Source organism: Candoia aspera, chromosome 7 (assembly GCF_035149785.1).
Source record: "Candoia aspera isolate rCanAsp1 chromosome 7, rCanAsp1.hap2, whole genome shotgun sequence".
In the NCBI taxonomy this organism is placed as follows: Eukaryota; Metazoa; Chordata; class Lepidosauria; order Squamata; family Boidae; genus Candoia; species Candoia aspera.
Window position 1 is genome coordinate 36,770,472 of NC_086159.1, and position 144,179 is coordinate 36,914,650.

At 38.8% G+C, this 144,179-nt stretch overlaps 2 protein-coding genes across 4 annotated transcripts; one reads left to right on the forward strand and one right to left on the reverse strand.

Moving 5' to 3' along the window:
• The first annotated feature begins 257 nt into the window (after positions 1-257).
• CEP83 (centrosomal protein 83) lies at positions 258-32,235 on the forward strand. Of its 3 annotated transcripts, none has more exons than XM_063308882.1 (16): positions 258-352; positions 2,723-2,986; positions 4,781-4,931; positions 6,234-6,326; positions 8,262-8,393; positions 9,654-9,905; positions 11,529-11,660; positions 17,412-17,526; positions 18,588-18,732; positions 19,397-19,546; positions 21,510-21,585; positions 25,354-25,511; positions 29,028-29,157; positions 29,884-29,987; positions 30,637-30,814; positions 31,474-32,235. In XM_063308882.1, the coding sequence occupies exons 2-16, from the start codon at positions 2,835-2,837 to the stop codon at positions 31,657-31,659; spliced, it is 2,154 nt and encodes a 717-aa protein (XP_063164952.1). In that variant the 5' UTR covers positions 258-352; positions 2,723-2,834; the 3' UTR covers positions 31,660-32,235. The 3 variants fall into 3 exon arrangements, 2 of the variants coding, with proteins under 2 accessions (XP_063164952.1, XP_063164951.1); XM_063308881.1 differs by having other exon boundaries at positions 289-464; XR_010068329.1 differs by lacking the exons at positions 25,354-25,511; positions 30,637-30,814; positions 31,474-32,235 and having other exon boundaries at positions 289-464; positions 29,884-29,971.
• Positions 32,236-38,469: 6,234 nt separating this feature from the next.
• PLXNC1 (plexin C1) lies at positions 38,470-105,918 on the reverse strand. The gene is made up of 31 exons (XM_063309331.1): positions 104,911-105,918; positions 96,904-97,032; positions 95,889-96,023; positions 91,126-91,226; positions 89,618-89,732; positions 87,680-87,836; positions 76,123-76,198; positions 74,975-75,059; positions 74,812-74,871; positions 71,767-71,903; positions 70,147-70,326; positions 68,990-69,077; positions 66,771-66,977; positions 66,474-66,671; positions 63,804-63,894; positions 62,771-62,872; positions 60,954-61,057; positions 53,997-54,044; positions 53,575-53,675; positions 52,071-52,269; positions 50,160-50,306; positions 48,483-48,660; positions 47,073-47,176; positions 46,840-46,894; positions 46,181-46,212; positions 45,983-46,090; positions 45,163-45,326; positions 43,025-43,172; positions 41,494-41,634; positions 41,170-41,244; positions 38,470-40,066 (listed from the first exon to the last, which is right to left on the reverse strand). The coding sequence occupies exons 1-31, from the start codon at positions 105,916-105,918 to the stop codon at positions 39,962-39,964; spliced, it is 4,578 nt and encodes a 1,525-aa protein (XP_063165401.1). The 3' UTR covers positions 38,470-39,961.
• Positions 105,919-144,179: the final 38,261 nt, after the last annotated feature.

Sequence of the window (144,179 nt, forward strand, 5' to 3'; positions counted from 1 at the left end):
TCAACGGACAGATTGATGGATGGGATTAATCTATATACTATTCTGAAACACGGCTCGAGATAGCGAGCATTCTCCAGTCACTAGGAATTCTGCTGGAAGGACTCAACCGAGGCACTTAACACCGGAAGGTAGAACTTTCTATCCCCGAAAGATTCCAAAAGCGATCTCGGCAACAATACGATTGGTTCAACGCTAAAAGGGAAGGAACGAGCCCCGCCTCTTATCTTCCCGCGTCACCTCGCGCTTCGCTTCTCACCCCAACCCAGCGATCCTTTTTCCGCATTCCCGTGGTGCGTAGCGACGAAAACCTAAACCGATGAGGGGTTCGGCCTGCAGTTTAGAAAATGGAAAGGTAAAAGTGTATACGGATCCCGAGAGGACTCAAATAAAATCAAAGGGGCGGGGCAATAGTCCTGAGGCGCCATTTTTAAACAGCCGAGGCACCTGGCGCCCGCTCTGAGCTAGTAGGTAAGGGGAAGAGAGGGAAGAAAGGGCTGGTGGGGTTAGGATACTTCCCGAGACATTTGGCGACCCACAGTTTTCTTCTTCAAATGTGGCTTTGCTGCAAAATTTCGTACTATACTTCCGCATTAAGTCTGCGGCAGCCTTTCCCGGCCTACTAGACATTATCGTTGGCTGGAAACCCTCGGAACTGCAATCTCGATACATCAGAAATGACATTTGCTTTCTCCATTCTTTTGCTGACCGATGGGAAAAATATGCTATCCGGGTGGGATCCTTTACTTGATAATCACTTGAATGTTGGGGAACCGATAGTGTCGTACAACGTATGGAAATTGGTATGAGATCTCTCTGTTCTTACCTTCTGGGCGAAATCTCCACGAGAAACCCCTAGTGATATCCTAAAACAGACTTCAGTCCTTTGCGTGCTAACGGGTGGTGGTGGGGATGACTGGAAATGACTAGGGATTATATCTGAGTAGCTGTTTATAAAATTGTGCATGAAAGCTTGAACTTATTGTAACAGCCCAAGGCAGCTTAGTTATTTTTGTATGTAAAAGAAGAAAATTCTACAAACATCTATTTCTATCCTTGGCAGTAATAATAAGAAATATTATATAAATAATAGTTTTATACTAACTATTGTACCCAAAACATGTCTAAAGTGGCTTGCACTCTCCCTGTTAGTTAAGCCACCTTGCTGCTTGTTTTGATATTACTATTTTTTGACTCATGAAACATAATAAAGGCAGGATAAAAATTAAATAAATAATCGGGTTCTCATGCATTCAGTACCATTACCCCTTAAAATGCTCAGTTAATGTGTTTTATTCACACTCATGAATAAAACAAATGATTTCATCAGAATTAGAACTGGGCAAGAAATCAATATACCGCTTCCTAAAAGTAATTTTCACCATAGCTTCTTGCCCATTATTTTTTGGTAATCCATAGTATATAGCTTAGAATTGTATACAAGTCCAACCAATTGTAGTTTATTCAGTAACCCAGTGGGTATGTTTCAGTAGTTTGTATGAGAAGGAAGACATATTAAAAAGTGAAAGAAGGGGATAGGTACCCTCATCTACTTTTAGTTCTGGCTATAAGATTGCTTAATTCCATGAAGCCTCATTGTACAACTCCAGTTGTAATAGAATGTGTCGCAATGGAAAATAAATTGCCCATCTTTTACTCTAGAGAAATAACTTTTAGCATTTTAAGTATTTAGAAAATTTTCCACAAGATGTCAGTATAATCCAAACATTCATTGCTGTTAATAATTAATATACAGTTTTAAAAGCACTTTACAAAGAAGCAAAACTAAATCTGAACAATATATGATAACTAAAATATTTAAAGAGGGAACTCCCTACATATTACTACATAATTTTCTTATATTTTATATTTGTTTTATTAGCTAGATTTGTATTCCAGCTTTTTCAGGAGCTCAAGTTAGTATGCAAGCATCCCCTCCAAATTTTCTCACAATAGTCTTGAGAAGTAGGTTTGGCTAAGGAAGTGTGACCAACTTAAATTCATCCAGCAAGCTTCTCTACCTGAGTCTTATTCACCATAGCAGCTCTGTATTTAATATCCATAATATTCTGTTGAAACTCCACATATTTCTGAAAATTTATAGGCAGGAATGCTGCCAAGTCTAGGATAGGAGGATATTTTATGGATAAAAAAACAAAACATTTTACAACTTTTAAAAAATGGACAGCAAAAAAAAAATCTACTTCAAAGCTTGAGGTTTGACTATTTAAAATTATGTTTTCCTTCCTTCAGATATCTTTAAATGCTGAAAGGTTATAATATGGCCAACTGTAGCACTCTGCTACTTCTAGGTTTGTTTTAGTGCTCATAAAGATGGGATATTTTAGCAAGAATAGCAATAAAGTATTCAAATGTTATAATGGCTGTGGATGCATTCTCATCAAAGAATATGGACAGCTTGATTGGCTTTCATGCAAGGCTTCAGAGTTCACAGTATCCCTCAGGAATGGCTCTTTTACACCCATCGGGACATTCAACACTCTTGTAAAGGGAAAAAAGTTCAGATAATGGTGAATTATAAGTAATGCTCACAAATTAGTATCTCTGGTTTACTGTGAATGAAATTGAATTGTAATGGCTGAATATATATTCTTAGTGAATGTCTATTGTTTGGTAGAAAAATGAAGCTTTGCAACATGGATTCAAGGAAGAGGGTTTTTTATCATGTACTGACTATTAATTGGGTACTTTTTTGTTTGTACAGATAATTTGGCCTCTGGGGATGTCCTTTTGAGAGAAAGCAGTCTCTATGACGGTGGTAGTCTTGCACTGACAGCATTTTTACCTGATTGTCATCTCATTAGTATTCAGTCAAAATGGATGCTTTGCCGAATATCCTTTCTCCAATGGGTGGGAGTGGTGATCTTGTTAGCTCACAAGCAGAAGTGCAAAAACTGTTAATTGATGAAAGGATGCGGTGTGAACATCATAAAACAAACTATCAAACTCTAAAAGCAGAACATACTAGGTATAACATTTTTTTAATAAAAATGTATTAGTTGCAATAGATTTCATACATTAAAACAAGTAGTATTCCAGATCATTATTATTTTGCTAACTTTTTTATAGTACTGTAGTGTGGTTTAAAAAGTAAGCCATAGCACATGAACAGTTTGCCAAGAGAACAGTGTCCAAGTGCCTGTAAGAAGCAATTCTATTCCTATTGCCTTGTGTAAAATAGACCTTAGTTTCTTAAGTTTAGTATTGAGAAAACCCCTTTACTATTTTAAGCCTTATTAACACATTTTAGCAGGAAAAAATATTTCTAGTTGCCATATTTTAGATAATTAAACAAGTATAGGTAGTCCACGACGTACAAATACAGTTGGGACCAGAATTTCCATCACTAAGCAATGCAGTCATAAAGTGCGATGTCATGTGACTGCATTGCTTAGCGACGGCAATCCCAGCATTCCCCATTGCCGTCGTTAACCAAATTCCACCAGTCATTAGCCGAGGACGTACCCTAATCCAAGTCATTCCAGACTTGGTCCCTCCCAGCCCCGATTCTCAGTTCTTCCAACGTAAGGGACTGCCTCCCCTTCAGCTCCCCCCAACTGCCTATTCTCCCCATCTGTGCCCTTTTGGCTGCCCTGCACCCTGCCTTGTGGGGCGGCAAGCAGCCCCAGAACCGTGCAGCTCAGGCTGCTTGCCACACTGAAGCTCAGGGGCTTCTTGGCACACCATGGCTTTGGGGCTGCAAGAAGCCCCTGAGGCGCAGCACGAAACTCTTCACAGCACAAAGCCCAGCCCTAGCCTGGCCCAGGAGCATGGTGTGAAGCCGCAGCCACTCCTGCCACCCTGCACTCTGAGGCCCCTGCCACCCTGTGTTCCACTGCCCTAGATGACCTTAGCCAACTTCTTACTCCTGCTGCTGATAAGGTGTGCCCAGCCTGGCTCTTCACAAGGCAGCCGTTGGCCACGTGAGCCCTTCTCCCCAGGTCTCATGAGGAAACGGCTTGCATGACCTGGGAAAGAAAGCCTCGTGCGGCCAGCAGCTGCCTCAAAGGACCAGGCTGGGCATGCTTGGTCAACAGCAGGAGCAAGAACATGGCAGAGGTCAGCTAAGGCAGCAGGGGTCATGGAGTACAGGGAGCCAAAAGGGCATAGGTCGGAGGGGTAGGCAGGTAGGGAGAGTTGAAGTGCCCCTGCAGTCGAAGTGCAGGTGGGCTGCCAAGCGCCTGAATTTTGATCTCATGACCTCCAGTGACTGTAATGTAAGTCCTTCGTTCAGTGCTGCCATAACTTTGAACATTCGCTGAACGAATGGTCATAAGTTGAGGACTACCTGTATGTGTATCTGAAATAATTGGATATTCTGCCACAATTTATTATATTGCTTTTCCTTTGTTATTTTTGCTTCAATTTATGGATGATAGTTTTTTGTAAAACCTTTGGTGAAAGTCTCCTCTGCATGCACACTACAAAGCATAAACAGCTGCTTGAAGGTTTGGCATGACTGCCTTCATGGTCTTCCTAGCATCTGGGCATATGTGGTGGATACTTCTGAGGCAGTTGGTAATGCAAAGTGAGTGCTGCTTAGCTTTGTCAGCTGTCCTTGAAAAAGTATCTTCTGTGCATGCACAGACATGTACAGAAGTCCTTAAAAGGGCTAAAAAGTAGCAACACCAAGTCTTCAAGTGGCTCCTTCACACACACATTTGCTGCCATATAGATTAACAAATGATTCAAAAATTGATACTTTTGGTACTTTGATACTTTTGATAATTTGATACTTTGATAATTGATACTTTTTTTGCAGGCTACTTGATGAATATACTAAATCACAAAGTGAGTTGAAGCAGCTGTTACATGAAAAGCAAACTGTTCATGATAAATTTCAGTTACTGCTTGCTGAACTTAGAGGGGAATTATTAGATAAAACTAGAGAAGTAGAAGAGTTAAAAATGCAGGTAAGATTATATTTATTTCATCTAAGTTCTGAAAAATTCAAACTTCTACAATGATATATCATGCAGTACTATAACCTACGGGCCTGATAGTTTATAGTTAATTTTCATTTATGCCTAATTTTTTTTAAAAAATGGGCTGGTATCTCAAGAACTGCTGTGGCTAATACAGAGGAGGGTTACTTTTTCCAATTAAATATAAGATTTTCATACTATATTACAAATTCTTTTTGGCCATTTCAAACAATTTGCCAGAATTAAGAGGGACTGTAGCTGCTATAGGATTTTTAAACTTCATTTGGATTAAAAATGAACTAGTTTCATTTTTTTAAAGAATAAACTATTTTACTATTGGCATGTGTCATGCAGAAATACCATTAGTATTTTTCAGCCATTATGGGGAACAAACAAAGGTTCTGGAGTACTATCTCTGAGAATTCTATAGTTGCAGACTTCCCTTTCTCTGCACAGGTTAAAAAAAGTGGCCATTACATATTCTTAAAAAGTGAGTATCATATGCTGTCACAGTTCTCTGTGATTGTATTATGTCTACTTAATTTGATTATTGTCCACATTCAATTTTGTTAGGACATTGGAGGAATTGTGTAAAATTATGCTTTTGTAAACTTTTACTCATCATAAAAGGCTATTTTTGTTTTTAGACTATTTGGTGAATTTGATAGTAATAATTTAAGAGAACTAATTTTATGGTCTGTAGATCTTTCTAAGAGGATTTGGCATTTGGGTGGTATATAAATGATGGTTTATACTATCATTCCTCCAAAAGCTCATGGGAGCTATATTATCCATCTTGTCTTCATTTTATCCTCATTAAGCTAATGCAGGCTGAGAGATAATTGCTGGACTCACACATCATGCAAAGTCATATTGTGGTTTTTTGGTATTATATTTGACTTAATGTGTTGGGCGAATCCAGCACTGTAGTTTGCAAGGCATGTTTTATGTGCTGTTTTCTGCACGACCTGTCTCTGGGACCTTCTTACCCACTGATGCCTGCCCACAGACCCCAATTCTGTTCCCAGGCCTTGGCTTGGACCTGCAGGGCACCCACCTGCCTCTTCCCATCCCTGCAATCTGTGTGGTCGCTCCACTCACCTCATCAGCTAATGACTAACGCCCTGTGGCTCCCTTCAAGTTTGCTTGCAACCCCCCCAGATTATTTTTATCCTCACAGAACTTTGTTAGATAAGGTGAAGTAGAGAATGGCTGAAAGTCACCCAGTGAACTCTTCAGTGCAACTGTAGTTTAATTATTTGCTTCATATCTATTTCCACTGCCCTGTAGGTAATAACTCCCCAGAAGCTCGAACTGCTGAAAGCACAAATACAACATGATTTAGAAACACCTATGAGAGAACGCTTTCGCAAGCTGGATGAGGTAAGTAGAACAGAAAGGATTTTATTATAACAGCAATCTGTTAAATCTTTACTGAAAATATGAAAGCGAGATTATTAGTCAGGCTTGTTCCATTGGTGAGAAGTTTTGTTTTAATGTATAACCCAGATTTGTTCTAATGCAATCCTGCCTGTATTAGGTTTTATGGCTAATTTAAAAATATATGTGTACTTAAAAAGTTTGTCTCATTATCAGTTGCTTTCCAGGTTTCCTAAATGCTTCATGTTTTTCTTCAAGATACCATCTAATGTGTTGCATCCTCCATAAAACTGAGGCCTAAAGCGAACATTAAAAAATGTTTTGCTACTACTATGTAATACAAATTCTATGTTTTCAGTTTTTGTTTAACCTGGTGGCATCTGTACGAGTGTAATATCTATTACAGACTAGTAAGATAATGGAAGTAGGTTGAAATTTATAATGAACCAAACCTGCTGTGAGAGAAGGAATGGAACTTCCCACAGTGCTTATCCATCTTAGCTCTACTTCATGGCAGTATAACTTAGCTATGACTATAAAGCACAAATCAAATCATATTTTATTTACAATATGTCTCAGACCAAAACAAATTATAAGTACAATAAAAAGGTGAGAATTGTTATACAGGAGTAAAATTTGATTGTTCCCAAGTTTTACATGCTAATGATGCAAATTTAGCTACAATATATGTTATTGTAGGGTCTTCATCTAGTAAGAAATGGTGAATAGAAAGTTCTCAGGATGTGTGAAGAACGTCTCAAATTCAGGTTCCACTGAAGAGTTTCTAAGACTTCTGTAAAAGTTGCAGTAGAGTAGGACATGAGTGCCTCCTGAATCACATGGACAAAACCCTTCTGCATAGAGGATCTTCCTAAATTTGCTTTCAAAGACTGCAGGTGTTGGAATATTATATCATAGCAATAAAAAGGCTCTTTGATATTTACAGATCATTAGTTGATCTAAAAAGCTTTCTGGTTTGAAGAACTATGTATAATTTCCTAATACTCTCTTCAGAGGTAATTTACTATGCTCCACTTGTGCCTCTAAATCAAGGATCTTAATCTTACTAATTAATAGCTTGGTCTTGTTCATGAGCCAATAATACAAGTATATTCTTATACTTATTAATGCTGACATTTTAAACCACAATTAAGATTGATAATATTTCTTTTATTGTTTCCTCAGTGGCTTAAACTATTTAAACATTAGAGTGTTAATAATTTTTAATCAACACTGTATAAATACCACTGCATAGGAATATTATAATATATTATGTAAGTTTTACAACAATTTAATAATTTTTTAAAAATTAAAAAAGATTCCACCAATATAAACACAGCCAACCCTTCAGCTGAAATGTTAGCATTAACCAATATTTAAAGAAGTTTATCCATATTCTGGTTTCTAATAAGTCCTGCTTCTTTCCAGAGTGGTACGTTTGATACTTTGTTTATAATATTTATATAACTGCCCATCTCACACAAGTGATTCTGGGCAGCTTACAAGATTAAAAACAAACAAACAATCCCCTCAAACAAAACAAAACAAAACGTAACGTAACGTAACATGACATGACATGGGACACTTGAAATAGTTTGCTTTTTAAAAGAGATTAAATTCTCTCCAGGGGTTGACACCAGGGCTTAATTGAGCTCCATAAAGAAACTGCAGTACCTTGGCCTCAGATAATTTTAATTGCTGCTGGGATATACTATCAAACACAAGCAGCTTTCCTTACAACTCTGTTAGGCCTTTAGCCAGCCAGTAGTATAAAGCTATCTTATGTAGCACTCCAGTAAGAACGCTGTAAAATAATATTAAATAGCCACAATACTAATTCTGTTTATGCTAAGTATAATTTGCCCATTTGGGAGGCCAAGTTTTTGAATTTTTGTTTTTTTTGATTCAGTTCAATCACACATGCTGTTTTTAATTTAGGAAGTAGAAAAATATAGAACAGAATATAACAAACTTCGTTATGAACATACTTTCCTCAAATCAGAATTTGAACATCAGAGAGAAGAGCATGCACATGTATTAGAAGAGAATAAAATAAGATATGAAGCTGAGGTAAGTCCTAATATAAAATTATATCTTTAGAATCATTTTAAATTTTTTTAAGAAATTGATCAGCACATCCAGCTTACAATATGATTCCATGCTTGTTGATAACTTCATTTCACACCACTGATTAATATAAAGGCATTATGATATTGACATCTCTTTTTTCAGAACTGTTTCTTATTATCCCTAACATGTTGCTAGTTTTTTTTATAGCAGATGCATGCTGTGTCAACACATTCATTGAATTGTTTACCATTACTCCAAGTTCTCTATCTTAATCAGTCACTGCTAGCTCTGATCCCATTAGTTATATGAGTAGTTAGGATTTTGGGCACCAATGTGCATCATTTTACACTTGCTCACTTTGAATGACATCTGCCATGTTGATACCCATCCCCAATGTGCAGAGAGCTCTTTGCAGTCCCTTATTGTTTTTACCACTCAGAACAATTTAGTGTCATCAGCAAACTTGGCTATTCCACTATTCATGCCTGATTCCAAATCATTTATAAATATGTTAAAAATGTTAGAAATATTTTTAAAAGGACAGGTCTTAGGGGAAGGCAATGGCAAAGCACCCCGCTATAGTCTGCCAAGAAAACATTGCAAAAGTGGCATCCCCCCAAAGGCTCAGACATGACTCGGTGGTTGCACAGGGGACCTTTCACTTCACATAGGTCCTAGGACTCTTCTGCCTCTATGGCAGAAGAATGATTAAGATGTACTTAATGATTTAAAACAGGTACTATACCAAACACAACAAGGAGACATTTCTTGTCTTCCTGCTTTTGCCACTTCCTGTGTATGCTTTTTGCTTTGGGCACTACCTCCCTCCTGTCATCCCCAGATACTAGTTGCTTATCAACCACATTTCACTCTTTGACAGCTATTTTAATAAAGTATTATGAGGTCTGGTCAAGAAAGAAATTGCATGTGTGGTGGATTCTCATATTTTCATTTTCTCATATATTGTAAGCTTTGACTGCAGGGAAAAAGAATTCATGTGTAGTGTTTACATTTCTGTCCAATTAATCTTTGTGCATTATGGCATTTATTCATGTTTTGGAAGAAGAAAGATTGCAATGTTAGATTGCAATGTTCTTGATGTACATACATCACACATTCCTTGTAATGATCTCTTGTTTAGGATGGAGATGGAAGGAATAGACCTCCATTAAATTCTGTGCCGTTGCTCCATGTGTGAACATGGTGACCACCCTCAGACTAGTATTGGGCCATTAATGTTTTCTATTCAAATACCAATAGATAACAAGGCTGGATAAAGATAAAGAAGAATTGCATAGTCAACTACTTAGTATTGATCCTACAAGAGATAACAAGCGTGTTGAAGCACTATTAAGAGAAAAGGCCCAACTCCTGCAGAAATTAAAGGGATTAGAAGCTGAAGTTGCAGAACTAAGAGCACAGAGAGAAAATTCTGGTATGCAAGCAGAAAATGTGCAAAGAATACAGCTGCGACAGTTAGCTGAGATGCAAGCTACAATGAGAACATTGGAGGTAAAAAAAAACTAATTGTTTCCCTATAGGCATAATAAAAATGCTTGCTGTATGTATGAATGTTAATAATTTAACCAATGGCCTAAATGCACATCAGGCTAACAGTGAATCTAATAATTAGACTTTTTTTTTTAAAAAAAGGAAATAAAATTGTACTGTAAAATTATATACACTTCTTTTTACACTGATCAGATATATGACTAATTAATGATGTTTTTGGAAGTTTACTAATCACAGCTTAAACACTTTACACCTATATAGTGTGTGCATGTGTGCAGTGGAAGTTGTTTTTTCCCCCTCAAATTCTACATACCATAACCCTTAATCACCATCCTCTCAGGATTTAAAGTAAACTCTTAAAGACTTTAGAAAGTTGTTTCTTATAAAATGTTCTTTTTAAAGGATGGGGACTTTTTTCAGCTGTGAAGTCTTATATTCTTTGGAGGTTTAAGTATCACAGCCATTTCCTTAAATCATAATTAACACTAAACATAGTTCTTAGCTATAATAAATTGCTGTATTTCATTAAAAATGGAAGTCATTTGGAAGAGAGAAGTGTTAGGATAGAGTCATACATGACAATAAGACTTCTACACATTAGGCTAAACCATGATTTATTGTTGTATGCTGGCTAGAGTATTTTATTATATTGGATAAGCTCACATAATCTAGATGACTTACTTTCTTTAGTCTCCCCCCCTTTCTTTTGTCTCAACTGCTGTCAGCAATCTGTAAAATCACAGGTGCATGTGAAATAGGTTTTGTGGCATTAAAAACATTATTTTTCATATACAGATGTATGTACCTCTGTACTGTAGAGCTTCCATTCCCTATTTTGTGGTACAGGTAGTCCTTCTTATGACCATTCATTTAGTGACCGTTTGAAGTTTATGATGGCACTGGAAAAAGTGACTTGTGACCAATCCTCACACTTATGACTGTTGCTGCATCCCTGTGGTCACATGATCATAATTCAGGTGCTTGGCAACCAGTTCACACTAACAATGGTTGCAGCATTCTGGGGTCATGTGATTGCCATTTTCAACCTTCCCAGCCAGCTTCTGACAAGCAAAGTCAATGGCAGAAGCTGGAATCACTTAATGACCATGGTGATTCACTTAATGATGGTGGTGATTCACTTAACAACTGCAGCAAAAAAGTTCATAAAATCAGGCGTGACTCACTTAGCTACTGCCTCGCTTAGCAATGGAAGTTCCAGTCCCAATTGTGATCATAAGTTGAGAACTATCTGTAGTTCTCTTTGGTTCCGAAATGATGGGTTCTCACTTGAGCTTGCTGTTCATTTTCTTTTTTTAACAATTGTATAAATATCTATTTTTGCTGGGTAAAAGAGGCACAATAACCATCCAGCCTCACAAAGTTAAAATGTATTGTTATCCAAATGAACTTTCACCAGAACTTTAATATAAAGCATTAGGTTTTGATAATATGCAAGACCCCAACCTGATTAAAATTGTGATCCCAAGTGTGCTTAGCTAAAGATAATTCCATTTACATCAGTAGAAATGCTTCAATGTAAATAAGCTTCAGACTATAATTCAAGAGTAATTTCTCCCAATGAATTCAATTTATTAATATAAAATGATCTTTTCTAATTTTAAGGCAGAAAAACAATCTGGTAAGTTGCAGCTTGAACGCACTGAAAAAGAATTGCAGATGAGCAATGAGCAAAATACAGATTTAATAGGCAAACTTCATAAAGCTGAACGAGAGATTGATACCTTGAATAGTAAAGTAAGTATTTTATATAGTCTAGCTTGTATTTTCAGGTATTTTGTCGGAGACATGTTTAATTGGGCCTATTCCATTCTTTTCACTCACCTTCATAACTTTGTGTTTTCAAAAAGTTATCCTCCTGATCTTGTATTTTTCTCACAAGCTACATTTAATAGCTGTTATTATGAACCAGAGAAGCCATCTTATGCCAAGTCAGAATCTTGGTTGATCTAGTACAGCGCAGTTGCCTCCAAGATTTAATTCTCAATTGAGGTAGTTACACTGTTTCTGGCTGAGTCATTTCTGACAGTGAATCAAAACTCATATGATAAAATGTTGTTTCATTTCAAAACTTTCCATTCACCTGGAAAATTAGATATCCTGGAGAAGAATCTGAGTTTAGCTTTTCCTTTGATATACTCATTTTCTACATGGAGGATATAGAGAACTTATAATCACATTTAGTCACGTGAATCCTGATTGTCAATACAGTACAATATTGGACCAAATTAGAGCTATTAGATTTCCAGCTCTAAAAATCTGGAAGACCACCAAGTGGCTGCAAGGAAACATATAACTCTTGCAGCCCAGATCCAGTAATTCTAGGCCAAAAGTAGTCCTAGACCTAATTTTTGAGAGCTTGAATTAAAAATACTAAGGACTGAGTCCTTAGTATCTTATGAGTTGTTATCTTAAGTGTATATGGTTTGATTACCACAATTCAAACAAACAACCAGTAATTTAGTCCAAAAATCTCTGGAATTATTTAAGGTTATTTCCACCATTAGAAATAAAACCCAAAAAGTCAGTGCCAAATAATACAGAGGTTTCAATTCACTCTCCATTTTGAAATTCAAATATTTCTTAAAATGCATCTGTCATAATACAGAGTTTCTGTTCACTTGCTACAAGTCTAAATATTCTTGATTGGCCCAATAATATATAAATACATTGTCTGCCGTGTATTTTTCCTAAAAGTTTATTTCTGAAGTTACATATTTTTAACCTTGCTTTACTATTTATATACTACAAAGGCTATAACTCAGTTAAAAAATACCTGTGAATATGGGTGGATCACTGGGTTTTGCTGATTTCCTTCCCTTTTTTTGCATTGTTAAAGAATGCTCTGTATCATTCTTTGGATCCAAGCCCATGTATTTCCTAATGGATAGTGGATTCAGTTTCAAAATACAATGAAATGCATACCTCATATATAATATTCTGATACCGTTTTAAAGCATTGCTAGTTTAAGTATTACATGCTGGAATAATATATACATTATTCTAGCATCAGAAATGGGCTCAAATGGAGTTTGAACCTTTGGAAACAGACTGTATGTCCAAAACATGCTGGTCAATCTAAATAAAATGTTGTTCAGGGTCTTAAAATATTATTTCTCTCTCTTCCCCTCCCCAGCTTTTATTTGAGAGATACTGCTTACTACTTAAAGATATTAAGGCAAACTAGAAAGTAAGCATTGAGGTTGAATATAAAAATCCAAATGCATGATTTTATGGAATGGGTATCCCACAAAATACACTAATGAGGGTTTAAGGCATACCACGTACCCCTCTGTGATGAACTGTTTTGTAACACAGATGCTAATATCAGGATACTGAATATCATATTCAAGATGTTGCCAGTTAGACAATTTCAGATTGATTTGCAGGAATATAAAATCTTTTAAATTATTTTTAATGGAAGAACCATTGATGATAATTAGGAGTTTATGAAGAGGCATACTAAATCTTTATAATATTTTGCATGGAACTTGTTTACAAGATCTGGAGCCCTCACATGACAGCTATCCACCCACTCATGGTCCCAAAAATGTTTCCACTGGATTAGATATTGAAGTTTGCCCCAATGTTTTCTGGAGTCTAAAATTTCTTTCACTTAATATGTAATATAATATGTAATATAATATATAACAACCCAAATATAGCTGCAATTTTTATGGAAAAAAGTAATAATTTAGTTGGTCAAAATTAAAAGATTCTTGATCTTTTTGAGCTTCCAAACAGTAGCAGGTTGTTGAATACATTTAACATTGCAGAAGTGTTTCAAGAGCTTTCCTCTTGCTACTTAATTGTCACCAACATGTAATTATTGTACAGAAAAGCTTAAGCTATAGAATGTCTCAGCTCAGGCTTTAATTGTTTTTGGGGTTTAGATTTTCTATTGAAAGCTAGTTTTGTGTTGTTTTTTAATTAGGCAGGAAGATAAATACATTTAGCTTTCAAATTGTGTTTGACTTGTAAGGCAGCATGTTGTAATTTCTTTTCTAAAGATAGCTACATGCAGTGCCTGCAGAATGACATAAGAAAATGGAGGAGGGCAGCAATATCAGTGATGAACATCACTGGCCATGATTTAACTGTAGTTAAGACCAGCATTTTTCTAACATGAAGATGTATGTTATTGTGTCGACAGATTGCATTTTTAAACATAGAGCAAAGAGCAAATTGGCTGTGTCAGAGACCGCTTACTGATGCTCACAGAATGCTGTAAAAGGTTTTGCTTTCTGAAATACTTTTCTTTTTGTAATATTCTTATATCACGTTTTTATATATAATGCCCAATTTAGTAGTGTTATATCTTGAACTGATGTACAGTACAGGTAGTCCTCAGTTAACGACCATTCATTTAGCGACCATTTGAAGTTACGACGGCGCTGAACAAGTGGTTATGACCGGTCCTTGAAGTTCCAGCCATCCCAGCACCCCATGGTCATGTGATTGCAATCTGGGTGCTTGGCAACCAGCTCGCACTTAGGAAGGTTGCGGTGTCCCACATCATGTGATTGTGATTTGTGACTTTCCCTGCCGGCTTCCCACAAGCAAAGTCAATGGAGAAGCTGGCAGGGAAGGTCACAAGTTGCTTGGGTAAGTCTGCACTTGTGCCATGCCTCACTGGCTACCCACACATCCTCACGCACCATTCCCAAGCCTCACTATGCTCACACCACGCCCCTGGTCACTCACACACCTTCTCCTTCCATTTGCACACCCCTCCCCCACCCTTGCGCCGCTCCTCCCCCATCACTCACACACTCTCCCCACCTAGCAGCAGCTACCCCAAGCTGTGCCATGCTCACACCTCCCCACCACTCGTGCACCCTCTCCCATACGGCAGCAGCCCCCCAATCCCCTCTTGCACACCCTCCCCTCCCCCACCCAATAGCAACCAACCCAACCCCCTCATGCCACGCTTCCCCACCACTCGTGTACCCTTGCGCACCCCTGCCTGCCTGGCAGCAGCCACTTCCCTGCCTGCTGACCTGCTTGCAGGCTGCCTGGGACGTGCAACTTCTTGCCGGCTTCCCCACTGACTTTGGTTGTGGGAAGCCAGCAGGAAGTTACGATGAGGTGCTCACTTAACGACCCACAGTCCTCGCTTAATGATGGCAACAGGGACTGTAGGGATTGCTGTCACTAAGCAACGCAGTCACGTGATGTCATGCTTTACGACCGCATCACAGTGACAGAAATTCTAGTCCCAGTTGCTGTCATACCTCACGGACTACCTGTACATCTTAATTTACTGGAATAGGCTAAGCATCAGAGTGAAAGTTACATAAATACACATTAGATTGGAAGCTACATAATGAATAACAACCTGTTTACTGATCTGGGTGATACAATTAATTGACTTCAGTTCACAGAGGGTATGCCTTTTTAAAAAGTAGAGCAGGGCAACAAGGAAAGAGGAGACAGGAATGGTTGGAGTGTGATAGATTAGAGTGTGTGTATTTTATAAGAGGCAAAAATGAGAGTTAAAGTTCTGACAAGGTGGAGGAGGGAGGTAGTCAGGAAGGAACAAATATAGTAGTGCTGGGTAGAAGGAGATAAAATGCTAGAAGTAAGGCAGGCTGTTCCAGGGGAAAGGGGATATGAAAATCATTGTTTATTTACAAATCATATTTATAAAAGGTGCCCAGCTCATAATCATTCAGGGCGGCATACACATTAAACACTGAACCCAATACAATAAAACTGTTGGCAACAGCTGGGGAACCAGGCAAGCCACATATCAGGACTTCATTCTGGGGCATATAATATCCCACTTAATGCAGGGCCTGGGGGAAAAGCCAGGTCTTCAAGGCCCATTTAAAGGACAGCAGAGCTGGAGCAACTTGAACCTCAGGGAGATACAATTCCAGAGAGCAGGTGCTGCAGCAGGGTTGGTACATCTTCTCTGTCCCATCAGATGACACTGCTTTAAAGAGGGAACCTGGAGCATGCCCACTCTGCCAGATCTCACCTGATGGGCAGAGACAAACGGAGATAAGGGTTTTGGATAGTGCATCAGCATCAATCCCAAGGAAGGTGGGGAGGAATGAGGCTTATCCATTGGGAGAACCTCACATATATTAGGGGGTCTATTCTAAAAGTCACTATAAAAATGAAGTTTTATATGTATAGTTGGGCCTGAGGGATAGCTGAGAGTACTGGTGTTAAACTGAGAAAGAAGGATGTACATGCATGGAAGTCCCTGGATGTTTGCCCCACAAGTTTGATTCCTTTTGTACATTTGTGTATATTTAGTGTAACAATCTGAAAAAAAATTGTAAGCACTTTTTAGTCACGTATCCTCTGTAATATATTTACAGGTAGTTCTTGGGTTACAGCCATTTGTTCAGAGACAGTTTAAAGTTACGAATGTTGTGGCTCATTATGGTTAAACTAGTTTCAGTGATTGCCTTGTGTCCTAACTCCTGATCTCTTAAATCTTGTCCTCTCTGAGTCAATATTATATGGGTACAGTTTGTGGCAGTAATAATATTTTAGTAACTTTTCTTCACAAATGAAACAAATCTTTCACTGTACAAGGTGTGCAGTTCATACAACTAGTCCTTGGCTTATGTCCATTCGTTCAGCAACCGTTCGAAGTTACGGCAGCACTGAAAAACATAGATGTACAACTGATCCTTGAAGTTGCGACCATCGCAGCACCCCCATGGTTGTGTGATTGCAATCCAGATGCTCAGGTGTCCAGCTTGCAATTTAACAACATCATAGGGAGCCAGGGTCACATGATCATCATTTGTGACCTTCCCTGCCAGCTTCCCACAAGCAAGGTCAATGGGAAAGCCAGCAGGGAAGGTTGAAAGTCACTTCAATAAGTTGCTCCCGCTTAATGACCTGCATGTCTTGGGATTACAATGGCAAGCAGGACTGCCGGGATTGTTGTTGCTAAGCGATGCGGTCATGTGACTTGCATTGTTAGTGATGGTCATCCCAGTTCCAATTGCTGTCGTAACCCAAGGACTATCTGTAAAAAGAAATTCCCCAGTATTAAATTAAAAAGCATTGCGTAACAGCAACATAGAATTGGTCATTATAGCACTATTTGAATAATAAATAAATAAAATAACAAGATACAAGAAATCAGAAAAACAATCTTGTTTTAGCTAAAAGCCTAGAAAGAAAAACAAAGTACAAGAGGTAGCAAATCTCTTTACAGTAGGTAAGGGGTTTTCTAAATGGATACCACTTGAGAAAAGATCTTATTCCTAACAAAATCTACTAAGTCTTATTTGGCAATAATAGTATGTGCAAAATGTTTTATAAGAGCGAGGAGTGGAAATATTATGTTATCATTCTAACATAGGAAGCTCAAAAGAACAATGATCGTGTTTGAGTCTTGCCAGCATGATAAGATGGAACCAGTTATTAATCTTATCATTTTACTACCATTGCAAAAACACAATTTTACAATATCTTGTTATCAAAACTTAAAATTGATTACACATTCTTTTTCTAAAGATTGAAGAACTGAAGTATTCACAAAAGATAGAAATAACAAATATCAAGCTGGAAACAGCAAGAGCAAAGAGTGAGATAGAAAGAGAAAGGAACAAGATTCAAAGTGAACTGGATGGTAAAATATTAATTTTTCAATTATTAGATATAGTGTGTGAAAGGTGAAAGGTCCCCTGTGCAAGCACTGAGTCAACTAACTATAAATGTTATATTGGGTGGAGATATAATACAAGTAGTCCTCATTTAGTGACTGCCTTGGAAAGCGACCATTTGCAGTTATGACGATGAAAGGTAACTTTGCGAGTAATGCCCACATGTACGACCTTCACAGCATCTCTTTCCCTCTCGGTCACATGTTTGGTATGATAGTATGCGTTGTCCTGTGCCTGACCCATTCCCCCTGCTCGCAGAGCAGAAAGATTGCCTAAACAAGCGATCTCTTCTTCCTGAGCTGCTTTTCTTGGCAGTGCAGCAGGTCCCTAAAAAGTGCTAACAGCAAGTTAAGGAGCTCAGCTCTGTGACCTTAATTGGCTGATTACAATGCTCTGCTAACTTGCAGCTGCTGCCTGAAATTGACAAGACCCTAATCAGTTTCACAGTAAAGGCTTTTGTTTGCCTCCTATGCAGTCCCAGGAGGCAAACTGTGCTAGCACATTGTTTTCATGTGTATTCCCCATTGTGTGCCTGCTTACTCTCTTGTAATCCCTTCCTCTCCAATGAATGTAAATACAAAATTTAATTCCCTTCTTGCTAATTATCCCAGCACTGGAGTCAACTTTTCAGAGGGTGGGGGAGTGGTTAGAAGGCACACAAAAGCTGAAGGTGTGAAACTGATTAGACTTGTCAGTTACAGGCAGCACTATCCCAGCACCAGTATGAGTATTCCAAAGGGCTGAGGAGTAGGGAAAAGGAAAGAACAGTTGCAGTTATGTGATTTCCCACTTAACGACCACTTCACTTAATGACAGCTGCCAGTCCCAATTGTGGTCACTAAACGAGGACTACCTGTAGGAGATTGAAGGCTTATAAGAAACTTATATGTGACTATTAGGCAATTATAGTGTTCTAAATAGGGATCAACTATATTTTTTCAGTGGCTGCATAAAGATTTTAGTATTTTTAAATACTCAGCATAATTGGAACTATGGAACAGTAACTTTTTTTAATGTATAACAACAGGATTACATTCAGATAATGAAATACTTAAGACAACTCTTGAGCGGCACAAAGTGCTTTCAGTAGAAAAGGATCGTGAATTAGTACGAAAAATACAAGCTGCAAAAGAAGAAGGCTTTCAGAAACTTGCAGCATTACAGGAGGAGAAGTATGTACACTTTTTAATGTTTTCTTGTCCAGCATTTTTAAAAATTAAAAACTGCTGCCCAAATGTCTGACTCATGCTGTTTGATTATAATGCACTGTATAGTCAGACCTGGCTATAAAACTGATGTTGATTTCAACTGATTACAATACACTTTTAGGTTTCTCATTTCTTGTTTCCATGTCCTTTCCATAGTCAGGAATGTGCTTGCTTATGTCTATGTCATCATGAGGAGACTTGTTCAGTTTTTGCTTTCACCCTAGGGTTTTGCCAGCAAGAGATTCTCTGATATTATCATAGAAGCTGTATGTATATGCTTTGGTGTGATACTGGCCTGGTTTTTATGGGATGGGTATCTGGTCTGGCTATAAGAGCCAGTTTGGTGCAGTAGTTAAGGCATCAGCCTAGAAATTGGGAGACTGTGAGTTCTAGTCCTGCCTCAGACACAAAGCCAACTGGGAGGCCAGTCACTTCTCTCAGCCCTAGGAAGGAGGCAATGGCAAGTCACTTCCAAAAAACCTTGCCAAGAAAACTGCAGGGACTTATCCAGGCAGTTGCTAGGAGACAGTGCTGACTTGAAGGCACCCAAATATACACATACCTGGTCTGTTAAATGTAATAATATCATTTAAACAACTGCTTTTTACAGCTATTGACTTTGTTTCAGGTTAGAACTTGAAACTAAATTAACTGAGCTAGAGAAAATCACAATGGAGCAAGATGTTCAGAGGCAATCAGAAAAGGATCAGTATGAAGAAAAGATTTCTGCTATGCACTTGGAAGAAGAGTCCACCAGAAGGGAAATCCAAAATCTTAGGTAAGGTACTATATAATGATTTAATATATTTAGGAAGTCCTCAGAACTTACCAATTCAGTTACACAAGATGGGCATTAGAGCAACCACTTAACTTCTAGTAAAGATAAAGTAGAACTACTACTACTAATGCTATTTGCTTGTACAGCACTTTATTAAGTCACCAGTTTTTCTATTACATTAAATTTGATAAAAATAAAAGTTTCTTTGCAACAATTTCCCATGCAGATTTTGCTATCCATGTCTAATTCTCCAACATTTCTATTCTCTTCCTCCAGCCTTATTATTTTAGTTTAAATAAACTCTATTAAAATGGATCTTAGTAGAATCCCTTTCCAGTTAGGAAGAATGAACACAAGAAAAAAAAAAATAAAGACAGAAATAAAAGCAGAAAAACCAACAAGAGATATCTTTTTTCCCTGTTTCATAAACAGGAAAATGTTTTAGATTTCTTTATATCTCTCTGGTTTTCTTTGTCACTTCCTTGGCTACCTGATCAGTTAGCATTTAACATCCAGGGATCAATGTGTAGTTTAGCCTTACTTTATTACTTATGCAATAGTAAAGCTTTCCTGGCTAAAGCCTTTGCTTCTTCTTTGTTAGAACTAGTGTAATATTTCCCAGTGTCAGCATTTTGCAAGCTTACTGTCCATATAGTTGAGTGTTCAGCTTAATTCATTTCTTGGAATTCAACAGTTACTGGGCAGCCCTAACATGTATGTTCCAAAGCTTTTCTGTCGTCCCAAACTTCCAACTTGAATTAATCTTCAATCCTTGATTAAGACAATCAATAGCAATTAGTGTAGCATTTTATGCTCAAGTAAGAATTAAAGGACAGTTTAAGTTATCCAGAATGTTTGAACACTTCAGTTCCGTTATATATTCTACTCTGTATCAAGTGTTGTTTAATTTGAAAATATAATCTACAGGTAGTTCTCGAATTAGACCATTCGTTCAGCAACCGTTCGAAGTTATGGCTGCACTGAACAGATGGCACTTATGCCTGGTTCCCAAAGTTATGGCTGTCGCAGCACCCCTATGGTCATGTGATCAAATTTGGGTGCTTAGCAGCCTGCCCACACTTATGACCACAGGGGCGTTTTAACTCCCCCCACCCATCAATCTCCCTCTGATCTCTGGCTTTTTGGCCACCCTGCACAGCAGCCTTGCATGGTGGCACTTCTCAGCAGCAGTGCCATTGCCCCCAGGCTTCAACTTCAGCCCCAGCACTGCTGCCTGAGGAGTACCGTCTCAAGCCTTGCGGCCAGCCACAGTACAAAGCCCCTGCAGCCCTGCCATGCCCAGCTGATCTTAGCTGTCTTCCTCCTGCTGCTAATGAGCCTATGCAAGGCAGCTGCTGGCCATGCCAGGCCTTCCTGCGGCCTCTTGTGCCGTTTTCCGAATAGCACATCGTAAGAATGGAGCGTGCTATTTGGAGATAGGCTGGTGGGCTAGTTCAAGAGGAGGCGATGCTTTGAAAGGCCTTTGGAAAGTTTCTGAGGCCTTCTGAAGTATCGCAAGAATGCTGTGCCTGCCGTTCTCCAAATAGCATGCCCTGTTCTCATGGTGCTTCGGTAGGCCTCAGAAGCTTTCCAAAGGCTTTCCAAAGCATCACAAGAACAGGGTGCACTATTTGGAGATAGGCAGGTGGGGGGAGTTCAAGAAGAGGCAGAGGAGGCAGTCCCTTACCTTACCGAGGCTCGGGGCTGGGAGAGACCAAGCCAGGAATGGCTTGGATCGGGGTGGGTCCTTGCCTAACAACCGGTAGGATTCGGTTAACAATGGCAACAGGGAATGCTGGGATTGCCATCACTAAGCGATGCAGTCACGTGATGTTTTGCCTAACAACCGCATTGCTTAGCGATGGAAATTCCAGTCCCAATTACTGTCGTAACTCGAGGACTACCTATATAGACATGTTTTTAAGGAAATATTTTACAGCTCTGCTTCGTATTGATTTTGTAGGCTAAAGATTCAAGAACAAGTTACTGTTTCTGAGGATCTAGAAAAAGAGAAAAGGGAAAATGCAAATCTGAAGCAGGTAAGTTGGTTTATATTCTTTAACCTATTTTTATTTGTATCAGTTCATGTGATGTTAGAGGTTTTATTTCACTTCATGGTTTGGTTTTTTTATATTTTGCCATCTTCCATTTCAAGAATTGAAAAAGAGACTTTCTGGACCCAAATCAGCCCCCAAAACATCTGAATAATGTACAAGAATCTGTAATTTATTTGGTGGTAGTGTTTGCTGTTAGGAGGAATGTTGTCTCTGACGCAACACCTTTTTTTACTTTCATTGTCCTGGTAAATAAATGTGGACTGTGATATTCTGTATTTTAAATTGCTCTCCCACACTTTCCATTATGTGATGATGGAAATGAGGAGGTGCATGTTGATTTACTCCCATACTACTTGGCATTCCCTTCAGCATTCCCTACCCTACAGGTTCACACTGAACCTGGTCTTTTGCAGCAGAAAGAACGTTGCACTCCCAATTCTGCATGATGTGTGTTCTGAAAACATACAAGCCGCCTCTGTGATTCATTTGTTTATCCTCAACAAATGGAGAGCTGCAAGGTGGGGTTGTCAACCCAGCAGAGGGAAATTGGTCAGTGATCATCTAAATCTATTCTTCCTTAACAACATAACCAACAAAGGCTCATCCTAGTCCAGAATTTTGTTTCTCACAATGGCTCACTTTGAGGTGCACACAAACAGGAAATAGAAAGTAAATTTTCTTTCAAATCCCAAATAAACTATCATGCCCCATTTCTATTGAGCCATTTTGGACTACCTAGGAAGGATCCTGGAGTGATTTTATGGCATAGAGAGCAAGCCTTGTGTGTGTTGTCTTGACTTTCCCTCCTGTGTGCTTGTCTGCCTCCATTTCCCACTGCTTTTCCTCCTCTCATTCTCTATCACTGAGAGTCTCAGCAATAAGGAAAGGTCTCCCAGAACAGGATATCCTGCCAGCCCACCCCCTGCCTCCCCTCAGCTGCTGCTGATATCTCAGCATGTATCAACCATCCCTGCCTCTCAGTATTCCCAGAATCTTCCCTTCTTCTCCCCCATTCCTTGCCTCCCCTCTGCCACTGCTGCTGAGGCCAATGTCCACATGCCCTGACTTAGCCCAACCTACTTAAGAAGTTTGGTGTTGTAGGGAAAATCAGAGGAGAGGCAGGTAGATACTCCCCAACTACAGCTCCTGAAGGAAAGCAGGATGTATATCTAGCAAGCAAGCACACAATCATCAAGGAAACCCCTTAGCCTCAGATTTTCCCACTGTTTCCTCCCCCTTATCCCTTCTGCCCAGAATAGCTGCATTTCAGTCTGGATTCAGAATAAAACAGACCCATTTCATTCTATATAGAGACCAAACTATTTGAAGCACATACAGGTAGTCCTCGACTTACGACGGCAGTTGGGACCCGAATTTCCATTGCTAAGTGATGCAGTCAGAAAGTGCAACCACATCGCTTAGTGATGGCAATCCCTGCAGTCCTAGTTGCCATTGTTAACTGAATCTCATGGTCATTAGGTGAGGGAACTTCTTGCTGGCTTCCCAAAACCAAAGTTAGCGGGGAAACGAGCAGGAAGTTGCAAGTCCCAGGCCAGCAGGCAGGTAAGCGGCTGCTGCCAGGTGGGGAAGGGAGTGAGGGGGTGCATGAGAGGTGCTGCGTGGGTCGGGAAGGGTGCGCAAGAGGTGCCATGCAGGGATGCAGCGCGGGTTGGGAAGAGTGCACAGGGGTGTGCAAGAAGTGCCGCAAGGGTCAGGGAGGGCACGAGGTGCGGCACGGGTCGGGAAGGGTGCGCAGGGGTGCATGAATGGCTGGTGCGGCATAGGCGCAGAGGGGCTGGGGAGGGTGCGCGGGTGGGGGAGACTTACCCCAGTGGTTTGCAACCTTCCCTGCCAGCTTCTCCATTGTCTTTCTGGGGAAGCTGGCAGGGAAGATTGCAAATGGTGATCAGATGATAGCAGGGTGCCTGGCAACCAGTTGTAAGTGGGAAATGGGTTGCCAAATGCCCAGGTCAAGATCATGTGACCATGGGGGCGCTGCAACAGCCATAACTTCGGGGACCGGTTGTAAGTCCCTTTGTTCAGGTCACTGAACAAATGGTCATAAGTCAAGGACTACCTGTACAGACATGGCCCAAAGTATTGGTACTTCTCCCCCACTTTTTCACAAATAATTCCAAATTGCTGTGAAATAAATTGAAACTGACACAGGTAAATGGCATCTACTATTCTTTATTCCATAGTCCGTAGAGCAGACACTTTGTTTTGATGTATGACTTTGCATGTTCTAGTAAATAATAAGAAATGAAAATGGCATGGACATAATTATTGGTGCTCCTAACCTAATATTTCATTACTCTTTTGAGGCAACAGCTGCAATCAAGCATTTTCTGAAATGTCTACACCTTTTTGAACTGGTTGGTGCCCATCACCTGTCAGCTTTCTCTCAGAGACCAGTTTAAAAGCTGCTCTGCCATTTTTTTTTGATGTCAGCATCAGAGCTTTAAAGATGATAACCAGCACATTAAACTGCACCTGGAAGCTCTTGCAGCTCATGCAACAATGGTGTTGCACAGGTGAACTCTGGAGCAGCCAAAAGTGCATTTATTGCCTCATTTTGAACCAGTTGAAGCTTCCAAATGTTCTTCAAGGGAAACCCCATCTAGAGCACCTCTGAAGACCATTTACTGGGAAACTAGCAGGATTCCTTGTGCAGTTACTTGGCCACTGTAAGAACTAGATGGGCTGGGGTTTTGATCCAGCAGGGCACTGCTTATAAGCGACAGGAAGCCGAATCTTCTGTAAAGGAACAGAAACAACTGGCACACAAGACAAATCCATGCAAAGGCTCCCCTGGCCACATCTGCCACCTGCTCTTTGAGCAGGAGCCATGAATTTATGAGGATCCCCAAACTGTGCACCAACTCTGTCTGGGGAATGCTCCATATTGTCTCTCTTTGATGCTTGTTTCTGGAGATGGGCAGTCAGGCCCCTCCTCCCACCATTTTCTTCTCTACTGAATCCCCCTGTTCTTGCTTCCCCCCTCACAAATTCCCCTGTTCCTATTTGCTCTCTCATTCTCTTGCTGTGGTTGCGTGCTTTCAACTGACTTCACATAATGAGAAATGTATGAGGGGAAGGATACCTAAATAGGGCTCATCTATCACTCTAATCTCATTTTTAAATGAGCCATATTTTGTAGTGATGAATTGTGGTAAGCAGTTTCTGGATTTGATGAAGTACTTTGCCTTACAGCCAGTCAATTCTTTTAGCTAATTCTGAGTTCTAAAGTTAGGGAAAGAATAATTTCTTCATGAGAAATTTTTAAAATGTATCTTTATAGAACAGCATGAATTTTTAATATTGAGCTACTCATTCCCTGCACTCTGAATCTGAGCATGTAACCACTCCCCTTTCAAAAAGCTGCTAATTAGAACAGTGCCTTCATATAATGACCAAATTGGCTTGGGGAAATGTAATCCTTTCATAGTCATATACAGAAATTACTTAAGCATAGAAGTAAGGGAGATTGGGGAGCTGGATTGGACTTCCTAGACCATGGATCTAATTGTTTAGAATCCCTGATCATATAGATATTTCTGTCATATGAAAATGCATGTTCAGCTGAATGCCCAAAAACACCCTTTTTAAGATATCTTTACTAAAAGTACAATTTCAAAACTGCAGAGTCCATGTGTTAGTGGGTACATTGGGGACCACAGAAACCATATTGCTTATCCCTACTCTAGAATTTTGATAAATGAAATTGATCATAAAACATTTCTGTTACAGCAGTTGCATGATCTGCAGCTTCGAGTGGCTTCACTTTCACAGTCAGAGAATGATTTACTGGATTCCAATCAGAAACTCAAAGAAATGCTGGAGAGATTAAAACATGAATGTCGGAATGCACGAATTCAAGCAGAAAGAGCTCAGTCAGATTCAGAGAAGTATGATTTCACTGTTAATGCAATGCTACTATTCCATCTTTTGCAACCAAAAATGAAAATGACATAGAGAGTAAATTGCCCTAGACATTTGGTATAGGTTTATCTATCTGTAACAGAATTTTCTCTGAGAGATTTAGAATATGGATTATCAATCATTGTTCCAGCCCCTGGAGCATCAAGCAGATCTGTAACCTTGTTTCACTTCTCTTTAATTTTTTTTAAATAAATACCATAGTAAGTCATTTAAACACATATTTTACATATACACACAGAGGATTGTTGGCAGAGAAACATTCTGCTTTATGCAAACAGTGTGGTCTCTCCAGGATTCCCGTACATCTCAGAAGACAACTGGGAGTCCTGGCAGAATATGGTGAAGTGAACCATTTGGGAATATCATAAAATTATGGCCTTTATCAGGAGACCAAAGACACATTCCTGACACATAAATGGGCATATGATTGAGTGGGTTCCATGTTTAAAATTTTGGGGTAGTGGTTTATGCTTGGGGTTCTAGGAAAACTGCCAAAATTGTGCAGAGGAGTACTCCACCAGTCTAACATTTTTAAAAATCAAAATAAGGTTAATATGCAAAGCCTTTAAATTATTTGAAGCTAAGCTCAAGATTATCTTTGTGGAGCCCAGCAGTTTGAACTGTTTTTCTAACTTTATCTCTTTGGTGTTTGTCTAGTCCAGATTTTTAAGTGCAGTGTTTCAGTATCTTGTTGGGTTTCTAATGCTGACTTGTGACTGGAGACAAGTGGAGGTCATGATATATTTATCTGTACTTTATTTTTGGCTATGATTATTTTTTTTCTCAATGGGCTTAGCCTCCCAACACTGAAGGATGGATATCAATACTCTTGGAAGTGAACTTTGTGAGCGAAACTAACATCCCTTGAGCTCTTCACTACCTGAACTTCCGGCAGACCAGAACTCTTCTTATATGGTGTATAATGGACCTAGAACACCAAAATTACTTAACCGTTTTAGATCAGCTAAATTGAAACTCAGAACATTTCTAAATTCTAAGTGGTTCTTGTTGGGGAAGTAGAGCAAAGCTAGTATGTATCACTCCTGAGTCCCTTCTTCCTCAGCATGGCTATGTGTCAGCCTGCCCACTGATCTCAGTGCATTTTTTGCCCATAGGTGCTGTTGATTGGTTTAACTCTCCACCAGTGCATAAGACACCACCATACATGGTCAATGGTTTTGCTTTTTTCCTGCAATCTTAGAACATTTATATTCCATATGCATACAGAGACCAAACACACAAGTTCCAGGTCTTTGCTCAGAGAACAGACATAGTTTGGTGTCTGTAGACCATCCAAATTTGGCTGTTCCATGCAGGGAGAATTTTGCAAAAAAGCCTTTTTTTTTTTGGTGGCTATCACTTTTCAGCCTTCTACCTTTGGTTCTCCCAACTGTTGTCCTCCTTTCCCCAAACATCTGCCTCTTCAGACAGTAATCAATTGGAAGTAAATGAATAGGCACCTGACCTAAAGCTGGGACATGAAATTAAATGGACAAACTGCAGTTGACCTTTCTTACTGTTGAGATTGTGGTTGCTCATATATATAGTATTGCTGTTACAAAATATGTTTAATTTTTAGTGGTGGCTTTTTAATCACATTCAATTGTGAATCACTGTGTGTTGTAGTAGATGAAGATGAGCCTTAATCTTTTGTCATCAGTTTTAAGACAATGGCTTAAGTATTTATTATGAGCATTTTGACGAATTGTTTCTGGAATAAAATTAAAACAATTGAATTTTTTAAATGCTCATAGTACTGTAAATGATCCGTTTTATATATAGCAGTATATGTACAGTTGATGGCTGCATAAAGTAACTTGAGAAATTAGGCTCATAAGCATTACTATAGATATATATTTGATATTTTTAAATGCATCTGAATACTTTAAACACCTAACTTTTCTCTTACTGTCTCTTGTTCTGCACACGCAGCCTAGTTATTTCAAATAAATGGATATGGAACATTTATAATTATTTCAGATAAATGGATATGGAACATTTTCAGAAGCTGTTTTTTCCATGATGCGCCGTGTCTCTATGTAGAATAAAGTATCTGTATTAATATTCTGAAGATTACTGGCAATGCTATTGCTTGATTTTGGGGAGCCCTCGGGCAAGATTCCCTGATACTTGCTTCATGCATTGCTGCCACTCTAATGGTGATTGTAGCAGCTCCTCTTCTTCTGGTCCTGCAGTCACCATGACCGTGGCAGCAGTGGGTGGTGGTCGAGTGAAGAGGGGCTATGAAGATGGGTTGCTTATGAAAGAGGGAGGGAACTTGAGATCCTAATGCCTTAATATCTTCCTTAGGATTCTCACCACCAAGATTGGTCTAATATTTATAACAATATTTATATTCCTTGTCAAAGAGTTATGACAGCTCTTTAAATACTGTTCTTGATATATAGCCCATTACTTCCATAATTTTTCAACTTTGGTAGCATAGTCAGTGCTTTATTCCCAGTTAATAATATGCTTGGAAAGACATCCAAAACCAGCTTATGAAGCAGCTTCCTAAGCCTGAAAAAGACTGTAGATTTGAAGAAAGTAACTTCATATGCTTTCCTATATATTATGTATCGCTTTCAAAAGATTTGCACAATCTTAATATAAAAATGCATCCAGTAGCAGGGTGATAGTAAACATCTGTCAGAATATTTCTGTATTAATTTAAAAGACTTATATACCCTCCCCCCAATCTTACGTACCACAGCCCTGTTTTTATTTATTTATTTATTTATTGTTTGTTTGTTTGTTTATAAATTTATTCACCGCCCATCTCCGCCTCATGGGGGACTCTGGGCGGTTTACAATAAAATGAAGTTAAAATTTAAAAACCATTCCAATACAACAATACAATAAAATAAAAATATAATAAAATCTAAGTGGCAAAAGATTTAAATCAGTCTGTGAGTGTAACAGCCAATAAAAACAGCCAAAAAAAAAAAGCAAAAACTCCCAGCACTCCCAAATACATCACACTCCCACATACAACTTTATGGGATTCCAGCCTCATTGTACTCCAACACTTGTGGGAAAAGCCAGCTCTTCAAGGCTTTCTGGAAACCGAGGAGTAGGGGCCTGCTGGATCTCAGGGGGAAGGGGTTCCAAAAGGGCTGGGGCCACTATCAAGAAGGCCCCACTAGATAGCAACATTTATGGGAAGGAATCCACAGAGGCTTTTCCCTTAGCTGGATAGAGTTTATTAATAGTTTAAAGGAGTTTTTTTTAATTTTCTGAAGTATAAGAAATTCAGTTTCTCAGCATGAAACCCTTCACAGATTGTCCTTTTTCTCATCATTTATATTGTGGAATAATAAGAAACATGCCTTTTAGGGTTATCAGGAATTCGTCTGGCCATATAAGTATTCTTAATGTCTTCAGTTGGCAAACAAAGATTGCATTCATATCTGTGGATTTGCAATGTTCGCTTCTCTTAAGTGGAATTGATTTGTAAAGTAAACACTGTTTATTTTTTCTAGGAATTTGGAAGACAAAAATGTAAAGTGGCTAGAAGAAAAACATAAACTTATCCAGCACATCACAGAGATAGAAGAGAAGTATAAAGTGACAAAAGAGAAATTGTATCGAGCCGCAGTTGCTCAGAAAAAGGCATGTCTCATATATACAGTAATTCTGAAAGAAACTTCCCTCTATCATAGTTGAATTATATTGCTGTGCCATAGTATAGCTAATAGAATGTCCTAATCTGTGAATAACATAATTACATGTATTACCAAAAGTTTCTTTAAGTTCTGTGTGACTGAGAAGCCATAATATCTAAATTTAATATAGACATAATTGTTATTGTAAACATAATTGTTATCTTAAACAGAAGTACACAACCTGAGGCTAATTTTAATTGTGCTAATGTGGCCCAATTCATATGAGTTACTTTCAAAATAACAAGAGTTGATTTGCTAGTTGTTATTTCAACCCCCCTTTTCTCCTGATGAATATCTGTGATTGGAGAAATTTTCAGTCAGACTGCAAAGAGACTGCAAAGAGAGCCAGTTTGGTCTAGTGGTTAAGGCACTGGGCTAGAAACCAGGAGGCTGAGAGTTCTAGTCCCGCCTTAGGCATGAAAACCGTCTGGGTGACCTTGGGTCGGTCACTCTCTCTCAGCCCAGCCCACCTCACAGGGTTGTTGTTGTGGGGTAAATAGGAGGAGGAAGGAGTATTAGGTATGTTCGCCACCTTCAGTTATTTATGAAAATAATAAAGGGATTAAAAAATCTGAAAAAAACCCTCCAGCAAAAGAGTTACAAATTTAAATGTGGAAGTCAACATTTAAAAAAATGTAAATATAACTGTCCATGTATGTTGTATTAATTACAGAGAAAGACACTTAATGACAACAAGCAAAAGAAACTACTGAACAAGATAGAGCTCTTAGAAGCCAAGAGAGAGGAGTTAGAAACAGAAAACCAGGTGTTAAACAGGTATAGCTTTACACTGTTTGATCCTGAATTGGATGATGTTTCATATTATTGCTGTTAGAAAAGGGAACATTCACTTTCTAGGTATAATCTTTGCTGTCCCGTTTTAAAAGGCAGGCTTATGTCTGGTTATATATATATTAGCCCATCTTGGTCAAGACCATGGGCTCATTAAATTCATTTGCAAATTTCTGAAAAAATGTTGTAGAAAGATCTACGTATGTATTTATGCTTTGTTCCTGGCACTACTATTATCTTGAAACTATGGTATATCAGGAACTGTTTTAGAAGTGTACAAAATACTTCAAGCTCAAAATATGCCTTTTCCAACTTGAAGCAGTAATTTCAAGTTTAAAATAAGCTGTTCCAACCCTCTTGGAACTGTTCTAAAGATGTTCAAGCCCTACAGGAAGCCTTTTGAGGTTGAACAGGACAATATCAAACTTGAAACATTTCTACTGGCCTTGGAACAGCCCATTTTAGACTCAAAACGTTTTTATTTTGGGGATCACAACTAAGGGATATCAAAGGGATACGCTTTGAAGTGATAATGGCTTATTGTATATGTGTAAAGAAAGCATTATTCAGTTTTAAAATCTTGTGTTGGATTTGCCCATAAGCATGCATTCATTCATTCATTTATTTATTTAAGGCAAAATATTCCTTTTGAAGAACACCTCCGCCTTCAAAAAAGACTAAAAGATCTGCAGCGGAGACATAACGAGTTCCGCAGATTGATCCTTTTTCCCAACATCCCAATACTGAATCCAGCTAACTTATTATCTTCACCTTTGATTCCTGGACCAGAAGTATCCTTCCCTCTCCTTCAAGTATGTAATATTTCCTTACAGTTGCTTTTCATGTAAAATACAGCAGGTAATAGCATTTTGAAAAGCATAAAAAATGAAGTATGTATTTTTCTAGTTTTCAGTAATAGAATGTAGATGAAACAATAATTATAGTAGTATTGAGAGGGAAGTGAAAAGTTTAATTTATTTGTAACCATGCCATCAATTTCTTATGAAAGTTTCTATTTCCAAAATGTTTTCCCACATGGAACAGAAAGTTGGTATGTGGTAAACGAACCTTAATTACTCAGAAAAGTAGTAATACCATTTCTTCAATTCTACTGATATTAGTTAAAATCTTACAGTTTCTGTGTTTATATAATGATTGCTACAGTGAAGCCCACCTAAACTTTTAGTGAAGCTGTGCAATACTCTCCTAATTCCTCTGGCTGCAGGAAAGCTCCTGCAAATATATAGTAGCCCACAATCTAATTTTAAGGTGCTCTTTATTGTTGTCCATTGTATTAAAAGCATCAGTGGTTGTTTTTTGCTTAAACAGCTGAGTATCTTAGAATTAGAACATATTATTGAAAGCCAGAACCAGCAGCCTGCTTCTTCCACAGCTCTACAATATTTTTAAAAATGAAAATGTTAAGTAATGTGTTACATTCCTTCTCCCCCTCCTGTGCCTTTTAATGAAGGAGGAGCAGCATCAAAGAGAACTTTCCCTGCTCCGCAAGCGCCTGGAAGAATTAGAAACCACCCAGAGAAACCAACTGCGAGAACTTGGTGCTTCAACTGAACGACCTCAGTCAGAAATAAGTACTGAATCAGACAGAAATAAGCTTGTTGAACAATGCGATCTATCATCTGGAGATGCCAAATAAGCCATTAAATACTTTTAATCTTTTGCCAAAAATTCATCTAAAAGTGCCGTGAAATAGGTAAAAGCTCTATTCTGCATAATTTGTATTATTTTTAATTTTTTTAAAAAATATATAATTAAAAATATTTGGAAATAATTTTCTAATTTTACACTCTAAGCAATCATGTTGCACTATAACGTTTTGCTAATAAGACTTTTCTCAAATTTTTAATAGAGTTTGGCTGTCTGAAAAAATTCTTAGAGCTGCCCCTTCCCTGTTTTTTTCAAGCTGCTCTATAAAGTTTCCATTTTTCATCAATCACCAAGCTGGACTTCTGTAAACTTAAAATACTGAGAAAATGGAAAACAACATTGTTTGAACTCTGTCGTCATTATATGAATTTTGTCCACAATTTATCTTTGAAAAAGATTTTACTATCTGCACTTTAATATATTATGAAATACGAAGAAAAATAATCACGTTTTAAGTGAATATAAATATTGTTTGACCTTCATGCAAAAAGATGTTTGTGTGTGTTTCAGATCAAAGTTTTGTTAACTAATCAAATCTATTTATAATATATTTTTGTAAAATCTACCTTCTCTGTGTTTTATTTAATTATATATCAACCATAAAAAAGCAAAGTTTGGAGAGCAGTGGATTTTTTTAAACTCCTACAGTTCCTTAACACCTAACCAGCTGAGCAACAAAAAGAGAATTTAGTTCTTCTCTATCAGTTCATCTCTAGGTATCCCTAGATTTTGCACGTTACAGTATATGAAATAGCTTCCTACAGCTGTTAAAAGGAAAGGCTTGGTAAGCTAAGGTAAGACCAGTTTTTTGTCATCTAACCTAGCCAAGTCCTGCCAAGCATAGTTTTAAAGTATGCAATTCAGCAAACTAACTACACTGGGTCTGAATTTATTTTAAACCATTAGATAATACAAGCAACCCTGTAGTGCATTTTAGTTTTGGATTCAGGTGATTGGTTGCTACATGAATCATTCTTTGAAGATTCTCAGGGTTAGTCAGTGCAGAATTCACCTCAGGACCTGGGCTATTGTTTGGTAAATCGGTGGAACAGGTAAGCATCTTTGTACTTTATTTCTGCATCAGCTGTAATTTGAACACCAAAATGCCACATACCTTTATGGGACTATACAAGTATAAGTAATAGGGTGCCAATACTCAGGAGACCAGGACAGTGTGTCCACTAACTTCTACATAAGTTTTTAATGTACCAAGACATACAACTTGTAGAGTTTCAGTTACTGCTATATTAATTTGTTTTGAGCAGTTTCCAGTCAGTGTAAATAAGCAGAAGCTAAATGGACAAATCAACTCAGGGACATAAAGAAACCCCTGCAGCCCAGATTCTGCCATTTTTTCTGGGGTTTTGCTGACATAGAATGGAATTATTCCACCATCCAACAAATTCAATTCTGCTAATCTTATGTATTATTTTTTAGGATTGATATGTAGGTAAAGAGTATTTTTCACTGCCAGTTCATAGGTATTCAAGTGACCAAATCTGTAATCCAATCAGAAGAGTGACTTCTGCTAAGTTAGTTGGTAGTGAAACATCTTCTAACTAGCATTTAATTCTGGATGTCTGTGTTGAGCTGACATAGTACTGAAACTTAACTGAGCAAAGAGTTGGGATTCATCTCTCCCAATTCTACACAGTGGGCTATTCAGCAAATTTGATAAGATAGCAGTGTAGGAGGGACAGTTCATGTGCTGCTACCACTGACTTGAGCTAGCTGTAATGGTCTTAGATGTAATATTTATTTATAACATTTATGTATTTATAACAGGTACATGGCATCCAACTCTAACAGTGTGGCTCTGGGCAACATACAAACAAAAAGGAAATCAACAAATGCAACCACAAGGGAAATAACACAATGCAATTAAAACAATAGAACGGCAATCAGACTAAAAAATTTTACAACTCACCCAATTGGAATTCCACTCATCCTGATGTAAGGGCCTGGAAAAGACCCATGTATTGACTGCTTTTCTAAAGGCTCCCAGAGTTGAAGCAAACTATATTGGGGAATAGTACATCCCAAAAAGCAAGAGCCCCCATGTTGGCTATTTTTTAAATTGGGAGACATCACCCCTAAGTAACTCCAGATTTCATATTCTGCACAATGACTATGGACAAATCCTATGTCATGAGTAAGGATGGCGAGCAGGGGGCTCCCATCCAGACTGTTAAGCGCATGCGTAGCACTGAGGAATTGGTCAGCCATTCAAAGAGACACAGATCGGGACTGCCTTAACCTTTGGGGTTTATATGTTTGGGTTTTTCCCACGCTTCTTCAGTTTGTTAGGATTCCTGTTATGTACTAGCAATAAACATTAGAGACCAGTTCCTTATCTCAGCGTGTTTCCTGTTGGGACATCCTAGTTGGTATTTGGCCCAATGCATCACAGCACATACAGAATTAGGTATTCTGTTTGGATAGAGCTAGTGATCAGACAGCCTCGTGTGGTGCAGAGTGGTAGGCGGCAGTACTGCAACCGAAACTCCCACAACCCGAGTTCGATCCCAGCGGAAGCTGGATTCTTGGGTAGCTGGCTCAGGTCGACTCAGCCTTCCATCTTTCCGAGGTCAGTAAAACGAGTATCCAGCTTGCTGGGGAAGGTGACGACTGGGGAAGGCAATGGCAAACCACCCCACTATAGCCTGCCAAGAAAATGTCGCGAAAGCGGCATCCCCCCAGAGGGTCAGACATGACTCGTTGCTTGCACAGGGGACCTTTCACCTTTCACAGTGATCTGAAAGTGGGGAGCTCTGTGTGGCTCTGTGGTTATGGACAGATCATTCTGTAGACTTAGATTGGCAGGAGCAGAGGACTAATTAAATAATCCAGTCAACTGATTCTTTGGAGATGGTTTCCTAAATGTATCTCATCTGTTGAAGCCCTCGCTCAACTGTGGAGTAAAAGATGGCCTAGGTAGTTAACACTATTGTTTCTAAGCTCCCTCTTCTGTCTCATAGAACCACATTAGCCCTTTGCTTTAATCTTAAGGCTGATGAGGCAGAAGGAATGTCAGCTGAAGTGCAAGTAAAGGAATTGCCCTGGGGTACCATGAGTTTCCCTTTCAGGTTTTTGCTGTCTTTAATGTTTTGTGAACTGCCCAGTGTCATGGTTACAGTATAGACAGCTATATAAGTTGCTAGACAGATGACAGATAGATCAGATCAAGCATAGATTGAGGCCCATATTAAGATCCATTTGAAATCTTACTCCATGGTAGAGGAGGTAGCAAAGAAGAGTGCTTCTCCATGTCTATTGTGCTGATTCAGAAGTGATTGGTATTTTCTATACAGTATGGCATCATCTTCAATTTGCATTGTCTGTTGCAAATAAATTGAATTGGCTTTTCTTCAGTTTGGATTCCAGTGCTGGACAGATCATATGGATTTTACTTCAAGAAATGCTTGTTCTGTTATTTTAGGAAACCTTTTGAAAATCTTTTGAAAGGGTGTCCAACTCATCCCTCTTCTCTGTTTAAAAGCAGTGCCAGACTGGCCCCATGGGTAAGGAAGTGACCGGTGCCTCTTTGTATATATGATGTATTTCCCTTTGTGTAAAGGAGGCTAAAACTGAAGAAAAATTTCCTTGATCTGGAAGGTATGTGGCATTATAGCCAATCACAAGCATGTCATTTCTCACAGAAGTGACTGAAGAGATGGTAGATTTGTGACTCCTGGTGTATCTGGATGAAATTCAATTCAACCTGTTTCAGTTGGATTTTCAACTAGGATATGGCACTGAGACTGCTTTGGTCACCTTGGTGGATGGCTATCACCCAAAATTGGTTAGGAAATTGTAGTTTTGCGCTTCACAGCAGTTTTTCACATCATCTTTCATACTATTCTATGGATCACTTGGGAGGATTGGCCTTGGGTGCTGTTTTATAATGGCTCCAGTTCTTCCTATTGGACTATTCTAAAAAGTAATTTTAAGGGACCACTGTTCGATATTTACAGCATCTCATAGGGTTTCGTCTTATCATGCATACAGTTTAATATCTATATGAAAGTGCTGGGGCAATCATCTGGAAGTATGAAATGAGGTGCCATCAGTAATGCCAATGACCTGTAGCTTTATTACTCTTTACCACCACTCCAAGGAAGCAGTAAATACAATTGAACATTGCCTAAGTTCAGCAATAGGCTCAATGATGGAGATTAAACTGAACATAAATTCTGACAAGGCACATGCTACTGGAAATAGAAAACTAGATTCAGAGTAGAGATTATATTGGCTAGGTTTACGATCTTCAAAAAGAGATGGTCTAGAATGTTCCTGAAGCCTCATATACTATTGGATTCCTCAGTGAAGACTGCAGTTGCCCAATTATACTGTGACACAATAATCATGAGCTAGCCACATTTGATCACAATCAGTACTTTGAGCACACCTTTTCCTGACTGCTACAATGCACTTTGTGGGATTATCCTTGAAAAGTGTATGGACACTGCACTTGTTGCACAATTTGGCACATAACTTATTCAAGATACAGGGACCAAAAATTTGTAATGTACCAGGCAGAATTTATGATAGTATTGTTAAATTTTTATGTCCTAAATAGCTTAGGCTCTGACTCTCTGACAGACCACTTCTTCCTTGCAAACTTGTTTGGTGCTAAGTTGCTGGAAAGGCCTTACTGCTGTCAGGCTCACATATCACATATATGAAAGAGGGCTTCATCCTGTTTGTTCCAAAGCTCTGGGAAAACGCTTCCTTCAGAGTTCAATTGGCCTCCATTCTCTTCGAACTTAAGAACTGTAAATCTCCTTTGCCAAGTCATTTTAAGCCTTTTTAGTGTACATTTAATGTGTTAACTTTTTGATTTTTCTAACAATTGTTAGCCACTTCGTGTTCTCACTAGAGCAGAAGCATGGGCAATAAATTAAATATATAAATACCATTCTAGTTGATTTATTGAATTTTTTAAGTTTATTTTTTTCTTTTTCAGTTTTCCAAATTACAATTCTAGAATAAAACTGATTTCTGTAAAAGACTATCTGAACTATCTGCCCATTTAAAATTTTATGATACCTGTTTTCACATTGATTTTCTTGAAAAGCTGGAGTATATACTAAAGTTGCAAATCAAACAAAAAATAAACATCACAGTTTATATGACAAAACATTTTATATATTCATACAATATATTTTCCAACTCCATTTATACTTATAAAGAATTACTTTAAGCCTAATAGCATTGGAATTATATGCATATATAAACAATTTAAAATAAGTAAACACGTTTACAGTAAGAATGCTAAAACATGGCTTGTTTCTGGAGATTGTCAGAAATGTAGTATTTCAGTAGTTCCTCTTAGTAATGCAATATACAATAAATACATGGCAATTTTCAAAGAACTTTTTAAAAGCCCATCTACAAACTCCAGCTAAAACCAGCCCTGGATATTCCCCCCCAACCCTCCATGCATATACGCTTATTGGAAATTATTTTTCCCAAAAAAGGGTACAATCCCTGCTCCCACATATATTAATTTAGCAACTGCTGATCAAAATTAATTGCTTATCAAATAAAGTGCTCCATTTACAGTACTGATCCCCTCTGCATGCACAAACCACTGTCACACAGAGAAACACAGAAATATATACATATTTCCCTGTGTCCTTCCAGCAGAAACAGAACATTTTAAAAAATAGCACAATAATTCAGGAAGGAGTAGCTGTTTGGGGGAAAAAGGAGAATGGGGAATACCACTGAACAGAAGTAGACACAAAGCCATGCAAAGAGTTAATGAGGCAGGGAAAAGGCAGGAAAGAACCAGGGAAGGGGGAGGCACTGTTTAGGTGTTACAAAAGGGCTAATTTTTTGGAAATCCCACTCTGTACCTTCCTTGCTGTCCTTTTTTTTTGAGTAGCCCTATCAGTTGGCTGAAAGCAACGCAACTGTGTGATGCTGGAGCCAGATAGGAAGCCTGAATGGTCTTTTTCGTATTTTTTTCTTTTAAAGGTGCCACCACCACCACCACCACCTTCAAAAGAGCAGCACCTATGCCTGGGCAATGACTGGCAGATATGCCGAAAGCAGCTTAACACCTGTCAGTGCTTTGCAAGCATTTAAGTTAAGCTGATTTAGAATTTAAAAAGGGCCCTTTTCCTTCCTGACTTTGCTGAATAAGAGTGACTGTCTTCAAAATGAAACCCTGAATTCAGGACCAACACAGAAGTCAGCAAGCCCATTCCCCTCCTCATTAAAAATACAGTTTTAAATACTGGAGGGGTTGCTTATTTCCACAGAAATCCCCTTGTATAGTTTTATTATAGTTTTATTTGAGGTATAGACTAAAAATTAATTTTTAAAAGTATATTTATTTCTTACCCAAATCTGATCCCAATGAAATAATTAATTTTAGTTGTGGATGTGGGGACATACAAATTCATTGTATCATTTCTGGACAGATTTAGTTTGGGAAGCCCTGATCTAATCTTCAGAAGCATCCATGCTGTGTAACATTCAGTTGTATGCTTTGCTCATTCCTATGTTACTCATCCAATAATTAACAGGCAATTATTTGGGGGAGAAATCTTCACTACCTACTGTATTGGTAAATATGTCACGTTGTGCAGAATATTTTTAAAATTTCCTAAAACCTCTTTTCCACACAAGGTGAGATGAAAAACAACAGCAGCAGCATCCACGCTTGCTGCAGTTTCCTCTTTGCCTTTTATACATGAATGTATTCAATGAAAAATATACAGGTCTCTTCTCTGCCTGTCTACATTTTACAGGGAACAGTGGGGGGAAACAACTCTTCCCTCCATTCTACTATCTATTAGAACACATCTATTTAATTTATTTTGCAGGACAAGCCAACCGTTTGTCCTATCATCAGCCTATAATAGCTAGTTAAGCTTGCCAATATTAATGTCAGGGTTTTTCTAGCAAGAAGTAGTGGGGCAAGAGCCTGTTATAATGTCTATTTGTTGAGGCACTTTTAAATTTTTCTTTTTTAAAAAATTATAAAATCGTTGCAAACTTCTGCTGACGTGCTCCCAGCAACTACTACTCTGAGCAGGATGCAATAGGCAACAAAGGAACTCTAAATTTTAGAGCTGAGCAGTGTTTCATATTTGAAGGCAAGAAGACGATACAGAGTGTGCCCATAGCACTCCTTACACCAAACATATCTTTTCATGGGATTCTGCTGCAACTGTGGAGCAGCACCCGAATCCCAGGAAAAGATACAGTTTCCTGAAGGAGTTGCAGACATGTGTAGGAATATAGTTTTGCCTTCAAATCCAGGCACTGCATAGCCCTACAAAATTCAGCTGAGAAAGTCTGTATTCAAACTGCATACAAGCTGAGTCGGTAGGAAGAGTATGCACCTGACTGTGACACCCTCCCCCACAGTTACTTTACAGTCAACAGTGAAATTATGATACATTTAGGAATCTTGAGTTGTAAAAAACAACCTCTTTGTAATTTTTCTTTTGCCCTTATATTTACAATACAGGTATGTACTAATGAAAGTACAGATAGGAAAGACTGCCATCTCTATTTTTAAAAAGTGCAGATACAATGATGGAAAAATTTCAAAGTGTAAATTAGGCTATTTGCATACAGAAGATTGGGAAGCTGGAGCCATTGCAATCCACTTCCATTATCATGCCAAGAAAATTACATGGACGTGTCCATGATGACATCAGAGGTTGAGCTTGACATGAAGCCAACTTTACCTTAGTAAGAGGTCGAGTACCTTGCTATATCAATATGCTGGAAATCTTCACTTCATTCCCACATCACTTTTAGTTATCCCACAATGCACAATTATTTGTGGGAAGCTGAAAACCTGCACTTCATTGTAAAACCATATAGCAGTTGAAAGCTCCTAATAATTTTGGTGCTCAGACTATTAACAAGAGGATATATTTGTGCTTATCTGAAACCAACAGAGAAGTCTTTTAAGGCACATAAATAACTGCTCAGTGAGAGCACAGAAATTAGACAAAATTGTGAAGTATAATGCAAGCAGTTTGTTTATATAGGATCTGTATTTTTGTTTGTTTTTAATTAAAAAAATTCTACCAAAATGACTTGATTGCTTCAGCCTAGGAGGGGAGATCTGCACACGAGAGATTGCTTCAGATGCCAGCAGTAGACAGGTATACTTCTGAATCCAGGCTCCACTTTGTCGATGGGATGCATCTGGAGTTGGCTTTCCAATTTGAGGGCATCCGTTGCTAGTTTTGTATGAATAGAACTGGGTTGGCCAATATTTTGAATTTGGTTCCATAACAGCAGCAGTTATAAAATTCCTTCTAAGCCCATTTGCATTTTTTCTTTTCATCCATTAAACATTTTACATTCAAGAGTTGCTGTCGGGCTTCTTCCAACCCTCGTTCTGTCTCTAATTTATTCAGTATCTATGAGAACAAAGGAATGCGTGCTTATTTTTTTAAACATTTTCCCCCAATGTCAAAAAGTAAGCTCTGCTTGAGTAACCATTCCTTCTAAAGTCAGGCTATTTTTGCATCTTCTTTTACAAGTTGTTATTAATCACAAGATGAACAACACTTCTGTTGACACTAGCAACCTCAATTAAAATCACAAGTGCTTCTGTAAATACAACTCCAGGAGCAATAGGTGCATGCTTATATATCTGTTAAAAGCATAAAAACTCTAACTTCAATAATCAAGAGGAAACAACTACCCAAAATACAAATATTTCCTCCACACTGGCATATTGAAACTAAGATATTTTCATTACCTGCCAGCCAGATACAAAATGCCAAATTATACAAGCTCTCTTTCAGGGCTGAAGTGTATGTAAGGGTCTACATTCAAAGAGGCCAGGGGACAAGAGAATGCAAAATCCAAATGGACTCTGGGTTCTCCTAAATTAAAGTTTGGCACCTATTAAGCCTTAGAACATAGGTGAACAACCCTTGTGCTGTACATGGCTTTGCCAAGCTACAAGTTGCCTCCCTCATTTTCCTCCCAGACAGATGATCTTACTACCTGGCCTGTGAAAAACAATGCTGCTAATGTCATTGGGGAAACAACGCTGGCCCTAAGAATAAGGTGTGAGGTCACTGGGAAGTAGGAACTCAACAATTTTAAAAAGTGTCACAAGCTATTGCTTCAGTGTCATTAATCCATATGGGTTATTAACCCTTAAGAGTCACTTAATTTATTTCCAGTTACTTTCCGCCCAGTTGTTCTCTCCCCACCCCTCCCTAGTCCCAACTAGAAGGTGACTATTGATGAAGGGCAGGTGCGTGGTGTTGGGGGAGTGCCAATGCACACACATGTGGCCAAACAGGAATCTGGTAGACAATTCTTAGATCTGAAAATTGCCCACATATACCATGTGCTAATACAATGTCCACATTTTTCCCTAATTGGAATGTTCCTGAGCATTCTCTTCCATTCAATAGCCCACAATCAGCCAGCCTAGATGATTCACTGTCACAAGTATAATACAATATAAACCATTATAACATGTCCAAATTAGAAAAAGCCTTACCTTATCAAAGTATCTTGCTATATATTGGTAAATTTTATTCAAGGCCTCAGCCTCATTAAACTCATTTTCATGTTTCTAGAAAAAAAATCAGAAAGCTTGAGCAACTGTTTAAATTGAAAGATACTATTATTACCCATAGTACATAAAATGGTAAGTAATAATTATAAGTAAACTTAGAAGGACAGAGGAAAATATTAATGGAGCCTTTGGTATGTGTCTGAGTAACTCCATTAATGGGACCAGTACTTTAAATACAGTAAAGACATAGTTCTATTTACAACATACTTCCAAGTTCCAACTACAGCAAAAATAATAGACAGGTACCTGTGACTCCAGAATTAAAAATTCATCTAGCTCTGATCTGGGCAGTGAAGGCAAATCCCTTATTGCTTTATAGAAAGCTTTGACTTCCTCTTTATAAAGTGGTATGTCCTTAGCATAGAGAAGTTTATTTGTTGGTGCTTCCTTTGAAAAAGAAGAAGAGGAGGAGACCTTGTGTCATACAAGTTTGCAAGATGCCTCATTTGTTAGTGAACCTCCAAGTGAAGTAGGGAACAACCAGTTCTGGTGATCATTAGTCATGGTTGGGCAGTCTTGGACAGGATGGGCCATTTGCAAGCTTGCAGCTATTCTCTGAAACCTCTGACTATGAAAACTTAGGAAAGTGTTTTATGGGAGCACATCAGGGCCACCAGTGCAGCTGGAGTGCAGTCTTCCAGCAGGAACAGTAGGCAGATACCTGTCTGGTTCCTGCCAGGTGCCCTGGAACTTTCCTAGGAACAGTGGCAGAAGAATCAGGGAACTTGGCAGGCTGGCAGGGGGTTCATTTTCAGGACACAAGGGAAAGATAGGGCAGTTGTTCAGCTCTACAGGGAAAAGGGGCTCTTTCACCTGATCCCCATTCCTGCCAATGTAGTTGTTTCACACTTCTGCTCTGGGCATCCTCCTGGATTAAGAGTGGGTTGCCTATGAGTCCTTTCCTATAAAAGTCCACTTTGCTTGCTCTAAATATACAAGTCTTCAGGGCAAGCAGGGCTGCAACTGGGTGGGTGGGGTGGGGAGGCAAGCAGGGCATGTGCCCCTGGCACCATGCTGGGGGGGCACCAAAATGGCCTGGGGGGGGGCTCCAAAATGGGCACAGAATCCATGTTTGCCCCGGGTGACATAGACCCTAGTTGCGGGCCTGGGGGCAAGGAGTCCCTTCTCAGAGTATGATCACAAGATTTTAGAGCAATTCATACAAAATGCTCACAGCTTTCTTGTACTTAGGAAAAAATTAACAACTGGTTCACACAAACTGGACCAAACTGGCTAGAGTGCAGCCCTGAGTGGCCCTGATCCAGCAGACATTACAATATATCCAACCCCAGAAGCTAGGTAAGAGCTTGTTAACTTAATGCATTCCACTTTGTGGGTTATGAAGCTATTCTCACAAAAGACTATGGACATGGCTCAGGAAATGCCTTTTCAGTGGATTCACATTTAAAGATTAAATTATCACTTTCAATAGGAATACTACTGTGTTTGGAATACACAGATTTACGCTGTAATCCTGTAAACTCACTTTTCAGGAAGTTAGTCCTATACAACTTAACAGGACTTACTTTTGAGTCCTTGGTGCTGTCTGAGCTTGGTTGTTTGCTTACAGATCCCACACTCACTAGCACTGACGATGATACCTACTTGGGTAATAAAACATCTGCAAGCAAACAACCAAGCTCAGAGAGCACCAAGGATGCCACAGTTTAACCCTGAGCTGTGTATATTCTTTTTCTATTGGAACTTACTTTTGAGTATGTATGATAGACCTGTGCTTAAAAAGAGGCTATTGGGACCCATGAAAATAAGATGCTACCTTTCCCAACTGTTGCTCTGACAGAGAAAACGCATCCATAAATGCTTGTGCAATGACTGACAGACAGCCGTCTATATGTGGAGTCTTTTTAATATCAAAGACAAATTGAGGATTCTTCACAATATTCACCCAGAATCGAAGAGGAAGACTAGACAAAGAAATAGCATTTAAAAAAAAAGAGCTATATTAAAGTAATTAAACACAAATCCTCCATGGAACAATCTAACCAATATTGACTGTTAAAAAAAACAACTAAAGTAGCATACAAATCATTTTCACCCTCAATTGATATACACATTTTCAGCATGCCCTGCAGTGCTAATAATTCCTGGAATAGTATGCATTTATGTATGTATCTATCCAAATTCAAACAACTCCTTAGAGATTCTCAGTGGCTTACAAATAAAAAAGAACAATATAGAGATGCAAGTAAAAAGAGACCATGGCTGACTGGGAGAACAGTACATCCAGCCAGTCAGCAAACATAACTAACATAATGAAAGGCTTAGGAGAACAACCAAGTTTTTTTTAACAGTTTCTTAAATGTCACTAGGGTAGGAGCTGCATGAATCACTGGGGGGACATTGCTCCAAAGGGCAGGCACCGCAACAGAGAAGGCATGCTTCCTGGGTTCCACAAGATGGCACTGTTTAATCTATGGGGCCCAAAGCACACCCATCTTGCCTGATCACACTGGATGGCAGAAACAATTGGAGATAAGAAGCCTCTCAGTTAGCCAGGCCCCATTCCATGCAGGGCTTTAAAGGGGATAACCAGCAACTTGAATTGCACTCAGAAGGCAAATGGTAACCAGTGCAGCTCCCAAAGCACTCGGATCACATGAGCATACTGCAATGCTCTCAGCACTTCCTTGTGCTGCTGCATTCTGAAACAGCTGTGGCTTCTGGATGGTCTTTATGGGTGGTCCCATCCAGAGCACTTTATAATTAACTGATCATGAAGTGATCAGTTCATGAGCGACTGTCTGAAGGGTCTCCTCGTCCAGGAAACTGGTGTACTAGATGTACCTGTCCAAAGGCCTCTCTTCAAGCAGGAACTGAGATTCCAAGAGGAACCCCAGATTGCACACCAGTCTCAAAAGGAGACATACAGTCCCACTGAGAGCTAGTGAATTGGGGGAGGGGCTTGAGTAAGCACAGCCACTTTGTCTTGTCAAGACTGAAACTGAGTCTACTTCTCCCCATCCATGCCAACACAGCCTGCAGGCACTAGGCTAGGACTTTAACAATGTCACTTTGCCAACCCAGGATCAATATATAACCAGATATCAGCATACCAGGTACCATCAGCATACTGATGATACCTGACCCCAAACCGACAGATGACCTCATCCAGTGGCTTCATGTAGATGTTAAACCTGGCAGTTTCATGTACTGTAGAAGGGGAGAGAGCCTGCAGCACCCAACAAGCAAGAAGCTGTGGTTTCAATCTCTCCTCTCTATTAACACCAATTGAAACTAGCTGCAGAGAAAGGAAAATCACTGTAAAATAGTGCTTCCCACCCCCAACACCAATCTGAAAGGATACTGTGGTTAACGGTATTGAATGATGCTGAGAAATCAAAAAGCACCAGGATCAATGCACCACCTCAATCTTGGCTCCACCACAGGTCATGAACAAGTGCAACCAATGTTATCTATGTACCAAACCCTGGCATGAAACCTGACTGAAATAGGTCCAAATAAACTGCTTCCTCCAGGTCCTCTGAAGCTGAAGTCTGACCACCTTGTCCATCACCTTCCCTAAAAAAGGCATAATTGTCCAGGTCTGTTGGGTCCAGTGATGGTTTCTTGAGGAGAGGTCACACCACAGCATCCTTCAAGGTCAAAGGGACCAACCTTTCACTCAAGGAGGCCAACACCACTGCATGGACCCAACCACAAGTCACCTCATGGGCAGCCTTAACTATACAGGAGGGATTTGGATTTAACAGACAACAGGCTGGAGAACCCTTCCACTTCCTCAGGAGTCACAGTCATATTCACACCAAATAACCCTCCAAGACCTCATGCACGTCATCTGGGCCTGTTCAGCCACAGTCAAACTCTGAGCAACTTTAACTGCCAAATAGCAAGAATATTCTGTATGCTGCCAACTTACAGTGAGGACATAAATACCTGTTGGTTTTCCATATATGAACCACATCGGGATCTGTAATTTTTTTATTTTCAGCTTGAGCATCCAGAAAATCAAAAAAATATTTAATAGCAGCTGGTGCTTTGTTGTTAGGCAAAGTCCAAATGCTTCTAAAGAGCTTTTCAACAGTTGAGTGGATAGCAACCTGTGATGAAACAAAAATGTATTTCCTTAGTACTGTATATATAAAAAAGCTTTTTGGGCTATAAATTAACAAAATAGGCAATCCAAGCTATTAAGGACGCACTGCTTGATAAGATTGGAGCCCAATACCATCCAATTAAGCTTAACATATCTAGAACCTCATATCTAGAACTTCATGCAGGGATACATTTTTACTCATTACATTTACATCTCTTCTTTCCTCTAGGAAGATTGAGGCAGTACATGTGCTTTTACCCAACCACCATTATATCACTTTATCCTCACAATCATTTGAGAAAGTGTCATGAATGCAGCCCTTCATAAAGCTCTTCTATGTGTAACACACAATGTCCAGTAATTCTCACTTTATGTAAATGAAAGAGGAAGCCTACTTATTTACAGATGTACACAGACATGATTTAATGCACAATTATGTGTGCACTTAACCACATCAGTGTTCAATTACATACAAAGCATTCCCAAAATACATGGATGTTGTTTTACATATGAATAGAAAGTTGTGTGGCCATGTCCATTTCCCAGTCCTTTTTAGCTCTTCACATACAGGCAAGTCATTTTGCAAGGTTATAGAATACATGCTGGATAATTATAGCATATATCATTATTTTATGACTAGAAAGAAAACCTAGGAGTCACCTTAGTAGAGAGAAGTTTAGTGAGATACATTTCCTTGACTTTAAATTTTCGTTTTCCTTTATGTTTTGCATTCTGTGTTTCTTTGGCTGCTTCTGCATCTGGTAATATCTATAAGAACGGTTTACACAGATGTTCATGGAAGTGCTGTGATTAAGTTGCTAAACAAATGACTAATTACTAGGTATTAGGCTGACTTACCAGATGGCAATAGTCCTCAGAATATTCTCCATCTGGTCAACATGATGAAGAGGGGGAAAAAGGGTAAATTGAATCCACACATAAAGATCAAACTATGGCCTAGAAAGTAGGTTGATGCTGAGAAAAAAGGAATCCAAACATGCATGTTTAGCTAAATTTATTCCTATTCAGACTACTGCCAATGAAGAGGATAGCATCTTTGGTAGTACTCCTTTCTATTAGTACAATTAATAGTTAAGTGGGTATAGATGCTTGCTTACAAATTTCAGAAAATATTATTCCCAACAACTGTAAGTTGAAATTACTCAGTTGGTTTTCAATTAGTTTTCCAAAATCAGGTTTACCAGGGGCTTCTGAGAACTGATTTTTGCAAGGCATGAAGTATTCAATTTGTCTTGCATCTTGTTTGATTCGGAGAGAATTTAAATCCTAGACTGGGCAAGTAAGCTTCTCAGAAGTATGCAGTTGCCCACCGTTGAGAACAGAATTTTTTTTCAGTTAAACAAGTACAGCTCTTATTCTGTTACTGTGTATCTAAAATTAGTTCCATAGTCTCAGTTCATATGAACTTCTGACTCTGAACTATGATTCAAAGAATCTACTACAACCTTAAATCTCCAAAAATCCAATATATTATGTAAATACGTTATTTGTTTTACCAGCTGATAGATCTTGTTTCTTCTTAAAGACTTTAATTGTTGCTCCATCTGAAATCTGAAATCATACAATAAAGCATCTTTCTTACTTGCCTGGAAATCTATATCAAGTTCTCATACTTTATATATTCTCTATAAGTTGTTAACAAAACGAAAACGCGTGTTGTAAATTAACATCTGACTAACGTCCCCCTAACAAAGGCAAATTTTCAGCACATTAGGATGTTTATTCTTACCTCATAGTGGCCTATGGTGTTCAGTTTAGTAATCCCATTTTCCAGAATCACTGAGGAACCATCTACATCCAGAAGTTCTTTTGTTTGGGAACCTGACTCAAGAGCTGACAATACAAATAAAAAAAGTTACTCTGTACTTCGTTTTGAAAAGTTAGGAGTAGCTTTTTCCTGTGTAGTTAAAGCAGTATCTTATGTGAAGCAAATGTTATGCTTATTGTACAGTGTTGTTTATTTTATATAGTCCTTATAAAAGATGTTGCTTGAGATTATATCCCATTTCTTCCCTAGCCATTTCTTCACTTTTCCCCAGATTATTTATCACAGCAGAATTCTGTGAAAAGCTTCAAGGCTGGCTATGCCAGTGCGCTATTTCCACTGCTGAAGGGGATATTACCAATACAATATTCTGGGTCAACAAAAATTCAACAACAATAATTGTGGCATTGTCCTAACACATTATTTGTGCCCAGTGCTACATACTTGCTTACCAATGCAATTTAGTATTTTTATTATTTGATTATATTTATTTATTTGATTTTTACCACTGTCCATTTCTGTGTAACAACCCTGGGTAGCTAATAACTTATAAAAACACAGTACAAAATAAACATCAGAACCAACAATATATAAATCTTATCATAACAACCAAGGTAAAACCCAACACTCCAACTAACCTCCCAGCCCCCATGCCTGGAATCATATTCAGGTCTTAAAACTTTCTGACAAGTCAGCTGGGTCAGGGCCAGTCTAATTTCAGGGGGATGGTTTCAAAGAAAAGGTGCTGCAACAGAAAAGGATCATTTTCTGGATCCTGCAAGATCAATCGATTGTTTGTTTGTTTGTTTATTTGCTTAATTTCTATAGCCACCCATCTCAACAAGTGACTCTGGGTGACTTGATGACATTCTATAACTGATGGGACCCACAGCATGAACTTCCTGCCAGACCTAAGGGGACAGATGGAAACAATCGGGGAGAGGCAGTTCTGCAAATAAAGCCCCATGCTATGGAGGGTTTTTATTTGTTTGTTCAATTTATATAGCCTCCCCTCTCACACATTCTGGTTAGAGGTGACAACCAGGACGTTGAATTGCACCTGGAAGCGCTCTGGGAGCAGGGCAGCTTAGGGAGCAGAGATGTAACATGGGTGCATTTCTATCCTGTCTTTTCACCAAAAAACTACAAACTTATTTACAAAATAATTGAAGACCTATTCAGTTAAATAAATTATACTAAATGACTTCAATCTGTTAATCTGTTAAATAGCAGAGAAATAGTAATTCGTAGTTTTTAAAAATGCAAACCATACTATTAAAAATAAATAATAAAAACAACTATAAAATTGTGGAGAAACAAAAACAAATAGCTATTTTTGAATTTATGACAAATATAGCAGTATCAGTATCTTACTCAGGCCCATTTCTCTTAACTGTAGACCATAGAGGGATCCATTCTTGTTTAGAAAGGCCTGTAGCATCTTCTCTTTGGCCTGTCCTATGCTGTCACAATCCAGGACTTTAACTTGGATATTCTGACCAGTGCCTTCGGCCTCATTTTCTTGGATATTTTCAAAGACAACATTTAATACCTGGAAAAGTGTGAATTCCTTCAAAGTGATTTAAAAGTTGGAATTGGACATAAAATATACATAAGGAGGATTATTAGGAATTCATAACAGGAAAGATGGCATTCACTGGTTTCTAAATATTATCATACTTCATATTTGTTTCTCTTGGCTGATCTAATGTATTGAGTCAGGACAAGGGAAACAGGTTCAAATGTCACACTTCTGAATATGTTGAGGGTCCTTAAGTACGTCTATAATACAGTCAGAAATAATGCTGAACCAATGATTTCCAACTTTGGGGGAGGGTAGTGCACATCTGGAATTCTGATAAGGTAGCACAATAGATACTGGGAGGATGCTCATTTAAATAGTCATTTAAAGAAAGACACCCTGATGAGACTAAAAGATGAATAATTTGCCCAGAAATCTAAATGCAGTGTAGAAACCAAGGCCTGGTTAGTTCTGAAATACAAATTCATTCCTTTGAACCTACAATTCCTGAATGAGTGAAGTTTTCCCTCAGTTTCCCTCTTGGCCACATCCCTAGCACACTTACTATATTTGATCAATTTGTCTAATGCTCTCCTCTCTGAGGGAAGCCCACATTGAGATAAACAATAAAACAATCTTCAATTAAAGAAACTAAGAATAGTAAAAGTACAACCTTTGAGTATACAAAAGTTAAATTATATTAACTTAGTTCAGCAAAGGCAGTCCTGGGCTAGCCTTTACTCTGCAAATATTGGGCGAACAAGAATGTCATAAGCTAACACCTGAAATGAGAAAGCATGTGAGACAGGTGTACAGGAGAAAGTTTTATGGCTGGGCCATCATGGTCTCAGTCCCTCACCTCAATCCTCTTTGTCTTTCAGAGTCCCCCCAAATATGAGTTCTGCCTTGCTCAGATACACAAAGAACATCCCCCACATACAGTCCTTTCCTGCTTTCCTTCTTTATGCTCCCTATGCCCTCTCATTGCTTGTCACAATGCTTTCATTCTGTAGTTGCATCCTTGAGAAGGAAGGAATGGCATTGTGTACATATTTTGAAAGTTAGTTCCTGTTAAAATGACTGGTTTGTAGGAGGTGCAAACACCAAGCAAAGGTTCAGAAACAGAATGATAAAATAGTTCCATTGAGCTTTATGCTATCTCTGGTCTACATATACAGCCATGCATTGACTGTGTTGAGATGTTATCACTACAAAGACAGGGTTGAAAAGATGAGGCAAATACTTGGAGGATTTTTTATGGAATGGAACTGTTTTCAATACTAAGGGGATAATTCATCTTCACTAAAAATTATATTTAAAAAATCAAGGGATTTGCCAGTTTTCTTAATTAGATGGAATAGAATACTTCTGCAAATTAAACATCTGCCAGTTAAATTAAGTTAAAGAGTCAGCCTTTCTTGGCATTGAATCTTGATTTTTAGAATGCAGTATACAAAGTTTTTATTTGAATATATGCTTCTTTCATACAAACTGTCTGGTTCCAGTCATAAAGTCATTAGCTAACATACCACTGTGCTGAATTCTGGTGCTTGCCACAGTAACCAGTCTTCATTTAGTGTGTACAAGGCCTTGCATGTTATTACATCCACAGGACCCTTGATAATCCTTTGATTTAAAGTTGTCACAAGTAAATAGAATGGTTCCCCAACTGTTTCCTATGAAACAAAATGAAACACAGATTTTATACTGCTTACTTATACTTTTATAATTCTTTTTTGCATTTCTTTACATTGGTTCAATGAATATGGTGTGAAAAAAATGAGAGGGGAAAACACTAAACATGCCCACCTGTTCTAGTCCAAATCTGTTTTGAATAATATGCATTTTCACTGCATGCAAATCAATGAAACCAAGCTATTTCTTCATATCTGTATTTGGCATATGCGTGCTAAGACGCTACAACAAATACTATGCGTACATTGAATTATGATCTACCAATCAGTTCCAGATTTCTTCCCCATGTCGAAGTGGCTTCTGCAGGAAGTAGTCAAGTGTCAAAATAGAGGCATGACTGGGTGATCAACACCCTGTCCCTTTTTTACATCTGTGTGATGTGTGTAAAGCACATTAAAAAGGGGCATGGCTTTGATTAGCCACACCAACTATTATGACACTGCTGATCCTGCCCACTGCAAACACCACTGACTGAAATAAATATAGTATATGAGCTCTTGTTGGGAGCTCCGAGTGCATTCAAGTTTTTAAGCTCTGAACTAGGTGCTACAATGTTCATTTGTCTGTTTTTAATTTGTACTGATGCCAACATACTGTGACCTGATTAGGACATACTTTACATAGCAATAAAGCTAAAGAGTTGTGCCTGGAAGATGGTGTATAACCCTGAAAATAATTTTTGAAGACAGGAACCAGGGACACCTTCATCTCACATACCCTGGTAACTCATCTTCTAAAGTGTCTTTTTTTATAAATTATAGCTTTATTAATATTTTTAAAAGTATAATTAAAATACAAAATACAGAATATAAAACAGATAGAATACAAATCTAAAAAGAAACAAGAAGAACTAAAACAGTGCAAGCATAGATAGAAAATAAATAGATAGAAAAGTATAAAAGACAGGTGACTTCTGACCTTCTTCATCACAGATATAAAAGAACGTGAAAAAGTTAATCTCTTACTCTTAAACTTTTAATAACATTATTGCTCTAAAATCAAACCATTTAACCATCAAAAATCTTCTAAAGTGTCTTCCAGGTGCTCTCTGACCTGTTGTTTGTTTGCTTATTTATTATTGGTATTTCTATATCATTCTACTCCAAAGTGACTTTTGGCAATGTACAACAGAAATAAAGATTTAAAAAATCAAAACAATATATATTACAATAGTGCTAACTATCAAAAACAGATCATAAGAGAAAAACATAACATCACCAAAATACTGTCTTCCACATTTTTAATCTTTTTCAGAAATACTATAGGGAGGAGGCAGGTCTTCTGGGAGGGGACAGGTAGGAGTGGCACCACTGAGAAGGCTCAGCTCTGGGGCCCTATAGATGAAATTACCTAGCATGGCCTCTCTCCCAGATCTTAAGATGATGGACAAATTCACTTCAGAGCAAGAGATAACCAAGCCCTGAGCAATATAAGACTAACTTAATGTCATTTCTGTTAAATAATCCAGAGGAAAAAGCATAGACCAGTACCAAATCACAATCAGTCCTAACAACATTCAATCTTCCTTCCTCCCTGGCATTTATTGAAACATATGATTGTATAGTCATTAGCACTAATTACAACAGACTATTTACATTGCTTTTGTGGTTTGCCAGTCTGTGGTTTGTTGCTACCGCTAGGAGCCCAAGTGTCCTGCAACACGAGCAGGAAAATCTGCACGCAAATAAATCAGTCTCTTGTTCACTGATGTTATATAGTGAAAACATGTAATATGTAATACTTGCCCGAAGAAAACCAGAAAGGCAAACTGACATCCAATTTGTAAGCAGCTTTTCTACTACTGATTCTGTACGCCTTAGCATCAGCTTAGGTTGTATATTGCTAGACTGTTCCATCAAATCTCTTGTCAAAACTTCTAGAATATTAGTTAAGTAGACTAGGTTGGTCTGTAGTGCAATTGTCAAGAAAGAGGCAAAGAAACTTCTGTTTAGAAAGAGAAGAATAGATTAACAATAACTCTACATGTTAGGGATTTGAATCGTTATCTTACAATAATACTACTAGCTTGATCACCCACATCTTTTCAGCTGCCATACATAAACATGAGATGATTTCTGGAACTAGTGAAATATATGGGATCTATTTAACAGATAGGATTGGTAATCAAAGTTAGAGTGGTGCATCTAACAGCAGACCATTAATTGGCAAGGCCACCAATCAAGACTACAAATATAAACAAAGTCTATACTATTCAGAGAGTTAAGAACCTGAATGTTATGGATATAAACTCTATTAGCCATTTTACAGGTGAAGAAAAGAACAGGAGCACTAAAATTAATGCCTAGTTCAATAGACACCTGTGTACTGCTCAGACAATAAATTTCAAATGGTGGAAGAGAGAAATGAAACTGGTTATTCTTACATCATATAAGGACTCAAATTACACAAATTAAGTAACAGAGAAAATTAACCTGCAGTAACTTTTTCACATCTGAGTTTAAAGAAAAAAATGGCATTACTATGAATAATATAAATCTTTTATTTCCCCATCTACTTCAGTTTGGAAGTATTCACACCTCACTCCCAAATGCAAAGGCTAGATTAAAGTGAAGTTATTGATTGATAAGACTTACATGGGCATTGATCTTATGTGCCATAACCCTGGGTGACTCAGAGCAACAACAATAAAAACATACAAAAAACAGTACAAACCAGCCTCCCAACAACTCCTCATGCTCTAAACAACACTTCTGAACACATAAGCAATTACAGTCCTGATTCCTAATTCCTGATTCTTTCTTCCTACAAGTAGTATTGCAGTCTTCCCAGTTTCAGCCCAAATTAAGCTCCTTTATTTCCAGCAATTTCTTCCAAATATACAGTAGTTCAAGGTTTATTCATTCATAAAAAGCTGACTGTCTACCATGATTCATAAGTAATGGTTTTAGGTTACACCATTTATGAATTTTATTATTTGAAAGAATGCTTTCTAGTGCAAATTATTTTGAGTATTCACTTTAAATTTCAAGTTACTAAAGGGCTGCCATGATTCTTATTTCTGTATTGAGATACTTCAAAATGTTCTGGTTAGTCATAAAGGAAAAAAAAAAATCTATTCAAGATGAGAAGAACTGATTTGACTACTCAAAGAATGAATAAGGTAAAAAGAAGGAAGACACTTTCAAAAAACATTTTGACTATTTTAGCCAAAGAAACATGACAATTTGGTGTTTGTTTAATTTGTCCCCTATTTTGTACAACTTGTAGAATTTAAACTTTATAGCATACCTGTCCTTCACAGAAAAGGTTTTCTGTTTTTCAAGAGTGTGAATCAGAGTAACAAGGAAATGTTTGTTGCAAATTAATGCATATAGCCCCTGGTCTCTGCTCTGAAAAAATGAAAGACATAAATTACATTACTGTTCACCTATTTTTAATGTGGTGTATATTTAATTCTTAATTCCAGCTGCAAAAATCCTACTTTGATATTTAGAAGAAATCCTATTATAGATATTGATGTTACAAGAGGCACCAAGCAGGCAGATAAGGGAATACATTTTATTATTCCTCTTAGTAAAGCTTTTCAGATTCCTTGCAATATCTGTCCCCAGCTTGGATAGGTAATATTTCTAGATTCTGTGAAAAATCTAAAATCTTAGAAATATTTTTAAAAGCATAAACAAACTTAAGAGGATAAAAATTATACTTACCAGTGGTTCATTAGAGTCTTCAATAAATCTAGATGAAGTGCCCATAGTCTAAACAGAAAAATAGTTAATACAGCATTAATTTTTTTCTAAAAATTCATAGCATGAATATAAACATGATGCTGATTTTGATGTGGTGTCATGACTTATTTTCTGAATGTTCTTTTTCTAAACTACAAAAGACAATGATATGAAAATTCTTAGAAAATGTGGTATTATAAGTCTAGATGCATACTGAAAACCACATATTCAGTCTATGGAAATTATTTTGTAAGAAAAGAAAAACAAAACCAATTTTGTTTCAAAACTGAAGTATTTGTTACACAAATCCCCTCTTGTTCATACTACTAAATTATCTGCACAGGATGGAAACTGATTGTGTGAGGGCACCAGGTTGTACTTGCCCTTCCTTTTGCTGGAAAGATCCAAGTTGTGCCTGAACAAACCCTACCTGTTCATCTAAAGTACTGCAGGATTTGTGCTATTTCTTTTTAATACCAAAGATTTACGAGAGTTGGGAAGGAGCCCTGAATTTCTCATCTATTTTTATTACCTCCACATTCTGCCTCATGGAAGGAAGATGATCAGCAAATGGGCTGATGAATTAGGAAAACTTTTTCAGTTACAGACTGAATGCCCTTTGATATTTTAAAACAGGGTAAAAATTTAAAGAAACTACAAGTCATAGAGGATGAAACAGAACTATAGTGATATTTAGAGGTTTACTTCATTTATGCATAATTTGGATATTGGCAACTTCATCAGAAGGACCACTTTTCCTCCAGATGTATTCATAAAATTAATGAATTAATTATCAGAAGGATGAATTCATATAACTATAAACTATTGTTAGCAAATTACAATAGCTATACTGTTACAACACGCTATGTCATGAGCACTGATGGTGAGCAGGAGGGGGCCCCTATCCAGGGGGGGAAATGCATGTGTAGTACTGAGGAGTTAAGCAGCCATTCAAAGAGACACAGATCAGACCCGCCTTAGCTTTTGGGGTTTTATCTGTCTGGGTTTTTCCCATGCTTCTTCAGTTTGTTCGGATTTTCTGTCTAATGTAGCAGTAATAAACACTAAAGACCTATTCCCCATCTCAGCGTGGTTCCTGACTGTTAGGACATCAATCCTAACAAACTGCTACTCCCATTGAAAGAGGGAGGAACAAAAAAAAAAAATTAAAGGAGAGACATTTGGGAAAATGTCTTTGGAAAACCAGGAAATTCGGCAAGCCATCCAACAATTGGCAGCAGCCCTGCAACAACACCAACAACAAGTAGATCTCCAGATCAACACATTACAAGCAGCTATGCTACTGCAGTTACAACAACCAGCTCCGGTTAACCCACAACAGGTGCCAGCAGCAGCAGCAGCTCTGCCAGTAGTCTTGAGATCCCAGGGCAGATTACCAGAGACGTTTGGAGGAGAAGCAGGACTGTTGAGAACCTTTCTCACACAGTGCACAATGTTTTTCAACAGCAGACAGGCAGAGTTTCCCACAGACAGAGCCAGAGTCACCTTCATTCTAAGTCTGCTAAAGGGCCCAGCAGCCAAATGGGCTATTCCCATGGTGGAGAACAACGACCCAATTCTCAATGACTACCAGAATTTTCTGGCAGGGTTCCGAGCACACTTTGACGACCCGATCAGAGAGGTCACTGCCAGCCGGGAAATTCGGAAGCTCAAGCAAGGCAACAAGAGGGTGGGAATCTACATTGCTGATTTCAGGCTGTTAGCAGGAGATCTGGACTGGAATGAGAGTGCCTTGAAAGACCAATTCAAACAGGGACTGGATGAGGAAATTAAAAATGAATTAGTGCACCAGGGAACACCAGCTACCCTAGAAGGTTTATATCAGTTGTCTGTGGTCATAGATGCCAGGCTAGAAGAGCTCAGACAGATGCAGCTGGGGAGAGGCAGGGACCTCAGAGCGCTTCCAGGATTTCTAGCTCTCTCTGCAGCATCTCTCTACTCAGGAGCAGAGGAGCCGATGCAGATCGGGGTGAGCAGGAGGCTTATTCCAAGGCTGAGAGACAGAGAAGGAGAGAGAGAGCCCTCTGTTTCTACTGCGGAGTCCCGGGGCACATGGTGAGAGCTTGCCCAGTGAGAAGCCAAGCAAATTTCGTAAGAGCCCCAGGGCAAGGAGCAGAACCAAGAGCCACCTCCACCTCAACTTCCAACCAGGGAAACTCTGTCAGTCTCCCTCCACAGAGCTCAGCAGGGAGACCATCAATCAATTAAGAAGGGCTCATTCCGAAGATTCCAGGCAATCCTTTTACTACTTACCAGTCATAATGCATGTAAACCCAGAGCACCAGGTCAAGCTAGAGGCCCTCATGGATTCTGGAGCTTCCCCCAATTTTATTGATCTACAGACTGTACAAGACCTCAACATCCTGACCAGAGAATTGCCACATCCCATAGAAGTTGAGACCATTGACGGCCAGCCCCTCAAGGCAGGGCCTATTCGAAGTTTCACAGAACCTTTGCAACTAACAATGGGAGACCACACTGAGTGGATCCAACTTTAAGTTACTGCATCACTTAACGTGCCTATAGTCCTGGGCACACCTTGGCTGAAGATCCACAACCCATTGTTGGACTGGACTATGGGAGCAGTCTCCTTCCCAGCTAAGGAATGCCAGCACCACAAGATTCAAGCTGCTCTCCTCTCTCCAGCAACCAACACAGTCACAGAAGCAGGGGGGGTCCAGCTGCCAGCCAAGTATGCAGATTTCGCAGATGTTTTCAGCAAACAAAAGGCCACAGCACTACCCCCCCATAGGGACTGTGATTGCACCATTGAGTTGATACCAGGAGCCAAGATTCTAGCAAGGAAACAATATCCCATGTCCCCCAAGGAACTAGCCACCTTAAAAGATTACTTGGATTCTAATCTCCAAAAGGATTTCATCCGACCATCTACTTCCCCAGCATCTGCTCCTACCTTCTTCGTACCAAAGAAGCCTGACCCGTTGGCACCGGCAAACCAGGAGGCACCATGAGAGTGGTGCATGATTTCAGCTCCCTCAATAAAGTCACGGTCAAGGAAAATTACCCACTCCCCCTAATATCTGATCTGCTGGATCGCTTACAGAAAGCACACATTTTTACTAGGTTGGACCTCAGGAATGCGTACAATCTGATCCGAATGAAAGATGGGCATGAATATCTGACTGCCTTCTATACCAGGTTTGGCAAATTTGAGTAGCTTGTTTTGCCCTTTGGCTTGTCTAATGCAGGAGCCATATTTTCCTGATTTATGAATCAAATTTTACTAGATAAGTATCTGGTCATTTATCTAGATGACACATTAATATTCTCTGAGGATGCTACAACTCATGTAACCCATGTACGTAATGTCTTACAAAGACCGAGAGAGAACAAGCTGTTCGCCAAGCTAGAGAAGTGTGCCTTCAATTTAACTGAATTACATTTCCTGGGCTATAGAATATCAACAGAAGGCATATCCATGGATCCTTCTAAGGTCCAGGCAATTCTCTCTTGGCAACCCCCCCAAAATGTGAAAGATGTACAAAGATTTCTCAGATTCTCCAATTTCTACAGGAGATTCATAAATAAATTTAGTGACAGGGCTAAACCCCTCACCCACTTTTGAAGAAAGGATCAAAATTCATTTGGGGAGAGAGGGAGCAAGCAGCCTTCCAAGAATTTAAGCAACTCTTTGCATCCCAGCCACTTTTGAAGCATCCTGATCCCACAAAGCAATTCATAATGCATTCAGATGCTTCAGATTTTGCTATCGCTGCTGTTTTATTGCAATATACTGACAAAACAGGGAATACATTGCTTCCTTGTGCATTTTTCTCCCGCATGCTCTCACCAGCAGAGAGAAACTATGATGTTTTTAACAAGGAGTTGCTGGCAATTAAAGCAGCATTTCAAGAGTGGAGGCACTGGCTAGAAGGTGCAACCTTTCCTGTGAAAGTTTGCACCGATCACAAGGATTTACAGCTTCTACAAAACACCAGATCCCTCACCCCACGCCAAATCAGATGGAGCCAGTTTTTCTCCCATTTCAATGTTGTTATTTCTTATGTTCCTGGGGCGCAGAACCGTTTGGCAGATGCCTTGTCTCGATCCATTCAGGCAACCCCCACTACTCACCAGGAGGTCCAGGCTACTATATTACAACCTCACAACTTTCAGCAGTTTATGAGGGGGAACCAGACAGAGATTTTAGCAGCAGGCAGATAAGCAGAGGACCTATTTACAAGAGTCAGAGCTCAGCAACAACAGGACCCGTATGCCAGGGCCAGAATGGATGACCTCCAGAGGGGCCCGCAAGACACTGCCTCCCCATTTAATATGGAAGCAGGAATCCTCTGGCATAGCAGGCGATTATACATTCCCCCCTCATTGAGGGAAGAAGTACTGAGACTTTGCCATGACCATCAAACGGCAGGCCACGGAGGTGTTTTCAAAACTCTCCATAGAGCTCTGAGAGACTACTGGTGGCCTAAGATGACTGCAGACATAAAGGGTTACATTGCTTCTTGTCATACCTATAGATGAGCCAAGCCTCTCCCAGGGAAGCCCACAGGACTCTTGCAACCCCTACCCACCCCCAGTAGGCCTTGGGATACAATCTCCATGGATTTCATCACTGATTTACCCCCAGTCCAGGGGCTGACTTCCATACTAGTGGTGGTGGACCTTTTCACTAAAATGGTGCATTTTATTCCTTGCAAGGGCCTCCCATCTGCGCAAGCCGCAGCACAGTTGTTTATGGACCATGTTTTTAGGTATAGAGGCATGATAAATCACTTGGTGAGTGACAGAGGCCCTCAGTTCACTTCCTTCACTTCTGGAGGGCCCTTTTTCAGTCATTAGGGGTTCAGATCCACCTATCATCATCGCATCAAGTGGCTAGTAACAGGCAAGCTGAGAAAATTAACCAATGGTTACAGCAGTATCTCAGGTGTTACACCACTTATCAGCAAGACAATTGGCCAGCCCTGCTCCCCATGGCAGAATTTACTTATAACAACTCTGTGCAATCCTCTACCAAGATGTCTCCCTTCCAAGCACTCTACGGGGTTAACCCTCGGGTGTTGCCCACCTCCTCCCAGCAGGGAACTGTTCCAGCCATGGCTGATTTTCTTAAAGAGCAACAAGCTGCACAGGAGTTGTTAAAGGAGCAGCTGAACAGGGCAAAGAGTGCTTACAAGAAAGCTGCAGATGCTCACAGACAAGAGGGGCCAGCGATTGCAGTAGGAGACAAAGTGTGGCTCTCTACCAAGTTTTTGACCTCTACCAGGCCCTCCAAGAAGTTGGACTCTAAGTTTGTGGGCCCTTTCACTGTGGTACAGCAGATAAATCCAGTGGCTTATCGCTTAAAGCTGCCAGCATCCATGAAAATCCATCCAGTCTTTCACAGAGCCTTGCTAGCCAAGGACCCGGCCCCAAGTGCCTTACGATCGCAACTGCCCCCCCCACCTCCAGTAATTGTGGAGGGGGAGGAGGAATACGAAGTCGAGGAAATTCTGGACTCTAGGAGGAGGGGAAGGGGCATCCAATATTTAATACACTGGAAAGGGTACCCTGAGGAAGAGCGCACGTGGGAAAATGCCAGAGATGTGCATGCATCAGCGCTGGTTCAACGATTCCATCAGCTTTTCCCTCACAAACCCAAGCCTCGCACTCTACCAGAGATTCCTCACTTGACTGAGCAAGCAGAGGAATCCCAAGCAGAGGAGTTCGTAAGTTTGCACCCTCCACCCCCGCCTGAAGCCTTGAGACCAGAAACAGAGGAGTAGGGGGAGCCGCAGCCCTCCACCTCCGGCTTGCATTTCCCAAGGGGGAGGCGGGAAGAATCTTTTAATTATCTAGCTATTTTCCAGCAGCAGCCACCTGGGCCAGAAGTGTTATCAGACCTGGAGAGCAGCACTGATTCGTCCTTGGAGGAGTTTTCCTTTGAAGAATTTCAATTGTTACCCAGTTCCCATGGGAGCTTGGAGGGGGAGATGGACTCTCATGAGACTCTGGAGGGAGGAAGGAACTCTAGGGGGGAGGGGGCTGAAATGGAATGTGAATCTGGAGGGGAGGGTGATGTCATGAGCACTGATGGTGAACAGGAGGGGGCCCCTATCCAGGGGGGAAAACGCATGCGTAGTACTGAGGAGTTAAGCAGCCATTCAAAGAGACACAGATCAGACCCGCCTTGACTTTTGGGGTTTATCTGTCTGGGTTTTTCTCATGCTTCTTCAGTTTGTTTGGATTTTCTGTCTAATGTAGCAGTAATAAACACTAGAGACCTATTCCTCATCTCAGCGTGGTTCCTGACTGTTAGGACACACTAATTCAAAATAAAATAAATCCCATTCTGGCTCAGCATTTCATGTGCATTAGGTCTAATTGTAAGGAATTTATTAAATGAATAATCTAGAAGTATAGCGCACCATTTGTATGCAATGTTCAAGCAGAACAAGTCAACACAAAAGAGGAAAGGAAAAGAAAAGATCAGGCTGGCATTTCATCTCTGTGTCTACCTACCTGTCCTTCAGTCATCTGTCACCTGGCTCTTTTCCCAGGTCTTGGACTAAAGTAGGTGGCAGGTCCTGATTTGTGAGAAGTTGGTTGTTTCCTCCAGATGTTCTTTTTGTATTTTGTGTGTGGGGGCTGTTTTATTTAAAAATTTTTACATTGTATATCACCCAGAGTTGTAATGGAGCTGGGCAGATTAAATTTAATAAATTGAAATAAATTATTTTAATTACTCAATTATTGTAGACAAATATTATTATTTATTTGTTTATTTATTTATTTATTAAATTTCTCCACTGCCCATCTTGTGCAATGATGACTCTGGGTGGTTTACAATAAATAAAAGAATAAGAGCTCATTATAAAATATAAATATGAATAAATATAAAAATATAAAATATAAAATATGAAGTCCAAGATGGTCTTAATAAAAGATTTACTTTACCTCTGGGAAGAAAGTCCTAAGAACAAAATGTTTGTAGTCAAGAAATGGAATTGTTCCAAAACTATCAACTATATCCAATTCTTCAACTTGTAGTTCAACAAATCCTACAAAAGAAATGTAGTGTTGATTTTTATAATGCAACATCCTAATAACAGTTTTCAGTGTGATTTGGGAAAGGAATGATAAGGAAAAGAGTGATGATCAGTCATGTACTGTATGTATGTCCATGTATGCATATATCCCTATTTATATCTATTTGTGTATCTGTATCTGCATCTGCATCTGTATCATCTATATCTACGTCATCTATCTATCTATCTATCTATCTATCTATCTATCTATCTATCTATTATCATCCATCTGTGGGATGTGCAATATTGACTGTGTATTTTTTTTTAATGTGCAGGGTTTTTAAATACATTTTTGTATACAGTGCAGTAGTAGCCAAGAAAGTAAATAGCAGCTGCCATTAAATGTTGACCATCAAGAGGAGATAGGAGATAGGAAGCACATGTAGCACTCAGCAGAATCTGATGCTTTTTTTAAATTGGCCTTTAATTCAGGGATATCAAATGATTATTTATTGTACGATCACCACTGATACTCTGTGGAAGAGTTTAATCCAAAACCCAATAAAGACAACCATAGAGAACTGAGGCTGCATTAAGGGTCAGAGCAGGCTCCCACAATCACATGAAAATTTAAGACAAACAGATAGAAAATAGCTTCTCTCTTTATATGCAGAAACCTAGTAAGAGGTATTTAGGGAATGGCTTTCATTACAAATTGAGGAAATCATGTATTTTAGGTGTAGCAAAACTTAACATTATTGCGCATGCATAAATCACTCAAGGTCCATTCTAACAAATTTCTTTGTATATTACTTGTGATCCTGGCAAGGCCCACGTACACTTATCTATTACTGACCTCTTTCTATGAGAATAGACCTTGTAGGTGTCATGGTCGCCGGTGCAATGTTGGCGACATCGCAATGGCTCGCATGACAAAGCACGGAGGCGTACTAATGACTGGAGAGGGATGGGCGATAAAACAGGACAAAGACAGTAATGGGTCTAGGAGATCTACAAGCCCTCATCGCCCGGTAATCGGCAATTAAACACCATTAACAAGGAGAAGATCGGGGCGAAGATCGGAAGGGCGCGTCCGGATGCTTTTGAGGAATTCCAAAGCCTAATCGCCCGGTAACGAGCCATTACGCTGCAGAAAGAAAGATGGAGCAATGCCCGAGGTGATTGGGGCTGGGAGACCTCTCACCTAGCAAAGCATGGATGGCCGGTCACCCTGTGGAACTCGTGGGGCACACCTGGGGAATGTGGGGGTGGAGCGCTAATTGGCGCGAAGCTATTTAACTCTACTCTTGGCGCGCTTCTCTCACTCTCAGCTTTCTACTGGTGTGCACTCTATTCTGAATAAAAGCCAGAACTTAACTCTGCTTATAGTCTGGGTCTTTTATTTAGCTTAGGCATTCCTCACAGTAGGTAGCTGTTCGTTTATTTGTACATACAGTTCTTGTTTCTTACAAACAAGAGGAGCACAGAAGCTTTGGAACCGTAAAGGCAGGTTACAAGAGGATTTTATAAATATAAAGAATATTAAAGATTTCATGAGGAAAAAGATGTTTCCTCTACAACTCTGTCATACAATCTGGTAAAGTCGGTGCAAAACAACAATTCTCTATTTCATACAATGAGAAAATAATTGCATAGAAAATAATGCATGTATGAAACAATTCTGGATCCTCTTACACCCAAGTGTCAATTCATTCACTTGCATACTGCAGATATAGATAAATTTACCCTCCCGTATTTCTTTACGAAGTTCACATTCCAATAGCTCCAGATGTTCACTCAATTTTCGATTTAATTGCTTGGATTTTCGCTGGGTGACAAAAACTGCAACTAAAAAAAAAAGAATATTAAGCTAACACAGAAGTGTTAACATGCCATCTGTCCTAATAATATACATATACTGTACATATTTATATTTAATCCGTTCAATCATGTCCAATTCTTGGAGACTGCCTGGACAAGTCCCTGCAGTTTTCTTGGCAAGATTTTTCAGAAGTGGTTTGCCATTGCCTCCTTCCTAGGGCTGAGAGAAAGTGATTGGCCCAGGGTCACCCATCTGGCTTCGTGCCCAAGACAGGATTAAAACTCACAGTCTCCTGATTTCTAGCCCAGTGCCTTAACCATTACACCAAACTGGCTGTTATATTTTTCTTTTTAGAAAGGAGAAAAAAGAGTTTTAAAATATTTGAAAACTGATGCAGCCCAGAATGGCCAAGTTTAAACTGACATGCAATGTATTTAAATCAATATGTTAAAATATCTGCAGGCCTACAAAAAATTGAAAATAAGAGTAGGACTACACCAAGTAGTAGAAGCCCTGGGCATCCTCCAAAATTGTGGGAGTAGTGTTCTCCTACTACAAAAGCCTCCTTTTTTGTAGCCCCACACCCTCCCAAAACCTTGACTAGATTTGGAGGCCTCTGCTGAAGAGAGAAAATCCATGGGTTGCATTATGTTGATGGAAATAAAGCATCTTAGGCAATTCAGTCTGAGGCCTTGGAAAGGTTTTCCATATAGCAAGAGAAAACGACAGTACAGATCATTAGTCTGATGCAGTATAAGCAGAACTTCTCAAGCTATGAGATGATTATGGGTAAAGTGCTCTCTGATGGCTCCTAGAGAATTTAGCTGATGGTTTTGGTGACCAGCAGTGCTTTGAGCTGTATCAAATGACTTAGTTTATTTTCACTGACTATCATCATATACACATACTGTTTTGTAACAAATTAACAGATAGAGATAAGTATGCAAGTACACTTACCCACAATCACTACAGGGATTAACAAAAGAATGTAGAAGAATGAATAGTTGTTTTCATTCGGAACTTCATACACAAAATTCCCCACCTTGACCTATGGATAAATAAGATACTGATTCAGCATGTGTGTGAATACAAAACTACAGTCAGTATATAAAGGATTTGCTATAGGGATAAAAGGAATTGATACACTGTTTAAATTTCCAAAATAGTTGATAGTAATGTTTTAAATTTATTTGATTATACTTCATCTTTCTACCTAGAGAGCATTCAAGAAAAAAAAAATTATTGAAAGATAATATGCATCTTCCAGTTAAGCAAGGAAATCTTTTCCAATTATAGAACACTATCCATCATAAGCAGGACTAATAGCAAGCAATTCTTCTTTTTCAAAAACAGGAGCAGCTATCATATACACTAAGCATAAAGGATGCAGATCACTTGTAACATTCAATGTAAATATTCTATTTATTTTGCAAACTATATCTACCTTCCTGCTCATATTGCAATTTGTAGAGGAATTGTGTCTGCAGGCAAGACTGAGTGCCTATATATAGAAGCAGACAAAAAAAAAGAGAAAGCTCACAGGGCTAACTAATAAAATATTAAATTGTATAGTTCAAGGTAGGATTCTTCTTTTTATAACCTGAAAAACTAGAGGAAAAAATGTAATGCTAGACATTATTCTAGAGATTATTTTCCGCCAGGAAATATTGTCCAATTATAGCTAGAAGCACAGGATTGTATTGCAGTAATATATGTCATGGTTAGTGATATCTGGTGTCTGGTTGACTTGCTTTATTTAAGCTCTTTATTAATTTATTATTAAGGGAATAGAAAAGTATTAAAAGAAATTGTTAAGAAAGAGAAAGAAATAACAGAACCTACAAGACATTATACTGATACTCATACTTTTCAACTCATTCATAATGATTTGGAACTAGGGACAGGTATATTGCTAGACAAGTCTGCTGATGATATCTAATAGCCTGGAATGGTTAAACAGAAAAGACAGCAAAAAAGTTTCTAAAAGGGTATTTCCAGATGGAAGACAAGGCAATAAAACAGCTGCAACTGCAGGGAAATATAAGAACAATGGATACAGTGGGAGACATAATCCAATCTCACATGTACAATATCTCCTTGATTAGATTTGAACTGTCTGTTTAAAGCTAGACATAATATGGTTTGTTTTAACAAAGGTTAACTGAAACAAATTTAACACTGGGTTGCTTCAGTAAATGAAACCGAAATCTTATTTTTTTAAAACTTCTGATTGTTAGCCACAAACAGAGGCAAAAGAGAAGCCATTTTTACACCACCGCCATTTTCACTTCCCAAATCTTCCAAAGCAGTCCAAAAGTGATTCATGACCATTTTTGTTTCTGCTGTCAAAATACTGAACAAGGGTTTAAAAGGGGTTACCTGGGTCCTGCAGGAGTGAAAAATCCCTCTAGACCCATCCCATACAAAGGGAAAAGAAAGAAAGGGGGAAAATGTCCTCTGTTACTTGGCACTTTGTTGCCTACTGGGCTTTTGCAGAAGCTAAAGGGGAAATAAACTTTTGCTAGTTTCAGCCCTAGTGGTGTGTACTAAGGAAGTACCCCAAAGCCATCAAGTTAGCATTCCAGTTCCAGAGCAGGAATCAGGAAAGGTTATTTTCAACAGGGAAACAGTGTCCCAGAAGATCAAAGAAACAAACAAACAACCCCCCATCCCAGGCAATCCTAGCTCACTGCAGTATCACATTCTCCATAACTGAGCCAGAAATAAATCAGCATTTTCCAACAGTGAAGGTACAAAGGGTCTGGAATTTATTTCCATTGGTATGAAATGTGTAGAAGTGCCCTAAGTCAAAAACAGAAGCAAAAGCTTCCAACTGCTTGCTTACAGTTACAGTGGAAGAATGGGGGAGTATGCAAGTTTGAGGCTCATGGAATCCTGTTCCCGTAAGAATAATGTATTGCTGTGAACATTCATGTAGCATCTGAAAAGTATTTCTCAAATGATAAAGATCTGTGAATAAAAAACACGCTAGACAGATTTCCCAGTTTGAGAAATTGCACTGACTTTGCCACTTCCACAACCACTACAACTCTGAAAGAAAAGCAGAAGGTATAATTTCATTTTAGAGGCGTGCAACATTTGATCCAAAACAGAAAAGATACCTTGGAACCAGTGCAGGCATGCTTGATGTATCAGCAGGACTTAAACAGGGCACATTTTCCTGACCTTGCCCAATAGCTGCATAGCTCTTGAAAATCCCAAATCCTAATGTGTATTTTCCATGGATTACATGGTCCAACATGTGTACTTCATGTAAGTCAGGAAGAGACCCAGCTTCTCTTTTCTGCTTTGGATTTCACTATGCCCAGCTCATGAGATTCAAGCCTTACTCACATTGAAAGCAATGTAATTCTATCTACATGTACCTAACGCCAAGGACTGTTTCCAGGAAGGAGACATACATATTCAATATATGGAAAAAACTAATTTTGAAGTATCAATATGATATGACTTACAAATTCAGAGACATACTGTATATTTATGAATAAAATATAATAACACAAACTCAAAAACATATACAGTCAATACAATACAGAGTCACTTGCTGAGATGGGTGACTATAGAAATCGAATAAATCAATATAAATAAATAAAAAATTTTACTCACATAAACTTTCACACTTGACTTATTAATCTTGCTGGTAAGATTTTTTTCCTGTTTAGCTCTACAGTGTATAATGCTACGAGTAGCAGCTTCTGAAATATTTTGGACACTGAAAGTTATGTTTATCGGTTGGTTACCAGGCATGTGAGATAAAAAAATTTCAAGTTCATTTCTAGAAAGATTTAAGTTGTCATTTTCTTTCTAAAGAAAGAAATGAAAAAATAGAATGAACCATACAGCAAAATTCAAACAATGCAAATGTTTAAAAGAGAAGTTTTAAGACTAAGAACCACAACTTACATGTATTTTCAATTCCAGGTCAGGTTCCAAATCAGTTATGAGTTCATAGCGAATGAACTTAGGATCAGGATAATATTGAAATTTACCGCAAGGTATACGAATATTTTCAACTTGAAGAACAATGCTAATAATCTTAGTTCCTTTCTCCATCTTAATAGCTGGTGTTGTAAAATTGCATTCAAAACTATTTTTATGGCAAGTAAATTGCTAAAAATAAAGCAGTATTGAGAAAATTATAAATCATAGCAAAATACATACATAGAACATTGTTTAAAATTTTTGCAGATCTGTGCACAATTCTTTTTTTTTATTAATTAGTAATTGTTCAAGATATAATTAAGACACATAATGCAGAATATAAGACCGACAGAATACAAGTCTAAAAAAGAAACAGGAAAAGCTAAACCAGTGCAGTAATAAGCAAAAAAGCGTATCAGACCAGTGGCTTCTGACCTTTTCCAGCTCAGATCTGTGCACAATTCAAATGTTTAAACTTCACTTAATTCAGTGAGATTTGATATTGCTTACATATATTCATATGCTTATTCACATACATTTTAAAACAGCACTGAGCCATCAGCATCCTAATTAAACTTTCAGACTGAGTCTTGACAGTTTTAAATTACACACATACACCCACCCACCCACACAAATACATAAACATACAAATCTGATATTTAATACAAAACCATTAATACTGTTTTTTTTACAGATTATATACTCATCTTAACTGAGTTGTCATTTAGGTATGTTAGGTAAATACATCTTTACCCTTTATCTATTTACTTGCAAATATGGGTTCCCAGAATATAGTGCATGAGTTGGAACCCTGAAACTGCATGTAATTTTCAGCTCCTCCCAAATTTTATCATAGAGCCACTGGCTTCAAATATTAACTTCAGAGTAAAGAATTCTAGCTGATTCCTTGATTTCTCAGCGGCTTTGGATAACATTGTTCATAGTATCCTTCTGGACTGTCTCGGGGGGGGCTAGGAGAATGTTGTAATGAGTATCCTTTCTCCAGGATCAGTTCCAGATGGTGCAGGTAAGCTCTGTTTTGCACGGTCCCATAGGGGCTTACCCTTTCCCCACTCCTATTTAACATCTTCATGAAGTCACTGGGTGCAGCCATCCAACAGCACTGGATCAGGTATCATCAGTATGCTTGCTCAACCAGGGGTTGAGAGGTATAACTGAGTATCATCATTAGTATGTTGATGATATTCAGCTATACCTCTCAACCTCTGGCTGACCAAGGATGCTCTCAAAGTTCTTCCTTGGTGTCTGAAGCCTTTGAGAGCCTGGATGGGAGAGGGCTTAGGCTCAGCACTAACAAGACTGACTGACTAGCTGTGGGCTTTAGGACTCCCAAGAGCTGGAGATTTTCCACATTGGTTCTGCATGGGGTTACACTGCCCAGGATAGAACTAGTACACAACTTGGGGGTTGTCCTAGATTCTTGGCTCCTGTTCAAAAAGCAGGTGGTAGGCAAGGCTAGGAGGGCCTTTACACAAGATCATGTGGCAATTGCATTAGTCTCTGGATTGGGAAGTCCAGCTCGAACACTCATGCCTTGATGAGCTCCCTTTTGGATTACTGCAATATGCTCTCAGAATATCACTCAGAAACTCCAACTGATCCAGAATGCAGTCACATGGATAGTTATGGTTGCACCTGAGTACACCTGCTACTGTGCAAGCTGTATTGGCTCCCAGTAGGTTTCCAGGTGCAATTCAAAGTAATGGTGTCACCTATAACACCTCTCTTGATAGAGGTCTGGGTTATGTGGCGAACCATCTGTGTCCAATTATTTCTGCCCAGCCCACAGAGTGAGCATACTCCAGGTCCCCTAACCAAATAATATCATCTGATGGGACCTACAAAGCACATCTTCTCTGTTGTTGCATCTGCCCTGCGGGAAAGCATAATCCTCCGCGTTTTGGATGGCCCTGACCCTGATGGCTTCTTTAAGGCATTAAAAGTGTGGCTTTTTCCCAGGCACTGGACAGGATATTTAGTGAACCTATTTTTCAGGGGTTGTGGATATCAATATGTGTGTTGCCTCTGGCATGATTTGTTTTGTCTTGTTTTTTGTTGAGTGAGTGGCCTAATAAATCTAAATTCTTTACACGCACTCTCAATAGGTTTGGCCACAATATTAATTTTGATCTATTTAAAGGCAGTGACACTTGGGGAAAAACAAAGTATACAATACCTACCATCACGTTTTGCGTCAAATCACCTAAAATAATAACTGCATCTGTGATATTCAGATATTTCCCATGTATAGTTATATTGCGACCTCCACTGTAGGGGGAGGGGAGGAAACCAAAACAATAAATTATAAGCTAAAAGCTGGAATTTCTTGATAAATAAAAATGAAAAAAAAATTAAATAATTCTACACATTCCTGACTTCAACTGTCCCTCCTATGGTGCTGCACAAGGCAGGTGGTTTCAAGCTGCTCACTAGCTATGGTCTTAGGTGTTGTCAACACTTGAAGTGTATAGCAGCTACAATAAAATGTAATTGAACTAATAATAAAATGCCCGCAACATATAATTATAATGTTTCTAAAAAGTGGATTTAAATATACATGTATTCAGTGCATTACAGAAAGAAGTACTAGGGAAAAGAAATATTGTATCATACAGCAGGGTTTTTTTTTTTGAAGTATACAGTACCACAAAATATCTCAGAGCATATAAGAGAAAAGAATCAAAATGCATTTCTTAGGTTACTTTCTTCCTTGGTGAGAAAAATAGCACATGGCATTCAACATACAGCAAGAGTACAAATAAAAAGGTAGGCAGGGAAAAACTTAATTTTATGAGTCAGTAATTGTGTTACCCATACCAAAAATACACAACAATTGATGTGGCACATATTAAAAACCATCATATGTTATATTTTGATTAGAAAGTTGTTTTTCATGCTGACAGATACAACAGAGACTTGAATTTGCTATGTTACTAATTAAGTCTTCTAGTAACTTGTAGAAGTTTAATAATAGTAAAAATAATTTATTTTGATCTCATTTTTCTAGTAATACATTCAAAGCAGCTGCTGGACCTAAAAATATTTCCTGTTTATGACCAAAAAAAAAAAAAAGTGGGGAGGGAGAGAGCTTTTGAGTGAGTATCTGGAGCCATATCACTGCCACAGAATATACTCACCCAGTAGCTATTTTGGTATGGTAGAGGAATAATAGCTCTGAAGCTGACCTATGTGAAGGGAAAGTTGTAAAGGGAGAGGTAGAGAGAGGTCTATGAACTCAAAGGATCTACTCATATCAATAACAATGCTGTATTTAGGTGAGAGTATTTAACTTTCATGTTCAGTTTACCATTTTATGACAGTGTATATTGGATGTTACCTCATCCATGTAATATTTGGAAGGATCTTCGAACATGATGGAAGAGAGACATAATATAGTGGAACAGAGGCTGAACACTCAAACCCATTTTCCTTTATGCATGCATTCTTGACTTCTTTGCGACTTGGTGGTAAACAGAATTTCATGTGTGTGTCATTTAACACTTTAGTAACATATCCCCTAAGGAAAAAAAAGAAAAAATATTCTTTTTTTAATGCATTTGAATTCCTTTTCCCATATGCTTCTCCCAATATGGAATCATTTCACTGCTCTTTATTAAAATCCCATTTTTAAAGTCCACTAATACTCAGCATTAGTTTGCTTAAATTCAATAATTCTGGGATACCCGAATCTCTCTCACTGAATATTCATGCTACCTCAACTTCTTTTAAAACTTTCCTCCTGTCTCCTCTTCTGCACTGTTTTCTTTCCTTCCTTTAAAGGGTTAGAGCATCCCTCCACCTCCATGGGCCTCAAGGCTGTTTCTGAGTACAGAATATCTTCTACAACTCTTGATTCTTGCTGACACTCCCATCCACTTCTTTCTCTGATTATCTGTCTTATGGAGAGTTGCTTCCTCTTTCAGCTAACACTTCCTTTGTTTGATCTGATAAAGCGTTATTCTCTCATCTATATACTGTTCACTTAGAATGAAAATATGTTAGGGCCCTTGTAAACTCCTTCAGCTATCTCAGGTTTGCTCTCTCTGTTTGTTCACTGAGGTGGCTTCCTAGAATCTTACTTCCTATCATTGCTTATTCAGCAGGAAGATGCCATCTAATCAACTATAGTGGACAATCATCAGCTCTCAATACATATTTCTTACAATCAGTAACTATTTGGGAGACTATCTTGTTACATTTCACAGCTGAACAAACAATCTCTCAGAGCATTAGCTTCTCCAGACACTTTTGTATTTTCTCTGCTTCTTTCTTTACTGGCAAATTCCTATTAGCTATCCTTGTTTACTTGCTCAGTGTACTGCTCCTTGGAAAGGGCTGCTATTCTTCCTACGGTCTCTGCTTACTCAGGAGGTATTACTCAATAAATCACCTACAGTGGGCAATCAGCAGCTCTCAGGAGGCACTCCTGGCAATCAACATTTTTTTCACCCTTCACTGTTGAATAAATAATTCCTCAGAATATACAGCTTCTCTGGTTTCTCTTGTCTCTTTCTCATGTTGAAAAAGTGGAGGAACATAGCCAAGATATAAGTTCTGAGAATGACTGTTGAAAATATGAGTAACCATCAGGAGCCTGATGCCATACATATTTAACTCTCCTTTATATTTCATTTATTCTATATGTACCACTAATTTCTGCTCTTAGCTTTATGTCTTCATATATATATTGCAGATAAACAATTACAGTCCAAATAGCAAACATAACATATTCCACAGAGAACAGCAGAAAGACACACTAATGAATTTTACTTCCTAATTACTCGTGAAGTTCAATTTGGGGAGTTAACACAGCACACAACAACAGACCAGTTCCAATTTCCAGGGTATATGAATTGGTGAATCTACATTTCTTAGGAAGGCACTACCTGACTATATAATACAGTCACCAGTGCAAACGGTTTCTAGATGAAATCAACATGATGTTATTTTGACTCACACATCTCGTTGGCAGCTACTGGTTCCAGTTATCTCCATCAAAATATTTGATTTTCTAAAATTTTCTCCTATGACTAGCACTTCATGTTTACCTAATGTTGATATCCAATTTGGTTCAATGGAAGTAATTTTCATAGGCTATTGGAAACAAATAAATCTATGGTAAGATATCCAGATAATCCTTTTAAATTAAATAAGAGAATCATGCATTTATAAATACCTTTAACATTCCTTTGTTGTTAACAGGTTTTACATGTTACTTGTATTGTAGTAGTATATAAATAATTTTCCATAATTTCAGCTGTTTTTATATAATAATTAAAGGAACAAGAAAAATAACTAAACTCAAAAGAGCTTATGATCTGATGCAGACATACAGATTGCTCTCAAATGATGATTTGCAGGAAGCCAGAGTTACTGACGCATGAATTGATACCACCCAAATCATCTTAACCATTGCTTAGCATTATACAAAGGCCAACACTAAATATATCAAGAGCTAATCAATGATTCTCTCTTAATCAGGCTTTTAAAACAATGTTTGAAAAGAAGAGGATCAGACTTCTGGTGGGGACATGGCTGACTGAACAGCTGTGTCCATGAGCTCTGCAGACAGAATGGACAGCAGCAGAGGGGTTTTTTTGGAGGGGGAGTTGGGCAGGCTTTTCCCTGAAGCCCTAGAACACTTTCACAAAGAAAGCACTCAGAATCATCCCATTTGCTCTCTGGAACAGTAACCTGCAGACTGAGAATCACAAACTGTTTGCGCCGATCGGGTAAGAGCCGCTGGGAGGCCGGGAAGTCATAATTTCCAAGCCGCACTGTAGCCTTAAAGGGACACTAGGCCAAGCCACCCCATTTCTAAATCACCTGATTTATATATTTTTTAAGTTAGGTACCCTAAGAGAGACTTTCTACAGCAAGGAGAAGAGATCTCTCTTGGTGCCTGTCGCTATTTTGGGGATTAATTTTCAAAACTCTTTTTAAGATTTGGCTTGTTTTCCCATTTGGATATTAAGGAGGACTGAGAATAAATAATTGTCTCCCTGTTATTATTTTTGTATTGAATCTGAAGGATTTAATATTTTTCTACACATTGAATCTGCTGTTTTGAATCTTCAGTTTTCTGTCTCCACTTTCCCTGGGAGCTGCTTGTTAGCATACTTTCTCTTATGTCAACAACTTTCAGAGATTTTCCATTAACTCATCAACTCTTGCTAGTCAAGTATCTAGGGGGCACCATAATCTACTGCCTGAAACATGGAGGATTTCAAGGAGACTTTCTCAGAGTTCCATTGTGAGCTTCGCTGTGAGTTTAAACAGATATTTTATGATACCTGTCAAGCTATTTTGCAAGATTTTCGGGACACTGCAGAAAATATCAGCTTTAAAATGTGTCATCTGGCTGAGGATGTTGTGGAAGAAGATGAAGATTTTAACAAAGATAGAGATGTTTCTACTGACAGTGAGATCAAAGCTTTTGTTGAAATGCTAGGTGACAATTACATTTTGGTGTTGAAGGGGTTAAAGGGACAGTCTGAGTTGCAAATTACAAATGGAGTTGTTCTTTTGATGGAATGTTATGGAAAAGAAGAGGCTTGTTCTGTGGGAGGTTTTTTGCTGAGAAGTCTGAGTTTCCAAGGGAGGCAGTCGGGCTGTTTGATTTCTGTATGAAAAATGCCTTGTGTGTAATATGGAGGTATGTAAATGTTTTGGTATATTTTGAGGTGGGATAAAGAATTAAGAATGTTTATTTGGATTGATATTAAGGCTTGTATGATTCCATTTTTCTTTAATGTTTTGGATTAAGATTTACTGCACTGCTTTTTAAGGTTTGTTTGATTTTTAAGATTTATAAGATATAATAATAATTGCTTTTTAGGTTTTAGGTTTAATAGGGTTAAGATTGTTATAGCATTATTAATTATAAAAGTAGACAATTTAAATGTTTTTATAATTTGATTTCTATTATAGTGGACAGAAATATATAGAATAGTGGTAGGAAGGAAATAATTAAACAAATGTTTTTTGGGAGGGGAAGTTGATTTGGAGGTTTATATATTTCTTTTTCTTTTAAAGAAGGGGAAGAAGCAATTGTGTTTAGTGATTTTTATAATGTGTTAATGGAATGATTTATAGAAATAATGTGATCTTGGTTTGATATAGAGTAAGGGATTAATTATGAAAATTGCTGTATATTCTTATTGTTGAAAGTCAGAAGTCACCTCTTTATGTAATCTTCAAAATTCTTTTTTCTTGTGTTTCACACTTTTAGTTTTTTTTTCTTTTTGTAGTTTCTTTGCTTTTTTGTAGTTTTTATCTTTGTTTCAAACTTAATAAAATTCTTATTAAAAAGAAAAAAAGAAAAGAAGAGGATCAATTATAATATTAATTATAGCAGATGTATCCAAAAAATGGGAAAGCAAAGCTGAACGTTTGGATTTATGAGAATGGATCTTCACTTGCAATTATAATTTTTAAAAAACAAGGTTACCTGTACACTGGTGCTATTGAATTAGGAATATGATTTAAAATACACACGTATCAAGATACATACCTATTATTTTAATTTTCTAGTAAATATAACTTTTAAAAAAGTAACTCTTTTAAATTCTTTCCACTGCTACCAAGGCCCATACAGAAGTGAGAGAATTAAAGTTTCTTTATATGCAGTTATCCCAATCCAGATTGGATCAGCGTTCTGTTACATCTGGAAAATTTGTAGTATTCTGTTACATCTAGAAAACTGGACAGCTTCAAAATATGTAATCTATGTATCAATAGTTTATTGCCCATAAAATAGCTACATCAGTCTGAAGAAAGTAAGGAGAGAACCTGCCCTTCTCTAAAAGACAGATCTATGCCAAGTGGTTAAGAGATTGAGAACTTCCAGATGATGCTGGTAACCCCCAGGTTTATTTTTCCATTAGTCATACTAACTGTGTTTCTTGGTAATTTTAACAATGCCCATCTCTGGTATAAGTCATGGCTATATCTTTTCCTTTAAGTTCTGATATAACATATCAGTTTCAAATTATTTGCTGACCTTTGATCTCAGTGAATGATTTTTTCCATTTACTGTCTTGACAGTGCCATTACAATCAATCTGAAAAATAAATCAATAAAAACAAATCCTTTTACCAAGGCCACTTAAGAAAACAAATTTCATTAAATGATTTTTAAAATTCTGTAAAATCAAAACATCTTACTTTTCTTGTACAAGTCGTAGCAGAGACAACACATTTTTTTCCTCTAGCATTCCAGGTACAGCCAGTACGATTACATTCTGAGCATCTAGTAACATATATATTTAAAACAATAGAATATATCGTGATTGGCAAAGGAGAGAGAGGACTATAGGCAAAAGTGTGAGGAGTGGCTAGTGGCTAGGTCCTATTCAGGATATTATTTACATGCCATAAATATTTGATACTGGATCTATCAGTAGCAACCTCAACTATATTTCTTTTTCATTTACAACCCATTTACATTTTATTTAAATGTAGGCTAGGGTATTTTGGTGATACATAAGATTTTAACTTACAGAATAAATAAGCATGGCTTATTTACTGTACTCCCTCTCTTTGGGCAGTGCTGAGATGATGTCATCAAAAATTCAGTGCTTGTTTGTGAATTTGCTTTGGATCTTGAATTTTTTCTGGTCATGTTTCTGGCTTCCCCTTTGGATTTGTTGCCTGATGGATGATAGTTTACTGGTCTTTATCTCTGGTTTGCTTATTGGATGAGTAATCCATCCTCCAAGGTACTGCAAAAGGACTTTTTTAAAGGCTGATTTTTTTCAGCTAGTGGAAATAGAACCTCAGCTTGCTTATCTTTGGTCCAGGGCAGATTTATAGCCCCCTAATTTGCTTCTTAGCAGCCAGCTATGCCAGTATAGAAAAATATATCAAAAAGGGTTCTTATAATGAGTTTGACTATTAGTCCATCTTTCTTGGTGTATCATAGCTATCAGTAATTCACCAGGGTTCCTGAGAAGATCCTGACCCTGGTGATCCCTGGAGATATGAGGGACTGAACCTGGATCCCTTATCCCTATCTTATGTCCCAGCTTCTTTACAAATATGAGAAAGTTATGCCCAAATAATATATATTCTGTAGGAATTGTGCTCCTGTTTCATCCCTTCCAAAAAGTCAGATTCTCATCAAGAAAGTCAAAAGAAATGGAGGAACTATTGGAAGAATTATTTTATGGCAACTGCATGTAGATGCCCTATGTAAAAAGTGGCAGAACTAACAGAAATTCAAGAAGAAATTATAAGTTTGAAATCAGTTTGAGGACTCTATAAAGCAGAATATTATAAATCCATACAAAACAAATTTAGTAAATGCATCTTACGTTTTTTGAGAGGAACAGTGGTTAAACTCAAGTATTTCTGATAAATGCCAAGTTCCTGAGATGAATGTCACTTGAACTGAAAAAAATTAGAAGAAAACACTTCTATATTTTAGGTGCAAACTTACATATAATGAATCACTTAAAAACTGATTTAAATCTAGAACTATAGGTTTAATCTATACTGTGGTTGCTTTTGTATTCTATATTATTTACAGCCTACTTGTCAACCAGGACTGGATTCCTGAATGTCTTACAAGAGGTGAAATGCATTACCAGAGAAATATGTAATGGCCCCAAAACAAACCTCTAAATAGATCTTACCTCATACTGTTTAGTACAGGATTTCTCAGCCAGGGTTCCGTGGAACTCTAAGGTGCCACAAGAGGTCACTAGGGGTTCCCTGGGAGATCAGGATTTATTTAAAAGCTTATTTCAAATTTGGGCAACTTCACATTAAAGAGGTAAGTTTCATTTTTTTATTTTTAGTTTAAGAACACTGTTAATGCATATATACAGCAGTACACATGAAACGAATATAATAATTTTGTGACTTCTGGCCCATATTTTAGCCTGAATGTGCAGGGGTTCCTGAAGCCTGAAAAAAATATTTCAAGTGTTCCTCCAGGGTCAAAAATTTGAGAAAGGCAGTTTAGTATGTCACACAGAACTCAATAAGATGTTTTATATTTCTTGAATATTATAGTCAGACTTCCTTGTACAGAACCTCAAGTTATGATACAGTTATACTGGGTACAGATCTCACCCACTTCTGCATGCATCATCATTGCAATACTGTTGATGTAATCTCTTTAAACAGCCTTTAAATGTAACCACAGAGTCACAGATGCCATCTACTAGAACTCTAAATGCCCATCAGTATGTATAATTACTATAATTAGTAGAAGAAATAGATAATATACAGCTCCTAATTCTCTAGCTTCAGCAAAGGATCGTTACCTTGTCGTGGTGCTGGAGCTTGAGCACCTCAATGATGCCATGAGCTAAACCGTGAAGGGCCACCCAAGACGGGAAGGTCATGACAGAGAGGTCAGACTAAATGCGATCCCTGGGGAAGGTAATGGCAACCCACCCCAGTATTCTTGCCGTGAAAACTAAATGGATCAGTACAACCAGAGATATGTCGGTATACCATCGGAAGATGAGACCCCCAGGTCGGAAGATGGTCAAAATGCTACTGGGGAGGAACAGAGGATGAGCTCAACTAGCCCCAGACGTGATGACGCAGCTAGCTCAAAGCCGAAAGGACGGCTAGCGGCCGACGGTGCTGGTGGTGAACGGCGAATCCGATGTTCTAAGGATCAACACACCATTGGAACCTGGAATGTAAGATCTATGAGCCAGGGCAAATTGGATGTGGTTATTGGTGAGATGTCAAGATTAAAGATAGACATCCTGGGCGTCAGTGAACTGAAATGGACTGGGATGGGCCACTTCACATCAAATGACCACCAGATCTACTACTGTGGACAAGAGGACCACAGAAGAAATGGAGTAGCCTTCATAATTAATAGTAAAGTGGCTAAAGCAGTGCTTGGATACAACCCAAAAAACGACAGAATGATCTCAATTCGAATTCAGGGCAAGCCATCTAACATCACAGTGATCCAAATATACGCCCCAACCACAAATGCTGAAGAAGCTGAAGTAGAGCAGTTCTATGAGGATCTGCAGCACCTACTGGACAACACGCCTAAAAGAGATGTTATTTTCATCACGGGAGACTGGAATGCTAAGGTGGGCAGTCAAATGACACCTCGAATTACAGGTAAGTATGGCCTGGGAGAACAAAATGAAGCAGGACATAGGCTGATAGAATTTTGCCAAGACAATTCGCTCTGCATAACAAACACTCTCTTCCAACAACCTAAGAGACGGCTTTATACATGGACTTCACCAGATGGACAACACCGAAATCAGATTGACTACATCCTTTGCAGCCAAAGGTGGCAGACATCTGTACAGTCGGTAAAAACAAGGCCTGGAGCTGACTGTAGTTCAGATCACGAACTTCTTCTTGCACAATTTAGGATCAGACTCAAGAGATTACGGAAGACCCACAGATCAGCTAGATATGAGCTCACTAATATTCCTAAGGAATATGCAGTGGAGGTGAGGAATCGATTTAAGGGACTGGACTTAGTAGATAGGGTCCCGGAAGAACTCTGGACAGAAGTTGGCAGCATTGTTCAGGAGGCAGCAACAAAATACATCCCAAAGAAAGAGAAAACCAAGAAGGCAAAATGGCTGTCTGCTGAGACACTAGAAGTAGCCCAAGAAAGAAGGAAAGCAAAAGGCAACAGTGATAGGGGGAGATATGCCCAATTAAATGCAAAATTCCAGAGGTTAGCCAGAAGAGATAAGGAATTATTTTTAAACAAGCAATGCGCGGAAGTGGAAGATGACAATAGAATAGGAAGGACAAGAGACCTCTTCCAGAAAATTAGAAACATTGGAGGTAAATTCCAGGCCAAAATGGGTATGATCAAAAACAAAGATGGCAAGGACCTAACAGAAGAAGAAGAGATCAAGAAAAGGTGGCAAGAATATACAGAAGACCTGTATAGGAAGGATAACAATATCGGGGATAGCTTTGACGGTGTGGTCAGTGAGCTAGAGCCAGACATCCTGAAGAGTGAGGTTGAGTGGGCCTTAAGAAGCATTGCTAATAACAAGGCAGCAGGAGACGACGGCATCCCAGCTGAACTGTTCAAAATCTTGCAAGATGATGCTGTCAAGGTAATGCATGCTATATGCCAGCAAATTTGGAAAACACAAGAATGGCCATCAGATTGGAAAAAATCAACTTATATTCCCATACCAAAAAAGGGAAACACTAAAGAATGTTCAAACTATCGAACAGTGGCACTCATTTCACATGCCAGTAAGGTAATGCTCAAGATCCTGCAAGGTAGACTTCAGCAATTCATGGAGCGAGAATTGCCAGATGTACAAGCTGGGTTTAGAAAAGGCAGAGGAACTAGAGACCAAATTGCCAATATCCGCTGGATAATGGAAAAAGCCAGGGAGTTTCAGAAAAACATCTATTTCTGTTTTATTGACTATTCTAAAGCCTTTGACTGTGTGGACCATAACAAATTGTGGCAAGTTCTTAGCGGTATGGGGATACCAAGTCATCTTGTCTGCCTCCTGAAGAATCTGTATAACGACCAAGTAGCAACAGTAAGAACAGACCACGGAACAACGGACTGGTTTAAGATTGGGAAAGGAGTACGGCAGGGCTGTATACTCTCACCCTACCTATTCAACTTGTACGCAGAACACATCATGCGATGTGCTGGGCTTGAGGAATCCAAGGCTGGAGTTAAAATCTCTGGAAGAAACATTAACAATCTCAGATATGCAGATGATACCACTTTGATGGCTGAAAGCGAAGAGGAACTGAGGAGCCTTATGATGAAGGTGAAAGAAGAAAGTGCAAAAGCTGGCTTGCAGCTAAACCTCAAAAAAACCAAGATTATGGCAACCAGCTTGATTGATAACTGGCAAATAGAAGGAGAAAATGTAGAAGCAGTGAAAGACTTTGTATTCCTAGGTGCAAAGATTACTGCAGATGCTGACTGCAGTCAGGAAATCAGAAGACGCTTAATCCTTGGGAGAAGAGCAATGACAAATCTCGATAAAATAGTTAAGAGCAGAGACATCACACTGACAACAAAGGCCCGCATAGTTAAAGCAATGGTGTTCCCTGTAGTAACATACGGCTGTGAGAGCTGGACCATAAGGAAGGCTGAGCGAAGGAAGATCGATGCTTTTGAACTGTGGTGTTGGAGGAAAATTCTGAGAGTGCCTTGGACTGCAAGAAGATCCAACCAGTCCATCCTCCAGGAAATAAAGCCAGACTGCTCACTTGAGGGAATGATATTAAAGGCAAAACTGAAATACTTTGGCCACATAATGAGAAGACAGGACACCCTGGAGAAGATGCTGATGCTAGGGAGAGTGGAAGGCAAAAGGAAGAGGGGCCGACCAAGGGCAAGATGGATGGATGATATTCTAGAGGTGACGGACTCGTCCCTGGGGGAGCTGGGGGTGTTGACGACCGACAGGGAGCTCTGGCGTGGGCTGGTCCATGAAGTCACGAAGAGTCGGAAGCGACTAAACGAATAAACAACAACAATTCTCTAGGGTGTCAGGGTCTTTCTAAACATCTGCTGCTTCATGACTTAAAAAAAAAGCAATGCTTTAAAAATAAAATAGTAGTTTCTTTATAGCCTATACTATTTCAAGGACAGAATTAGAGTTTGGCTATCTAAGGGACTACAAACCTGCTTCTATGAGCAAAGTTCTTTTAAGGGTACTTTCTTCTAGTGAGTGGGGAGAAATCCTATCCCAAGAGGTTTAGACATGAAAGAGTTAAAAGAAACTTTATTATAAGACATGAAAGAGTTACAGGAAAACTGAAATTTAAACTATTAATCAAATATCACTTGTCCATCTACTGTAGATCAGTGTTTCTCAACCTTGGCAGCTTGAAGATGTGTGGACTTCAACTCCCAGCCAGTGGGTCCACACATCTTCAAGCTGCCCAGGTTGAGAAACACTGATCTAGATAATGAGCAGACACCATCAGGACCTGGAAAATCAAGCCCTGAAGAACTAAATTCCCCTATCAGGGGGCTTTTTAAAAGAAGGTAGCAGAACTCCATTTTGTCTTTTGTTCCAGTTGGAACTCTTTCCCAGGGCTGACTGAATGCCACTTAAGAGCCAAACTCCAATCCATTGAGATCTGAATTGACATTCAAGGGATTATATAGTACAGCTAGCTAGCTAGCTACCAGTGAAGCTCTATGTGGTATAAATTTACTTTTATTTCACAGACTAAACTGTGTTGTTGGGATTTTGTTCTATCTGTTCTTTTCTCTGTGTGTGTGTGGGGGGGGGGGGAGGGAGAGCGTTGAGAGAACTTGGTTGAGAAAAATCTGTTTAATTCTATTTTCCCCCTTTCCCCCTTTGTTTTCTTTCAACTTCACTTTAGTTCCTTAACCTCAATATACTTAATAAAGGATCTGCATTTCTTATGAATCAGAACTATCATCTTGACAAGTAATTTCTAGCACATTCCAGCTGTTCAGAGAAGGCAAGAGGTTTGCCATTTTCTGAATGTGAAGTGAAATTAGTTAGAGGATTTTTTTCCCCTTGAAATAAGACAGATAGTGGCAGCATCCCCAAGAGAGTTTTGGGAGGGTGCAGGTGGACTATGGGTGGAAAATCTAAAAGAACTCTTTGTGGGAGCCAGGAGTCACATCTACCACATCTCTATGCACACCCACCCCATTATACCTAGAAATGAGCACAGGAATTTTTTCCTGTGTTATCCAATATTGGATGACCTGTCAGAAGTAGTGCTCTCACAGGTAATGAACTTGTTTTAAGAAAGAGCTCTAAGATGCATATTGTAGCTGGATAATTTAAACAGTTTAATTGTATTTACTACTATGATAGCTTTAATTGCTATACACTCTTTGACTGGTTTTCATAAAAAAGGTGTTATAGGCATTTTATAAACGCAACGTATATTAATTTCCTCGCTTGGATCCATCATTATTATTTGAAGCCCAGCTGCCCTCTGCATGTAGACATGCCTATTACCAGCTAAGGCAAGTAAATGAGATGCACCCATTCATAGCCATCAAGAGGTAGCTTGCTGTGGTGATAACTCACTGGTAACCTCAAGATTCAGGTTATGTAATGGGCTTTATCTGTGGCTGTCCTTGGAATGCAGCAGAAGCTACAGCTGACGTGGAATGAGCAACCACTTTTCATTCCAGATATGTTACACCTCTGCTACAAAAATCTGCACTGGCAGTTAAACTGCTGTTGATCCAGACTCAAGGTATTAGTACTACATACAAAGTCCAAAACAGCTAAGAACTAGGTTTCCTGAAACAATGTCTTCTATTACCTCTGTCTCCCCAAACCCTACCATCGATCCTATATTTGCTCAATCTTGCAGATTGCTTCAGGGAAGCAAGAGAGCTGAATTATTAGCTGAAGATTATGAAATAATCTCCCCTGAGTATGCCAGGCCCCCAACTGATAAGTTTTAGGTAATTTTTAAAAAACAAATTTATGGTGGCTTTTCCCAGCCCTTGGAGTTTCTCTAAACATTTGATTGGGGGGGGGCTTTTTTTCAATTATGTTTTTAACTGTTTTTACTCTAAAATGCTTTAAGAATTTGAAAAACGATTTTATTCTTTCTAATAAGTAGCAGACTTATATGTATATAAGTTGATATTCAAGATATCTCCTTCTAGAAGAAGTAAACTGCAAATGGACTTACAGAGCAACTAATTATATATTTATCATTATGTTGATCTGCACATTCTTCTACATCTGCTATACACACTGATGATAACGGATTTGTATTCAGTCTTCTACAGCAACTTCCTTTACTAACAAGATTAGATTCATATTCATTAAAATTGCTAAAGATAAAATAACTTATCTACTTGTGCCACCACAAGATTAGGCTGGATTCAGCAGATCAGATTTTGTTCTTGCAGAATGCAAGTTAAAGCAACTTCCTTAATCTTGCATCCACAAGGCAGGGTTATGTCAAGGCAAAAAGAATCTCTAGTTTCTTTCACTTTAACCAAGCACATCTTCCTCCACTCCATGCAGTACCCACTCAACCACATCACTCTGTAACAGTGGTTCAAAATTTGTCTGCCAAAGAGGTCCTCTTTTTTTTAAGCAAAGTTGTTGAAATTCAGTACATATAATATTTCTAGAGGAGTGTGTATAAAGAATAAAAACCTGACAATGCCATAATCATTAGTATAATTTCTCCAGGTATCCAAGGCCCCAACCTGTCATCCTCCAAATACGTTGGAATAGCATGCAACTTCTAGGAAATTCTAGAAAATACAGCCTCACTTCTAATATACTGGGACTGCTAATAAACCTTTTCCAGAGAAGAAGAGTCTCCTGAGTTTGATCTCTATGATGTTACCACTTCTTATTCTTAAGTTACCATTCTGCTCATCTAAGCAGAATGATGGCTGTTCTTGGTTGAGCCACAGATATATGTTATCAGGTCATCCTTTCCAACATGATTTTCTGCTTTCACACAAGTTCCTAAGAAAGTCAGTGTTCTACCTCCACCACTACCCAAATGAGGAGTCACAAATCTAAATTACTCCCATGATTTAACAGCTTAGGAAGACTAATAAAATGTTTTTGCTTGTGTTGCAAAAGGCTACAAAAATCTGGTTATTGCCATTTACAGACTTTTATCAATTTATAAAATACATGGAATCAGAAGACTTTCAACATTATTGGATATAATACTAATATGCAACCAAGCAAACCCAATGAAAATATATTGTGATGGATAAGTTCTATATGACAGGTACCAAGTTACTTTTCAAAGGCTTAGAAATGGAAGTAGATGGAAGAGGTGACCAGGTATGTCATATGTCATATTTCGTATGATTGAAAGGTATGACCAACGGTGTTGGAACTGTTTTTGATACAACTCTTGTTTAGGTGCTCCGCTCCCTTCTCCTTTCTGGTGTTGTGAGAGACTGGAAGTTTTTGTTCCACTTTCACTTAAACGAGATTTATTTTTATGTCCAGGTCTTAGGGCGCAAGTTCTTATAACAATACTTCAGGAAAGCAGGCTGGGATTGTGGAAAGTTTGTGCCTCTTAATCACCATTTGGATGTGGTACAATATTAAACTGCATTTAACTTTAAAAAATACATGATAGCTGCTGATCTCCTCTCACTGAAGGAAGAAAGCTGAAATGTGTTTACATAATTCTAAATCATTATTTGGCATTATGTTTGAGTCTATTGTTCATGCAAACTTTAGTTAATTGTTACACTGACATTACTACCTTTCTGTTTAGGATTTTATTTTAATTATTTTTTTCTGAAACAAAATGTCTTCAGCCTTAGAATATAGTGGTATAGCCTGATTCAACCTTATATTCATATTTGATACTTACTTCCTTTCTCATAACCTCTTTGAAAAAGGAAGTCAAAATGAGGAAAAAGATGCACAGGAAATCAGTGATCATGTATTTCCCAATATGTTTACCAGTCACCATTAATGCAGTGTTGGTATCTGGCTGATGTCACAGAAGAGTACTGAAAAAAAGAATTATGCAATCATTTTTGCCCATAAATTTTCAATGCAAATATAGGCTTATACTCCCCAATTTTATGAAACTTTCAGGAAAACTTTAGGAATTAGGAACTCTTGAGTTCACCTACAAACATTTCTTTCTGTCCTGAAAGATATAAAAATGGTGAAGAAAATCTGGGGGAATTTTCATTGTTATACAGCTTACCTAAAGATCTTAAAATTCAATATATATATATATATATATATAAATATCTAACAATAACACTATTGCACTGCAATGCAAAAAAAGCATTATAGCCGAAATTATTTATTAATTGATATGAATGTACTCATAATTGCACTGATCTTAGAAGGCAGTTACAAAATACATGTGCACTTTTTGCTTCAATAAAAATACAGACAGGAAAGCAAGTGATTGAAAAATATTACTATGCCATGGCTGAACATTGGATATGTTTCATAAAGAAATGTGTATTATTTTCTTCAGCTAGAAAGCTCTTATAAATAATGCATACGCAAAACTATAATTATAGCAATGAATAATACAAAACAGCTCAGCAATAAAATAGCCATACAAATGGATTGCAGAAGACCTTCCACAGCATATGAGGAAGTTGATTTGCTTGTAGATTGCCAACTTTGTTTTTTGGAATAGTTGCTCAACAGTTAAGGCAGAAGTTACAACAGATAACCTTTCCCCTCACTGTACCTCTTCCTCATGATTCTGTTGAAGCACTATCCACCAGCTTTTCAGTTAGCAGAAAACTATGTGTGGCTTTGCTGAACCTGCTGCAGATCCGATGCTGGGAAATGGTTACTGCTATGTGCAGGGCATATTAAGGAAAGGGACTGGTAGGTTCCCCCAGAATTATTTCCTTCCCTTCCCACAAAATGTCACCAGCTGACTGAAGAGGGTCCATCACTGTCCTTAACATGGGATGGGGATGAGAGGTGAGTTTCAATAGATGTTTAGACTGGGCCATCAAAACTTGCTCCAGGCTTTGCGTGGGTGGGTCCAAAAACAACCCAACTAACTGCTGACAGGCGTTATTTGGGGCTGCCTGGTGAAGTGGGAGGAAACTCTGCTGCACAGTCAATCTCCTGCCACACCTGTTACTTCTTTCAGTTGGCTCACCCCCTCTACTTTTCTCAGACTGGAGAGCAGATGGGGAATTTCCTTCCTGCTGCACAGCTACCCCCCACCCCATCAGCTGCTAAGTCAGCCTCTTTTTAAGCACAAGTAGAGACCTGCACTAAAAGTAGCCATGATAATACGGGCACGGGGAAAGACTTACACAGTACAATGGGAGACTCCCTCTCACTAAACTACAGTACTATACTGTATGCAATCTCCCGGCATGCCTGTCAGTCTGCTTGAAGCATGAGTTTAGTGGTCTTCTGAAACAGTGCTAATCCTGTGTTTAAAAGTAGCCTGGTTAAGAGGAGACAAGCATTATAGGGAGGCTTCATGGTGCAGATGGGTGTCCCTCCCTTTGGGCTGCGCAGACTGTAAGTTCCTTTTAATTGGCTAACTCAAAACATGGATCAGCTCAGATATCTGCAGGTAGAAGGGCAGAGGCTGGACTGAAAGATCTGAACTCTTTCAGTCCCACCGCCCCAATCAGAATGGCCCTGGGGGACAGTGCCCAGAGACCAGAGGTGAGTGGCAGAGCCCACATCAGCCTAAAATATCTTCACATCTCTAAAGTGGCCAAGAGAAATCAGGCCAATCCCATTCTCTTGGGATCACTTTAACATACTTCTGACAGAATGATTGGTGAAGCTTGTCACTTTTTATCCACTGCAACGAATATATTGGGGCAAGAGGAAAAACCTATTTTAAAACCAGAACAGTTAAAGATAATTTAAGGCTGCCTCAGATGATATCAAGGGATTAAGCCTGTATCAGACAATGGTAATGTTGCCAGGGATGTTTATGCTGTGGTTAGATGCAAGTGAGGAAAGGCCCAATGTCATCAAGTGGTTCAAGTAACGATTTTCTGTCTTTCAGGAAACACTTAAGGAAAAGCAGCTCTGCCAGAAATACATGTTTATAGTCTAAATCGTGTGCTGTATTAGCTGACATACAATTTAAATTCTAATGGACTGTCTTTTTAAAGAAGGGCAAATGGATGATACAGGCTGCAAGAGATAAGCTGGTGGACAACCCATGAAAGTTCAGCCATTATTCCTAATTAAAAGGTCAGGCTGGGTGGAAAGGGCCATATACCACAATGGCAAAGGTCAGAATGCTAGATCTGGAATTAACCCAAAAAGATCACAGTTGCCAACCAGGATTATGATGCAATTTATTTTAATCATCTCTGTAGTATGATCTAGGACTGATCTGTACGGCTTGCCCCCATGAGAATATGAGCCACTGAACATCTCCTGAGGCAGGAAAACATGTTGATATCTACTCATCTGCTCTAGCCATCCAGGAAGGCAACTGCCAGTTCTTTTTTCCTATTATGCATACAAAATAATGTTTTTTAAATTTATGTTAGCACTAGTGGTGCTGTCTATGCTATCTTCTGTACTTCATTTCATTGTAGGCCACCCCCTGTACTCCAATTGGCTGCGGTGCCATGTGGCAGGAATGCCCCCTCCCATCCCATCTGGTTACTGCCCTCCATGGCCATATATATATTTCTTTATTTTACATGTTCACCATAGATAAATGAAAGGCTGGACTTTCTTTTTTTAAGTTCCCTGATGGAACAGTAGAGCAGTAAAATGGTGGGTCTTTTTTCCTTTCTCTCTTTTTCAAACTAGGTAAAATTGACAGGATGTTACACTTTCCCCTTCTAGTCCAAGTAAAAATGGTAAATTGGTCTTTCCTTCTGTCCTTCAACTATGAGAGGCTCATACAAAAGGTCTGTTACTGGAAACAAATGTCCTCGAAGCCCCTCCCATGTGATTGGTGCTTGCTTTCCTGACATGCATAGGAGGGGTAAAAAAGTAGTGGAACCCACCAAACGTGGCAAACATGGTAAGGCCAACACCACGGCCAAAGTGGAAAAAAGTGCTGAAATCTGGAAAGGACTTTCTTAACTTGGCTTCATTTCCATGGTTTACCTATGGAAGTCAGTTAAACAGCTTAAGGGTGGAGTGTGGAAAAGCCCTTAGCCTGAAATTTCGTTTTTACACAGGTTTTTCACACACTGACCAAAGGAACATTTTTAATAACATAACTGAATTCATTGTTACGTTAAGTAGTGTTTTATGATATAGTTGATTCTAAAGGCAAGTATGTTATGGTGAAAATACAAAGCAAATATTAACTAATATTGTAATACAAACTCCCTTTGCACTGAGTTCACTCTGTGAGTAGAGGCTTTGAATTTTTATGTATAACTAAAAGGAAAGATATTGTAAGATATGGAAATATCAGCTTACAAAGCTGAAATATAAAGAAACCCACCGTTTTCTCTTAGATCTTCAATATTCAAGTCACAGGAACAATTCATATGGCGTTGATTCACATCACAAAGAATTTTACTGGTCCTTGCATTTAACATCTTGCAATGCGAAGGTTCTTCAGGAAGACCAAAAGAATTTACATCCACTCTCACACGAACCTAAAAGAATAAGAACACTGAAAATAAATTTATTCAATGCTAGATATAAAATTGCCAAGTTTTATCCTGACAGTGCGCAAGGGAGTAGAAACCCACCCAGAGTCCCTCTTTTGGGGGAGATGAGAGGTAATAAAATCTGAATAATTAAATAATAAAAACCTGCTGAAATCTGTATAACCCCACTGATTAAATCCAAACAATCAGCTAGGAAACTAGGATTTATCCAGGTTTCCTTCCTTCTGTTCCCAGTCTCAATAATGATTTAGCATTATACAGTACATGTAGTGACACATGGCTCGTTTTGTTTAAACTGTAGCAACAACTGTTTGAAAATTACTTCAAACTATGTTTTCAATCCCTACTTTATAAGAGTTCCTGATTCATGGTAACATGAATTTATACCAATGTACAAACAGTACTAAACCCTTCCTGATAATAGTGAAGGGATGGATGCTGATTAGAAGTAGGAGGAAACAACATAGATGCATAGACCTCCCTTGGATCAAGGAGCCAAATAATATGGAATAATTCAGTTGTAACTTCAAAGAAGATCCAAACTTACTTTTTGTTCCATAAAGTTAGTCTAGCTTCTCTTCACTTTTGCAAGTATAACACCACACTCACTTATTTAAGAAATGAATACATTTGTTTTTATTAAAACTCACACTTTCATTGTTAAGTGACATGTTCTGAGACTATTCATTTACTGATTGCTTATAGTGCCACTTGTAAAGATCATTTGATAATAGTAACCAGCATTGGTTACTATTTAAACTAATTGGCTTTCTAAGTGCTGACTTATCATAGAGTTAAGGATCTTACAGTGTGTTCCTTTAGATGATGATATATATTATTTGGAATAAGCACAGTCTTATTGGGGAAAATACATACATGAAGAAAAATAAAATAATAAAATGAGCATCTATAACAAATGCATATATCCAACATTTATTCATTGGCTATAATTTTAAAATAATAAAATGTACTCCACTGAGCACTATTAACTTGTGTTGCATTTATATGTGTTCCAGTAGAAGCACTGGTGTCAGGACTGTTTGCTCCTGTCCTTCAATCATCTGTACAGTTATTTCATTAATACAGTCACAACCCAAAGTTCAGCCCTATGATGATCATGGATCTGGAGGTCACCAAGTTAGGGCAGACTAGTTATCTATTTAGTATATCCTTTCAGTACAGAGGAATGTTTAGAAATTTGAAAGTCATAAAATGCAAATAGTATTGCTATAATAAGTACAACTGGTAGGAAACTTCTCTGGCATGAGCTAGTTTCTACAGAGCAAGGATGTACTGTGCTCCAACAGCAGCTAAAATATCAACTGAGTATACAATTCTGTATCATTATTTTTATTTAATTGTGTTTAATTTACTGGGTTGGATCCAAAGCTAAAGTAGACCACTGAAATCATGGGATTTAGTCACAAAAACATGTGTCCTTGTAAGTTCATTGAATTTATTACAAGCATGACTGATCCAATATTCTATTTTTAGTGGCACAATGAGAGATACTACTCATGGAGAGGAGATTATAACAATTACTAAGGACTGCTGAGGTTACAATTGTACAGCCCTGCAACAGGTTTCATTGGTAAACAGCTATGAGTAAAAAAGCTATTGGTAAAAAGAAATGGGCAATATTTTTAGTCAAGTGACCAGAACACTGCAATAACTCAATACTGTCATGGCCTCAGAATCACCATTGCTAACCATTTTATTACTATTACTGACTTTAATCTATAAATAATGAATTATGAATAACATACCTCATCTCTGTTGAGTTGAGAAGTGTAGATTTTCAGGCACTTATCCGTGCCATATGAAATATTTGCCCAGTTCAGTGAGTTATTAGGAAATGAACATTCTCCTTTTAAAATGCAGCTGAAGGAAACGCAAATATATAGTATTGGTGGTAGAAAGACCAAAACATGTTTTGATTCTGTATAGCAATTCACATTAACTGTGTTTCAACAGCCGTTTCTGTATATCTCCTCAGCTCACAACAGGCTGAGAGGGAGTGTTTCACGAAGAATCTGGCTTGGGGCAACTATGCCATTTCTGTTCAGCTACTTAAAGAAAACAACAGTTGCTCTGCTGTTTCTGCAAGCAATGCATTTCTGAGAAACAAATCGGCCTAATCAGATTATCATGCTCAACTATATTTGCTTGTGGTGCGGTTTTGTTTTTTATGGTTCTAAAATCATTTTACAAAACAGCCAAAGCCAGGAATCAATGTAATGGATCGAAGGTCAGATCTGGAAAAGCCTAAATTTGAAGTTTTGGAAGCCTGGAATTAAGAACATATAGAGATTCAACTAGTCTGGATTAAAATCCATTCATCTTTATCTAATTTTCAGAAGCATAACAACAGCTCTCAGAACATCCAATAGCTAGTAGGGAATTCAGGAACTTGTAATCCCAATATTCTTGGAAATCACCAGTATTGTCTTTTTAAAGCTGGCATGCAAGCTGCTTCTGGGAGATTTATATGCAGAGCATTAATTATTTTGCTTCATTCTTTAAAAAAAAACGAATTTTAAAAAAGAGTCAGTTTGGTCTAGTGGTTAAGGTGCTGGGCTAGAAACCAGGAGACTGGGAGTTCTAGTCCCGCCTTAGGCCTGAAAGCCGGCTGGGTGACCCTGGGCCAGTCACTCTCTCTCTCAGCCCAACTCACCTCACAGGGTTGCTGCTGTTGTGGGGAAAAGAGGAGGAGGAAGGAGTATTAGGTACGTTCACTGCCTTGAGTTATTTATAAAAATATTAAAGGCGGGATTTAAAAAAATCTTTTAAAAAAAAGATTTATACCCCATTCGCCTGGAGAAAACAAAGAAACCTTAAATAAAACTTATGGGTTTTTTTATAATTCAGGCACTTAAAGATCTCTACTTGCTTTGTTTGAACACCATTATGGAATCAGATGCTCCTTGGAACAAAGAGGTTCCATTTTTTTCTGAATACAGAGGTTCCAAAGATATACATGTGCTCCATAGATTGGTCTAACTGAAAAGAAAACCAACATGGCAATAAATACTGAAATGTATTTGCTGAACAAATTCATTTATAATTTTTAGGGGTCACAGAATTGCAAAGTCTGAGAATCCTTGCCTCAGTGAAAATCCCTATGAACCACAGAAATAAAATGACCTAATATGACCTAATTTTGATCAGACATTCAGAATGTCCACAAAATATTTATGGTAAATAAACATTTACCATATAAATAAATAAATAAACAAACAAACAAACATTTATTTATGAATACAAAAATAAATACCTTTTCTTTGTATAACACCATCCACAGTGTGGGTCCATTGCAGATAAACAGTCTCCACAGGAAATATACTTGCTGCAGTTTGCAACCTGTATTCTCCTGATCTAAAAAATTTTAAAAAGTGCTTTTTGCAAATTCCTTATCAGCCAGTCCAAACAGATCAAATAATATTTTTATGAGAGATACACAAAAAAGAATAACTATTTTTAAAATAAAGTTATAATTTTTAAAAATAGGGAAGTATTCATTCAAATATGTTTTATCAGAAGCTATAATAAGCTATAACCAAAAGCTATAATAAGATTATATTTATATTTATATATATATATATATATATATATATATATATATATATATATATATATTAGAGTCTTGTGTGGCACAGAGTGGTAGGCAGCAGTATTGCAACTGAAAACTCTCCCCACGACCTTAGTTCGATCCCAGCGGAAGCTGGATTCTCAGGTAGCCGGCTCGGGTCGACTCAGCCTTCCATCCTTCCGAGGTCGGTAAAATAAGTATCCAGCTTGCTGGGGAAGGTGATGACTGGGGAAGGCAATGGCAAACCACCCCTCTATAGTCTCCAAAGGGTCAGACATGACTCAGTGCTTGCACAGGGAATCTTTCACCTTTCACCATAATAAGATTATAGAAAAATATATAAAATATAAATATTTTATATTATAAAATAAAAATATTTTATATATATAAAATATATATAAAATATACTGTATATAAAAGAGCCTCTTGATGAGGATGAAAGAGGAGAGTGTAAAAGCTGGCTTGAAACTCAACATTAAAAAAACTAAGATCATGGCGTCTGGCTCCCTCACTTCCTGGCAAATAGAAGGGGAAAAAATGGAAGCAGTGACAGATTTTATTTTCTTGGGCTCCAAGATCACTGCAGTGACTACAGCCATGAAATTAAAAGACGCTTGCTCCTTGGGAGGAAAGCTATGGCAAACCTAGACAGCATATTAAAAAGCAGAGATATCACCTTGCCGACAAAGGTCTGTATAATCAAAGTTATGGTTTTCCCAGTAGTAATGTATGGCTGTGAGAGTTGGACCATAAGGAAGGCTGAGAGAAGGAAGAAGATGCTTTTGAACTGTGGTGCTGGAGAAGAATCTTAACAGTCCCTTGGACTGCAAGGAGGTCAAATCAGTCAATCCTACAGGAAATCAACCCTGACTGCTCATTGGAAGGACAGATACTGAAGCTGAAGCTCAAATACTTTGGCCACCTAATGCGAAGAGAGGACCCACTGGAAAAGACCCTGATGCTAGGAAAGACTGAAGGCAAAAGGAGAAGGGGATGGCAGAGGATGAGATGGTTAGATAGCATCACCGATGCAATGAATATGAATTTGAGTAAACTCCAGGAGACAGTGCAGGACAGAAAGGCCTGGCGTGCTATGGTCCATGGGGTCACTAAGAGTCAGACATGACTTAATGACTGAACAACAAATAATAAGATTGGTGGTTTTGGTATGTTGATGCCACTTTGTCACTTTTTAAATTTGACTTAAAGGTAAACTCAGGAGGCTCTACGAAGAACCATTTGTGAACCTGATTTGAGCTTATCCTGGCTGTTGAAAGCTAGCTGATAAATAGTAAGTCTTTGCCTGCTCGTTTATGTTGTGTTCTATTCTGGAACATCGGTGTGACAAATACTGTACTTGAATTGCTGGAGAGAGAATTGGATGTTTTGCCTAGAATGAGGTTTTTGTTCAAACAATATGTACTCTGACTATGTCCCATTGAAGCAATGGCAGAAAGATATATCTATGTTTGTATGGTAAGTGAAAAAGACAAGGGTTAAATATAAAGTCCTCCAAGATGCAAAGGAATGAGGAGGATTGTGATTGCCTGATTTGAAATTGTATTGTAAGAGAATTTTAGAACTAGAAGAGCATGATCGGAGGTTTGGATGGCAGGGTTTTCTACGGTATGATAAAGTTAAGGTCAATGAAGATATTAAGAATCACTATATTAGAAGTGCCATATTATATGGAACAGATAGGAACCCAGATTGTGCCAGAAAATGCTTTCATGAGTCTCAGCACAAGAAGCATTTTACCGAAAAGAAACAGCAGGCAAAGAGAGATTGCTAACTTACTGAGAGCGGTTAGGGCAAGAGCATGGAGAATATGAGATGAAATCAAGAGAACAATTGGCTGCAGAGGGATTTAACTTCCAATGGTTATCATATGCACAGTTAAAATAAAGATTTAAGGTAAATAACAGGACATTTGGAACTGAACAGCAGAAGACAGAATTTGAAGTTGAATTATGTACAAATGATGAATATGTAATTGCTAAAATGTTTGTTGAAATTTGAAATGGAAGAACAGGTGGAGGAGTATATGATAAAATGGGCTAAGAACTTTGGATATAATATACTGGTGGAACAGTGGGAAAATATGTGGCTGAAAGGAATGAAATTTACCTTACGTTACAACTTAAAAGAGAATTTTTACAAAATGATGTACTGTTGGTATATGACTCCAGAAAAATTATCTAGAATGTATAAAGGTATTTCAAATTTATGTTGGAAATGTGGACAAGAAGAAGGGTCATTTTATCATCCTGGTGGACTTGTAGAAAAGCCAGAACATTTTGAGTTCAAATATACACAATAATACAAAGAATTTTGAAGATCAACATTCAACTGAAACCAGAATTTTTCTTCCTGGGATTATGGACAGACAATTAGAAAATAGTTATGGAAGATTATTTTTATACATGATCACTGCTGTGAGACTACTATATGCACAAAAATGGAAAGACTCTGAAATACCCACAACAGAGGAATGGTTGGTGAAGATGACTGAACTAGGAGAGATGGCAAAATTGACTTGTTTGTTTAGAGAAAGATCAACAACTATATTTATTAGAGACTGGAAACTCCTTGTGGACTTTTTTGCTGAAAAGAGAGAAAAATGGTCTTGTGATTTATGGGTTTGACAGTTAGAAAGGGCAGCTTATAGAAAGAAGGAAATTATGATGTAACCTTAAAGAGAGAGGGTAAAATATAAATGCATTTATAACCACTGTCAAGAAGATCAGAAGCCACTTCTTTCTTTCTTTCTTTCTTTCTTTCTTTCTTTCTTTCTTTCTTTCTTTCTTTCCTTCCTTCCTTCCTTCCTTCCTTCCTTCCTTCCTTCCTTCCTTTCTTTTTCTTTCTTTCCTTTTTCTATTTTATTTTCTTACTATTCACCATTTTTCTTTATCTTCTTTATTCCCTTTCAATATTTGTATTTTTTTTACCTTGTTAAAAATTTCTGTTATTTCTGTTATAAAATTTCTGTTATTTCTGTTATTAAAGAAATTTTTAACAAGGTAAAAACAATACAGATATTGAAAGGGAATAAAGAATAAATATATAAACAAATACTGTACTTTCAAGATAGATACAGATTTTAATTATTGTTTTAAATCTTATGGGCCATTTCGGTTGCTGAGGCTCTATATCTTATTTGTGAACTTAAATTGGAATGCAGTGAGTTACTGTATTAATGCTTTAGTGTTTTATTTAATTATTTTGTATGCCTCTAATTATCGGCAAATGCAAAGTAAAACTACTGCTAAAATTCATTTTGAAATAGACTTCTGGCCAACTAATCTCTATGAATCCATCCTTCTATTTCTAGGAAAGGTTGGATTAATTATTGCTCTTGAGTCTTTGATATACTTAAAAAGCACAAATATCCAGGATATTCACTAATTTAGATTTTGATGTGGAAGGAATTGTAAATGTGGTTGTTCATAACCATCTCTGTTAAGAATCTGATAAGGCCAGATGGATTCTATTAATCCTATTAAATCATTGTCCAGTCTTTGACATTCTGGTGTATTTCTCTCCATACCAATGAAGATGCTGGAATAATGCTAAGTCATACTACTACTACAAAAAAGGTCAATAATGTTGATGCCCTGGACATGGAACAAGATAAAATAGAAGACATTGGTGAAATGGAGTGGTAGAGTGAAAGAATGTGAAAAGGGAGAGTGATTCTTACCTTAAATTGCTGGGATGGGGTGGTTCTTAGGACCTGATGACATAAGAATTTTCCAAAATCTTCCCTCCCACAAAAAAAGTCCAGTATGTGGTTATTTTTCATAATCTGTCTAACATTTTCCATGGGCACTCTATAAGGATACATTCCTGTGCTGCTTCTAGCTCAATAAAATACTGAGCCCTGTATGGAGATACTGACTTTGATCCCCTTCCCCATATCAATGCATTGAATTCTTCTTCTTTTTTTGCTTTTATCATCGCAGTGTTAAAATCTCCATGCTCAAGTAAGAAAATGTAATCCAGTCACACAACGGCAGATGATGAGATAGCTAATCTCTCCAAGTTACGCACTGACGACTAAACCCAAGGATGTGACTACCAGTAAGAAAAGTAGAACGTTGCCTGTGTTTACAGATTTTAAATGACGTGGAAATGCAACAGATTGTTAGCTACAAGGATGGAATGTTCCTCCTCACATGTCAAAAACAACCTTGGATTTTTATACAATACTGCGCCCCTTGCCTGGAATGGAAGGGGCGTCATTTACAGTATTTCTTTGCCTTAAGTAACTGCTAATTAAATTAGTTCCAAGATGGATTCTCTTACTACCACAAAACCCCACTAGAACACAGTTGGGATGTTTTGCAATAGCTTTGCTGGCTTCACTACTTGGCTAGATGAAGTTTTAGAATCAACTTTGGAAATAGTATGTAAACAGAAGTCTAGAGTGTCATCTAGATTCAACAAACCATTTTATTAGATGGTAGATAGATGTAATCCTGATCCATAGGGTCAAGTTCAAGCCTATGGAAAATGGGTGTTTCTTCCTCAATTTCATATAAAATTTCTGGACAATTTGGCTTCATGTTGTCATCAAGAACAATCTATAAAAACAGGATATATAGAATTAATGAACATAACTTGCAAGCAGTTAAGAACGGAGTTGTCTGTATTCCTCTGCCACCTATTTATCATAATTTATTTTCTCATGTGGTCTTAAACAACTACATTGTAAGAAAAGATTAAAGCTGGTTTTTACCTTGTTAAAAATGTGTGTGTGTGTGTGTGTATCTACACACACACACACACAGTATGTGTGTATAAAAGATTAAAGCTGAAAAGAGTGAAAATAGTTATAGATGCTGTTGCTATAGTAAAAATACACACTACTGTATGTTCCAACATTGTGCAAAATCATTATGTAATATGTTATTGTGGCTTAATATGAGCCCAGCTTGGCTAGTTTGTAAACTGTGGTTTATAAACTGTAGTATTATAAGTTTATAAACTACATGCTTACTACAGAGTAAGCACTATGACTTGTTCAAAATGCCATGGTTAAATAAAGTGAATTAATTATTAAATCAAATGTAACACAGAATGTGTTTTAAAAAAGAGTAGCATTTCTTTCAAACCCAGAGTTCCAGTGCTCAATGTGGAATCTCTCTTCCCTTCAAAGTGTTTCCCATTTGATTCAAAGAAAGGGGAAGCTCTAAATGTGCAAATAGATGTATGCACCAAGCTGTTCTACTCCACTCATAGAAATAAGATAAATTGCTTGTGCAGATTCTTTGTGAGTCGTTAAAAAACACTACATATACTGGTTATTTAATAGTAATGCTATTAATTCCTTTTTGATTTAAAAAAAACATATTGAAAAATAATAGATCCAAATACAAACATTGTTTTCTGCAATTTTACATAAACCTGATGTATAAACTGATGAAACCACGATGATTCATGACATATCCATAAACCGCCTACCTTCAATAGCTGCCCATTTCCTGTCCCTAAAAATAGAACGATCTTGTTTAGAAGCACAGTGGCATAAACTGAAACCAAATTAAAGTGAGACAGAGAAGTTGAGTTGTTGATTGGCTGTATAATCTGCACCTGAAACAGAATGAAGGTAGAAACAAAACATTAATATACATCATTAAATCATAACTGAAAGAAAAAATATTCAGGAGCTATCAATATCTGTGGGAAGATTGGTTGCCACACTATATATTTTGGGTGGTATTTTCTCTCAAGTTGGCTTCGACACAATATTATTACATAGATAATTAGGACTAATATAATATATATTAAATGTATAATAAAAGTTTTTTTAAATTTGGCATAATTAGGTCAGAGAAAAATAAGAAACACATACCATTTACTGTACAAAATACTGCACACATTCCTGAAGAAAATAGCCATGGCTCATGGCACATTTCTTCCTTGATCATAAATTCAGTTGCATCTGAATTTATGCAACCATTCTACCTTAGAAGCATATTTTTTTAATTAATGATACTTGGTTAGCCTAGCTGGTTTCTTGCCAGCTACATGCACCCCAAAAAATAATTCTACAGGCAAACATTGCAAAAAAGAAATAGACAAGTATTATAACATGGAGAGCTGAAATATAAAATACTGAAAATGTAAAGGTCCAAATCACAGGAATGAAAAATGTGTGTCAATTTCTTGCTTTCAATTATTTATTCTGTTTTGAAATAAGATATTGTGTTATGGATAATGGCCAAGGAGGCATTCTGGGCACTGGAGTCCCAACATATCTGGAAGGTATTAGGTAGAAGAAGACTATACTACACGTTTAGTTTTGAGGGAGGTAGGATATCATTTAATGTATCATTTTCATACCACTTTAATACCAAAAAATGCCTGGCATTTTTAGATGGTGAAGGTGCTCATAATGTGTTAGTCAAGCCTCCAACACTGAACTACTGTTCTTTCCACTGAAATTTTAAGGAGAGGGAATGGGTGAATACACAAGCAACACAACCATGTATTTAGCACATTAGTGTCTAAGAAATTATAGGTAAAAGGAAACACTTAGTAGTGTACATTTATTTGTTTCCAAAGTATGGGTCACCTTTTTAAAATCTCATTTTTCTTATGATGCAGCTAAATCTTTCCTTGTCTTTCTAATATTTATACCATGTGCTAGATGTTTGTTGCTTTTTTTTATGTTTCACGGTGCTACAACACTTACAAGAAAATAAGAAAAACAGGAAATCCTGTACAAAATCTTTCACCTCCTTTTCTGAAATGCCTTTTATAATTTCATTTTGTCTGGGTCTTTGTTTCCAGGACTCATGGAATCACAATGGAAAATCTCTTTTAAAAAGACAAAACTTATCTATTATGTTTGGTTGATATCAGTTCTATATATCCCTTAAATTTCTATTTATGTTTCAGAAAAATTATTTAGTGATCAAGTCACATATGAAGGGGACCTTGTTATTAACTGACCTGGCATTAAAAAGCAGCAGCCGGAAACCAGGGCCCCTATGGATCTGCTGACCAGGGCCTGGGTCTTAGCGCAGAGGGCCAGAAGACGCCACCAGTAGCAAACACTGGAGGCATCTTCCCCGAAGATGGCCCACCCTCCGGCTCCTGCCATAACTTCCCCTACCCATCACCACCTCAATAATGTGCCCCGCCTTACAGCCCCCAGTGACTCCTGATCCATTAGCCCCCACTCCTGGACCTCGGGAGTCTCTGGCTCTACGTAGGGCTCCCTCCTTCCATTCATACATCCTTACAGTCAATCTCCCATAGGGTGATGGTAGGCCCTCCAGCGCACCAGCTTCCGCTCTCGGCACCGTCAGAGCCCAACCATCACCCCCCCATTCGTTGTGCCTCCCCTAGAACTCTCTCACTGCTCAACAGGGGGCATTAATTCATTCTTCGCCCACCCCCTGTCTCTCACTCAGGGGCTGAGTGCCCTTTTACACAAATACACTCCCAGACTCCCCCTCTCGTCTCTCACCCTGGGGAAGAGTCTCTCATTCACTCTGGAGGGATAAACATTTGCACTTTTACTTGAAATATATACTCAAACTATATATTTTCTATATTCTGTCACAAGGTAGTAATATAAAGCTAAATATATACAGTAATCTTAATGTGATATATGTGAAGATTTGATTAAACTTTAAAATTAAAAAAATTCCTGATTAATTGTATGTTACCACTGCAAGTTCCTTCTTCCTCTCTTGAGTAATATCAAGTGATATTTTGCAATATATGTTCAGGCAACTAGATATTATTTTTTGCTGTTTTTTAAAAAGTATTTTTAAAGCCTACTGACTGTAATGGAAAATTTAAACTTGTGTTCAAATCATTTCAACTGAAATCAGTGAAGCTTGGTAATATTTCATATTAGTTGGGTCATCCTCCTTTCTTTTTACAGAATAATACCTGCTTATTCTTTATGCATATAAAACCTCCAAGATCTGAACTAATTTTAAGCTTTCCTATATTTGGAAGACTGTTAAGAATAACATTATTTAGTATTCACCAGCTTAGCCTACTCTGTAATTGTCTAAATTACACTTTCAGTTCCTTTAGGAGATGGGAAGTTGAAACAGAACAATGTTAAAAAACATATATTATATAAAAGAAAATTGTTGCTGAAGGGAATAACAATTCTTCAGCATGAAATTTCCAAGGTATACCTACTAAATTACAAGCCAATTTTAAGAATTCTCAAGATTTAAAAAGACATAAGCTACATTATCACACTATAGAATACATCCCTTGAAGTTACAAGTAAAACAATAGGATAGACTATTAAATTGTGCAGTGTTACTACACACCCAGACACATCTGCTGAAAATTAAACTCAGTTGAGATCAACATGGGATATTGACCTGTAAAATGGTCTGAATTTTATGTTGCAGAACATGGAAGATGGCAAAAATGTAACGATTTTTTAAAATTGTCAGCTGGTAGCTGATTCCTAAATTGATTTTTATTAAAATGTTCTTAAAGCAGCTCCAAACAATACATATACAATCATGAAGCAATGCAATAATATATAACTTGCAACAACTATTTATTCAACAAATTTACTGTCTGAACTTAAGATCCACTGACCTATTTAGACTCCTTAAACATCCCATATATAAATTATTTCTAGATGTTGTGCAGATTAAAACAGAGCAAAATACAAATAAAATCTAATTAAAACCCGAGACTGATAAAACATCTAATAGACACATGGTAATATAATAGTAGATAATGCACAACAGATTCCAAAAACTAAAACAGACAACATAAAGTTGGGTTAAGAGGAGACTATAATGATTCGAAAGCAGAGCTCAAAAGCTTTTGGAGAAAATAAGCTTCACTAAGGAAAATATTCCAAAAAAGCCCTTTTTCTTCCATGACTATCTTCTAAACTTCTGAAAGTAAGTAGCATATGGAAACAGGCTTACAAAAATGGTGGGATCAAGACATTTCCAGAGCTATAAATCTGATTCTTCACATTAATTAACAACTCTTTCTCAAACAGATTCAGTACCCTATATCTGTATCTAAGCTGTCCTTAAGAGTATCTACTTTTTGGGTTGAATCCAAGTTATTATACATTATTCACTCTATTATCAGAGCCAAAAATAATTCAGCTGAATTTTTTTCCTACCTGGTTTTAAGATAATTAGGAGTGAATTTCAACAGAGCAAATAATTCCAAGCAAGGATATTTGGACTGAACTGCTTCTAGAACAAGGATATCTTTATACCCACACCACTGTACACATACAGAATAGCAACAGACTTAGTTCTTTAGTTTTGAAAAAAATTAATTGCTGCAGGCACATCACTGTTTTCCTTACAACTTCACTTACAGATGTATTTGATTATTGGGCATATGGAGCATCAGATTTGAGGATTGAAGTTTCCAGGAGATAGACAACTGCAAATAGATACCTAGGTGTCCAAGGCCTTTATCTGCTCAGTTTGGATGTTGTTGATTGCCCAATATAATGGATATTGTTTATAGATTTGCATGTTTATGAATCCAGCCAATTGCAACTTATTAATTCAAATGTATTCGAACAACATTTAAACCAAATTATGACTTAGTGTGATATGTGGTTATTCAAGTTTATCCAGACTATGATTAAAACAAACTATGGCTTACTGATGTGCATGTTATTTGCATACTAACTACAGTGCACTAAGTTGTATAGCCTTAGCCAGCAGTTTAAGGTCCATGTTAAATAGCATCAAGAATAAATTACAGCCAGCTAAACTGTGTCATAGTTTCAGTATGACTGAGAGACATATTCCAGCACAACTTTCTAGGAACTAGATAAAGGCAAATGATTCCATCCGCATCATAGTTCCAAATGGCTATCATAGTTGATGACATCAAAAAAGCAGCAAGAGATCCAGGAAATAATGGCGCTGCATTTCTTTTTCCCCTTCTGCCTTCTTGGTTTTGGCAAGAAAATCAAGAATATTTTAGTGCCCAAACTTGACCTAAATGTATTCTGAAAATCAAAGTCAACCCAAAGAGCCTAGCCCTAGCCCTTAGCCCACAGCCCACAACCACACACTCAGACCAAGAAGAAAGTATGTATCACTAGCCATACTGTTATGTTATTCAGAGCCCTATAGAGGTTCACATCTTCAGGAATAGTTGTGTTACTTCTTTTAAGGATGGAAGTGCTGGGAGGACTTTCCTCTTTCCTTGGGACTTGGCAGCCTCTTGGATCCAGCCTTCTGTCAAAAGTGGGGAAGGACACACAATATTTGTCTCTTTCTGGCTTACAGGGAAGAAATGGAGAACTGAAGAGCCGGCAAGTGGATCGGCTCTTCGTAATTCCTCTCCAGACAAGGAGAGGACTTGATATTGCCCACAAGTGCTCCAGACAGTTGCTCTTCACACGGAGACCAAAAGACAGCAGTCTCTGGTGGGTTCAGAGCTTTGGGAGATGAGGGAATAGCCATCTTTGCTCAAATCACGACTTTATGGGCACAGGGTTTGCATACTTCCTTTTCTAATCACTTCCGGAAAATGCTTGTTAATGGCTTTTCAGCTATTAGGAACCTCTGGATTGCCAATTTTTATGGCACCAGATGAGTCTCCTTCAATCCTTAGTGAAAGAAGTTTTAAATACAAGTTTAAGGACTTTAAAAAATTCTTTTTTTCAAATAAACAGCAAAAGGGTGATTAGAACATTGATTTTGGAAAGTTACAAATGGACTAAGGGTCCAGATGGATTTGAAATAAGATTTTGAAATTAATTATAAGAATCCTTCCTGTGGGAAAATGCTGTTGTTTTGAATTCTTAAAAAAAATGATATGATGGGACTTTGAATGTTGGACACTAGAGGAAACCAGAAGGAACTAAAGATTACAATTAATGTAGAATTCTTAAATTTGACCTACACATACAGAATGGAGCAAAATACTTTAACACTGGATGTATTGAAGGATATTTGCAAACAATGGACCCAGAAGTTAATTTTAAGAGTGTCTAGATAGTGTCTAAACTCTTATAGATAGATTGAGTTTAAAAGATGTTATGGAAGAGGAACAGGTTTTACTGGACAATGCTGAAACTAATCTGAAAGTTGATTTAAAAATGACAGGCTACAAGAATGATATGGAAAAAGATGCTACAATGGATATACAAATGAAACTGGTTGATGTCTTAATAATTAAAAGGGATATACAAATAACAAACTCAAAGAGTGATCTGGATAACTTTGCTATATTGGATTTACAAAAGAGATTTGTTAAAAAAAATTAAGAATTTTGTGAGAAGACACAAAAGAAAAAAAATGAAAAGAAGTCAAGTTCTAGGACAGTATTTGAAGGGATTAAAGTTCAAGTAAAAAATAAAAGGAAGGAATATAAAATTGGCTTATTTGATCAAGGTTAAAATAGATATGTTGCTATCTCTGGTAATCCTTAATGGACTTTTGCCCACCATGACTGAATAATGAGGTTTTAGGGATTTGTATACAGATAAGAGATGAGATATGGGATGAAGAGATCATTTATTGTATTTTAAGGAACAGCCAGTTTGATCTAGTGGTTAAGGCACCAGGCTAGAAACCAGGAGACTGGGAGTTCTAGTCCTGCCTTAGGCCTGAAAGCCGGCTGGGTGACCTTGGGCCAGTCCCTCTCTCTCAGCCCAACTCACCTCACAGGGTTGTTGTTGTGTGGAAAATAGGAGGAGGAAGGAGTATTAGGTATGTTCCCCGCCTTGAGTTATTTATAAAAATAATAAAGGTGGGATACAAAATAAATAAAAAATAAAAAAATAAGTTACTAAAATTGTTTATACTTGTGATGAGGGGGGAAGTCACTTCTTTATATATTTCTTTTCTTTTTCTTTACTATATTCTTATTTTTTTCCTTTTCTGTTTTTCTGTTTTTTTCTTTTCTGCACTTTCTATTTTTTTCCTTTTCTTTTTTAGTTTGTATTAGTTTTTATCTTTTTAATTGTAACGTTTAATACAATTGCTATAAAAAATATTTGTCTCTTTCCAACACTCCCCCTTTTCTCCCATCCATTCTTTTTCCTCACATCTTTGTTTCTCTCCCAAGCAGAGGCTGCAAGAAATTGACAGATACTAAATGTCTGAATTTATCTCTTGCAGGGAGTTTTTAAAACTAGGCCAATTGTCACAGGCTGCTCTTTTCTGTTTTAGATCACCCACACTTTGAAAAACATGCCAACTTAAAGAGGATTCATAGTTGAGGGAGAAAAATGTTTTTTTCAACTCTAACACTATCATCACACAGATTAAACTGGATAATGAACTCTTTTTACTATCAGTTGTATTTACTAAATATTTTCTACCACTGCCATTCTAAACAATGTCATCACTTTGAGTTGAGAGCCAGTTTGGTGTAGTGGCTAAGGCATCAGACTAAAAACTGGGAGACTGGGAGTCCCCAGCCTTGGGCATGAATCATGACTTTGGGCCAGTCACTTTCTTTCAGCCCTTAGAAGAAGGCAATGGCAAACCACTTCCAAAAACCCTTGCCAAGAAAACTGCAGGGACTTGTCCAGGCAGTCTCTGAGAATCAGACATGATTGAATGGATTAAAAAAAAAAGGGGGGGGGGGTCACTCAGAAGCTCCTATGTTTACTATTCCATTCTGCAACAGAAGAGGATTATTACAGCAGTGTCAGCCACACCAGTCAAGACCCCAGGAATCCTAGTGCCCTGTAGAATCAATCAATACTTTAGAGCTCATGGCTTTCCACCATTAAAGAGAGAAATAACTGCTTTCAGTCCATCTCATTTGAATATAATCTGAGCGTGGGAGCCATGGGCACTATTCATTGCTGGACAGATATAAAATAATTGAAGTCTTGCACTTTTGCCTTGGACCACCCTAGTGGTTTCAAGCATGAATACCAAGTTTTTTCCAAATGAATGTTATCATGCAACTGCCTGACCTCATCCATGGAATCTGATTCCCTGCTGTTTATTTTTTCTCTGATCCCCCTCCCCCCAGCCATAAAGGAGGTAATGATATCTCTTAAAGCATCTCCAGACCCAAGAGTCTCACAGTCATTTGAGGAACCCTCCACTTTCTTCTCATTGCATGAAGTATTTTTTATCTTTTTTTTTCATTGAAGCCAAAGGAGAAGCAAACAGGAGCATTGTGAAAAAAAATTTAAAATCTGAAATAACTTTTGACTGCTGTGTCTGATCACTGCAAAATTTAGTAGTGAAACACTCCTTCAGAAAAGACACCTTTACCCCACCATGGAGTTATCCTGGGGAAAACGCTAAATTCGTTTCAGTTTTGGTTGTCCACTGCGATCTGCTTTCTAAGGTTGGAAGGCTATGCTTTTTTGGGGGTGGGGGGGAAGCGGTCTGCCAAAATGTTCTATCTTTCGGGGGTCCTGCCTCTCATAAATACATAGCTTCTAACAATTAAACAGTTTACCATAAATATATGTGATTCAGCCTGGCAGCTGGCCAACAAATAATCCAAGGTACTCACACACGTGTTTGGAGGACTGGGTTCCGAAACGAACTCGGAGGACCCGCTGAACCTGCAGTTCTCCGCGTTCTTCAGCAAGTCCTGCAGAGCAAAGATGCACAGGGCCGTGGAAGTCGGCGTGGCGGGACCTGGGGCTGAGCCGAAAATCCCGGCCCACAGCGCGCGCTGCTCCAGGTACGCCGAGGAAAGAACTTTGGTCTTGCTGCCGTCGCCACACTGCAAGATCTGGCTGTTGTGCTTGAAGGTGTCTTGCTCATGCAGGGCGATGAGCATCTTGGCCTCCACGCTGAAATTGTTATGATAGTAAGGGAAAAAGAAGTACTTCTGCCAGCGAAAGGCATCCTCGAAGTACAGGTGCTGCTCCCCGTTCAAGGCCAGCTGCTTGTCTTCGGGCACGCTCCTCTCGTCTTCTTTTATGAGGAAGACCGCCTTGTTGGCGATGCTCGCCGGGGGGGCATCGGTGAGGCAGTTGTTCAGCATGTGGGTCGTGGCCACGACCAGGGACCAGTGTGAGCAATTGTCGTCGCAATACATCAGCCCGGCCGCGGCGCCCCGCGGCACGTAGCTCACCAATTCGTCGCCCAACTTCGTCCGCAGCTGCGGGAGGCCTCCGTTGGAGAGCTTCTCCTTGTAGCAGCTGCCCCGCGGCTGGGTCCAACAGGTGAGCAGGCGGTCGTGGCCGAAGGGCAGCAGCAGCTTGTTGACCGAGGCCACCGTCTCCCCGCAGGAGCTCTCCGCTGGCTGGCAGTAGCGCTCCTCCTTCCACGCCAGCGAAGGCGCCACTTCGTACCAGCAGTTGCCGCTGGCCACCAGGAAGCGCTTCCCGCTCACGGCCAGGTTCGTAACGGCGAACGGGAACGCGAGGGGCCCCTGCCCTCTGGCCCCCGCCGCAGCCCAGGCCAGCAGCAGCAGCAGCAGCAGCAGCAGGAGCAGCGACGCGGACAATGCCGAGCCGCCAGGGTCACGGCGAGCCAGTTGCCTCCTTGTGCGCCCCAGCCCTTGGGCCATGGCCCCCTCTCTGCCCCAGCCGCCTAGGGCTTCTCAGCCGGCGGGGGAGGCTCTGGTACCACCGACATGCCCGCAGCTGCAGCAGCCGCCCCACCCCTCGAACTAGGAGGGAACCGCTCCACTGTTGCCCTTCCCCCGCCCGCGTGCTCTGTGGCTTCCTCTGCGCCTCAGCGGTCTTGCGCTTCATCAGTTCCCCTTTTTCCTTGGGAGGTGGGAAGCCAGGCTCGCCTCCTTCCCCGGCCCTCCCCTTGATCAAGGTGCTCTCTCCTCCGTCACGCTGAGGGCGCGCCAGCTGTGGCGCTCCACGTGCTTCTCACTTTCTTCCCTAACCCTTCAGCTCGCTGCCGCCACCCGAGCAAGAAACAGCTGCTGCAGATGTGTGTCCTTCTCCCGGCGTAGCTGAGGCCAGCTGGTTATTTAAGGGTGGGGGGGCGGGGGGGCTTCCCCTCCTCGCCGGGCGCCAGAAGGTTCAATCCTCGTCGTCTGCCTCCGCTCCGCCCACAGCACGGCGCGAGCGTGCCCCTTTTAAAGGCGTTCCGCCGCTGGCTTGCCCCCTTCTTTGGCCATTTCCTCTCCAGCAATTGACAGCGTCAAGCAACCACCGCTGGTGCGATAGAACAGGCAGGCTTGATCTGCCCACAGTAACAGACCTATGACTTTATATAACCAGAGAGAAAATGATCCATGTGGATGAAAGCCATTTCCAGACTTCTATGGTAGAGAATTATAGAAATAAGGCTTGGAAGGGAGCTTGGAAATCATCTAGTTCAACCCTCTGCTCAGGGCAAGAATGTACTACTACAGCATGGTATAGATGGCACCTCCAGTGAAAGAGTCCTTTACCCAAGCAGTCTGTTCCATTGTTGAGCAGCTCTTACTATTACATTTTTCCTGATGCCCAGTAGAAATCTAACTCTTTTTCATTTAAATCCATTATTTCTTTTCCTCTCTCCTGGAAAAACTCTGAACAATTCTGGCCCATCTTCCACATGACAGCCATCAGCTATGTGGAAACGGCTATTATATCTCCCTGCAGTCTTCTCTTCCACAGGCTAAAAATACCAAATGGCTCCAACTGTTCCCTGTAAGTTTTTCCTTCCAAACTCCTTGTCACCTTGGTTTCTGTTCTCTGGACATGCTTCAGTCTGTCAACATCCTTCCAAAATGCACCCTGAACTGGATGCAGTATTCTAGGTGCATTCAGCTGACCAATTCAGAGAGGAACAATTATTACTTTTGATCTTAACACTATACTTCTGTTGATACAGGCCAGCATTACATTTGCTTTTTTTGCAACTGCCTCACATTGTTTACTCATATTCAGCTTTTGATCCACCAAGACACTCCAATCCTTTTTGCATGACTGCTGCCTAGTACGTCACCCCATTCTATTCCTATGGCTTTGATTTTCATACCCAAATGTAGAACTTCGGATGTTCAAGGGCAAACTGAAAATCATCTTGCCATTTTTTCTACCTGTTTTTCCAGATCAAGATCTTCTTGAATCTTCATACTATCCTTCAAGATGTTGTATCCCCTCATCTCCATGTTAATTCATGAAAAACTGTTAATTATATGTTCCAGTTCCAAATCCAAGTCATTTATAAATATGTTGAACAATACAGGCCTTAGAACAGAGCTTGTTGTATGCCACTTATCCCTTCCTTTCAGCTTTACATAGATCCGTTAATGTACACTTATTGAGTATGATAGTTCAACCAGCTTTGAATCCATCTACTGATAGCAGAGTCTAGTCCAAATTTTCCCATCTGGTCCACTGGAATCTCATGGGAGACTGTTGAATGCTTTGATAAAGTCAAGATGCATTATGTTCACCACATTCCTATGATCAACTAAACTGATCATTCTGTCAAACAGGGAGAGCAGGCTAGTTTGCCATGACTTATTCTTGATAAGTTTCTGCTGGTTCCTGCCAAATAATGCATTTGTTTTCTAGATGCTCACAAACTGCTTACTTAATAATCTGTTCCAGAGTGTTGCTCAATATCAATATCAAGCTGACCAATCTGCTGTTACCTAGGTCTTCTCCTCCCCTCACCTTTGGAGTATAGAAAAACGTTGCTCTTTCATCCTTTGACCCTGAACTCCATGATTTCTTAAAGAGCATGGGTTTCTGAGATGACGTCAATAAGCTTCTTCAAGACTCTCAGACATAATGGTTCTGGTCCTAGAAATTTGAAATGGTTAACGGAACCAAGTTCTCCCTAGTAATCTCCTTACTTCCTTGTGGTTTCCATTCTCTCCCTTAATCAATTGTTCTGTTTAGGTCCATTTGAACACAGTTTGGATGTTTGGGGACAAAATTTTGCAACCATATTTAGATAAAACCAATATTCAATAATAAAAGAGATCAGGGCTTATTTGATATTCCTTATAAGTTGAAAGATATTTGGGTCCAACTGCCTGTCTGTCTCTTGCATTAGTTACAAATGAGGCATGCCACGATCCTTATGATCATGTGTAATTAACATTACAGGGGAATCCAAACTGGAAATAGTAAGGCAGTCCTTCTGCTGGAGAACCTTGGCAGTGTATAGTGTTCACTATACCAAAATTAATAGAATCAGAGGATATATTACTCGGATTATTATTTGAGGAAGAGTAACATAAATTTCATTTGCCAAATTTAACTATAATAAGTTCATTTGCTATTTTAACTATCTAAAGTTAAAATAGCATTTGATGTCCAGAGAGAGTCTAGCAGCTCTAAGTGCTTCACCAGTACTAGAGGATTTAACATTCTTTTATAAAAGAGTAAGTCTATAAGGCTGCACTGGGATAACAAAGCACAACTTTATTTTTAAGAAACATTATTAATTTTTTCAACATAAAGATAAAATACAAAAAGATCGAAAAAGATTAAAGAGAGACTAAAGAAAAAAGAGATAAAGTAAAAAGTGCAGAAATAAATAGAAAGAAGTACAGCAAAAGAAGTGACTTCCAACCTTCTCCAGCACAGATACAAATAAAAAATACACTGACCTCTTACTCTAATTTTAACTATAATAAACATCATTTCTATAATCTATACCAACCTAATCATCAAATCCCAAAATCAAAACTTCATTTTTTTCCAGTTACAAGCAAAAAGTCCAAATGTGGTGTCCAAGTAGAAACAAAGCTAAATAAGTTACTGTCTTCAATCAATGTGGTCATTTTTGCCATCTCTGCCACTTCCATTAATTTTATCATCCATTCTTCCACTGTAGGAATTTGAACAAAGCACAACTTTTAATGCTGGTACAGCTAAAGGAGAACTCAAGGCTGCCTCAGATATGGGAGATCAGATGAAGATAACAAACACCATGCAGAAACAGTGAAATAACAGTTTGCTGAGGCAAATATATGCCACAAATGGATACAATGAGGAAAAACTCCTACTGATTCCCTTTTCATGGTAAATTATTGACATATTAAGTTTGTTTTTATATATAAAGATTGGGAGTGAGAAGTCCCACCCTCAGCCCCTACTACATGGGGTTCCACAGATTCAATACTCTCCCCACTTCTCTTTAACATCTACGTGAAGCTGCTGGGTAAGATCATCCATCGCCACAGGGTGAGGTATCATCAGTACTCTGATGATACCCAATTATATCTTTCTGCCCCTAGCGAATTAAGCAATGCTGTTGATATCCTGTCCCAGTGCCTAGAGGTTGTGGGGGGTCTGGATGGGGAGCAACAGGCTTTAGCTGAACCCTGGCAAGACTGGGTGGCTCTGGGTTTGGGAGCCTTCTGGATCTGGGACTTTACCATCTTTGGTACTGGATGGGGTTATACTACCCCAGACAGACCTGGTGCACAATCTGGGGGTCCTTCTAGACTCATGACTCCTGTTCAAAACGCAGGTGGCATTCATGGCTAGGAGGGCCTCTCTGCACAGCTTTGTGTTGTGCACCAGTTGTGCCCTTTCCTGGACCATGATGCTTTACTCACAGTTACTCATGCCCTGGTCACCTCCAGAGTGGATTACCGTAACATACTGTACATAGGGTGCCCTTGAAGAGCAGCCAGAAGCTTCAGCTGGTGCAGAGTGTGGACAGTTATGTGGACAGTTATGTGTGCCCCTAGGATGGCACATATTACACCTGTGCTCCAGAAGCTACATTGGCTTCCAGTCTACTTCTGGGTGCAATTCAAGATGCTGGTTTTGACCTTTAAAGACCTACATGGCACAGGACCAGGTTATTTGAGGGACTGCCTCTTCCTGATTACATCTGCCCATCCCATTAGGTCCAGCAGGAGGGGTATACTGCAGGTGGGTTAAACGTAGCTCCATGAAAGTGGAGACAATGACCATGGCAAAGACAGAAGAACAGGTGAGTAGACTGGTTCTTCGTAACCTCTCTGGACAAGGAGAGGATGGGAGATCACCCACGTGTTCTCTGGACAGCTGCTCCATGCAAAGAGACTGCAGGGCAGTGCTCTCTTGTGGGTCTGAGTGCCACCAAATGAAGGCATTAGTCATCTTGCTCACAACTGTGGTGGAGCCTTTTAAAGGACACTGGGTTTGCTAGCCTCGCTTCTCATCACTTTTGGAAATTGCTTATCTAAACATCTTAAAGCTATTAGAGATCTTCAGAATGACACCTTTGAAAAGAGTGGAATCAGAAATGTTGGATTTTAAAAAGTGTGGATTACAGGACAGAGAAGGTATTTAAAGTGGAAATACACATGACAGGCCAAGAGAATGACCTAGATACAGACTCTTTACTGGATGTACAAAAGAAGCTGGCTGAAGCTTTAAAAAATAAAGGGGAAATGCAAATGATAAACCAAGAGAATGACCTGGATAATGTCTAATGGATTTACAAAAGAGGCTTTTTAAAGCCTCGAAGAAACCTATGTGATGGAACAAAGAAAAACTGAAGAGTGACCAAATCTGTCCTAAGAGTCAGGAATCATGCTGAGATGAGGAATAGGTCTCTAGTGTTTATTACTGCTACATAAGACAGAAAATCCTAACAAATTGAAGAAGCATGGGAAAAACCCAGACAGAGAAACCCCAAAAGTTAAGGCGGGTCTGATCTGTGTCTCTTTGAATGGCTGCTTAATTCCTCAGTACTATGCATGTGTTTACCCCCCTGGCTAGAGGCCCCCTCCTGCTCGCCATCAGTACTCATGACATCACCCTCCCCTCCAGATTCACATTCCATTTCAGCCCCCTCCCTTCCAGAGGTCTGATAAGAGTCCATCTCTCCCTCCAAGTTCCCATGGGAAATGGGCAACGATGGAAATTCTTCAAAGGAAAATCCCTCCAAGGACGAATCAGTGCTGCTCTCCAGGTCTGATAACACTTCTGGCCCAGGTGGCTGCTGCTGGAAAATAGCTAGATAATTAGACGATTCTTTCCCCTCCCCCTTGGGAAATGCAAGCCCGAGGTGAAGGGCTGCAGCTCTCCCTCCTCCTCTGTTTCTGGTCTCAAGGCTTCAGGCGGGGGTGGAGGGTGCAAACTTACGAACTCCTCTGCTTGGGATTCCTCTGCTTGCTCAGCCAAGTGAGGAATCTCTGGTAGAGTGCGAGGCTTGGGTTTGTGAAGGAAAAGCTGATGGAATCGATGAACCAACGTTGGTGCATGTACATCTCTGGCATTTTCCCATGTGCGCTCTTCCTCAGGGTACCCTTTCCATTAAATATTGGATGCCCCTTCCCCTCCTCCTAGAGTCCAGAATTTCCTCGACTTCGTATTCCTCCTCCCCCTTCACAATTACTGGAGGTAATTGGTGGGGCATTTGCGATCGTAAGGCACTTGGGGTTGGGTCCTTGGCTAGCAAGGCTCTGTGAAAGACTGGATGGATTTTCATGGGTGCTGGCAGCTTTAAGCGATAAGCCACTGGATTTATCTGCTGTACCACAGTGAAAGGGCCCACAAACTTAGAGTCCAACTTCTTGGAGGGCCTGGTAGAGGTCAAAAACTTGGTAGAGAGCCACACTTTGTCTCCTACCGCAATCGCTGGCCCCTCTTGTCTGTGAGCATCTGCAGCTTTCTTGTAAGCACTCTTTGCCCTGTTCAGCTGCTCCTTTAACAACTCCTGTGCGGCTTGTTGCTCTTTAAGAAAATCAGCTGCGGCTGGAACAGCTCCCTGCTGGGAGGAGGTGGGCAACACCCAAGGGTTAACCCTGTAGAGTGCTTGGAAAGGAGACATCTTGGTAGAGGATTGCACAGAGTTGTTATAAGTAAATTCTGCCATGGGGAGCAGGGCTGGCCAATTGTCTTGCTGATCAGTGGTGTAACACCTGAGATACTGCTGTAACCATTGGTTAATTTTCTCAGCTTGCCCATTACTAGCCAGATGATGAGATGATGATAGGTGGATCTGAACCCCTAATGACTGGAAAAGGGCCCTCCAGAACTTGGAAGTGAACTGAGGGCCTCTGACACTCACCAAGTGATTTACCATGCCTCTATACCTAAAAACATGGTCCATGAACAACTGCGCTGTGGCTTGCGCAGATGGGAGGCCCTTGCAAGGAATAAAATGCACCATTTTAGTGAAAAGGTCCACCACCACTAGTATGGAAGTCAGCCCCTGGACCGGGGGTAAATCAGTGATGAAATCCATGGAGATTGTATCCCAAGGCCTACTGGGGGTGGGTAGGGGTTGCAAGAGTCCTGTGGGCTTCCCTGGGAGAGGCTTGGCTCATCTACAGGTATGACAAGAAGCAACATAACCCTTTATGTCTGCAGTCATCTTAGGCCACCAGTAGTCTCTCAGAGCTCTATGGAGAGTTTTGAAAACACCTCCGTGGCCTGCCGTTTGATGGTCATGGCAAAGTCTCAGTACTTCTTCCCTCAATGAGGGGGGAATGTATAATCGCCCACTATGCCAGAGAATTCCTGCATCCACATTAAAGGTGGAGGCAGTGTCTTGCGGGCCCCTCTGGAGGTCATCCATCCTGGCCCTGGCATACGGGTCCTGTTGCTGCTGAGCTCTGACTCTTGTTAATAGGTCCTCTGCTTGTCTGCCTGCTGCTAAAATCTCTGTCTGGTTCCCCCACATAGACTGCTGAAAGTTGTGAGGTTGTAATATAGTAGCCTGGACCTCCTGGTGAGTAGCAGGGGTTGCCTGAATGGATCAAGAGAAGGCATCTGCCAAACAGTTCTGTGCCCCGGGAACATAAGAAATAACAAAATTGAAATGGGAGAAAAACTGGCTCCATCTGATTTGGCGTGGGGTGAGGGATCTGGTGTTTTGTAGAAGCTGTAAATTCTTGTGATCGGTGCAAACTTTCACAGGAAAGGTTGCACCTTCTAGCCAGTGCCTCCACTCTTGAAATGCTGCTTTAATTGCTAGCAACTCCTTGTTAAAAACATCATAGTTTCTCTCTGCTGGTGAGAGCATGCTTGAAAAAAAGGCACAAGAAAGCAATGTGTTCTCGGTTTTGTTTGTATATTACAATAACACCGCCCCAATGGCAATATCGGAAGCATCTGAATGCATTATGAATTGCTTCGTGGGATCAGGGTGCTTTAAAAGTGGCTGGGATGCAAAGAGTTGCTTAAATTCTTGGAAGGCTGCTTGCTCTCTCTCCCTGCAAATGAATTTTGACCCTTTCTTCAAAAGTTGTATGAGGGGTTTAGCCCTGCCACTAAATTTATTTATGAATCTCCTGTAAAAATTGCAAAACCCTAGAAATCTTTGTACCTCTTTCACATTTCGGGGGGGTTGCCAAGAGAGAATTGCCTGGACCTTAGAAGGATCCATGGATATGCCTTCTGTTGATATTCTATAGCCCAGGAAATGTAATTCAGTTAAATCGAAGGCACACTTCTCTAGCTTGGCGAACAGCTTGTTCTCTCTCAGTCTTTGTGTCCTAACAGTGAGACACACGCTGAGATGAGGAGTAGTACTCTAATGTTTATTACTGCTACATAAACAGAATCCTAACAAACTGAATAAGCGTGGGAAAACCCAGACATATAAACCCCAAAGGCTAAGGCAGGTCTGATCTGTGTCTCTTTGAATGGCTGCTTAATTCCTCAGTACTACGCATGCGCTTTACAGCCTGGATGGGAGCCCCCTGCTCGCCATCCTTACTCATGACACTTTGTAAGACATTACGTACATGGGTTACATGAGTTGTAGCATCGTCAGAGAATATTAATATGTCATCTAGATAAATGACTAGATACTTATGTAGTAAATCAGAGAAAATTTGATTGATAAATCGGGAAAATATGGCTCCTGCATTAGACAAACCAAAGGGCAAAACAAGGTACTCAAATTTGCCAAACCTGGTATCGAAGGCAGTCAGATATTCATGCCCCTCTTTCATCTGGATCAGATTGTATGCATTCCTGAGGTCCAACCTAGTAAAAATGTGTGCTTTCTGTAAGCGATCCAGCAGATCAGATATTAGCGGGATGGGATAATTTTCTTTTATCATGAGTTTATTGAGGGAACTGAAATCGTGGACCACTCTCATGGGTGTCTCCTGGTTTGCCGGTGCCAACGGGTCAGGCTTCTTTGGTACGAAGAAGGTAGGAGCAGACGCTGGGGAAGTAGATGGTCGGATGAAACCCTTTTGGAGATTAGAATCCAAGTAATCCTTTAAGGTGGCTAGTTCCTTGGGGGACATGGGATATTGTTTCCTTGCTGGAATCTTGGCTCCTGGTATCAACTCAATGGTGCAATCACAGTCCCCATGGGGGGCAGGGGTAGTGCTGTAGCCTCTTGTTCACTGAAAACGTCTGCAAAATCTGCATACTTGGCTGGCAACTGGACCCCCCCCCCCCCGCTTCCATGGCTTCGTTGGTTGCTGGAGAGAGGAGAGCGGCTTGAATCTTGTGGTGCTGGCATTCCTTAGCTGGGAAGGAGATTGCTCCCGTAGTCCAGTTCAACAATGGGTTGTGGATCTTCAGCCAAGGTGTGCCCAGGACTATAGGCACATTAAGTGATGCCATAACATAAAGTTGGATCCACTCAGTGTGGTCTCCCGTTGTTAGTTGCAAAGGTTCTAATCGGCCCGGCCTTGAGGGGCTGGCCGTCAATGGTCTCCACTTCTATGGGACGTGGCAATTCTATGGTTGCGATGTTGAAGTCTTGTACAGTCTGTACATCAATAAAATTGGTGGAAGCTCCGGAATCCACGAGGGCCTCTAGCTTGACCTGGTGCTCTGGGTTTACGTGCATTATGACTGGTAAGTAGTAAAAGGATTGCCTGGAATCCTTGGAATGAGCCCTTCTTAATTGATTGGTGGTCTCCCTGCTGAGCTCTGTGGAGGGAGACCGATGGAGTTTCCCTGGTTGGAAGTAGAGGCAGAGGTGGCTCTTGGTTCAGCTGCTTGCCCTGGGGCTCTTACGGAATTTGCTTGGCTTCTTGCTGGGCAAGCTCTCACCATGTGCCCCGGGACTCCGCAGTAGAAACAGAGGGCTCTCTCTCTCCTTCTCTGTCTCTCAGCCTCGGAAATAAGCCTCCTGCTCGCCCCAATCTGCATCGGCTCCTCTGGTCCTGAGTAAGGAGATGCTGCGGAGAGAGCTAGAAATCCTGGAAGCGCTCTGAGGTCCCTGCCTCTCCCCAGCTGCATCTGTCTGAGCTCTTCTAGCCTGACATCTATGACCACAGACAACTGATATAAACCTTTTAGGGTAGCTGGTGTTCCCTGGCACACTAATTCATTTTTAATTTCTTCATCCAGCCCCTGTTTGAATTGGTTTTTCAAGGCACTCTCATTCTAGTCCAGATCTCCTGCTAACAGCTTGAAATCAGCAATGTAGATTCCCACTCTCTTGTTGCCTCTCTTTATTTCACCCTTTCTTTTTTCTTTTCTTCTTTCTTTTTCTTTCTTTGCACTTTTTATTCTCTCTTTTTATTTTACTTTCTCTTTCTGAGTTTAGATGGTATTAGTTTTTATTATTGTAATTAAAATCTTCAATAAAAATTATATATATACTAAAAAAGGGATTCTATCTGGCGGGAGCTGTCTTCAGTTCACCATGCCACCCCGGAAGTCCCACAGTATATGAATATATTTTCCAAAACATAGCAAAAGAAAAACGAAAAACGAAAAATCCTGCTTCGGATTTCCTCAAAACAGTTTCCCCATCACATTTGATGTATTCTCTATTTTAAACAAATCTGCACAAATGTAGTTTGACCCAAAGTCTGCATAAGAGGAGGAAGTGCTTTTACCACCACAGATAGTCTTGTATAAAGCAGGAGGTATAAAACCACCCAAAGGGTGCAATTCATTTTGTCAGGGCAATAGATCCTCAGCAGCTGCTTTATTCCTTCTCATTTCTGTGTCAACAGCTGCTAAAAAAATACAAAAACTAAAATATCATGGGACTAATTAATTCATGTATTTTGTTGAAATAAATCTATTAACAGTTGTTCTGCTTTTTCATAGTTCTTAGGAATCTTAAGATTCTGCTGTCAAAATGTGCAAACCACAACCTGACAGTTGTCACGATCTGCTCTGTCTGCAACAGAGCCTGGGGGAGTGTGATTAAAACTGCCAGGAGAAAAAGATTCCAATCATCTATTCAGCAGAAGAAATCCGAATCAGAGTCTTGGCAAGCTTCTCTGAGTTGATGCCCTCTAACATGTTCGACCAAAACTCCTGGAATTCCCAACTAGTCAATGACTAGTTATATAATTATTCTACCTGCTGGAAACTGTGATGGCAATGGTCTGACATATCTGGAAGTAGTGGAGCAGGACAGTTTGATCTTAGTTAATAGCTTCTCATACATAAATGGTTATACTATTTATATTTCTCAAATAGTTGAAATATGTATTTGCATAACATGAATGCCTTGATTAGTTCAAAGATCCTTTTGCAATTCTTAGCCTTCTTAGTGCCAGTGTCCCTGTGGAAATCTCCTTCTGTATGATGCGCATGTACATGCTTCTGTAATTATTATTATTTTACTTGGATGTGAGTTTACCAAGGAACAAGAGGATTACAGGCAATGACAAACTGAAACTTAATTTCAATTTGGCATTTTCATTTATCATAATTTATTCATGGCCACTGTCCATGGAACTTGGTGTGCTTTATGTGTGCAGTGAGATCAGACATTTAGGCCACAAGTGTTCCAATTTATGCCTGAAAGTATCCATTATATGATGTCTTTTTTATAGTCAAAATCAAATGCTGGCTCTAATAAAGAAGGTACTGATTGAAGTCCTAAAGTATCTCTAGGACAATTTCCCTGTACAAACTATTGTTATTTGGTAAAAACAAAAACAATTTAATGGGATTCATATTGTCCCAAATGCAGTCCTATTCTAGGCGATCATGTTTACTCTGACATAAGTGACAAATCCCACTGAAGTCAATGGAATTCATTGTCATGCAAACATGCTCAAGATAACGATGTACTTCTTGATGGAGAGCAAGAGAAAGCCATGTTTCGGTTTATCTTTCATCAGAAGGTATTAACACGTATCCTTCTGCCAGGATAACATCTCACTTTAGAAAAGTACCATCCTAAATACGGTGAAAAACCTATTTCCCATTGTATTCCTGCTTCCCATAAAGAGGCATCAGATTAGAACAAAATTCAACAACAATTTTAAAAGTCTCTGTTCTATGGAAATATAGTTGCAATCAAAATATCTGAAATATTTTTCCTGGAACAGACTCTTTCACTGAATGCAAACTTAGCTAATAACCTTATGCATTTCAATGCTGTTAGCAACTAATTCCATTTTGAAGCAATTTACAAATACCATATAAAGTGCTGAGCACAATGCACTGAGAAGTTATTTCACATAAATTCTTTTAAATTCAGCTTCTATAGAACTTCAAAGTTTTTAACGTGTTACATATTCAAACTGAAAAATATTTATAAACCTCCTCCTCCTCCTATTTCCTTTTCAGACTCTATATAAACAGCTTGGAGCTTCTGTAGATACAATTCATACCACTACCAGTCTGGATTTCAGCAATTTAGTTTCAGTTAAATTGATGAGTCATTTTTATATCATAGTAACAAAGCTCATTTACCAAGTATGGAAAATAATGTGTGGCAGGAATTGTAATTTTCAAATTATAAATAGCATAATTTGTTCACACCAGAAGCAAATTGTACATTGAAATAAACTCCTATAAATCATAACTTTAGGTTCATACATTTAATTTCTTAAAATAAGTATCCCTTTCTTTTTGTATAATGCTAGATTTGGCATTTGCCCAAGTTGTAATTCATGTATATCTCATAAGCTACTTCTCAGATATATATGGATTAAAATCCTGATAAAAACAAAAATAAATAAATAAATAAATAAAAGCTTGGTGGACGAGATCTGTTTTTACCAGCTTCCCAAATATTGAGAGAATGTGTCCACTTGCATCTTAGGTAACTCATCCCACAGCTTGACAGCTGTTGGAATTATCAAGGGTCAACTCAGCATTGTCTCATAAGCATAAGGGGGTCTTTCTAGTAAACGCATCTCTATTGTGCTTGTGGGATATCACATGGGTCACCTGATTTCCACTTCCTCCTCCTTCTTGGCTTGGGGATTAACAATCTCCATTTTTACCTCTTGGGCACACCTGCAAGCAGGAGGTGCTGCTGAATGCAGCTGTCATCCTTTCATCTCACTTGCATGCAGACTTTCTATTCCTCATAGAAAGTGTCTACAAAGAACCAGTGATGAATAAGCGCTTTCCACTATGAAGATACTTGTACACAGATCTACTGAATAAATGTAAGCTATCTCTATATTTTTTTTCTTCATCTAAGTACTGTGAGAAGACTGAATTCTTTTCTGAATGTAATTAAGCTTAATGTGCAAGTTTCTTTTTGGTTCACACTTCTACTTTGCAAGATGGTTGTTAACTGCTTGAAGTTCTTTTATTAACCTTTAAAAACTCCATCAACAGCCACCCAGGAAAAGGTAATTCCTCATGTACTGGATAGAAGAGCCGCCATTAACAGGAGTGTCTTAAACAGCCTCTCCCTGTTGATCTGAGTAGTTGGGCAGGTTCATAGCAGGAGGGGCTGAACTGCAGATAGGCCATTTAGTGCTTTAAGGAATCAGTACCCAAGCCTTGAATTGGTCCTGGAAGGTGATTGGTAGCTAGTACAGATCTTTCAGTAAGGAATTATATGATCCCTGAATCTTGCACTAGACCAGTAGTTCTCAACTATGCTGGCTGGGGAGTTCTGGGAGTTGAAGTCTAGACATCTTAAAGTTGCTAAGGTTGAGGAATACTGCAGCAGACAGTAGCTTAGCCACTACATTTTACACACCTGCAATTTCTGCCTATTTTTCAAGTACAGCCACAAGCACAGCACATTGCAATAGTCAAGACAGGTTGTAACCAAAGCATGGATAACTGTCACTAAGTCTAGTTAGCTCCAGAAAGATTGCAGTGGGTACACTAACTACAGTTATGTAGTTGTGCTCCTGGTCACAACTGCCACCTTCATATCCAGGAACTGTTAAAGATCAAAAGGTCGGGCAGCACCTTTTCAGACCAACAAAAAGGATAAGCCTTTGTGAACTATGTGAAAGCTGTAGCTCACAAAAGCTTGTGCTTCTTAATAAAATGTGTTGGTCTGAAAAGATGCACCATAGACTAAGACAGCTCTCCTGATACAATGGCTGCAGCTGGGGATCAAGGAGCACTCCCAAACTTCAGATCTGCTTCTGAAGAAATAGAACCCCACCCAGAGCAAACTTCCCCAAAATGCCAAATATCAGTTTTATTCCTTATCAATAGTACCACCATCCTGTCTAGATATAATTTCAGCTTGTTCAGCCTGAGAGTAAAGTGGGGCAATCTTGAGGTTTTCTCCTCTGTATTCCTCTACCCTGGCAGACTGGGCTGGGAGAGATCATCTCTCTCTCTCTCTCTCTCACACACACACACACACACACACACACCCCTCAACCAGGGCTTTGTAATACATGCTAGTGCCTTGGACTGCAAGAAGATCAAACCAGTCCATCCTCCAGGAAATAAAGCCAGACTGCTCACTTGAGGGAATGATATTAAAGGCAAAACTGAAATACTTTGGCCACATAATGAGAAGACAGGACACCCTGGAGAAGATGTTGATGCTAGGGAGAGTGGAGGGCAAAAGGAAGAGGGGCCGACTAAGGGCAAGGTGGATGGATGATATTCTAGAGGTGACGGACTTGTCCCTGGGGGAGCTGGGGGTGTTGACAACCGACAGGAAGCTCTGGCGTGGGCTGGTCCATGAAGTCATGAAGAGTCGGAAGCGACTAAACGAATAAACAACAAAAGTACAGAATTAAATCCTGAATAACAGAAGTTTTGCCAGCATCAGACTTGACATTAAAAAGACCTTTATTTTCCCCCCAAATTAATTGTTTTACTATAGAATACAAACAAGACCTTTAGATTGGAGACTCCCCTTAGACTTCCTTTGTTAGAAGGGAAGCCCAACCCTCCGCTTCCCGCAATACAACAGCCAGGTTGCAGCTCCCCACCTAGTACTACATAGCATGTATTACAAAGCCCTGGCTGAGGGATGTGTGTGTGTGTGTGTGTGTGATGATCTCTCCCAGGCCAGTCTGCCAGTGTAGAGGAATACAGAGGAGAAAACCTCAAGATTGCCCCAGTTTTTCAGTCACTGTTGACTCCTGGCAACTGCCTGGACTAGTTTCTGCAGTTTTCTTGGCAGGGCTTTTCAGAAATGGTTTGCCATTGCCTACTTCCTAGGGCTGAGAAAGAGTGACTGGCCCAGGTCACCCAGCTGGCTTTGTGTCTAAGGCAGGACTAGAACTCATGGTCTCCCAGTTTCTAGCCCGATGCCTTAAACCACTATACTAAGCCGTGTCTCATGCCACTAAGCTACAAATGAATAAAGTAGGAGTCACTCATCTGCAGAGTCTGAGCTTTCCATCTGTGTTCCTACATAAGGGCAAAGAGGATGGCCCAATTTAAGGGCCACCCTAGTAGATCCCATCATTTTCAGTGGGTTTATTTTAAGTAGAATTAAGTATGAATCTGACCCGGTTTGGAAAATATTAACAACAAAAAAAGTTCTAACACTATGTATAGGTGGGAGTGCTTTCTTGAAATGATTTTGCTATACTTTTATAGAGTAAGTTGGATTTTTATCACATTTTTCTTTAGAAAAAGTAAAATAAAATAAATATAAATATCATACTATTTATGGCCAATGCCAACCTGAAGGTATGTGTGCTTGGGGGAATTTTTGAATCTTTTGAGTATATACTGTCTTTTTCTTTTAGTGCTGTCTCCTACCAGAGATTGATGACTATCAATGCCATTCGTTCTTTTGATGTCACTGGGCAAAACAAGAATATTGTATTACTGTATATCAAACAGCATATGTAGATTTTTCAGCCAGGATATACTGTACACCACTGCCAGTGCTACAGTTCCCTTGAATATTTTCTTGTATAATTAATTAAAATGGTTGTTATTTCTGAGTGCATGTTATTGTTAGTATATTGTTTTCTGCTACAGATTAAGGTTACTATGGTAACTAATCATTTTGGCCAGGTTAAGAGGTTGAATTTAATTGTCCCCTTTTCAGGTGTTAATAGTTGCAGTGAGGGGGAGGAACCTTGCCTGGACATGTTTTAGTTTCAGTTTCCCTTCTCTTTAGGCATGTAGAGAGTATGCAGCTGGGGGAGATCTCTCTCCTCTCTGAGAGCCTGTGAGAATGTAGAAGCCTGTAAATATGTTTTTGTGCTTTCTGTAAATAAATTTATTTTTATAGAAATGCCTGATGTGTGACTTTTCTGATCTCTCCTGGGCCAAATGCTTTCTAACACTCTGCCAACAGTTATGTGTTCTAAATATTCCAATTTCCTTTTCTTGATTTTTTTCACAATATTCATATCTTTACCCATCCTTTGGAGGACCGTCTCATTTCATTCAACCCATGATATTGTAAATAATCTTACATACATCCACATTTCAAAGGGTTCTATTATCTTGTTTCTTGAGCCATTATCCATGCTTCTATTTCATATTATAGAAATGTGAAGACATAGCAGCCTACCTCTCACAAAGTTTCAATCTTCAATCTCAAAAGCAAACAAGTTTCCATATTTTTTGAAAAGCTATCTTTACCTGTTTAATCTTGCTCCTTATTTCCATACTGTGATTCTCTTTATCATTCAAAGTACAGTCCAGGCATTAATGCTGTATTCGTTCTACTAGTCTTCCTGCTAGAATAAAACTTGGTTCAGGGATTATGTTTTTACTGATAACTATTACATTTTTCTTCTGGATTTATTTAGCCAAAATATTTACTCAGTGGGTACTCATGATTATATTTTCAGGTTTGTAAACCTTGCTTACTATTTGCCAATAAACAGTATCTGCTTGTATCATTTTTTTAGGTACATAAGATCCTATGTCTGCGTTTATATAATTATGACGCAATACTCTATGCTATTATCATACAAGAGGTACTCATTATATGATATTCTTATTTGTACTTTTTCCTGCAATACAACCTACTGCTACACTGCTTTCATAGACTTCAGAGCAGCATTTGATTCCATATCCTGAGCTAAATTGTGGGAAAAGCTGGAGGCCTCCTCAATTGACCCACATCTACCTCATTTAATACGTATGCTACATGAAGGGACCTACTCAAAGTAAGATGTAACCCCAAGGGCCATCTCACCAGTGCCATTGTAAGTGAGAAAGGTGTCAAGCAAGGCTGCATATCAACCCCACTCTTACTCAATTTCTGTATCAACTCCATGGTGGCCCATCTCCACCACACAGACTTTCATTCCCCAAAACTTTCTAGAAAACACATTTCTGTTCTACTGTATGCAGATGATTCATCAATACTTTCAAGATCTATTGGCCTTAAAAGAGCATTGAGAGCACTAACACAGTACTTCAAGGAAGACCAGCTAGAACTCAATTATCAGAAAAACGATGGCATTTGCCAAAAGACTCAAGAGCCATTCCTGGAGCTTAGATGGCCACAAGACTGAGCAGGTCGCCTGTTTCAAATACCTGGGGGTACTCTTTCATGTTTCCAGCAGTAGGAAAGCCCACAGGGACTACATTACTGAAAGTACATAGGAGCTCATCTGCCATCCTTAAATGCCTTACAACAAGGGGTAGTTACTACATACCTGCAGTTCTCAAATTATTTGAAGCCAAGCCAATAACACAATTTCTCTGGTGCCCAGCTAAGCCCCTTCTCCAATTTTGCACCATTAGAACTTGTATGCTCCAAATTTGTAAGATCAGCTCTTCAAGTCCCTAATTGTGTTTCTAACTCCACCCTGTGACTAGACACAGGCTTCATGAAAATGGAAACTAGAGTGTGAGTGACCATACTCAACTATTGGCTCAGACTCTCCTCAGCTGTGAATTTTGTGATATGGTTTTTTATATATAGTTTTAGATGCTTTTATTGTTTTAAATTGTTTTGCTGTTTTCTATTGTTTTTAACTGTTTATGAGCTCCCAAAGTCATGTATTGAGATGGGCGGCTATCTAAATGTGTCAGATAAATAAACGAATAAATAAATAAATAAATAAATAAATGTCAAAGGTGATAAGCTGCATAGATATTCTGGTTTATTAAGTTCAAGTTAATTCAATTAAAGTTTTCTAGTTCAAAAGTTAGAAAAGGTACAAACAAGGACAGCCAATTGTTTCGGGGGCTGGAGCAGCTCTCCTCTGAAGAAAGATTACAGCCATTGGAGCTCTTAGCCTGAAAGGAAAGAAGGAGCAACATGAAATAGGTGTCAAAAGTCATGCATGGCATAGATAATGCAGGGGGAGAGTTTTTCTTCCTCTTTCACAGTGTTAGAACTTGATGTCATCCAGTGAATATGGAGAAATTCAGGACTGACAGATGTAAATAGTTTTTGGAAGCACATAGATGAATGATGGAATTTTCTGCCAGCATTGTAGTAATGGCAGCTGATTTGGATGTTTTTCAAAAGGGACTAGACAAGTTTATGGACAATAAGGCAACCAATAGCTGCTAATACTAATAGTGTCTATTTCTTTCTGAATTTTAACATGTTGTTGTGATTGTTGTTGTATGGTATAAATACCTGTTGCTGAGGATGACAGTGGAAGTCCAGGCATCTGTGTGACACAGAAGGATAGATTACAGGAGTGTCTGGGGCACTGCATTTCAAAAATTCAAGATGGCAGCCACAACCATGCGATCAAAGCCCCATACCTTTTTACGTTCATCATAAAAATTGGTCATGGCCACCATCTTGACTTTTTTGATCTCCCTGAGGACACCCCCGCTGGACTAGATGGGCCTATAGCCTGATCGAATAGGGCTGTTTGTTTTGTTCTCACTCTCATTGTACTTTTTCATTTTAGCTGAATGAAATCACAAAAATATCTTAGCCGGTTAAATTAGACTACCACTGTTAATGAGACTTGTTCATTAACATTTTCTTTCTTAGAAATGCCTCTGTAAGTAGATAATCATGATTAACAATAACTGAGTAACAGCCATTTTCCTCTATTCTAAGTATTGCATTTCTACTTTAGAAACTCACAAGACTGGGAAGTTTATATTTTTAGAATGGTAATTTTTAATAAGCACATCTAAGTTATCTATAAAACTCCTTATTTTGAAGATTGTTGCAATTTTCCCCATGTCTAGTGGAAAAGCTTTAAAAATAATTCCAATAAAAGTTATTTAATGCAACATATATGGTGGACATCAGTTTAGGGAAGGGTGATGGAAAGTCTATTTTGATTTTTGTCCCCATCCTAAATCTAAAATTAAAGCTATACATTTATAATGCAGGTATACTTATATGCTAATCAAATCAGATCAGATAATTAACTTCTCTAAGAGGGGATAAAAACTAGAGATTGTCCTCAGTCTACCACATTTGACCTTCTGAGCTTTTCCCCTGAGCCTTTATTGGACTAATGCAATTCTATAGAAACATAATAGCATGCACTTTGTATAATGGACAATGTCCCTTCACTAAAAAAAATCTCCTGGGTCTCCTTATTTTGGATTATCTTTTGAAAGATCTTTGTATCAGTTAATATTCTCCATAAATTCTAGCATTCAGGCTAATAATAACAAAAAATATCAGGACAGAAAGAATTATCATAATTTATTTTTTCTATTTTTTCCCTGATCGTCAATATGCCAACTGTTAACAGATTTTCTATATATGTACACTTCCTGGAGTAGCAAGCTGAACTTTATTTTTCTTTATAAAAGGTGTGGGTACTTTCCAGCCAACATCATACTTTTATAAACCATGCTAATGATGTCATATTGATTCTAATTGTTTTCCTTGACTGATTACATAGTCAGATCAAATACATATCTTTTTACAAAGCAATTCACAATACATGTAAAAATATTAATAACGGTATTATGCCTAAAAGCATTCCTTAATGCTAATAATTGTGCTCTTTACGTAGCAATTCACCTTCAGATTCAAGCATACTTTGAATAAAGGGTGGCCAAAGATCATGAAGCTGAGATCTGAATGCAGTAAAGGAAGTAGGTTTACTTTATTATCAAAGAAATGAGTAGAGAATACAGTATTAATAAGAGCAATGAGTTAATAGTGCAAATTAACCACTAGAACTACATAAATAGAGAGGTGTTTATAAAGGAAAATGAGTACTATATGCAAAAAAACAGGCATGGTGGGGGGGGTCGGGTGGCATTAGGTTCCCAGGTCAAGCAGATGAACAACCCATGAAACAGTTTTGGGCAAGAGCAGGAGAAAATTAGTCCTATCTATATCATGAACTATTTTATGCAGGAGATCATTCAAAATGAAGCTGCTAAGAGAAAACACACGAAGTTAACCTAATTTTCTGTGGCTGGAGCAAAGAGAAAACAAATACATTTTTACATGAAGCACAACAGTCCCTCATCATGTATTATAATGTTCAGCTTTCTTCACTTTAAATTGCCTTGCAATTTCAATTTATCATTTCAACTGATAGAGTTACAGTCCCAAAACTTGTTTTCCTTAAATCTAACATTTGAAAGGCAATCATCTTTCTTCCCTCTGTCTGTCTTAAAAGCATATTACAGAACACCCATGCTTGTGTGTGTGTTTATACACACACTTTGAACATGATACTTTTAACAGGTAATTAAATTTTAAAATGCGAGAAGACTCTAGCTTTCTAGAGCTGGAAACTACAATCTCAGCAAACTTTAGCAGAGTTGTTGTCTGGGTTCACATTTCATGCTAAGATATACTTTATTTAATCATAGTTCCTGACAAGACACAATCAGTTGGGTATGCACATCATGCTAACAAACCACTATGGTTTAGACAAGTGAATAGAGCCACTATTTTCACTTTTAAATGAAGGGGGGAAACTTTGCATTTAGCCAGCAAAGGGTTTCTTTTATTTTTTAAAATTTAAAATGAAATTAATTATAGTTTAATTATAGCCATTCCCTAATTGGCAACTTATTTTGGAATTCTGGAAGGTGCACTTCCAATAAATCTTGAAACTGATGTTTGGGAATAGCTAGAGGACAAACAAGATCATAAAACTGCTTAGGCATTGCCTCAGTGATGTTCCACTGCCAGACACCATAGACGCTTTTGAAATTCGTTACACAAATATAAAATCAAGCCTATATCCTCTCATGTTTTCTGCTTCATGCATTTAAAGGAAAGAGTGGCCATCAGGGAACTCTCAACATACTACAAAATGGCAGTGCAGCTTTATTTTATAAACAAGAGAATGTACATATTCCAGTCATCTCTTCAGTGCCAAAGTATTATAAATTAACAAAGTCATTTCAGTTCAGATTAATATGTTACAAAAGCACCTCCATAAAATGGGCACTTCTGCACATGCTAAGACATTCTTAGCAGTTTGATGCTGCATCAGATGATACTGCAACTCAAGGTGAGACATGAGGAACAGGTAGTTCCCTTTTTGGTAGGTAATCCAGTTGTTATAATTTACCAGAGTCAAAACCATCATGTCTACAAGAGGAGAGACTACATTGGGGAGACAAAATAGAACTGGAAGCTACAGTGATACTTTTGATTGTATGTTCAGAGGCCAGTTAACCTCTTCTGAATTTGAGTGATGCACAACACTGTGAATAAGGAAAATTAATTTAGAATAAAGCATGGGTAGAAATTGTGGCTCAGGCATACTGCCTTCATGAAAACATAACTTATGGCCTAGATTTAGGCATATTAAAAAGGGAAAGTGACCTTCAAGTTGAGATATCCTGCTGGCTCCTTTGAAAAAGAACCATGAGCCAAAATCCTGTTTTAAACTTCGCTGGGGTGGTTTGACCACTGGATGGCGCCAATAATACAATATTAGGAAGAGAAACCAGTTCTTAAGCTTTTGAAATCATTTTTAGCCTTTATTTTTGGCACATGTAGACATCATCATTAGCAGCAGCAGCATTTTATGCACATATGCCCCTGGAACATCTTGTAACCTCATTATCACACTCTGAGCTTTTCAACTTGTGTTTAATCATATTTGCTGCAGTTTATGGAGACATGGAAATTATAGAAGCTTAATGTCATCATCATGTAAGAAATATCTCTAGATGTTATGACTACTGAAAGTTGTGTGGCTGCTGCTTTAGGAAGAAGCTGTGGATCTTTCAGCATTCATCACTGCAAAAAAATACTCTTTTTTGAGCAGAAGAACATTTTTACATAATAGCTATGGTGGAGAGAATTTGTTCTGATCAACAATGTAGAGGACTGCCGCTTTTGTCAGTAGAAGATCTATGAATGTAAATTACTTTGAAATTTGGAATATAGCTATATGTAGCCATGTCATAATTCTTTCTTTTTTTTTCTTATAGAAGCAACTGTTGATTCACATACAAAGACTGTCCCTGGTTTAGATAGTGTGTGGATGGAAGTCAGGTTGCTTTGACTATTTTCAGATGTATTTTGACATCTGTGAATAAAGCATGTTTGCATACTGGCCAGCCTGTAGAAGCTGGGGAGAAGCACCCAATCAGTTCTTGCCCATCTGACCACTAGTGGAGCACAAGGAACTGTGAACCAGGTGGCTCTGCCTTAAAAGGCCTGTAACTCTGTGCCTCTTCCCCCTTTGACAAAAATAAACGCCAGTACATTGCTGATGCTTCCCCTTGTTTCTCACACTTCCTGTGAGAGGTCTTTGGGAACTGATAGCTCTTGGCTCCAGGAAGAGAAAGGAGAGCCACTGGGGCGGGGTGGGGGGAGTGGCTGGACTAGAAGTGCAGAGACCCAGCTTCTAGTCTACCCTCACCCATAGACATTCTCTGTGGGACTCTCAGCCTAACCTATCTCACACACTTGCTGTTGTGGGGATGAAGAGGAGGAGGGAGAACGATGTCTGCTCCCTTGAGGTTCTGTACAAGAGGTGGGATATAAATCTAAAAAAAAACTGTTATGTTATAGGTTACTTGATTATTTATTGTTGCACTGGCTCCAGCAGTTGCTCCTGTACTGCCCTTAGAGTTGTTGACTAAAGTGGTTTATACATTCATAAGTAAACCAATGATGTATATTATAATTGCTTTCAGTTGCAAGCCCCTGATAATGGCACCATATGATCAGGAGTGGAGGCTTGCCTTGCATGAACACAGCGCTGTCGCTTTGCCTAAAAGACCCCATTTACACCTTCTCATACAACTGAATAAGATCCTTTTTGAACATTTTACATCTTACAAAACTATTTAGATATTAGCTTCAGGCTAATTTCTTTTCTTGTTTTGATTTGTTGTTTTACATTTTCTCAGCTTGTGGTGAGCAAATAAGGTGACTCAATCACCACAAACAGAAAGTGCCAGTTCTGTACACCACACCCAAACCAAATGGAAGCGGTGAATATGCAAAACCAGCCACTCTGTGGTGATGCACATAGCTTGATCCTTATCATGGACTTACTTATTAGATTTAGGGCAAAGAATAAAAGAGTCCCTCTTCAAATCTATTTGATGTGTGGGTTAACTCTTTTCCCATGTCGTACTACACAGCCTAGGATGAATGCTGGCAAAGACCATTTTCTTAGCTGAAAGCCAAGCTGACAGCTGAAACCTTAGCACGGGTTTTCATTTCATGAACAAATGAATACTAAAGTAAGCCTAAAATTATGGGACTAAAACTCCTGTAATGCCCTGAAAATATAACTTCATCACAGTATTGGGGGATTAAAGAACTATGTTTAATTCCTTCATGAGTTACTGACCAAGTCTGCAGATAATACTTGACTATAAATAGAATGAATTCTGAGAGTGCCTTGGACTGCAAGAAGATCAAACCAGTCCATCCTCCAGGAAATAAAGCCAGACTGCTCACTTGAGGGAATGATATTAAAGGCAAAACTGAAATACTTTGGCCACATAATGAGAAGACAGGACAGCCTGGAGAAGATGCTGATGCTAGGGAGAGTGGAGGGCAAAAGGTAGAGGGGCCGACCAAGGGCAAGGTGGATGGATGATATTCTAGAGGTGACGGACTCGTCCCTGTGGGAGCTGGGGGTGTTGACGACCGACAGGAAGCTCTGGTGTGGGCTGGTCCATGAAGTCACGAAGAGTCGGAAGCGACTAAACGAATAAACAACAACTTAAATAGAATGGCTAGGAAGGCTCAATTTAGAAATTCAGAAATGACTCACTCCAGTTATTGCTTTGAACTGGATCTTAAAATCAGATTTCAGAACTGATGTGTTAAATTCAACCAGCTACCTTCAAATTCATTTAATGATCTTTTGTACAGTCTTAGAAACAGACTGAATCAAATTGACACACTAACTTGAATTGAATTACAAATTCAGCTCAAATTTATTAACAGTTCAAACTGATTCTAACAGCCAGAAAATGTAGTTTGTGATACCATATTTATTGGCATAGGTACAGACAATTGTACAATGAGGTTTCACAACACAAACATGCATGTGACATTACATGTCCCCGCTGCAAGCACACAAAGTTTATAGTGATCTCCTTCCAAGATAATGGCATCACTGAGATTCCTCACCACCTAGAACTGTGATGCACATGAGCAATGCTTCATAATCTGTACCACCCTGTAGCATCTGAGTTTATATGCTAATTAATTCAGGGTATGAAAGCTAAGTGCTATATTAATCTCTTGCTTATGAAATCATAACAGAAGGCAGCGAGTAAAATAACAATACAGAAAAGTTAAAACTACATTTGTTTTATCCTTAGGGCATTTCTAATAATAGAAGCTGCTAGGAAACCACTGTTACAAAAATATAGCTCACTCTTGTGGGCTGGCTTTGTGTTGAACTGAAGGTTCTTTAATATCATGGTTAATAGCTCCCTGTGGCATAAAAATGTTCAAATATAAAACTTGAGCAATTTTCAGGAAAACATGATCATAACCAAATTTTTTTAAAAGGCCATATTGACTCATCTTAATAGCCTCTGGTAGACCATAAGGGCAGTGCTCCCCAGAGTTGCTCAGACATAAAACATATGTCCTTCTTATGATGTCCTAAGACTATGGGTAGTCCTCATTTGGTGACTGCCTTGTTTAGTGACCATTTGCAGTTACAACAATGATGAAAAAGTACCTTTGTGACCAATCCTCACATTTACAACCTTCACAGGTCTGTAAAACAAAGGAAATCTGAAGTAAGTTCATAAACACAGTCATGGTCTCACTTGGCAACTGCTTCACTTAATGACTAAGTTGCTGGTCCCAATTGTGGTCGCTAAATGAGGACTACCTGTATTTGAATGTAAAATTGTCTGCATGTCCCTTTAAAATGTTTCAGTATTATTTATATATTCAGACTATGAGAGGCCAATATAACTGATTTGAAGTATTCATAACCATTGACTGTAATAAACTTGATTGATTAATTAAAGATAAAGATCCCTGAAGTAGATCTCAACATCTAGAGACCAGATGGCCATGGTCATACTGTTTTCTTGGCAACAGTAAGAAAGTGGCTTGCCTTTGCTGCTTTCTGGGATGATTTTTTAACATCCCAATCTATTCTGAAGCTTAGTGATTTCTCATTCAAATACTGATCAGGTACATTCCTCTAGCCATAGGCCATTAACACCTGCTGTAAAAGGGCATATTGTGTGATTATTCCACACCAATGAACACACCACGATGTGGTATGAAAAACTATCTTGTGTTAAGGTTCACACAAACCATTAGGCCAATGTTTAAAGGGACTGATGAAACTCTGGTTGTTTCTTCAATATGATCACAGGGCTGGCTCCACCATTAGTCAGAAGGAAACAGCTACCCCTGTAGCTGGAATGGATACTGGAGTGGAATCTGGAGAGAGTGGCAGCCAGGTGGAGCAATGGAGAAAGGCTGACCTAATGTTTGATGTCTACCCACACCTTGTCCTTTACTCCTTAAGCAACCTGTTTTCCTCCCCTGTGGAAGACTGGATCTTCTTGTTGAGAGGTAAGAATCCTTCAGGTAACTAATCTAGTCCCTGAATGCCAGTGAGGACAACTGTCTTTTGCATAGGTTTTCAGGAAGCATGTTTTTAATGTGTTTTTGGTGGAAAGAGATGAAATCTGAAAGAAGAATAGGTTTAAATTTAGTTTTCTCCTGAAAGGATTACAGGTCTTTCCAAAGTCTGGGCTGATCTGAAAGAAACATATTTTTAAAGCTGCAGGTGTTGGGGGGGGCATGATTCCTCTTATTCTGTCATGTCTTTTTCCACTCTGCCCTTAATAATTTTCTTCAGCAGAGGTAGCCTGCTGGGATTTAAACAGTCCAAGCCAACTCTTTTAGCATTTAATAGGATAGCAGGATGGCAAAGAAGACAGGTGTTTTTACCTGTATGGCCTGGACTCAAATGGCACTTTGAAGCTAACCAATTTATAATACAGTGTATTATGCAAATCTAGCTTGTATTATTAACTTAAAGCTATCTAAGCCTGGTAATATATCATCCATAGCATATTAGTTTATACATTTTAGGTAATTTGTTGTGAAAGATCATCTCTGTTCACATTCAGGGCTCTTTTGTAAAAACTGTAAGTATTTAAGGAGGAAGTGAAAGAGATGGTAAGATAAAAAGTTTGAAAGATAGCAAGATTGTTAGCTAGCCAGGAAAAAAAGGGAAAATTAAAACAATCTGCTCTGCTTCTGTGACTTCAATAGAGGCTTGAATTGCATATGTCATATGGTAATGCTTTTGATGTTGTAAAGCTGAACCTGCCATCTGCTCCTGGTTACTGAACAAGCTGTTTTGGAAGAGGCAGATAGTTCAAACAATGCCCCCCTTTTGTGGTTGTGTTCCCAAGGCCGGTTAATCTGAACAGTTCATGCAATTTATGTGCAACTCTGCCCACTTCGCCATGTTACCTCACCCCAGTTTCATTCAGCTTTTTAACTGGTTTGCTCTTCAGTATGCATTCGGGACCCATAATGGACATGACCTTGGAGATGGAGAGATCAGAGTTTGTAATTTATGACATACCTAGATAGCAAGTCTGGTTTCTGATGGTGACTGTTTGAGATCTAGATGACATAGTAAGTCTGTAACTTTGGTTAAAGAACTGGGTGCAATAGGGTTAAAATGGTGTTATGTGTACACTCTCTAGCCAACCATAGTTTGTAGCAAAGCATCCCTTGCAAACACAGCATGTATCACAAATGTTTTCTAAATGGTGGTGACATCAACATATTTAATAGATTCTGGGGAAAATAAGCTTTGTGTTCAGTTTCAGAGGAAATATCATTGCTTGCTAAAATAACTGAAGGAACTTACTTTTCAGTTATTAACTGAGGATTTGCAGACTGACTCTATTCAGCTATGAATATAGCTGAATCTATATGCTTGCTCAAGTGTATTTAATTGTGCATTGCTCTATAGTCCAATTTTGTATGGATCCGATGTGTATCACACTGATTTTGAATTATGAGAAAATTGGTTCCAATTTACTTTCCTCCTGCAATGAACAGTATTTGGGGCCAGACATCTCTAAAATGGGGTTTTCTCAGGCTTCCAGTATGAATCATGGCTGACTGAAGATGTCTCCGTGTACAAGCAGAGGTGAAGACCGTTGTGTAGAATGAAAGACCAGCGAGTAGACCAGTCCTTCAAACTTCTCCAGAGAAGGAGAGATTGAGTGATTGCCCACAAATACTCTGAATGGCAGCTCCTCATAAGGAGAACCATAAAACAGCGGTCTCCTGTAGGTTTGAGCACCAGGAACTGAGGGAGATGACATCTTTGCTCTCAGAAGTGGCGGAGCCTTTCATAAGGACATAACACCAGTCAAACTCACTTTCTGATCACTTTTGGAAATGTTCAATTTAACTACTTTATGGATATTAGAGACCTTCAAAACAATGAGCATAATTTGACACCTGGTGAGTTTTGCCTTCTTCTTTGGATTTAAGAAATTTTAAATAGAGTCTCAAAAATTTAAAATAATATACAATTGGCAAAAAACCGGGAAAAAACGGATTTTGATTTAAGGAAGTTTTTAATGGATTAGGACACCAGAGAGATTTGGAATATTGGTTATTTTTGTTGTAAGGCTTGAAAAACAAGCATATAATTAAATAATATACTTGTGGGAAATCACTGAAATGGAACTAAATCCATACTAGGAACTGAAGCTTGATGAAGGTTGCAAATGGACACTAGAGGGAACCAAAGGACCAGGCAGAAAATACTTAAAATGACTAGAACTTTTTCTTATTTTAAAGAGTTTTTTACATGGGCTGAAATATTAATAACTACTATCTCAGAAAGGATACAAATTTCAGTGGATAAACTTTTAGAAGATGATGAGAAATTTTTTTAAGAAACGTTTACCTCATATAGACATTATAGAGTTTGAAGGCATGGAAAACAACAAAATTGAGATTACCAAAATGGGAATACAAAAGACAAATCAAGAAAAGGATCTGGACATGGAATAGCTGCAACAAGAAATTCTGGATGATGCCTCTTTATGGGAAGAAAAGGATTTGGATATGGAACAGCTCTGACAAGAAATCCTGGACAATGCCTCTTTATGGGATTTACAAAGTAGGATGGTAAAAGCTTTGAAGATTTAATACCAAAAAGTGATGAAACACCAAATCCTGTGATGCCATAAGAAGGATTTAAAGGTCAAGATTGTGCAGAGCAAAAGGAAGGAATATAAAGTTAGACTATTTGTTTGATATTTCTAGTGACTCTTAATGGACTTTTTGCTGAACCAGGGTTGAAAATATGATTTCTGGATTGTGTACAGATAAAGTTAAGCTATGGGGAAAAGAGTTTTTTTATTTGTAACTTTAAAAGAGGATGAAAAATTAGTATATTAGCTTATGCTACGTGTGATGAAGGTTGGAAGCCACTTTATTGTTGTCTTCATTGTCTTTTTCTTTTCTCCTCTATTTTTTCTTTTTTTTCCTGTACTTTCTGAATTTTTCTTTTTTCTTTTAGTTTAGCTTGTATTAATTTTTACTATGTTTATTAAAAACTTTAACAACAATTATGAAAATAAAATAAAATAAAATAAAATGGGGTTTTCTCTAAAAGTCTGGATTTCAACCTCTTTCCCCCAAAATCCCACAGCTAGCAAGGCCAGTGATTGAAAGTGAAAGGAGATGAAAAGCAATGATTGGTAAGATCCTTGTTAAGATTGTTCTTTATTTTTAAATCATTTCTGCTATCTGTATATGAATTGCTTATTTGGGGGGTTGTTTTTTAATATTAAATTTCTGGAGAATTTTAGTTATGGGGTAGCATAGAAATATTGCAAATAAATAAATAAGGCTATCATCATTTCCCCTAGCAGAATCAATCTCTGTGTGAAAAAAGCTGAAACTTTCCACAGTATATTAGAAGAATGATGGGGGGGGGGGGAATGCCTGTTTAATTCTTGTCACATAAGTTAAATAGTTGGACTCTGGCCTTGGAGCAGGTCCTATGGAGGTGGCTTGGGCACCGTCTTGCCCCATGATCTGGGAGGAGTTTGGTCCTGTTGGATCTGAGGAAGTGGGCAGGATCCTCATGGCTGTGAACTCAGCCACCTGTATGTTAGAACTATGTCCACCCTGGCTGGTTAAGGCCTCCTGAGATGTGACATGTGGTTGGGTGCTGGTGGTGCTGAACTTTTCTTTGAGAGAGGGGTTTGTCCCACTTCCACTTAAAGAGATGGTGGTTCTCCCCCTCCTCAAGAAGTCATTGCTAGAACCAATAATTATGAATAATTTTTGTCCTTTTTCCAATCTTCCCTTTTTAGAGAAGGTTGTCAAGGTGATTGCACAGCAGCTTTAGAGGATCCTTGATGAAGCAGATTATCTGGATCCCTTTCCATCAGGATTCAGGCCTGGGTATGGGACTGAAACAGCATTGGTTGCACTTTTGGATAACCTCTGGTGGGAGTGTGATGGATGTAGTGTGTCCATACTTGCTCTTCTTGACCTCTTGGGTGCTTTCAATACCATCAACCATGGTGTCCTTCTGGATCAGCTCTGGGGATTGGGAGTGAGTAGCACTGTACTATACTGGTTTTATTCCTTCTTCTGGGGCCAGTTCTAGTTGGTGTTGATGGGAGGGGGAGAGGGCCTACCCACAGCCCTGGCTTTGTGGGGTACCACAGGGTTTGGTAGTTTCTCTGTTCTTGTTTAACATCTACATGAAGTCACTGGTTGAGATTATCCAGTGGCACGGGGAGAGGCACCATCAGTATGGTGATGATAGCCAGCTTTACATCTCCACCACAGGCCAATTAAGTGATGTTGTGGAGGCCCCGTCTGGAGGCTGTAGGGGTTTGGATGGTTCAGGCTTCAGCTCAACCCAAGCAAGATTGAGTGTTTGGAGTGTTGCTCCACCCTGGTTCTGGGGACTTTCCATCTCTTCTTGTGGATGGGTTGCACTACCCCAAACAGAACCTGTGTGCTATCTGGGGGTCCTTCTGGACTCACAGCTCCTGTTTGAGAAACAGATGACAGTTGTGGCCAGGAGGGCCTTTGCACAACTTTGTGTTGTCTGCCAGTTGTGCCTGTTCCTAGGGAAGGAGGCCCTGCTCATGGTCACCAAGCCTTAGTCACCTCTTGTATGGATTATGCAATATGGTCTATTTGGGGCTGCCCTTGAAGTCTATTTGGAACCTTCAGCTGATGCAAAATACAGCTGCATGAGTAGTTACATGTGCCTCTCATTCGGTCTATGTTACGTCTCTGCTCTGCAAGCTGCAATGGTTGCCAGGTTGCTTCCAGGTTCAAATCAAGGTGCTGGGGATGACCTATAAAGCATGGAACCTGGTTACTTGAGGGCCCGACTCCCTCCAATCACATCTACCCACCCAATCAGGTCCAGAGAGAAGGGGATGCTCTGGGTTCTGTTGGCCAGGGAGGGTCATCTAGCACAGGAAGACAGGCTTTTCTGTCATGGCTTCTACCCTTTGGAACATCATTCCTCTGGAGGTCAGATTGGCCCTGATCCTGCTGGCCTTGCACAAGGCCCTGAAAATGTGATAACGGGAACTGGGAGTGTGGAAGAGCCTGTGCAGTGGCTGTATTGATTGTTATTGATGGGTGTTGATTACCTTGACTATACATTTTTGACTATAAAACATAAATTGTATGTTTTCTTATATAGTTTTTTATACTGTTTTTAAATTACTGTATTCTTTTGATGTTTTTATACTGTTTTAATTGTTTGTGAGATGCCCAGAGTGATACATTCAGATGGGCAGATATATAAATTTAAGGAAGGAAGTTGCACAATATTATGGCAGGTCATTGGTCCCCTGTTTCAGTATTTCTTAAACTTCCCAAAACTATGGAACTCAATTTATTTATGTAATAAGGAATACCTGAATCTGTTCCTTTTAAGAATGGGGACTATTTAAATAAAACTTGCTTTAATAATGCTGTTTGTGTGTGCATGAGAGAGAGAGAGACCATTCATATTCTCCATGAATGTTCATCAAAGTCCTTCAGTGAGAAAAAAATCTGCCAACGTAACTTTTTCATTAAGCAATGAATTACTGTGATTTTAGGATCAGTTCATGAAATATCTTTAAGGTATTCAGGGAGCACTGGTGTTCCACAGAACATAGTTTAAGAAAATATAGTTCAGTATTGTTTGTACTATTTAATAAGAGTTTCTCTAATACTTTTTGGCAATGCTAGCCAATCTACTGTTCTACAAGGACTGCCAAGCAGGGAACCATCTACTGCAGGTAGGACTCAGAAACAGGATATGTTCCCACTTGTAGTTAACCAGCTTGGCACTGCCCTGACAACATCTTTTCTCTGCCATGTCCCATGAAGATACTTTCAACTTCTGCTTAGCTGTGCTGCTAGTAAAGTGGTGTTTTTCCCCTTAAGCCAACAGCCTTCCGTGACAGTTACAAGGTAAGTAAAATCCATTCTCAGGTTAGCAGCAACGTTAAGGGACCAGCTGAACTGAGTTGTATTTACTGCAGTTTCAGGCTGATGTGGGCTCACATTCCTTCTGCCTCACAGACAGAGCATGAAGGAATCTGGTAATCAGCTTGTGTTGCCTACATAAAGAGAAGAAAGAAAAATGCCATAAGACAACAAATTTTATGCTGGCATCATTTTCTGCCAACTCATTTATGTGTATAAAACGTTAACTCAGCAATGGGGAAAGGCCCATGGACTAGATGTGATACAGCATGATTATTTAAATTTTAATTAGATTTTAAAACTTATTAGAAATGACAAATTTAATATCAGAACACCTATCACATATCAGTGTAATTCTTGGAAAAAGTGGGGCTTTCTCTCTGTCATGGTGGAACCCAAGTCCTTTAATAGCGTGATTGGTAGGACTTAAGATATGAAAGTATCTTAAGTAAAGGTGTCCATGGGGGGTGGGGGCGGGGAACTCAAGATGCTGTTTGCAAAGTCATGAACAAAGCATCGTCCCTGAGTACAGCTTTTATCATCTGGTTCAGCTGCCATCTTGGCTTTTCTGACCCCCCCTGTGGACACCCCAATTGCTGTATTACACTCTGCAGTTTCCATCTGTGAAAAGCAAGGTTAGGTTGCAGAAACTTTGTACTGGTTCAGGGGGAAGGCAATATACTTCATCACATTTTATTGCATTATACTATTTCTGTTGATAAAGTTAATTGATTGATTGATTGATTAATACTATGAATAGAGTTAGGTAAGAATCTAAGCAGGAAATTAAATTCAGTAACTCTGCAGTAAATTAAAAATGGCTCATTCTTTGTGCTTTAAGAATCTTGGGGGCCTTTGCCAGGTGGGAAAAGGGAAACCTTTGCTGGCAGTGAATTGCGAGTCACCAAACTGTTGGTGGTTTATTTAACACCCCGGGGCTTTTGTTAGCTGTGATGCAGGCATGGTTATTTATTAAAGCTGGAAGTGATCTCCTTTGTAGCTTGTTCAAAGCAGAGTGCTTTAATGTTAATCCTCTCAGCGGGCTTCCTGAGCTATGTTAACGATATAGTACTCTTGGTGCATGTTCTTCCCGCAAGTTTAGGAACTATGGTGATGAACTGTTCCTGGGTCTCCAAAGGAAGCTCATCTCAGGATGGCCTAAAAGGACCATATTCTGGAGGCATCTTCCTGGCATACCCAAACCCTAGCAACAGCAGCAAGGCTGCCATTTGTGCTATCAGCTGGTTATTTTACTTCCTCTGAAAGGCCAGGCAAATGCCACAGCTCCCTCACCACACATCCTACTGAGGATGTCTTCAGAGCAACATGCTCCATGTTAGTTTGCTGGAGAGCTGCAGAGCTCTATCAGGAGGAAGAACCTGATGGAGATTGTCTTGAATAGAAATCCTTGCTTCCCACCTCATCTCCTCTTCCTGCTACAGCTTGGGGAAATGGTTACAGAAGGAATGGGCTCCAGAGGGGCTGAGTGGTTACATGGGGAGAAATGAAAAGTCATAAACAATGTGATCTCATATAACTCTTACTAGTCCTAAATATTTTCAGTACTCCAGTCCACATCAGGCTGTTAAGCACCAAATGCTCCAAGATTGACGACTTCAGTGATTGTGCTCGCCTAGGCAGCACATATTCTTCAGTCGTCCGTTGACAACTATTTACTTTTTTCAGAATGTTCCCACATCAAACATTTTCTTATTATTACTATTTTTTTAAAGAAAATTATTTGAAGTCACTAGAGAGGTCCCAAGTTCCTAGCTCCATAAATCAGAAAAGCATTTCACCTTCAGCTTTAATCTAGCTGAAGCCTGGAGGCAGATTGAAAATTCACTCCACATTAGACATGGACACAAGGGCCAGCTCCCAGGAGCTGCACTTCTGAATAGCCCTGCAGGTGTCAGTTGGGAGGGAGGCAAACATCTGCTGTGTTTACAGACATAGCATGTTTTAGCTGTTTCTAGCACCTTTGTATTCTATATTTCTTCAAAGCCTACTAATACTTACACATTCTCAGAAATGGTTAGTGTATGCTATAAGTTTATTTTAAAAATGGCTGCAAGACTGCTTTCATGAGAGAAGGAAAGTGCTATTCCAGCTCAGGGATTTTCAAACTTTTTCAGCCCACAAAACCTGTTAGATCATCATGATCATCATCCCAGAATCAAGAGGCAAAGCTGTAGAGATAGAAAATTGGCTGTGTACATTTCCTTGCATTCCTCACAGAAAATAAAAATATGACTAATAAAAGATGGAATAAAAATACAACTAATAGTTAAAAGCATTATTTTTATTTATTATTAAGCTGGGCTTCCAGAGTCCAAGTCCAATACTGTGACCATAACACAGATTGTTTCCTTCATGTGAAATTTTAGATTGTAAGCTTTCAAAGCACTGCCCTGCCTTCTTGTGCAATGTGAGTCTTGGGCATATTGAGAGAAAGCTAGATAGATAAATGTAATTATCATAGTAATACATGGAAAACCATCACAGTGTAAGGTGTAGTATAGCTTTATGTTAACCAAGTAGTTATAAAATTCAGTTCCATGATACCTTGCAGATGTTGAAGGATCACAAGGCCCAAAGAAAACGTAAACTATTGTACTCACCTAAAAGGAAGATTTTTTTCCCTGATTATTTACCTTCAGATATTAGGGTAAGCTTTCATTTGTCCAGAATATAGTAATCTCGGGAAAAAAAGTGTTTTCTGCCTAATCTTCCCTAGGGTAGGGGCCTATCTTAAAAGAGATTTTCCTTTTTGGTAAATACAATATTACATGGTATTCCACTTCAGATGAATATTCAGTGTTGACAGCAGATGGCAGTACCTAAGTCTTTAAAAGCCAAGCAGGGTGGAGCTGATTAGTAACTGGAAGGGAGATCACAGGGAAATCCCAGGGTTGTAGGCCAGACTGGGAAGGTTAAAAACAAAACACAACTGAATGAAGGCAATGGCAACCATTTCTGTACCACTGCCAAGATCAACACATGGGTGTGTCCACAATATCACTAGAAGTTAAATTCAATCTGAGGGAGAAATTACTTTTTTACATATTTCTAGGAGGATCCTACCAAAAGTTCTGCTGGTTGAATCTGATAGATTTGATGGATCCACTTTTATTCTTCCTGTTAGAGGACCTGGTCTTGTGTTTTACTTTATATTAGACTATATTAGCCCAAAGAGTCTTTCTCAGGAATAACCATCCTTGCTATTTGAAAGTAGTTGCTTTTCAGGCTTGGTTTGTTTGGAGGATTTCACTGATGCATGCTACTCTCTGCATGTTTACAGCTGAAGTGACATTCAGAATTATAATGTAGATCTGCTTTCCTTGGTCTGTTGTGCTCCAGACTGGTGAGATTACATTTCCAGAATTCCCAGGCAACATGAGCAGTAACTGAAAGGTTGAAGGACAGCACCCTTGACCCCCATCCATCAGCCTGGAGGCCAAGATAATTGGGAAGTAACATGGCACTCCCTTTTCCTCCATTCTCCATGTCTTGAATGTCTTCTCTTTTTACAATGAATATGGAGTCAGAGCCTGTCTCACTTCTGTAATTGATGTGAGTTACTTTGGGAGATAAAGTATCTGAAAATAGAGAATAAAAACTACAGTAAATAAATAATAAATAAGATAGCCATCCTGGATGAAAATTCTTTACAAGCACCAGGTAAGGGAAAGTAGATTTAGAAACTATGATGTATAAAAATGCCACTGCTGCCACCCAAAGTTCATTAGGATACAAGATATATCAAACACTGATTAGCACATATGGCTTAGTCTTAACCTGTGATAGGAAACAGACCTCTTCCACAACCTTGGAGCTGCAGGGTAGAAGGACTCATAACTTGTCCTGCCTCCCAGCTCCTCAATTAGAATAAGTTGTGCTGATCTTTAAAAAGAACCAACTACTCAGGTTCTTCACTGTCTGTAGTCTGAAATCATTTAATTGCTTTTAATGCATTAAAGGAGAAATTTCAAAACTCTTAATAGTTAAACTTCTGGAAGACTTTGACCCTGCCCTTTAATTCTCCTTTCCACAGAATAATCCAACCTTTCATTGTCTCTGAGCATCTTCTCCTATTATAGAGTGATTGCTATTAAGAAATATAATAAGGAAAATGTCATGGTGACATATTGGCTTCTCAGTTATGGCTTTTCTGAAATAGTTCTCCACTGGATTTCACAAGGGAGTGGGTAAGTTTGCAGCCCACTGGCTATGAGAGCGAGCCATCAGAAAAGTCATTTTTCTTATTACGATGTTCACTTTCCCTGCTTAAAGTCTAACTTAACCTACTTGACCCTCATTCTGTGTACTGTTGTTCAGAAACAAAGGCAAACAGATGCCAACAAGATTCATATGATAAATTATAGTGGCCATTATTTAAAGTTTTTCCGAAGATCTGCAGTGAGAATGCTAGGATGTCCACAATCAGTCCAATAGGGAAAAGTGTACTGCTTCTTTTGGAGCACTCTGGCATTGCAGTTTCCTCCATAACCAAAGCTCTCCTGGATTCCTCCTCTCAGGGCAGGACTGAAGAAAGACCAACATTGTTTTCTGTTTAGAGGACTTCAGATAGTTTCCTTACTGTTGCAGAAATTCTTCTAGAAGTTCATTTGCATGGCCAGTTTCTCCAAAGGACATCACCCTATGCTATTCACGTTGCAAAGGCAGATACTTTAGATGCAGCTCCAAATCTTGGTAGCTGCCCTGCTCACAGTGAAGTATCCAGGGGAATTGAGGGCAAGTGTTAGTTCACAGCATGGGTACACAGTTGCACTGAGTGAAATAAAAAATACGGCATACAGTTGGGCAAATGAATTACTCCAGAAACAAACATAAGATGGCACACATATGCACATACACAAGATCACAGGTAGTGATGGATAAATGTATATTTAATAATTCATATAAGTAATTCATATAAATATGAATGATTACTAGTAATTTTAACAGTTATCCTGCTTTGGTGTGTAATTCTATGTGCTACAAAGTACGCGTGCTGAGTATGTGACCTTCCCTGGAAAGGCGCTTTCCAGATGTGTTCCTATCATACCTTGCCTATGGTAAGCTGGCAGTGAATGACGTGACTTTTAGTCCAATATATCTGAGTACTCCTGATTGGGGTGGCTGTATTACTCTGTATTTTTTATTTGGAAGCTTGTACTAATTTGCCTGTTTTTGATTTCCTCTTTTCTCCTTTATTTTTGCTTCCATAAAAACTAATATGAACCTCTAGTGCAAGGTAAAAGAAAAGAAATACAACAAAAGGTAATTAGGATAAAACAATTACTCACCAAACTTCTGAATATATCCAAACTTTTTAAAAATTATATAATATAAATTGTATATATGTTGCCCTTCTCCACACTACTAATTAATACTGAATATATTTTATCATTATGCTTTGGGTCAACTTCCAGAATGACTTTTGTATTTTTAATGTTTTTCTATAACTTGCCTCCATAATTGCTGCAAAGCAACTTTAGTCACACACACACACACACACACACACACAAGCTGCCTTTCCACTTAGGAGATTAAGGCAATCATTACAGAAACTAATAAAAGAAATTGTAAATTTAACAATTAAAAATATTCCTTTCAGAATCAGGAAGCATTAAAATACAATTCATTATGAATAAAAGCAAAAAAAAATGCAGCAGGTTATTAAGATGATTCAATAGACAAAATATTTTAAAAACTTTTAAAAATCACAACCTGATTAAAGCAATGTACTAAACCTTAGTCATTGATGATAAAATCATATCCAATATTTTCCATACTGAACTAAATACCCAAATATACTGTTTTCCTGCCATTCATGATGGCAGTAACAATACAAATCTGAGTATAAAATGCTCCTTTCTTTCACCTTACAGCCACTGCAAAAATTCTTCTCCATAAAATGTAAACTAACGAAAGAGAGAAGTAACAGGCATCACATTTCTTGTCATCACTGGTAGTAATTATGATCTTTCTATGAAAAGAATTTGAAAAACACATCCTACTCTCAGGAAAATTACTAATCCCCTCACAGTTCAACACATCAGCTGTTTTGTCGACACATCTAGGAACCGTCCTCGATCCAGTCCGGGATTTCTGTCCATCACTGTTGGCCTAAAGCCATTTTTCTTGAGTGTATTTCCAAGAAAGCAATTGACAAGCTTGGCACAGCTATTCCTGGAAATGTTCGGTAGGTCATCTTCTGGAAAAGAGTGTTGACTGACAGATCGGAACAGATCTTGTTCCTTATTCCACCCAATACTTACAACCTCAGTCTAAATCTTCCTGATTCAGAAACATAATAATCTTAAACAACAGATAATCTGTAGCATTTGGCCTGCATGGAAGAGTATGCCTCAAGTTCTGTTTCCCTTTTGGCAGCACAGCAGCAACAACTTGCTTTGCTGTTGCCAGCATACACTAAGTGAACTGCCGAGAGCTAAGATCATAAACACATCTACTTAGAATTAAGTAAATAATTGATGTTTTAAGTTCCAAATACAAGAATGTCAATTGCTCTATGTAGGAAGGAAGGAAGGTCAAAATAAAAGCACATATAGTCAATATCTTATGAGCACTTCCACACAGCTATTATTTATTTATAACAGCTTTTCCCCACTATTGGGTCAAAGTCCTATCTACCTATCCTTGAGTGCAGCACAAAACAGCCTCAGCATAAAACTTGCTGCCCACCTTGCAAATCCCTCTCTTGCTTCAATTTATTTATTTATTTATATATATATATATTTAATTTATTAATCAAATTTATCACTGCCCATCTCCCAAAAGGGACTCTGGGCGGTTTAAAATAAAACATAAATAAAAATATAGAACTGTAAAACACTATAATACATAATACAATAAATATAATAAAAACCTTGATGGCTGGAAGTTCTTTATGATTTGCAGGCAGAGCTGGGTCCTTCTAAGAAACTAACCATCCCCAGGAATGGCTACTTT

Coding starts and splice junctions, on each gene's coding strand:
- CEP83 (XM_063308882.1), top strand. CDS start 2,835: ATGGATGCTTTGCCGAATATCCTTTCTCCAATGGGTGGGAGTGGTGAT. Junction 2,987..4,780: donor CTAAAAGCAGAACATACTAG/GTATAACATTTT, acceptor CTTTTTTTGCAG/GCTACTTGATGAATATACTA. Junction 29,158..29,883: donor CCGCAGTTGCTCAGAAAAAG/GCATGTCTCATA, acceptor TATTAATTACAG/AGAAAGACACTTAATGACAA.
- PLXNC1 (XM_063309331.1), bottom strand. CDS start 105,918: ATGGCCCAAGGGCTGGGGCGCACAAGGAGGCAACTGGCTCGCCGTGAC. Junction 97,033..104,910: donor CCAGTCCTCCAAACACGTGT/GTGAGTACCTTG, acceptor ATTCTGTTTCAG/GTGCAGATTATACAGCCAAT. Junction 48,661..50,159: donor CACCAGAATTCAGCACAGTG/GTATGTTAGCTA, acceptor ACACTTTTCCAG/GTATTAAATGTTGTCTTTGA.